The sequence below is a fragment of the Artemia sp. Qi Xiang Cuo genome, chromosome 8, assembly GCF_049724085.1.
Source record: "Artemia sp. Qi Xiang Cuo chromosome 8, ASM4972408v1, whole genome shotgun sequence".
NCBI lineage: Eukaryota > Metazoa > Arthropoda > Branchiopoda > Anostraca > Artemiidae > Artemia > Artemia sp. Qi Xiang Cuo.
In genome coordinates this window covers 25,380,717-25,524,895 of record NC_142801.1, presented here as the reverse complement: position 1 = coordinate 25,524,895, position 144,179 = coordinate 25,380,717, and the positions used below count along the sequence as shown (strand labels likewise).

Sequence of the window (144,179 nt, the reverse complement as noted above, 5' to 3'; positions counted from 1 at the left end):
TCTGTGTAATCTTTCTTAAAGCGTGCCACTTTTTCTTTCACAGCTTTAACGGGATTGAAATCGAGTTCGGATTTATTGCACATTTGACCTTGAAAGACAGATAAAAGTCGGATGGAGCAAGGTCGCGCTAATAACGCGAATGGTCTACCACTCGAATTTTGTACTTCGCTAGAATATTCTCGATGGGCAGTTTTCTTATTCCAAACAAATCATATAGAAAAAATGTTTGTGGAAAACTGGAAAGGGGTCACTCACTCACAAATTAGAACTGATATTTTCTTTATTAAGAGTCAAAATCTATTGGCAGGCAGCAAACAATGACGCAAGACACGTTTTTTCCATGGTTTTTTCCTATTCTGCACTTTTTCCTTTGGTTTCTTTATAATTGCTTTATAGTCCCAAGCTTAAAGGGGGGTCATGACCCCTCCCTGCCCCCCTGACGGCGCCCATGCCCCTGACCCCATGGGCCGTTGGGGGTTATGTCATCCGTAAAAGGTCACTTATCAGTTTTTTTATATTAAAAAAAAATGCCTGTCTATTAATTTCGATCAGATTTGTCTGAAGGGGCTGAGAAATGGGGAAAGCTAAATAGGCCATGGGAGAAGCTAGTTGCCCTCCATTCACTTTTGACTCTTAAAAAGGCACTTGAACTTTCAATTTACTATCAAAAGATTATCCTCCGAGGTGTTGATGACAAAGGCTTCTACGCGAATTAACATGGAAAACAAATAATATTAGGCTACGTTGAAGTAATATCGCTCTTAAGGTGCAATAACGTTTTCATTTAAAAAAACTTGATAAGAAAATAACTACATCAAATTTTGATCAATTAAAATCTTCTACAGATCGAGAACATGTACAATTCTTTGTCTAAATAAAAGGATAGACAGGTAAATAAAATTTTATATTGCTGAAAATACATAACGAATATGGAGTTGAATTTTATCAGTTTTCGTAAAAGTAACCACAAACCATGTACAAGCTACTGGCTGAAATTGTTCGTATGTTTTCGGTGTATTACGGTATGATACAAAGGTACCACAAGCATGCTCGCGCATACTTTTTCAGAAGTAATGGGGTACAAATGGGCATAGCAGACCAGCAGTTGCAGTGTGAACGGTTTTGTCTTATCTACCGTGTCTGTCGTTCTCCTGTCTTAACTTTTTTATTAATATAAAAAGTTATGACTATATCATATGCTTTAAATATTTAAATTTAAGATGTTTTATTTAAAAAAATGGAGTTTAATCTATGCATGCACTGAACGCTCATATATTAGAAAAATTCCATTTTTAAAAAATGTTATTTTCATCAATTTAATAATGAAAATAACTTTGTGCTGATTCTTTTAGATTTTTTTTTATAGGCACCTCAATTAACAGGGCTATCAAAATAAAGCAAAAAAAAGCGGAAAATGAAAACCACGAATTTAAAGTTGAGTTGACCGAAAATTTTGGGTTTATTCAAAACTTGAATGGACTTACGACATGCCTTATCTGTAAGGAGAAATTCGAATTTAACAAGAGTCCAAATTTAGAGAGACACTTCATAAGAAAGCACGCGTCATTTTGCACTAAATATTCAACTGGTGGTGCAAATAAGAAAGCAGTTGAGGAACTTGAGAAGAGTCAAGAGTCGTCAACTTCTTTGCTTAATAACTGGGCGCAATCTTCCAGAAATATTAATAAGGTAAGTTTTGTTATTGCCAAGAAATTGCTAAGAGGGAAACCGTACAAAGACGGCGAATACATAATTTTTTTTTTTTTATAAATGGTTCCGAAGAGCTATTTTGGGATTCTAACAACAAATAAGATATTCTAAAAGAATTAAAGAGTTACCATATGAAAGCCAGCATATGAAAGGTTTGAAATTGATTTCGGCTTTATCAATAGCAGTTAACAAGTCTTGAGACATAAATGATGCGGCAGAAGTTTCCCTTTTTGTAAGATTAAATAAAAAAAAACAAGTCTTTTTAACTGAAAGTAAGGAACGACGTTAAAACTTAAAACGAACAGAAATTATTCCGTATAAGAAAGGAGCTGTCCCCTCCTCAACGCCTCGCTCTTTACGCTAAAGTTTGACTTTCCCACAACTCTATTTTTTTTAAACAACAAAAAACTTTAGCGTAAAGAGCGAGGTGTTGAGGAGGGACAGCCCCTTTCATATACGGAATAAATTTTGTTCGTTTTAAGTTTTAACGTCGTTCCTTACTTTCAGTTAAAAAAGACTTGTTTTTTTTTATTTTGAACGTTTTTGAGTTAATGCAGGTTTTGATATTGGCTCACCGTACATGAATAATTAAAACAAAATTTGCATATTAATTTTACTCTTATTTGCTTAAATGACTTTCTCGAAACTTGTTTAATTTTATTTCCGAACGTTTTTATTAGTAAAAAATATACGTAACTTACGAATTAACTGACGTAACGAACTTCTATATTCATAGATTTTTAATAAGTATATTAGGGGGTTCGCCCCCTAGTCAATACCTTGCTCTTTAAGCTAAAGTTCGAATTTTGTTACAATTCTTTAAAAATCACCCTTTAATCACAAAGGCCGTTATTTTTAATAAATAGCTTTTGTGAAAGCACTAAAATCTTTGGCATAAGGAGCGAGGTGTTTACTAGGGGGTGAACTCGATCATTTACGTAATAATTTTTATTTGTCTTAAGTTTTTATGCTGCTGCTTACCTTCAGTTGAAAAACTTTTTTTTTAATTTAATTTCTGATTTTTTCTTTAATAATGATGGAAAATCCGGCGCCCCCTTCATAGCAATGTCCCTTCCCCCATGAAAACTTCCTTCGTGGGAAGATCCTCCCATATAACCCCCGTCCCACTCCCCCCCCCCACCTACCAGAAAAATCCCCCCTGAAAACGTCTGTATGCTTCCCAAAAACCAATACTGTATGTTAACATTGGGTAAACTTCATAACTTTCAGCCCTCCCCTGGGGACTTCGGGGGATTAAGTCAGTAGAGATGGGGGTCCGACTCCCACGAGTACAAAATTCGGTTATCAAAAGAAAGTATCTCCCACGAGTACACCAAATAAGGGCATAGCCTCCCTAGGGAGAAAGATTGCGTAATCGGTCAATGACCTCTTTTTCCAAGGTCGATTTAATTGATGTTTCTATGTGTAAAAACTCCGGGGCGAAGGTTGCACATGCGCATTGAATTCTAACGGGAAACAATGTTATTGATCTAGGACTCGAGGGGGAAATGAATTTCCCAGAACTTGATTGCGTAATCAAAGTGTGTCTACAACAACAACATCGACCTTGACATTCGTTGAGAGCGTGCACTTACAACATCAACAACATCGACCTTGGAACACCTGTGCTGTCGACCTCAATTCACCTATCATGAATCAATAATTCCCCTTAGAAACAACAAATTAATTTCCCTTTCTTGACAGATCAATCAATCAATGACATCATCTGTCAGACTTTAAAAATTTTCGCCTAGAAACATTTCTCCAGGAATAGATCCAAGTCATTAATGTCTTTGCCTCGGGAACAGTTCTACTGGTCAAACTCCAAAAGATATTAATAACCAAAGGCCATGGAAACAGTTCTCCAAGAAACATCTTAGCGATGAATTGTTTTAGCGCGGGAATCAGGGTTCTTATTAATTTGAAATGCGTTAGTGCAGAGATGCCAATAACAAAGGAATACGCTGAATTTACGTTTAGGGATTATTTGGGCGAAACTGTTTTAGAGAGGTTATGGAACTATTTCGGCGAAACAGATAGAGACATTTTAAAAGAAGATTTTGGAAGAGATTTTAGAAGAGAATTTAATGGTGAAACTCTGTGGTCGTTATAATACACAATTTTCATTTGAACAGTGTTGTGAGGTCCCCTAACCCAACCCCAAAGGGTTCCAATCCTCCTACCCCAACCCCGAAGGAAGCCCCCGGTACTCAAAGGCCCCCCAAGCTCCCAAAGGGCCACCGGCGCCCCCAAACGCCCACCCAGACCCCCAAAGGCCATCCCCAGGCCCCACAAAGGCCCATCGAGCTCCCAAAGGACCAACGGGGTCCCAATGGCCCTCCACCGATCCCCAAATGTCCCCCTGGCCCCCAACTGACCCCGGCCCCCCCAAGGCCGTACCAGTGCCCCAAACCCCCACCCAGTGCCCCAAAGGCCCTCCTCCCGCCCCCCAACGTCCCCCCGACCAGAGAAGCGCCGCCGGGATGCGCCGTGGGCCAGGAAAGCGCCGCAGGAAGCGCCGCAGGATGTGCCGCAGGGATGCGCCGCGGGTCAGGAAAGCGCCGCAGGGGATGCGCCGCAGGGAGGCACCGCAGGAAAGCGCCGCAGGATGCGCCGCAAAAAAAGTAAACTAAAAAGTAAAAATTTCGATCACAGAAGGGCACCCTCCCCCAAGGGCCCCCCAAACACCCTCCCCGGGCCCTCCCAAAGAGTCCCCTCTCCATTTTTTTAAATACTTTTTTATGGCTTTATTATATCCTTTCTGACTAAGTTCCATTCATAATGTCATTCCTAAACCCATTTTCCAACCTCAAAGAGTCCCCTCCCCAATTCATAAATACTTTCTTGAATTTTTTAACATGGTATTTTTTTAACTTTTTACGTATCTTAAAATGACATGAAATATGCGTACGGCTCTACCAATCGTACTCTGTGCTTGTTCATGGACACGACGCGGCTTTTCCACTGGTGCTCTATGGCAGGTTATCGACACTACCGAGTTTATTGCATGCATTAAATCAGTATTTTTTTATGCAGTGGAAGGATCAACACACAATTCATATCTGTAAAAAGTGAAGATGAATTATTCGCCGAAAGTATGTGCACATGAAAAAATCATTGTCGTGTTGAACGCTGACAAGGAGAAATACCTGAACTATGAAACGAGTGCAAGTGGAGATCTTATTGGTAATGTATGCATACGGTGTCATGACAGTGAGGAGTTAAATTCCTTTGGTGTACCCAAGAATTTCCATCATGCAAGTGGTGGATATGCGAGAGTAACATTACCAGAGAAATTAGTAGTCAAAGAGAATGCCAACTTAAAAATAATAGTTGATGAAGAGGGACAACTTCTAGCTAATGGTTCTGGTAGCATGTTAGCCGTTGATAGATCTTATCGCAATTCTTCCGGTGTTAGCATTCGAATGAAAGCAAAAGGAAAAAGAAGACAAGCATACAGCTGCATCAACATCGTAAATCATATCATGTCAATGTGCTAAAACTGCTCTCTATGTAAAAATAATGTGACAATAGACAGTGAAATCGCAGGCAGAATAAAAAGGACATTAGCAGACAATATCATCAATGAATATAAAGATGAATTGACGGAAAGTGAAGCGGAAGTGTACTAATAATGTATAATAATGTATTTAACATATTTTTATATCATTATTCTACATGTCCTTATTTCATTAAAAATATCTTATGCGTTATTTTGTTAAGTGTTCATTATTTTTAGGGTATGCTAGAACGTCAAACGTTCAGAATATGTATTAAAAAGGTCAGAGATTTAGGAAAAATAATTTTAGATATAATGATACAACTATTCCAAATTATTCATAGAATATAGAAAAGTTCAAGTTCTCTTCTGAATTTTACCAACAAACAAATTCAATTCTAATTTCTCCAGAGAAAATAAAAAGCTTACTCTTCACTTTTAAGTTCACCAAGACATTAAAAAATTTAAAGTTCAGTTCTAAATTTTTCCTTAGAAGATAGGAAAAGTTATACTATGATAGTGATTATTTTCCATGAAGATAAAAAATTTCAATTTAATTCTAAATTTTCTTAAATTCAATTCCGACCTTTCTCAAAGAGATGAAAAAATTTAAAGTTCTATTCCAAATATTTCCCCGGAAGAAGAAAAGTTCAACTTCGTTTCTGAATTTTCTCAATGAAAATGAAATAAGTTATTGATCAATTCTATTTTCCCAAAATAATATAAAATTTTCCACTTCACTTCAGATTTTTCTCAAAGAGATGAAAAATATTTAAAATATTGTTCCAAATTTTTCATAGAAGATAGAAAAGTTCAAGTTCTAATCTGAGTTTTACCAAAGAACACAATTCAATTCTAATTTATCCAGAGGAAATAAAAAGCTTCCACTTCAGTTTTAAGTTTACCAAGACATTAAAAAATTTAAAGTTCAGTTCTAAATTTTTCCTTAGAAGATAGGAATAGTTATACTGTGTTTGTGATTATTTTCTATGAAGATAAAAAGTTTCACTTTAATTCTAAATTTTCTTAAATTCAGTTCCGACCTTTCTCAAAGAGATGAAAAAATTTAAAGTTCTGTTCAATATATTTTCTCGGAAGAAGATAAGTTCAACTTAGATTCTGAATTTTCTCATTGAAAATTAAATAAGTTATTGAACAAGTCTATTTCCCCAAAATAATATAAAAATTTTCCACTTCACTTCGAATTTTTCTCAAAGAGATGAAAAATTTAAAATAATATTACAAATTTTTCATATAAGATAGAAAAGTTCAAGTTCTCTTCTGAATTTTACCAACAAACACAATTCAATTCTAATTTCTGCAGAGAAGATAAAAAGCTTCCACTTCAGTTTTAAGTTCACCATGACATAAAAAATTTAAAGTTCTGTTCTAAATTTTCTGTAGAAAATAGGAAAAGATATACTATGTTAGTGATTATTTTCCATGAAGATAAAAAGTTTCACTTTAATTCTGAATTTTCTTAAATTCAGTTCCGACTTTTCACATGGAGATGAAAAAAATTTAAAGTTCTGATCCAAATTTTTCATAGAATATTGGAAAATTTATACTTAGATCGTGAATATTCAAGTTCTCTTTTGAATTTTACCAAAGAACACAATTCAATTCTAATTTCTACAGAGAAAATAAAAATCTTCCACTTCAGTTCATTATTTCGCAAAGACATAAAGAAATTTAAAGTTCAATTCTAATTATTTCGGTGGAAGATAGAAAAAGTAATACCATACTTGTGAATATTTTCACGGAAGATAAAAAGTCCTAGTTCAATTTTAAATTTTCTCAACGAAGTCAAGGAAAGTTCAATTTCTCTTCTGAATTTTCTCAATGAAAATGAAATTAGTCATTGATCATTTCTATTTTTTCAAAATAATATAAAAATTTTCCACTTTAGTTCAGATCTGTCTCGAAGAGATGAAAAATCTAAAATGCTATTTCAAATTTCCTCAATGAAGCGAAGAAAAGTTCAAGTTCTCGTCGGAGTTTTACCAAAGAACACACTTCAATTCTAAATTTCTCCAGAGAAAATAAAAATCTTCCACTTCAGTTCTTTATTTCACAAAGACATAAAGAAATTTAAAGTTCAATTCTAAATTTTTCAGTGGAAGATAGAAAAAGTAATACCATACTTGTGAATATTTTCATGGAAGATAAAAAGTTCTAGTTCAATTTAAAATTTTCGCAACGAAGTGAAGAAAAGTTCAAGTTCATATTCTGAACTTTACCAAAGAACACACTTCAATTCTAATTTCTCCAGAGAAAACAAAAATCTTCCACTTCACTTCTTTATTTCACAAAGACATAAAGAAATTTAAAGTTCAATTCTAATTTTTTGGTGGAGGATTGAAAAAGTAATATCATACTTGTGAATATTTACACGTGTGATACAAATTTCTAGTTCAATTTAAAATTTTCTCAACTAAGTCAAGGAACGTTAAAGTTCTCTTCTTAATTTTTCCAATGAAAAAAATTAGTCATTGATCATTTCTATTTTTCAAAATAATATAGAAATTTTCCACTTTATTTCAGATATGTCTCGAAGAGATGAAAAATTTAAAATACTGTTCCAAATTTTTCATGGAAGATAAAAAAGTTCAAGTTCTCTTCTGAATTTTAACAAAGAACACAATTCAATTCTAATTTCTCCAGAGAAAGTAAAAATTTTCCACTTCAGTTCGTTATTTCACAAAGACATAAAGAAATTTAAAGTTCAATTCTAAATTGTTCGGTGGAAGATAGAAAAAGTAATACCACACTTGTGAATATTTTCCCGGAAGAAAAAAAGTTCTAGTTCATTTTAAAATTTTCTCAATGAAGTGAAGAAAAGTTCAAGTTCTCTTCTGAACTTTACCAAGCAGAGTTTCAACTATCTATGGCTAAGTTTGCTAAAGACAAGCTATTTTCTTGTGAAAACACACAAAATCAGAAAAAATAATTAATGTTCCTTTAGTACCTACGCAATTAGACTAAAAATGAAGATATTTATTAACATTTTCAACTAGCTATGAATAATTTTTCTTAAGACAATCTTTTTTCTTGCGAAAACACAAAAAATCAAAAAAAACATTCTATGCTACTTTAGTACCTAAGCAACTTCATTAAAAATGAAGATATTTATGCAGAGTTTCAACTAGCTATGTCTAAGTTTGCTAAAGACAAGCTATTTTCTTGCGAAAACACAAACAAAATCAGAAAAATGTTCAATGTTCCTTTAGTACCTACACAATTAGACTAAAAATGAAGATATTTATGCAGAGTTTCAACTAGCTATGGCTAAGTTTGCTAAAGACATGCTATTTTCTTGCGAAAACACACAAAATCAGAAAAAATGTTCAATGTTCCTTTAGTACCTACGCAATTAGACAAAAAATGAAGATATTCAAGCAGAGTTTCAACTATCTATGTATTAGTTTACTAAAGACATGCTATTTTCTAGCGAAAACACACAAACTCAGAAAAAATTTTCAATGTTCCTTTTGTACCTACGAAATTAGGCTAAAAATGAAGATATTTATGCAGAGTTTCAAGTAGCTATGGCTAAGTTTGCTAAAGACAAGCTATTTTCATGCGAAAACACACAAAATCAGAAAAAATGGTCAATGTTCCTCTAGTACCTACGCAATTAGACTAAAAATGAAGATATTTATGCAGAGTTTCAACTAGCTATGGCTAAGTTTGCTAAACACAAGCTATTTTCTTGCGAAAACACAAACAAAATCAGAAAAAATGTTCAATGTTCCTTTAGTACCTACCCAATTAGGCTAAAAATGAAGATATTTATGCAGAGTTTCAACTAGCTATGGTTAAGTTTGCTAAAGACAAGCTATTTTCTAGCGAAAACACACAAAATCAGAAAAAATGGTCAATGTTCCTTTAGTACCTACGAAATTAGACTAAAAATGAAGATATTTATGCAAAGTTTCAACTAGCTATGGCTAAGTTTGCTAAAGACGAGCTATTTTCTTGCGAAAACACACAAAATCAGAAAAAAATGTTCAGTGTTCCTTTAGTACCTACGCAATTAGACTAAAATTAAGATATTTATGCGCAGTTTCAACTAGCTATGGCTAAGTTTGCTAAAGACATGCTATTTTCTTGCGAAAACACAAACAAAATCAGAAAAAATGTTCACTGTTCCTTTAGTACCTACTCAAATAGACTTAAATGAAGTTATTCATGCACAGTTTCAACTAGCTATGGCTAAGTTTGCTAAGGACAAGCTATTTTCTTGCGAAAACACACAAAATCAGAAAAAATAATGATCAGAGTTCATCTAGAACCTACACAATTAGGCTAAAAATCAACATATTTATGCAGAGTTTCAACTAGTTATGGCTAAGTTTGCTAAAGACAAGCTATTTTCTAGCGAAAAAACACACAAAATCACAAAAAATTGCCAGTGTTCCTTTAGTACCTACACAATTAGACTAAAAATGAAGATATTTATGCAGAGTTCCAACTAGCTATGGCTAAGTTTGCTAAATACAAGCTATTTTCTAGCGAAAACACAAACAAAATCAGAAAAAATGATCAGTATTCCTTTAGTACCTACGCAATTAGACTAAAAGTGAAGATATTTATGCAGAGTTTCAACTAGCTATGGCTAAGTTTGCTAAAGACAAGCTATTTTCTTTTTGAAAACACACAAAATCAGAAAAAATGGTCAATGTTCCTGTAGTACCTACGCAATTAGACTAAAAATGAAGATATTTATGCAGAGTTTCAACTAGCTATGGCTAAGTTTGCTAAAGACAAGCTATTTTCTTGCGAAAACACAAACAAAATCAGAAAAAATTTTCAATGTTCCTTTAGTACCTACGCAATTAGACTAAAAATGAAGATGGAAAACACACTGAAAAGCCATACTAAGAGCTATATTTGTGAGGTTAGGTTAGGTCTAGGAATAACTGGTTAGGTTAGGTTACCCTAGCTCTTGAAACCCCCCACCCTCTCCACCAATCTCAAATTTTCCAGAGGATTTTAAAACCCCCCTCCCCCCCAAACTCAAAAATTTCTAGGAACGTATTTCCATCGTATTTAAATATTTTCTTAGGAAAACCTGCTTGCCGAAACTATAAAAAAAAACAGAACTTTAGTAGCTAGTACATATTTACATCGTATTTTAAATATTTTCGTTGGAAAACACACTGAAAAGCCATACTAAGAGCTATATTTGTGAGGTTAGGTTAGGTTAGGTCTAGGAATAGCAGGTTAGGTTAGGTTACCCTCGCTCTTGAAATCCCCCCACCCCCTTCCCCCAAACTCAAATTTTCCAGAGGATTTTAAAATCCTCCACTGAAAAGCCATATTAAGCGCTATATTTGTGAGGTTAGGTTAGGTCTAGGAATAGCAGGTTAGGTTAGGTTAGATTAGGTTAAGTGGCCGGCCACTTAACCTAATCTAACCTAACCTAACCTGCTATTCCTAGACCTAACCTAACCTACTCTAACCTAACCTAACCTAACCTCACCTCACAAATATAGCTCTTAATATGGCTTTTCAGTGGAGGATTTTAAAATCCTCTGGAAAATTTGAGTTTGGGGTGAGGGGGGTGTGGGGATTTCAATAGCGAGGGTAACCTAACCTAACCTGTTATTCCTAGACCTAACATAACCTAACCTAACCTCACAAATATAGCTCTTAGTATGGCTTTTCAGTGTGTTTTCCAACGAAAATATTTAAAATACGATGTAAATATGTACTAGCTACTAAAGTTCTGTTTTTTTTATCGTTTCGGCAAGCAGGTTTTCCTAAGAAAATATTTAAATACGATGGAAATACGTTCCTAGAAATTTTTGAGTTTGGGGGGGGGGGGAGGGGGGTTTTAAAATCCTCTGGAAAATTTGAGATTGGTGGAGAGGGTGGGGGGGTTTCAAGAGCGAGGGTAACCTAACCTAACCTGTTATTCCTAGACCTAACCTAACCTAACCTCACAAATATAGCTCTTAGTATGGCTTTTCAGTGTGTTTTTCCATCTTCGTTTTTAGTCTAATTGCGTAGGTACTAAATGAACATTGAACATTTTTTCTGATTTTTTTTGTGTTTTCGCAAGAAAATAGCTTGTCTTTAGCAAACTTAGCCATAGCTAGTTGAAACTCTGCATAAATATCTTCATTTTTAGTCTAAATGCGTATGTACTACAGGAACATTGACCATTTTTTCTGATTTTTGTGTGTTTTCAAAAAGAATATAGCTTGTCTTTAGCAAACTTAGCCATAGCTAGTTGAAACTCTTTATAAATATCTTCACTTTTAGTCTAATTGCGTAGGTACTAAAGGAACACTGATCATTTTTTCTGATTTTGTTTGTGTTTTCGCAAGAAAATAGCATGTCTTTAGCAAACTTAGCCATAGCTAGTTGAAAATCTGCATAAATATCTTCATTTTTAGTCTAATTGCGTAGGTACTAAAGGAACATTGAACATTTTTTCTGATTTTGTTTGTTTTTTCGCAAGAAAATAGCTTATCTTTAGCAAAATTAGCCATAGCAAGTTGAAACTCTAAATGAATATCTTCATATTTAGACTACTTCCGTAGGTACTAAAGAAGTATTGAACATTTTTCATGATTTTGTGTGTTTTCGCAAGAAAATAGCTTGTCTTTACCAAACTTAGCCATAGATAGTTGAAAATATGCATAAATATCTTCATTTAAGCCTAATTGTGTAGGTACTAAAGGAACATTGAACATTTTTTCTGATTTTGTTTGTGTTTTCGCAAGAAAATAGCATGTCTTTAGCAAACTTAACCATAGCTAGTTGAAACTGCGCATAAATATCTTCATTTTTAGTCTAATTGCGTAGGTACTAAAGGAACACTGACCATTTTTTTGTGATTTTGTGTGTTTTCGCAAGAAAATAGCTTGTCTTTAGCAAACTTAGCCATAGCTAGTTGAAACTCTGCATAAATATCTTCATTTTTAGTCTAATTGCGTAGGTACTAAAGGAACACTGACCATTTTTTCTGATTTTGTGTGTTTTCGCTAGAAAATAGCTTGTCTTTAGCAAACTTAGCCATAGATAGTTGAAACTCTGCATAAATATCTTCATTTTTAGCCTAATTGCGTAGGTACTAAAGGAACATTGAACATTTTTTCTGATTTTGTTTGTGTTTTCGCAAGAAAATAGCTTGTCTTTAGCAAACTTAGCCATAGCTAGTTGAAACTCTGCATAAATATCTTCATTTTTAGTCTAATTGCGTAGGTACTATAGGAACACTGACCATTTTTTCTGATTTTGTGTGTTTTCGCATGAAAATAGCTTGTCTTTAGCAAACTTAGCCATAGCTACTTGAAACTCTGCATAAATATCTTCATTTTTAGCCTAATTGCGTAGGTACTAAAGGAACATTGAACATTTTTTCTGATGTTGTGTGTTTTCGCAAGAAAATAGCTTGTCTTTAGCAAACTTAGCCATAGCTAGTTGAAACTCTGCATAGTCTAATTGCGTAGGTACTAAAGGAATATTGACCATTTTTTCTGATTTTGTGTGTTTTTGCAAAGAAAATAGCTTGTCTTTATCAAACTTAGCCATAGCTAGTTCAAACTCTGCATAAATATCTTCATTTTTAGTCTAATTGGGTAGGTACTAAAGGAACATTGAACATTTTTCTGATATTGTTTGTGTTTTCGCAAGAAAATAGCTTGTCTTTAGAAAACTTAGTCATAGATAGTTGAAACTCTTCATAAATATCTTCATTTTTATTCTAATTTCTTTGGAAATAGATGAGCATTTAACATTTTTTATGTTTTTGTGTGTTTTCTAAAGAAAATAGATTGTCTTTAGCAAACTTATCCATATATAGTTGAAAATCTGCATAAATAACTTCATTTATAGTCTAATTGCGTAGGTACTAAAGGAACATTAATTATTTTTTCTGATTTTGTGTGTTTTCACAAGAAAATAGCTTGTCTTTAGCAAACTTGGCCATAGATAGTTGAAACTCTGCTTGGTAAATTTCAGAAGAGAACTTGAACTTTTCTTCACTTCATTGAGAAAATTTTAAATTGAACTTGAAATTTTTATCTTCCAGGAAAATATTCACAAGTGTGCTATTAATTATTCTATCTTCCACCGAAAAATTGAGAATTGAACTTTAAATTTTTTATGTCTTTGTGAAATAAAGAACTGAGGTGGAAGATTTTTGTTTTCTCTGTCGAAATTAGAATTGAATTGTGTTCTTTGATAAAATTCAGATGAGAACTTGAACTTTTTTATCTTCCATAAAAAATTTGGAACAGTATTTTAAATTTTTCATCTCTTCGAGACAGATCTGAAATAAAGTGGAAAATTTTATATTATTTGGAAAGATATAAATGATCAATGACTAATTTTTTTTCATTGAGAAAATTAAGAAGAGAACTTGAACTTTCCTTGACTTCATTGAGAAAAATTAAAATTGAACTAAAACTTTTTATCGTCCGTGAAAATGTTCACAAGTATGTTATTACTTTTTCCATCTTCCACCGAAAAATCAGAATTTAACATTAAATTTCTTTATTTCCTTGTGAAATAATGAAGTGAAGTGGAAGATTTTTGTTTTCTCTGGAGAAATTAGAATTGAAGTGTGTTCTTTGATAAAGTTCAGAATATGAACTTGAACTTTTCTTCACTTCGTTGCGAAAATTTTAAATTGAACTAGAACTTTTTATATTCCATGAAAATATTCACAAGTATGGTATTACTTTTTCTATCTTCCACTGAAAAATTTAGAATTGAACTTTAAATTTCTTTATGTCTTTGTGAAATAAAGAACTGAAGTGGAAGATTTTTATTTTCTCTGGAGAAATTAGAATTGAAGTGTGTTCTTTGCTAAAATTCCGAAGAGAACTTGAACTTTTCTTCGCTTCGTTGAGAAAATTTGGAACAGTCTTTTAAATTTTTCATATCTTCGAGACATATCTGAAATAAAGTGGAAAATTTTTATATTATTTTGAAAAAATAGAAATGATCAATGACTAATTTCTTTTTCATTGAGAAAATTCAGAAGAGAACTTGAACTTTCCTTGACTTCGTTGAGAAAATTTTAAATTGAACTAGAACTTTTTATCTTCCGTGAAAATATTCACAAGTATGGTATTACTTTTTCCATCTTCCATCGAAAAATTAGAATTGAACTTTAAATTTCTTTATGTCTTTGTGAAATAATGAACTGAAGTGGAAGATTTTTGTTTTCTCTGGAGAAATTAGAATTGAAGTGTGTTCTTTGGTAAAATTCAGAAGAGAACTTGAATATTCACGATCAAAGTATAACATTTCCAATATTATATTAAAAATTTGGAAAAGAACTTTAAATTTTTTTCATCTCTATGTGAAAAGTCGGAACTGAATTTAAGAAAATTTAGAATTAAAGTGAAACTTTTTATCTTCATGGAAAATAATCACTAACATAGTATAACTTTTCCTATTTTCTACAGAAAATTTAGAACAGAACTTTAAATTTTTTATGTCTTGGTGAACTTAAAACTGAAGTGGAAGCTTTTTATCTTCTCTGTAGAAATTAGAATTGAATTGTGTTTGTTGGTAAAATTCAGAAGAGAACTTGAACTTTTCTATCTTCTATGAAAAATTTGGAATAGTATTTTAAATTTTTCATCTCTTTGAGAAAAATCTGAAGTGAAGTGGAAAATTTTTTATATTATTTTGGGAAAATAGAATTGATCAATAACTTATTTCATTTTCAATGAGAAAATTCAGAATCGAAGTTGAACTTTTCTTCTTCAGAGAAAATATATTGAACAGAACTTTAAATTTTTTCATCTCTTTGAGAAAGGTCGGAACTGAATTTAAGAAAATTTAGAATTAAAGTGAAACTTTTTATCTTCATAGAAAATAATCACAAACACAGTATAACTATTCCTATCTTCTAAGGAAAAATTTAGAACTGAACTTTAAATTTTTTAATGTCTTGGTAAACTTAAAACTGAAGTGGAAGCTTTTTTATTTCCTCTGGAGAAATTAGAATTGAACTGTGTTCTTTGGTAAAATTCAGATTAGAACTTGAATTTTTCTATCTTCTATGAAAAATTTGGAACAATATTTTAAATTTTTCATCTCTTTGAGAAAAATCTGAAGTGAAGTGTTAAATTTTATATTATTTTGGGAAAATAGAATTGATCAATAACTTATTTCATTTTCATTGAGAAAATTCAGAAACGAAGTTGAACTTTTCTTCTTCCGGGGAAATATTTGGAATAGAACTTTAAATTTTTTCATCTCTTTGAGAAAGGTCGGAATTGAATTTAAGAAAATTTAGAATTAAAGTGAATTTTTTTATCTTCATGGAAAATAATCACTATCATAGTATAACTTTTCCTATCTTCTAAGGAAAAATTTAGAACTGAACTTTAAATTTTTTAATGTCTTGGTGAACTTAAAACTGAAGTGGAAGCTTTTTATTTTCTCTGGTGAAATTAGAATTGAATTGTGTTTGTTTGTAAAATTCAGAAGAGAACTTGAACTTTTCTATCTTCTATGAAAAATTTGGAATAGTAGTATCATTATCTCTAAAATTATTTTTCTTACATATCTGACTTTTTTAATAGATATTCTGAACGTTTGACGTTCTAGCATACCCTAAAAATAATGAACACTTAACAAAATAACGCATAAGATATTTTTAATGAAATAAGGACATGTAGAATAATGATATAAAAATATGTTAAATACACTATTATACATTATTAGTACACTTCCGCTTCACTTTCCGTCAATTCATCTTTATATTCATTGATGATATTGTCTGCTAATGTCCTTTTTATTCTGCCTGCGATTTCACTGTCTATTGTCACATTATTTTTACATAGATAGCAGTTTTGGCACATTGACATGATATGATTTATGATGTTGATGCAGCTGTATGCATGTCTTCTTTTTCCTTTTGCTTTCATTCGAATGCTAACACCGGAAGAATTGCGATAAGATCTATCAACGGCTAACATGCTACCAGAACCATTAGCTAGAAAATGTCCCTCTTCATCAACTATTATTTTTAAGTTGGCATTCTCTTTGACTACTAATTTCTCTGGTAATGTTACTCTCGCATATCCACCACTTGCATGATGGAAATTCTTGGGTACACCAAAGGAATTTAACTCCTCACTGTCATGACACCGTATGCATACATTGCCAATAAGATCTCCACTTGCACTCGTTTCATAGTTCAGGTATTTCTCCTTGTCAGCGTTCAACACGACAATGATTATTTCATGTGCACATACTTTCGTCGAATAATTCATCTTCACTTTTTACAGATATGAATTGTGTGTTGATCCTTCCACTGCATAAAAAATACTGATTTAATGCATGCAATAAACTCGCTAGTGTCGATAACCTGCCATAGAGCACCAGTGGAAAAGCCGCGTCGTGTCCATGAACAAGCACAGAGTACGATTGGTAGAGCCCTACGCATATTTCATGTCATTTTAAGATACGTAAAAAGTTAAAAAATACCATGTTAAAAAATTCAAGAAAGTATTTATGAATTGGGGAGGGGACTCTTTGAGGTTGGAAAATGGGTTTAGGAATGACATTATGAATGGAACTTAGTCAGAAAGGATATAATAAAGCCATAAAAAAGTATTTAAAAAAATGGAGCGGGGACTCTTTGGGGGGCCCGGGGAGGGTGTTTGGGGGGCCCTTGGGGGAGGGTGCCCTTCTGTGATCGAAATTTTTACTTTTTAGTTTACTTTTTTTGCAGCGCATCCTGCGGCGCTTTCCTGCGGTGCCTCCCTGCGGCGCATCCCCTGCGGCGCTTTCCTGACCCACGGCGCACCCCTGCGGCGCAGCCTGCTGCGCTTTCCTGGCCCACGGCACACCCCGGCGGCGCTTCTCTGGTCCGGGGGACCTTTGGGGGCCGGAAGAGGGTCTTTGAGGCACAGGGAGGGCGTTTGGGGCACAGGGAAGGCCTTTGGGGGTCCGGGGGGCAGTTGGGGGCCAGGGGGACATTTGGGGATCGGTGGAGGGCCATTGGGACCCCGTTGGTCCTTTGGGAGCTCGATGTGCCTTTGTGGGGCCCGGGGATGGCCTTTGGGGGTGTGGGTGGGCGTTTGGGGGCGCCGGTGGCCGTTTGGGAGCTGGGGGGACTTTTGAGTACCGGGGGCTTCCTTCGGGGTTGGGGTAGGAGGATTGGAACCCTTTGGGGTTGGGTTAGAGGACCTCACAACACTGTTCAAATGAAACTTGTGTATTATAACGACCACAGAGTTTCACCCTTAAATTCTCTTCTAAAATCTCTTCAAAAATCTTCTTTTAAAATGTCTCTATCTGTTTCGCCGAAATAGTTCCATAACCTGTCTAAAACAGTTTCGCCCAAATAATCCCTAAACGTAAATTCAGCGTATTCCTTTGTTATTGGCATCTCTGCACTAACGCATTTCAAATTAATAAGAAACCTGATTCCCGCGCTAAAACAAGTCATCGCTAAGATGTTTCTTGGAAAACTCTTACCATAGCCTTTGTCTATTAATATCTTTTGGAGTTTGACCAGTAGAACTGTTCCCGAGGCGAAGACATTAATGACTTGGATCTATTCCTGGAGAAATGTTTCTAGGCGAAAATTTTTAAAGTCTGACAGATGATGTCATTGATTGATTGATCTGTCAAGAAAGGGAAATTAATTTGTTGTTTCTAAGGGGAATTATTGATTCACGATAGGTGAATTGAGGTCGACAGCACAGGTGTTCCAAGGTCGATGTTGTTGATGTTGTAAGTGCACGCTCTCAACGAATGTCAAGGTCGATGTTGTTGTTGCTGATACACTTTGATTACGCAATCAAGTTCTCGGAAATTCACTTCCCCCTCGAGTCCTAGATCAATAACATTGTTTCCCGTTAGAATTCAATGCGCATGTGCAACCTTCGCCCCGGAGCTATTACACATAGAAACATCAAATAAATGGACCTTGGAAAAAGAGGTCATTGACCGATTACGCAATCTTTCTCCCTAGGGAGGCTATGCCCTTATTTGGTGTACTCGTGGGAGATACGTTCTTTTGATAACCGAATTTTGTACTCGTGGGAGTCGGACCCCCATCTCTACTTAAGTCATCCTAAAAGACATATTTATCATATTTTCAACCATGCTGAACAAAATGGCTATATCAAAATTTTGATCAGGTGACTTTGGGGAAAAAATGAGCGTGTGAGGGGGACTAGTTGCCCTCCATTTTTTTCGGTCACTTAAAAAGGGAGCTAGAACTTTTAATTTCCATTCCAACGAGCCCTCCTACGATATTCTAGGACCGCTGGGTCGATACGATCACCCCTGGGGAAAAAACAAATAAACACGCATCCCTGATCTTTCTTCTGGCAAAAAATGCAAAATTCCACATTTTTGTAGATAGGTGCTTGAAACCTTTACAGTAGGGTACTGTGACATGCTGAATATGATGGTGTGATTTTCATTAAGGTTCTATGACTTTTAGGGGGTATTTCCCTCTTTTTTTGAAAATCAGACAAATTTTTTCAGGCTCGTAATTTTGATGGGCAAGACTAAACTTGATGAAACTTATATATTTAAAATCAGCATTAAAATATAATTCTTTTGATGTATCTATTGGCATCAAAATTCCGTGTTTTAGAGTTTCCGTTACCATTGAGCCGGGTCGCTCCTTACTTACTGTTCGTTACCACGAACTGTTTGATTTATATCTCATTCAGGCTCTAAAGAAGAGCTTTTAGGACTTCTGTTAGTCAAAGGTCAGACGCGTGGAGAAGATATCGCAAATGCTGTAATTGAGTGTATGGATAAGCATCCTATTCCCCTCGATAAAATTGTGTTGATTTCAACAGATAGTACCGAAAGTATGACCAGCATAAGAAAAGAGTTTGTTGCTGTTTTGAAAGAAAAGAATAATCATTCACCAAAGTGTTTTGTGCGCAAACATTTCTAGAGGAAATCTGTAAGGTTATGGAATTAGTGACTAGCATCATCAACTCTATTTTAGCTAAAGCTCTTGATTATCGTAACTTCACAGAATTTTTATTTGAAATGTAAAGTAAGTACGCTGATCTTCACCTTCATAGCAAAGTAAATTGCTAATCAAGATGGGCTATCTTAAAACGTTTTGCATACGCTTTTTTCATAAATTAAAACATTTCTCCTTGAGAAGGGCGTTCACTATCCAGAACTAACAGACGATCCCAGTTTGGATCCACTAACAGTGGATCCAAAACTTTTATTTCATAGTACACGTTAGGTCACCTCTAGATAAGCTTAACCGTAAACTACAATGGAAAGGAAATTTAATTTTATCGATGTTAGAAGAAGTAATAACATTCGAAAACAAATGATCTATTGCTGCTCAGAATTCTAAAAGAGAAACTTTGTTTCACTTTCCAAGGTTTCTGAAGTTTCACCAAGAAAAACTTCCTCTATTGATAGACACCATTTCAAAAACAACAATTTTAAAAATGAGGGAAGCATCAACAGGTTTCAGGAATTTAAAAACAGCAGAGCAGCTCAAATATTTGTCAAAAATCCTCTAAATGCTGCGATAATCGATTTGAATTTTTCTCCTTTAGAAATTGACATTGATAGCTTTGAAATACAATTGCTTGATTTAAAAAACAAGGAGATATGGCCTTCTAAATTCGAACGTCTTTGTGTTGAATTGGAAATACTGGAGAAGAAAAAATATAACCTTAGTTCACAACAAAGGTGGTCTGCTTTCAATGACCTAGAAAAGGAAGACAAGATCATTTACAACGTTTGGAATATTATTCCTGACTCTTACGGATCAGCTGAAAAGGCTCCCGTTTCCCGTTGTTTTCCTTTTTGGTTTTATATATATATGCGAACAAGTCATCTTATTGATGAGAACTTGGAATAATGCCTAAAATTAAAAACAACAACATACAAACCTGACTTAATCAAACTTTTCAAGGAGATGCAAGCACACTGTTCTCATTAATAAATATTTATTAAGAATTAAATTTAGTTTTATTTACTGTACTGCCTATTTAGTGCGATAAAATTCAGTGAAATAAGAATTTATTAAGCAAGGCGACTTGGCTCCCAATTTTTTTTCTTTTGTTTTAATTGCTGTAATGTTTATATTTGCTCTTTGGCTAATAAGTTTGCCGATCGACACTCAGTCATATCTACGACACTCAAGTCATATGTATCTTTTAGTCCAAGAGTTTTACCCTTCCGTTTGGTTTCATACTCTCTTATAGCTTTGCCATGTTTCTTAGGACGATTTAATGTACTTGTACAAAAACCATGCAGTGATTGGATCTTAACAAGCACTTTTATATCTGCTACTTTACCTTTTAGGGATCCAGTCCTGATCTTATCTAAGTAGGGAACGGATGGTTCCATTGTAACTGAACCACCGTGTAACTGAACCCCTGCAACTGAACCACAGTGCAATATAACCCCCGTGCTACTGAATCCTCATGCAACTAAACCCCCATTCAACTGAACCCTCGTGCAACTCAACCCCCGTGTAACTGAACCCCCGTATAACTGAACCCCCGTGCAACTGAACCACCGTGCAACTGAACCACCGTGCAACTGAATCCTCGTGTAACTGAACCCTTGTGCAACTCAACCGCCGTACTTACATTGGGTAAAACGCAAATTAGAATCTTTACATGTTCAACCTTGTTGGAATTGTTTGCTTTTTTAAGTCTTTATACAAATTACTGTCAAGATGATTTATAAAAATGATCTGTTTTGTTGTCACAAAACAAAGAAAATCGGACGTCATAAACTCTGAAATCCAGGTTTATTTCTCTTTTTTATGTCTGTTAATGGGAGTTCCCTTCACCCTGTCACTTTCTACGCGTTTACCCCCCTCCCAGGGGAAAATTTCCCTTCCTCCACCCACGGAAACCCCATCACCTGGAAAATAACCCCCCCTGCGGAAATTATGGTTTTCAAAATTTAAAAATCTTCTTTGAGTGGTGCTATTTATTAGTTTAATTGAGAAGTTCTAAGGGAAGTGGAAAAGAGGAATTTATGTGTAAATCTCTCCCCCCCCCCCCTCCGTGCAAATACTTTCTTCTCAGGAAAGATCCTCCAGCAAACCCCCACACAAAAAATTACCGTATGTTTCCCAATGACAAATACTATCTGTAAGCAATAGACAAATCAAAAAAACTTAAAAAGGAATTTAAACTTCTGTTTGTTTTGTAGCTAGGAAGAGAGGAAGATATCTCAAAGGGTGCATTTTGATGCCAAAACAGCTTAGCTCTCATTGGACCTCCAAATAAGTACAGATCTAGCTCTCAGGGAGATAGAACAGAAGGATGGAGGTAGAACTTGCTTTCTAGTTCCAAGGCATTTTGAGTCTTTTTTTATTAGCCGGAAATAATCGGAGACTTACCAGCAACAAAAGGTATTTTTGTTGGGGGGGGGGGATTTTCCACGGGTAAGTTTTCTGGGAGGTGGTATTTTCCGTGAGGTGTTATTTTCCGCGGCGTATTTTCCTTAAGGAATGCTTTTGCAGGGGGTGGGGGGTAAAGGGCGGCTCTCTCTGTCTACATACTGTATTTTTTTTTTAACACTTTCTTTATTTTGTTGTTTTCATTTTGTGGTAATTTCTACGCTCATAGTTGTTTATCGTTTGGTTTGAAAAAGGTTAATTACCTGCTTCGGTGGAGCCGACACAAAAGCTACTTTCTCTTTGTGTTTGGGAACTTTTGGTTTGATTGTTTTTTCTTACGTAATTTTTCCTGAACGATGAGTAATAAAAATCTGTGCTGAAAATATCGGAACTTTGAGAATTTAGATAACAAAAAAAAAAATCACTTTTTGCTGCGCTTTCTTTAAATTAATTATAAAAATTCTTTCGAAAAACAATTTTTCAAATAAAAATAAAGAGCCATATTAAACCAAAGACTAGCATAAATAAATTCGTATAATAATTCAAACCCAAAATGATAAGAAACTACGGTAGCCTACTGTTTCGCTTAATGGTACACAACGGCTATAGACGGTCGAATGAATGTCGTGATGGAAACCCGTAAGCGGGAAACTGTTATCTAAATTAATTTCAAAAAAAAACTTTCCGAAGTCTAACTTTTTCAAAAAAAAGTAAAGGCCATTTTAAACTTAAGCTCAGTAGATACAAATAAATTTAAAATTCAAACTTAAAACGACCAGAAATTAAATAAACAATCATAGCAAAAACACACAACAAGTAATGCTATAAATGAATAAGCAGATCTTAAAGCGAGTAATGCTAGGATTAAATATGAAAATTAAGCTAAATACGAAAAAAAAAATCCTATTGAAGTATAAATGAAACTTAAAACAAACAGAAATTAAATAAACAATCAATGCAAACAAACATACAATATATATTAATTTAAATTAATAAATAAATCTTAAAACAAGTGAAACTTAAATTGAATATGCAGATCAAGATTGAAACGAACAAAAATCACTGCAAACAAGATTTTGGGTATCACCTCCTTCTCTCACTGTAGAAGTCTAAAACCTTCTGCGTCATTGGCGCTTTACTGAAAACCAATTTTATGACGAATATTTTCTTTTGTACTTAATATTGAAAATAAACATTAAAATTATAGTAACATTTTGAACTGATGAGCTTTCAGCAATTAATATCATTACACATCAAATATTCAGTTTAATTTAATAGCTCTTTTTAAAGTTGTCCAAGACGAATGCAGTTTCACTACAAACAAGTGTTTGGATACTGCCTCCTTTCTTAACTGAAAATTAAATAAAAAAAAAACAAGTTTTTTTTAACTGAAAGTAAGGAGCGACATTAAAACTTACAATGAACAGAAATTATTCCGTATATGGAAGGGGCTGTCCCCTCCTCAACGCCTCGCTCTTTACGCTAAAGTTTTTTTATTGTTTAAAAAATAGAAATGTGAGAAAGTCAAACTTTAGCGTAAAGAGCGAGGCGTTGAGGAGGGGACAACCCTTTACATATACGCAATAATTTCTGTTCGTTTTATTTTTAAACGTCGTTCCTTACTTTCAGTTAAAAAACTTGTTTTTTATTTAATTTTTGAATGTTTTTGAATTAATGCAGGTTTTGATTTTGGCTCACCGTACATGGATAATTAAAACAAAATTTACAAATTAATTTTACTTTTATTTGGTTAAATGGCTTTCTCGAAACTTGTTTAATTTTATTTACGAACACTTTTATTAGAAATAAATATACGTAACTTACGAATTAACTTACGTAACGAACTTCTATATTCATAGATTTTTAATACGTATAATAGGGGGGGTCGCCACCTAATAAATACCTTGCTCTTTAAGCTAAAGTTCGAGTTTTGTTCCAATCTTTTAAAAATGACCCTTAATCACAAAGGCTGTTAATTAGAATAAATAGATCTTATTAAAAGACTAAAACGTATTTGGCTTAAAGAGAGAGGTTATGACTGGGGGGTGAACCCAATCACATATGTAAAACTTTCTAGTTGCTTTAAATTTTGATGCTGCTGCTTACTTTCGGTTGAAAAACTTGTTTTTTTTATATTTAATTTGTAGTCTCTTTTTAAAGAATGATGGGAAATCCTTCACCCCCTTCATAGCAATGTCCCTTCCCCCATGAAAACTTCCTACATGGAAAGATCCTCCCATATAACCCCCGACCCCCCCCCCACCTACCAGAAAAAAATCCCCCCTGAAAACATCTGTATACTTCCCAATAACGAATACTATATGCTAACATTGGGTAAAGTTCATAACTTTCAGCCCTTCCTTCGGGGACTTCGGGGTATTAAGTCATCCTAAAAGACATAGTTATCATATTTTCGACCATGCTGAACAAAATAGCTATCTCAAAATTTTGATCGGGGGATTTTGGGGAAAAAATGAGCGTGGGAGGGGCCTAGTTGCCCTCCATTTTTTTTGGTCACTTAAAAAGGGCACTAGAACTTCTAATTTCCGTTCCGATGAGCCCTCCCAGGATATTATAGGATACTAGGTCGATACGATCACCCCTGGGAAAAAAAACAACAAAAAACAAATAAACAAGCATCCGTGATCTTTCTTCTGGCAAAAAATGCAAAATTCCACATTTTTGTAAATAGGTGCTTGAAACCTCTACTGTAGGGTTCTCTGATACACTGAATATGATGGTGTGATTTTCATTAAGATCCTATAACTTTTAGGGGGTCTTCCCCCTTTTTTCTAAAATCAGCCAAATTTTCTCAGGCGCGTAAGTTGATGGGTTGATGGGTAAGACTAAACTTGATGAAACTTATATATTTGAAATCAGTATTAAAACCTGATTCTTTTGACGTATCTATTGGTATCAAAATTCCGTTTTTTAGAGTTTCGGTTACCATTGAGCCGGGTCGCTCCTTACTTACAGTTCGCTACCACGAACTGTTTAATAAAACCAAAAGCCTAATGTGTCATTGGCGTTTCACTGAAAACGAATTATTTTACAAATAATTTCTTGTCCAGTTCTTACAGCATTGAAAATGAAAATACAATTGCTGTGAAAGACATACTTTGACTCATTAATATTTCAGAAATTAATGTTATTATGTATCAAATATTCAATTTGATATTGTTTACACTTTCCAAGACTTTTCAAGGCGCATATAGTTTTCAGTAAAGCGCCAATTACGCAGTAGGTTTAAGACTTTTACAGTGAGAGAAGGAGGTCGTACCCAAACTCTGGTTTGTAGTGATTTTTGTTCGTTTCAAGCTTGATTTGCATATTCAATTTAAGTTTCACTCGTTTTAAGATTTATTTATTAATTTACATTAATATCTATTGTATGTTTGTTTGCATTGATTGTTTATTTAATTTCTGTTCGTTTTAAGTTTCATTTATACTTCGATAGGAAAATATTTTTTTTCGTTTAAGCTTGATTTTCATATTCAATCTAAACATTACTCGCTTTAAGATCTATTCATTCATTTATATTATTACTTGTTGTATGTTTTTACTATGATTGTTTATTTAATTTCTGTTCGTTTTGGGTTTCATTTTTTCTTTAATAGTAATTTCTGGTCGTTTTGAGTTTGAATATTAAAAGCTATTTGTATCTGCTGAGCTTAATTCAAAATGGCATTTACTTTTGTTTGATTGATTTTTGTTCGTTTTTGATTGCAAAAAGTTTAAAGTTTTAAAAAATACTTATTTCAAAATCAAACTTAAAAAAAATCAAATATTCATCAAAGTATCAAAACTGGTATAAAAGTAACAATATCAAAGTGAAAAATGGGTTTGTGGCAACCTCGGAGTTTTTATTATCTGATGTTTCAACTATTTTTAACAAAATGGCTATCTCAAAATTTTTATCAGATGGGTTGGGGAGAAAGGGCGTGGGGAGTTTCTAATTAACCTTTGTCCTCTTTTGACTCTTTAAATGTGAACAAGAACTTTCTATTTTCAATCAAATGAGCCCGCTCTGAAGTTTATACGATTATCCCTTCTATAAGAACCATATATATCCCCAGAGTTTAACTTACAACGCCTGTCCCTGGGCCCTGGGGGGTTGTGTCGACCTCGGAGTTTTAATAACTTTTGACCCTTAAAAAGGGCACACGAACTCTCGATTTCCAATCGAATGAGCTCCCTTTGAAGTCTCAACGACGATCCCTTCCATATGAAGTGCCTCTGAAAAAAAAAACATTGCAGCCGTATGGCCTCTGATATATATAGGATATCGCAGCACATGCCAATGAGCTGGAACCCACGCAAGAAGTGAAGTTTGGTTAATGCTATTGAAATAAAACAAAATAGGATGAAAATATAATAGTTTAGAAACAAATTTCGGCTACATATTTGCACATTAGGCGGGGGGGGGGGGGGGTAAAGCATAGCATATATTAATTACGCAACCTAGCCTAGGTACCTTTCCTCCCCCCCCCCCAAAACCCCAAAAAACAAAATTTTAAATATTGTAAACACACTGACAAACCTCAGTTTGCAATCCAATTCTCTATTGAAAGAAACCCGTTTGACTAGTTACTTAAGCATCTTCCCTATATAATAAATAGCGTGGGTTCTAGCTAATTGACAAGTACCGACATCGCTTATATGCCCTTTCGAAAACCTGCGTGCAAATAATATTTTTATTTAATTACAACATCCTCTAAACGTTCCTTAAAAGTTTCACTTTAATACTCTTAGTGTTATTAGTTACAGTAATCGTTGTAGTAATATTAGTAGCATGTACATGGAGCCTTCTGGCTAGTTCAAGTCCCCCACCCACAACTTATCCTGAAAGGTCTAACTTGTTAATGGAAGTCTTGAGATATTTCTGTGTAACCCTTTTGAGAATGTGCATAATCATAGTCAATTTGATTCAGTTCAATATCCGCCGAAATATTCCTTGACAGCTTCACCTTAATACCCTTAGCTTGCGAATTAGCAGTAGTAGAATTAGTAGCAGTATGCACATAGCACCTTTTATTTTCTTCAACACACCAAACTGTCCCTAGGATATTGCTGATGCGCCCTTTGGCAACCTATATACAGATGGAAAGATGTGATTCAGTTCACCTTCCGCCCTCAATATTCCCTGAAAATTCCACCTTTAGACCGTTCATTACCGTTAGGTCTAACTGTAATGGTAGTCCCAGTAAAAGTATTAGTAGTAGTATTAATAGTAATAGCACTAGTGCTAGTAGCAGCAGTAGTATTAACATATTGCCTTTTGGTCAGCTGAAGATTCCTCTCATCCAGTTCTAGAAGTTTCAACTTATAGTCCAGGACTTTTAGGGTTTGACCCGGACAGAATTGCAATATAAATGAAAATGGTACCAAAATGATCAGAAAAAAATTCTGTACAACATACTAAAAGTCTCTATAAATCCGAGTGGGGCGAGTACCCGAAAACAGGGGAAATTAGGTGGAAATGCGGGGGAAATTGGGAAAAATGCCGAACATGCCCAGAAAATAGTTCAAAGTGAGTTTTCTGGGGCTTTCCCATACGCTGATCACGAAACTGACATTTTAAATTCAGTATAGAATAAAGTACTACGGAAAACGGGGGGAACAGGGGGAGGAGGGGAAAAAATTAAAAAATACAGGGTAGGGGTAGAAAGCACTTTGAAATATGTTTTCTGGGGTCTTTCTATCTGCTGATCCCGAAACTGACATCTAAAATGAAATAAAGAACATGAGCTTCACCATAACGGGGGAAAAGGTGGAAAGAGGGGAAGAAAAGGGACAATTGAAGTCAGGGGTAGAAATTAGTTTTAAATGTGTTTTCTGGGGTTTTCCTATCTGCTGATCACGAAACTGACACCTAAAATGAAGGAAAGAAAACGAGAACCATGAAAAACGAACAAAACTGGAGGAAATGACGGAAAAGGGGAAGGGAAGCCTGACTCCTGAGCCAGCTGCTAATGGCTAATAAGTAGGCCTATGGACAAAATAACTCGCTTAAGTATCAAACTTTTACTTTCTTGAATCACAGACATTTCTTACAACCATTTGAATTACTAAACATAAAGAAAACAACCGCTTGGCACTGATTACAGTACAAAACTTCAGATATTATAGCTAAAATTTGCACTTTCGAAGGCAATGTCGTTGAATAAAAAACTAAAAAAGAACTTCAGTAACTATAGGTAAAGTCTGCACTTTTTAGGGCAGTATAGTTGACTTGAAAAACACAGCATTGATGCACTAGTCGAACTCCTCGTCTTAGACAATCTTGTTGTCCCTATTCAAACAGTTGATACACTGACATTCTCCGCACGCGAACGTACACGCTAATCCATTTTTCTTGCAGCTGCATCGCGAGTTCTCGCAGCCTGTCTTACAGTTGCATCTCACAACACTCAAAAGAGTCTGAGGTGCGGGCAACAAATCGGTCATCACAGGTGAGTATCACAGCCGGGTCGAGGTCAGCTGGTTCCCCTTTCCAACGAGATACCTGGAGGCGCACTCGCTGGGAGTGGAATGAAGCTGCAGCTTCGGTTGGCGGAAGCCTTTCAGGCTTAACAAACGCCGCAGTATTTGAAGAAGAAACTTTTTCCAAGAAAATTCGATGTCGCAGCTTAGTGAGATCTTCGTTTGGTCGTGCTTTATACAAGCTGAGGAGAAGATATTCACCCGCTTTCACAATTTCATCTCTAGACGATAATTCATCCAGAAACACTTCGCATTTTTTTCTGAAAACTTCGCTCTTCTTCAAAAGAGGTAGCACAGCTAGCTTTCCAAGTCCAAAAGCTCGTGAGGTCGTGTCACATCCCGAGAGTGCGTGCCCTACCAGAAGCAGCCTTGATACTTCTCCCATTTTTTTTCTGTACTTCGTTGAGGCACCAGAACCGTGTTATCGCTTCTTTTGCGTTCGTTGACGTTTTGAAGTAAAGTGTTTTTGCATTAGGCGGGAGGTGATACAAGAGTAGAATAAGAAGGTCAGTGTCGTTGCCAAGAACTATTGTTTCAGAGTTTTCTGCTTTCGTTACGGCAGTCTTCACGATTAGATAGTTAGCATCGTCCTTTGTATGGACGACTTCAAATCCTTTGGCTCTGAGTTTTTCCCCGATGTAGCTGATAATTTGCTGTTTGTTCTGAGAGTTGCTCAAAAACTCTTCCTTCTTTTTCTGGAGCTTCACCCCTAAACTGAAATCGATCACTTGATGCTGGCTTCCCTTACACCGTCGGTTGTGGGTAGCATCTTTCGTGGTTGGACCAGCGCTGTATCCATCGAAGACAACAGTAGAGGAGGTACAGCGTCGAGTAACGAAACAAACATAGCTGTCACAGATTGAATCATAAGTACCACCAATCTTCCAAGGTACTTGCTGAAGCAGCCAACCTCCGTCAACTACAGTGACACGATCTGACACTGGAAGGTGGTGAATCGAGTCCGTTTTCGCTTCTTACCATATTGCTTTCGCTAGTGCATGTTTGTCTGGTTGACGCATTATGCTAGAATTCTCAAACAAAGCGGGAGGATAACTGCACAGTTCGTAACATAAAGTTTCTGCCATGTCATTTTCAGATGCTTGGGCAGCAGTTGAAATACGTTGATAAAGCAGTGCAGGGTCGATATGCAAAATCTCGCCATCTATCCGTATGTTCCCATCGGATGCCAGTGTAACGACTTTGTCTTTCTTCCTGAATGAAAAACTTTCGACGGATTGGCCATCCATGCGCTGGAGGATCAGCTCACCTACAGCTTTAGAATCTTCTGCATTGACGCCTTTTTGGGCAAGCAGCCCGGAACCTATACTTCTAAGCTCTGTGGAACTAGTGAAAGGACAGTTCTCTAGAAGGAATTCAAGAAACGTCAGTAGATCCTTAGTATCTCTCTTTATTCGTGCTGCGGTTGCACGTGCTGTTCACTAGAACTGTACTCTAGGCCCGTCAGTTTCTGTATTAGATCATTCACTGAAGCGAGTACTGGCGCAAAATTATGCTTGACTTAACAAAAAAATCTCGTCGTACCTTGATTTATCCTGCTACCATGCCACATGTGTAAGCATCCACGCAGACTGGGGACTATTGGATCCGCTAGATGTCATTCCGTCAGGATAGGTTTTGTCGTCGGCACTGGAACTCCGCGGTGACTAGTCTACCTTGCTTCTCTTACTGAATGTCGAATTAGAACAGGATTATGTTGACAAACCCACGCACGTGTTGATAACGGCGAGGAATACGGAATAAAATAATTTCAGTATCTTTCCGTATTTCTTTCTCGAGTTTTTTTTTTGCCTTTTCCGAACCTATGGGGTAGCCGAACCTCTATATATCTCCTTTATTAACATTTGTAAACATTTCCACATGCTTTCTACCCCAACCCTGTATATTTCCCTTTTTCCCCTCCCTCCCCCCCCCCCATTTCCCCGTTTTATGTTAATCAATTTCTTATATCATTTTAGTTCTCAATTTTGTAATCACAAGATAGGAATACCCCAGAAAATATCTTTCAAACCGCTTTCTACCCCTACCCTGTCTTCTTCTCTTTTCTCCCCTCTTTCCCCTGTTCCCCCGTTTTTCGTAGTAATCTTTTTCTATACTGACTTTTAGATGTCAATTACGTAATCAGCGTATGTGAAAACCTCAGAAAACTCACTTTAAACTATTTTCTGGGCATTTTTCCCATTTTCCCCCGCGTTTCCCCCTATTTTTCGGGTACTCGCCCCACTCGGATTTATGGGGACTTTTAGTATGTTGTACAGAATGTTTTTGATCATTTTGGTACCATTTTTGTTTATATTGCAATTTTGTCCGGGTTCGACACTTTTTTGAGCTAAAAGTCCTGGACTATTAATACAATTAGCTGTTGCTATCCCATTGCCGATATATCCTTTTGATAACCTATATGTTTATGTAGTTGCTTAATTTTCATCTTAATACTTTTAGCTTACAAGTGGTTGCAATAGAAGTAGCAGTTGAACTAGTAGCAGCAGTAGCTGTCTTAGTAGCAGTAGTAGTAAATGTAATTAAAATAGTAATAGCATTAGCAGTAGCATGCATAGGGCTAGATTTAAAGCTTTGACGCTTAAGAACCAAGTGTTTTTGCCGCTCCGTTTTTGCAAGATTTAACACTCTCTGAAAGCTCCAACTTAATACACAAACCCCTTTTTGAGATACACCACTTTAAAAATCTGCATGCACATAGTGTCTTTTGACTTAGTTAAAGTTCCACCTCCTATACCCCATTGTGTCAAATTTTCAACTTGATTAGCGTAGCCTTAATAATGCTAGTTTAATAGTAGCAGAGGTCGTAGTAGGAGTAGTAGTAGTAATAATAGTGTTGAATTAGTAGTAGTAGCAGCAGTATTAAAAGCAGTAGAAGCAGGTAGATGCCCCAAAAGTTTCATCTTGATACGCTAAGATGCTCCAAAAAAAAAAAAGAAATTACAATCTGTATGTTATTGCAAGTTACTAATTGTTAAAATTTAAGGTTTTTATAAAAGGGAAAATCGTAAAAACATTGAAGGAGGCTCATTCAATTGGAAATTGACAGATCAAGTTCAATTTCGAAGAATCAAAGGTAATCACAGGACAATCAGCCTTTCCCTCTTAACCGACATTTCCCCCCCCCCCCAAATACATCGAATCAAAATAAAAATAAACTTTTTGTTCAAAATAGTCTGAAGATCAAATAACCATGCCTTTGGGGTTAACAACCCCACCAGCAGCATCTGGGGCAAGGGCTGTAAGTTAAGCTAGTTGCTCATTGCTAACACATAAGGTTTTTGTAGAAATTTTGTTGTATGAACTTGGGGGGGGGGGGCTCATTCGATTGGAAACAAATATTTCCAGTGCACTTTTTCAGAATTAAAAGTGATCGGAAGGCTTCCACCTCACCCTATTTTTCCCCCGATACATCCGATCTGAATTTTGGGACGGCCATTTTATTTAAAACAGTTCAAAGGTTAAATAACTATACCATAGTTAAATAACTATGATTCATAGCCCTATTGTGTTTTACGCAATGTAAGTGCGGTGGTTGAGTTGCACGAGGGTTCAGTTGTACGGTGGTTCAGTTACACGGGGGCTTAGTTACATGGGGGTTCAATTAAATGGGGTTGAGTTGCACGGGGGTTTAGTTACACGAGGGTTTACTTAAATGGGGTTCAGTTGCACGGGGGTTCGCTTATACGAGGGTTCAGTTGCACAGTGGTTCAGTTGTGGGGTTCAGTTACACGGTGGTTCATTTACACGCACACCGGAACGGATACTTCCAGTCTTATCACCATTAATCTTGCCAGAATAGGTTTACGGATGTTCAGAGAACTTAGGGGAAATTAAGACCTAGGGCCCTACTTGTTCTTGAGGTCTGGTGTCTATGCTTAACCAGGCCTCTGAGAGAGAAGGGTGGCATTCGAGTCAACCGTATTCATAAGATTGGTCTATTGAAGCTCCATTAAATTTGGTAAGGATCAACTACAAAGATTTTTGTCCCACCCGTACATTGTTTGACTCTATCAACTGGTATTTGCCACAACTAAGAATCATGGGTCACAGTTTCAACAACCTGCAACAGGGCCTTAGCAACGAAGGTCAAGGTATTACTGGCCAAAAATTGAATACAATAATTCTTCAGTCAAATATAAGGCATAAGCCTAATTTAATTAAAAAGGACAAAATCAGGTAGTTTCTTAAAAAAAGAAAAGGACAAACATGGTGAACAAATTATGTCATACATATGAGCAACTTCTGGGTAAGAATCGACAGCCAAGTTCGAATTGCCAAGCTTTATTTCCATCGTATTAAACTTTTTAGGAATAATTTCGTCTAGTGGAGCCTGCGTTGATGTTTAGTCAGGAATTAACTTTCAGTACTAGTTAAGTACATCAACTATTGTGTATAATAATACTATTATATTAATGTTATTTAGAACTGGTTTTTTAATACTTTCAAGACTGAAAAGTCCGGACTGAAGGAAAAGTTTCCTGGCTGGTAATTTATCTCCAGTCTCATGGGCTATATATTGTCTCTCGTGAATTTTATCTAGATAAATTATGATGTTCTCGTTAGTCCAATTTTAAACAGATTTGCTTGAACACTCTGTACAGTAGATGAGAATAATTTGGAATATTGTGTGAGTTGATTTACCGACTTGTGTGGAGCTGTGGAATATCATTTTGGCTAGATATGGAGTATCCTCTTTGGAGTTTCCTTTTTTGAACTTATTGCTCGTGCTTTTCCCATGGAAAGATTGTTTTATTAGCAAAATAGGATGTTAATATTGACGGTGTTGCTCAAGATGATTAGACAAAAACATATTAGTAAAATAGTTCGGTAAACTCTTTAAAGTGATTGATTTTTTCCTTTTTTTAATAATAAAAAAAAAATTGGTCATTTTAATTATAGAGTACTGCAGCTTATGTTATTTGTTAAGTATGGCATTACATTGCTCACGTTTTTGAATCGTATATAACATATTTCAGTTTAAAAACATTTTATCACAACTTATCATATTTTGGATCTTTAATAGCGACAATTAGGATTCTGCAAATAAAATATTCACGTTTAGTGGGCCTCCGTTTTCACGCATCAGCTTCGAAATCTCTTTGGTAGTTCTACGAGAGGCATTGGTCTCTCGAGCACCTCATCCTTAGCTAACATACATTAAGAAACTATCACTGAATTTCCTTTGACCTCCCCCCCCCCTTATACTTATTTTTGGGTGTTGACGCTATAGAGCCTGTTGTTTTTATTTATCAACTGAAATTGTTTGTGACAGAAAGAAAAAAACCGGAGAGAAACAGTTGAAAAAGTCTATATAAACTATGCAAATAAAACCCAGACAGCATCTTTTCCTTACGACTAAAGACTTGGACAATTTGAACTTGGTTTAAACACTTATCAAATGCCGCCAGTGAAATAGCGCATTTTTCACTAAATAACAAAGTAAAATCAGAATATAAAACGAACATACTGACAAAGTATATCTTGAAACATTGTATAGTAAACTGCGAAAAATGCAGTCATTTTAGTGTACCTTTTCTTCTCTGAGTTATAACATTTCCAAGTTTCCAAGAAGAAAATATTTACAATACACAAAAGCTAGGCTCTGACAGGTGGGCGAATTTACTCAGCAGCCAGATTTAAAAACTCCCAATGAGAATAATGTCTTAACACCAAATATTCGACTGGCTTCTATTTGAGACCCAACACAAACAGTGGTTTACAACAGTGTTTAAAATAAATAAAGGCTTTCAGCTTAAATTCATATAAGAATGTACTGGTATCAGGCAATTACGGAGACGCAGGACTTCGGGCCAAGTCCCACAGGAAAATCCTGTATTTTCTAGATTTTTTTACTATTTATTATCCAAATTATCAATTATTTTTTGATTACAAAATCCCACCCGCTCGGTTTTTACTAGGATTAAATGATAATTGGAATTGCAGCTACATCTTTTGAATAAAATTAATCAAAGCCATCGGCAAGGAACAAAAAAGGAATATTTTGACTTTTAATTATGGATAATTATGAAATCGAGATTCAAGCTTACTATCACAAAATTTCCTGGAAAAACTACCCCCAACAGAACGGTTGAAATGGAACAGTTGAATGGTTGAAAAATTCCATAAATTACAGAAGAAAGGGTAAAGACTTCAGGGTGAATGAATTTTGAATTTACTACAATTTTTTACTTATTTTTAGGAAGATTTCTCAAAAACTGACAAAACCGTTGAAGATTAGTCAAAAACTAACTGAACTGACAAAACTATTTCGATAATAAAAGCTCCAGTATCTTTCCATTTCTGGGAAAACATCTTCTCTAAAAAGAATACATTTCCAGATATACTGGGCGATAATAAAACTGAAAACAAAAATCAAACAAATCGATGGAGCAACATTTTGTGGAAGGGTGAATTTCCCCAAAAATGTCACAAATAGACTTTTGAATTGACTTCATCCTTTGTAAAAGGTACGAAGAACTAGCAAATGACTAATGCAGAACAGATGCTTCATTCCCAGAAATGAATATGTTTCAAATCTTCTTTTTTATTACAGAATTGACATTCCTTTTTTATTTCATAAAGAGTGGTACGACATCAGAAATAGCTTCACATAATTCCAAGGAAGAGAAAAATACGTTGCAAGCAAAGTTTCGAAGGCCGGAACAATTTTTTGCAACAACAGCTTCTCTAAGTATTTTATCATTAAAATGCAAAGTTAACTTGCATAATGGCAGTGATTGTGAAGTGTTGCTCCCCTCGTATGTAGTTCCAGAAGATACAGTCCCCCAGCAATTTCCCTTTACAAAGGTTACACTTGACACTTTATGAATAATACATAAAATTTTTTCCTTAAGATGGTCTTCCAAACCATCACTTATCACAAGTTTCTTCGAGTTCAACCCTGTTTCTTTCAATTCCAGAGGAGAATGACCATCAGGCAAAAAGTATTTAACATACGAATCACTAATGGGATCATTGGTGATGCATGAAATACGACCATCAACATTTTCCATTATTTTCGATTTAGCTGATGGCCCACGGCCGTGCAAAAGGATGCAGCTGGCCCATCTTAAGTCTCTTTCCCTGGCTCCAATGAAATTCATGTCCTTATCAAATGAAAATGAACCTTCAACCCTTTTTGATATAATCATGGATATCAGGTATGCATATGAAGGCTGATAGCCTGGGTCAACAACATAGCCAAGTTTTTTTAAAGCTTCACAGTAAATTAATTCAATTGCTGCTAAGGCATCTTTATCTTTATTGTTCTCTGTGTTCATTCCAATACAAAATGAAGAGCCCAATCCCGTTCTCTTCTTCTGTTTTTTTATACTAGGTTTTAACTGGTCTCTCGTTAATGGATGATGAATACTAGGATTAAGCGTAACAAGCTTCATTTTCTTTTCCAGAGGATTCTCATCTATCCTTTCCTCATTTTCTTCGAAACAGTAATCCTTTCTATGTTTTCTCGATGCCAAAGCATGTTCCAGTTCTGGCAGTGAAAGTGACTTTCTTGTTTCTGGCAGAGCAGTCGCTACATTGAAAACATAAAAGTTGCCTAGGCGAGTCGTAATTTTGAGGGAGTCAACAAGCCTACGATTGGAGATAGGAAACGAGGCGAGTTGACACAGTAGGTGAGAAACAAATTGTTCCAGTGCTACTTGCTTCCAGTCTGATAAAAATGTATCACAAGTAGGTTTAGGTGTAGACCTGGCATTAAGAGAGTGAAGTAGCTGAAACGGACCGGTGGAATCTATAAATTCTAGTTGCAGAATAGAAGGGTCAGCATTGCGAACGATGAATATATTCGAGTTTTTCATATGGTACTTGTTCCGGTTCACTCGATAACGACGACGGTTATTCCTCATGGTATGATTTAGATTTTGTATTTCTTCATATACCCTAAATATTTCTGCACGAGTGCCGATGGCCTTAAGCATAATCTGAACTTGACCTTCGGTCTCATGTAATGTCACTTCCGCACCTGTTTTTTCTGAAAGTAATTTCGAATGAAATGATAAAGAACCTATCAAAGCCCTGCTTAGACTGAACGGTAGTTTGATGCAGCATGGGATCGTAATGCTTGATTGACTTACAAATGTTTTAATCAGAAAAGAGCAGCTTCTTGAAGAAATCAGTCTGTAGTAGGCATGAAAACTTATCCGGGCAACTTGTTTCATTATATCTGCGTCGATTGTATTACTTGGAATTTCCTGATCCTTCCAAATAATTGTGAAAGATTTGTTTATCTTTGAAAGTTTCTTGAAGAAAGATACAATATACTGTCCAATGATTTCGTAATCCGTACAAGTCATGCGGCTGATTGAATCCACAAGATTATTGTACAACTCTGTTAAAGGTGTTTCCGTTTTTCTCTTTGGAAAACGGATTTCGAGCAACGACATAACTAATCCATAAAAATCTCCTGAAGACATTAGAGCAAAATCCGTTTGAATTCGATTGTCTTTCAAGATACCAGCGATTTTCGCCCACTTAACAAGAAACCAAAATACTGGCAGTATATTTGGTTGCTCAATATATACAGATTGAATTAAGGCAGTTTTTAGCAAACCAACTGAGTTAACTGATAAGTCCACGTTGACAATTCCTTCATTATCCAATACTGAACATTTGATGTGTGGTACCTGAGAATTCGTAACGTCTACGACTGATTCAACTTCATTACTTAAAGATGGGATAACGATTGTACGAAGATAGTGCAATGGTAAAAATTGATTATCATTTGAGTCATTCAAAATCAGTGACAAATCCAAATCAGAGTAAGAATTACATGTAAATATAGTCACTGACCCATATGGCCTAATTTCAATTTGCTTTTTAAATAATTTCGAAGCGTAATCACAAATTACAGCAATGAGCCGGTTTCCAATAAGAATTCGTCGGGCAACAACAGCACTTAAAATTTCAGCAGTTTCTAAGAAATAATTTGTTACTTCCTGACCAATTTCCAAGTAAACTGCGTTTTCGGGAACACGCTGAACATCAGAAGACTTTGATAGTTTAATATTACACAGAATGTCTGAGACAATCCAGGCAAAACTAAGAAAATTCATAGAATTAGGCTGAGAATGACTATACGCTACGTAATACCAAGCGGATGCTTTTGCTTTTTGGTCGTGCTTATCAACGTCTTGGAAAAATTTGGAAGTCATAAGATTTTTCAGCTTATAAAATGAATCTTGGATTAAACTTGACGTGTTCTGTGTGTGCATGAACGAAAGCTTTGAAGAAGTTGAACGTCCCAAAATAATTTCGGATTCATCTTGAAGTCCATATTGATACATTATCTGCTTCATATGCGTAATATAAATTAGATAATCTCTTTCAGCTGCTGGAATAAACTTCTCATAGCCATTAACCATCAGCTCTGGCTCAGCAGAAATTTGGTTTGAAAATGAGATTTCGGTACATAATGATGACGCATCGCGATACAGCTGGCCAAGAACCTTCTTTGAAGGATATGTTAATTTTTCTTTCTTTGCCATAAAATCGGGGTAACCATTAATTTTCACTAAAGCGATAGCCTCTTCTGGTACTCTTGGTGGTATACCTGTTTTCGGAAAATCAACAGCAACAGCTTGCGATTCAGCAAGTTTCATTGCAAGTGGATCACAGGCCCCTTTTTCAAGATTGTCACATAATGCAACATGTAGATGAGCAACTCGTCCAAGCACGTCATTAACAAGAGCTTTTACATAAAAGTGTGAGAGAGCTTCATGCTTGCAAGGGTTAGGGTCTTTTGGCATATCACTAAAGAGTCCTGAATAGTCAAGAGGAGGGAAAAGAGATAATTGAGGTGGAACCAATTTAGAATTCCACACCACCGAAAAAAGGTCTCCGTCCAAGTCTCCGCCACTGCAAGCAGCTGAAAGAGAATACATGCAATTAGGACTGGCAGAAAATATTAACACATTTTTGTAATTTCTAAACTCGGGCTTGTCAACAGCCCTAACTGTGCGCACAGCACCGGGATGAAGACATGGGTTGCGATATATTAACACCTAAAAAAAAAGAAATAGGTTAGGGATGTCAAAAGAGGAAGCACAAGAATCAACTTACATATAAAAGACAATAGCACATTTTTTTTTTAAATATAAACAAATAAGGAAAAAAGACATAATTTCATTTATCTTAAAAGTAATAGAAACTCTACTACTACTACTACTACTACTAACAACTCACCGCAGCACCAAGCCGCCTGAGGCCAACACAGCTACGCACGAATTGAATAGAAACTCGATGTCTATCAAATTTATTTCTGAAACTTAAGCCCTTGCTATTCGCAAAAAAGGGATTTTTCAACTTGCACAGCCATACACATACGTAATGAACCGTCAAACAATCTGAACACGATAAAATGACGTAGGTACGACTACACGCCAGAAACAAACGATTATTCACGCTATACATACATGCCCATATTGAAAACTCTGTTGTCAGGGATGAGTAGAGTAAGGATAGCAAATTATTAAAATTACTGGGTTTTGAGGTTAGAAACATTGGATGATAAGTACTAATTATCTGGAAAAATAGATATTAGTGCTCGTCACACTTTTTATTTCTATGATATGGAGGTGAGTTCTACCTTCTGCCGACTTGAGAATGGGATGTGAGATATTATGAAAAAAAACTCTAGAATTTTTTTCATATACCAATCAAAAGAAAAAAATCTCATAAAATACATAACAATTAGGAGACAAATAATTATTAAGGTACCATACCATCTTCTTTGCTCTCGAAGTCGCAGGGACCCCCTAGACGTTGACTGCTACTTTACTGGGACATTATATTCTCAGAAGGTTGCTGCAAAGTTGCCGTCCTCACTGTATCAGTGAAAACTAATACACATAAAAAGGGATGGTCTGATTTCCCTGAGTTGAAAGAAGCTAAACTGTGCCCTTGTTTTGGCATAGAAAATTGAAAGATTGCGGTCTTGTTCAGATATAGTTTATGGGCTAGTCAAGGTGACGTCGTTTAAATTTCAGGAAATCGTGAAAAAATGGAAAAAAAAAAACGTCAGTTCAAAAATTTTCCCCAGACATTTAAACCCGCAGCTTTTGTCAAAAGACGCTGCAAAACTTATATCTTCTTCATCAATCCAAATAAATCAAATTTGCAGGGCTAAAAGGACACTTATTTTTCATCAAAATTTGCTTGTGACCTATCACTAATTGAGACATTGTCAGATAAAACTGCAGAAACAATTGTTAAAGGTCAATCCCGTAAGAAATTACATGACTACTACCCCTTCGATGATATTTGATTACGCTCATCTTCTTCAATACTAGATAAAGGACCAGGTCCAGACATGAGCACCCATTGACTGAATTTTAGGGGGGGGGGGCTAACCTGGTCTAATCGACACTTCCAGTGCTGTATAATTGAAATCTCAAGACAAAATATAAGAGGCAGCGCAAAAGCGCTGCCTAAGTAAAGAGCGATGTGGTTACAATATATTGTTTTTTTTTTAGACGAGGGCAATTCTTATAGAAAGAAATATCATAGGAACTTCAAAAGAGCTCATGGAGGGCAACCAGCTCCCCCTCCCCCACGTCAATCACTTCCCCAAACACATCCAATCAACATTTTGAGATTTGTTCAGTATGGTTTTAAGGCTCAGAAATTATGAATTTGAGAATGCCGACCCCCCCCCCCCCACGACCCTCAGAGCAAGGGTTGTAAGATATGCCCTGTGAAGATATAAGATTCTTTATAAGGAATTTTTTAAAAAAAATTCATGGCGTGCGTATAAAAGGGGTCGGAATCGCGCCACTCGTACTCTACTAAGCATGAGCACTGTTTCTGTTTTCTGTTCTGTTTTTAAAGTGCTTGTTTCTGTTCTGTTCTTACAAAAAGAGAAACAGAACAGAAACAGATGACCTGTTTTTTTATTTACCTGTTATGTTCTGTTTCTGTTTTTATAATAACTATTTTGTCCTGTTTCTGTTTTTTTTTCTAACTGTTTTTCTTCTATTCTTGATTTTACTTTATTGATTCGAGAATGAGATTAAGAAATTTCGAATTTACAAAATAGTGTTTCAAATCGTGTTTTTCAAATTTTGAAGAAGCCTGGTCACGCCTCATACAGTTTTTGGAATTGGAGCGTTAACATAAAGTGGAAGTAAGTAAAATGATGGCACTCAGTGTGTCTAATGTGCTGCTAGATAGTTTAATCTAGGTAAAATTAGGTCTTAGGAGTCAGATGAGAGTAGGTAGGTGTGTATAAGGGAGAACGGTAAAGGTTCAGTTTTGTTCCACTAAAACAACTGATTTTTTAGTGTATATTATTCAGTTAATTGAGCAGCAAAGCTGCATAGATACTGTCTAGGTGAAGCAGGATTCAAACAAATCACTAATTGGCAGGGCCTCTGTATCCTATATTACGTGGGAAGTAATCTGTGCCTTTAACCAGGAATACTTTAGTTCAACGGTTTTTATGGAATTTATTCCGCTAGATAACAGTGACTTGCTATGTAAACCATACTAGCCTATACATGATAAAAACCGATTATTAATTGTAAATTTTCTTAAATATTTAGTCATGAGAGGAATGTAAATGTATTGAAGTCTTGTCCAATAGAAATGTATGTTTTTGCTGGCACGTTTTATTGCATCAACATTACAACATCTACTTTTTCAAGATGCCAAATGTACTTTTTCTACCATCTCTAAATATAGTCAATGGGAACCCTTTCAGGGAAAAGCCTAGAGTTGAAACATAGCTGATTCTAATAGCCTAACTAGCTGATTCTGGCCTAGCAGGCCAAAGTCTTATAAAATGCTGATACACTTTTCTCATTCTGTAGAATAACACCTCTTCCGGTGAACACGGTAATTTTTTCCATACAGCACAATAAATTAAAAAAAATGCCACTAAGCTGTATATTATTTCTTGTATCTGTCTTTTAAATACCTATTATAGACAAGAAAATTCCCGTAAAAAATTAATATGATATAATATGAATTATTAACACTAAAAGCCCTACTGGGCCATGGTTAATTCACAATATACTTAAAAATAATAAATAAAGATAACCTTATAATACTGTATATTATTATACTGTACTGCAAATTGTCTAAGTTTTTTAGGAAACCGTGGTCAGGAGCTGTCATTTTGCTTTTATTTGCCGACAGGTTTTCTTGGCTTATTGCGCAAACGAAACCGCTCAGGGGGAAATTGGCCCCTTTCCCCCTAATTACGCCACTGAGGTGGAAGAGGTCAGCTATTTGGCTGGGGGGTGCAATTTTCAAAATGTGTAGGCTATTGGAAGGTGCTTCTAGTTTTGTGAAAAATCCTAAAATCAACCTTTGTTTTAAGACAAGCATGATGTCATTTTCTGATGACGACTTGGATGTTCCAAGACATCTCTCAGGGTATCCTACGGAAAAAAGGAAGCAAAGAAAGTATTAGGAGCAACTTCTGAAGAGCGTCTCTAAAGGCTAAGAAAGTCTCTGCCATAACATTTATATATGGAACAGTCTCTGCCATAACATATATATTTATATATTATCTTAAAAGGAAGCAAAAAATTGATATGCACAAAGATAAAGTATAAGCGGCTGGTGCAGAAAATAACAAACCCAAACCAACTAAAAAAATCAATCAAGTCAGGCTGCTTCCCTTGAGAGAGCTCCAGATAGTAAAGCAAGTGACACATAGGGCAATGGATTAGTGAAATCTGGAATAAGAAGAGCAGAGAAACGATGGTTTTTTATTTCCAATCGATCAAAACAAGTTGGTATGCGAATGCTCTGCTGCAAAACCCTGTTTAAGGACAAATTGCCACTTTCTACGTTTGATCACCCAGATATAAAACAATTCATTTAAAAAAAAGACAACAGGGGGCTTGAAAGCACCATTTGGGGGAACCGTCCATCGTCACATAAGTTTTCTTGCCAGAAAAAAAAGAAGTTCAGAAGGCTGCTTTAAGATCTGCCACTCAGATTAGCTTGACTTTTCATTGCTGGTCTGCAAAAGGATCTGGCTTTATAGGTGTCACTGCCTATTACCCCAGGAAGATGAAAAATAAGCAGAGGTTGCAAAATATCTTTCACATTTCAAGAGGCATAAGCATTCTCATACAACTACTAACATCCTTTCAGCAATCCAAGTTGCAATCAGGAAGTTTTCAATGACAGTTAAGATGTTCCACATTGTGACTGATTCTGGGAACAATGTCACCGAAGCCTGTAGGATATGAGCCCTTTCCTGAACTTCATGTTTTGAACATTGTCTTTATTCATCTGTTGCATGCGTTCTTGGATTTTTGTCCACTCGAAGCTTAGCCAATGACATCTCTGAAGAAGATTGCTTGGAATCCTTTGATGAAGTCGAAGATGTCGATCCAACTGTTGAAAATGATTCAGACGGTCTTTCTGATCATTGTTCTGAAAACTCCGGGAATGAAGATTCGCTTGCTGAAGAATCTGAATAAACTGATGCAGTGTCTAAAGAAGAGGACGGTGAAAGTAATGGAGAAAAAGAGTGGGGAGCTGGGAGTCTGTCAAAAAATGAGGTTGCGACACAGGCTATTCGATTCAAAGACACGTTACACTTGATCAAACTTTGATAGTCAAGGTTGTCACTACCCCTTTTTCATTGGGAATGGACCATGAAAACGTGCCTAAATAATAAAAAGCATGCCCACTCGTATTCTTAAAACAAAAGTTTGATGTAATAACACTTTCTATAATGAAGCAAGTGTATGGGTGGGAGAAAGTTTTTTCTGCCGCAAAGCGAAAGAAATTTTCAAAATAAGTTATCAAAAACTGCAAATGTTTTTATATTGCATCCCTTTGAAAACCTATTAAGAGAAGAGAATGCTTAAGGAAAGTATTGTGTAGCAAAGGGTCTAAGTTTCTTTGAAATTCAGAATTTGAGATAATTCATTTTACATATTTACTTAAGAATGAATTCGGTTGAGGGCCTAGAACATTATTTTCTAGCGCAAAGTGCCGTAAAAATATACAAAGTACCCTTAAACCATGAATTTTCCTTTTGATTTGTCTCTCACACAAATTGGCTAGGAAATAATTAATCTTAAAAAGATGTTTTAAGCTGCGAGCCAACGAAAATTTTTGACTTGGTGGTTAGAAGTGTGATTTTCCCGTGCATTTTTCTTCTTTCATACATTGTTTCCGATGGCTTCCAAACAACAGGAGGGGGAAGGGGAAAGCCAAGTCTGGAGGGGGAGACTGTCCCCCGCCAAAGCAACTATGGACTCTGCTTAAACAAGGATGACTTTGAGCTGACGGTGCAGTTTGACGACGAAAATTATTTTATTTTCAAAATGTATCAAATAATTAGTATGCATTTCCGGGAAATTCGAGGAGATTCTGTAATAACATAAAAGCGCATTTTTGGAAAAAGGGAACGGGAAAATGGAATAAAATAACCATAAAAAAGGATGGCGATGTTGTGTGCATAGACAGTTTTTCGCCCCTTTATTGAAAAACTGTTCTTTTTGGCGGAAAATGCTGCAATAGTACTATAATAAACCAAAACTTATCATTTACAAATTTTTTCGTCTTTAAGCTTTAGGTATTCGAAAAACAGCTGTTTAAACAGGTGTTTTTTGAACGAAAACAGCTGTTTTCTGTTTTTACCATAAAACAGAACAGAAACAGGTCTTCTGTTTTTTTGTTGACTTGTTCTGTTTCTTTTCTGTTTCATTCAAGCCCTTTTTATTTTTTTTTCCTGTTTCTTCAGATAAACAGAACAGTGCCAATGCTTCTCCTCTACGCGTTAACCGGGAATCACTCGAATCGTCAATCATTACTAATATTCGAGGGTGTCCAAAGAGGTTTTGGAAGTATGTTAATAGAAACAAGAAAGATTCCTCAACTGATTCGTGCATTTTTGATGACCCAGCTACTAGTGAATTAATAAGTGATGATCAGAAAAAGCCTGATGTGTTTAATCAAGTGTTTTCGTCAGTTTTTGTAAATCCGAATGATGTCCGTGCATGCAATCCACCCCATTTACCGAATTTGTTTCAGCAGACAAAGTGCCCTTCGATGACTCTAATATTTCTTCAGAGCAGGTTTTAAAAATTCTCTGTGGCCTTTCCGTTAATAAGGCTCCAGATACAGATGGTATTTCTAACGCTTTTCTTCAGAAGACAGCCACGTGTTTAGCTGAACCTAAAAAAGCGGTTGTAAAGCCACTCAACAAAGGAGGATCTAAATCCCAATTTGGAAATTATCGGCCAATTTCAAACAGCTCAATTTTTTAGAGAGTTCTTGAGAAGATTATTGTATATTGGATACAGGATTACTTCAACCAAAATAAATTATGGCATCCGTCACAGCATGGCTTTAGAAAAAATAGGTCATGTAATACGCGGTTGCTAGAAGTTGTAAAATATTTCCAAAATATGGCTGATTTCAGTTTGGAGTTTGATTGCTTGTACATTGACTTCAGTAAAGCATTTGACAAAGTTTCAGTTAGTGTGATGCTTGAAAAATTTGAAAAGTATAAGCCAGGCAGTAGAACTTTAACATGGATTACAGATATCTATCTATCTAAGTGAGAGTCCGACTTTGAGTGGTGTGCCACAGGGCAGTTGTTTGGGCCCAGTGTTATGTTGTTTGTTTGTCAAAGATTTGCCTAAAGTATTTCGTCACTCCACTGTCAAACTGTTTGCAGACGATATAAAACTGTATAAGTGTTACCTCCCCGGTAGACGTCACCCTTATTCAAGAGGATCTGAATGCCCTAAATGATTGGTGTAAATTGAACTCCAAGTTTGTAAACCATCAAAAATATTTTGTGCTCCATTACTTTTCGAAAAGCTCGACTTATTATTAATTTCTTGGTGATACACGTGTTTCATCTGCGGAATCAGTAAGAGATCTAGGTATTCACTTTGATAACCAGTTGAAGTTTCACAAGCATGTGTCAATAATTTCGCGAAATCCTAATTACAGTCTGCTTCGGATTAAGAGAGGGTTTCATGAAACAACCTTCACACTTTTATGACAATAGTTCGCCCGGTTGTAGAATATATTTCCTCTGTGTGGTATCCTACATGGAAATGTGACTCGCGGCAAATTGATAAGATCCAACATCGGGCGTCAAAGTTTGTGCCATATTTGAGCCATTTACCATATCAGCGTCGACTGGAGTGTTTGAGACTTCCTTCTCTGGAGTTTTGACGGGATAGGATTGACCTGATTAATACATTCCGTATTATCAAGGGTGTCGATAATGTATGTATAAATTTATTTCCCATCATAAATTTAAAATACAACACTGATGGAGTATAAAGAAAGAAAATGGAAAAAAAAAACAAAAAAATTCTGACAAATACAAACAAAACCAAAACAGAGCAGAACAGACAAGAAAAAAAAAAAAAAAAAAAAAAAAAAAAAAAAAAAAAAAGGGGCAATTATAAAACAATCAATCAAAAAATAAATTTATTTCCCGAACTACACACATGATTTAAACTCGGAGTAAAAAGAAAGGAAAAAAAAAAAAAAAAAAAAAAAAAAAAAAAAAAAAACTTTAGACGGTAACAAATTACATAAAGGCACTAAACAAGGTATTCGTCGGATCCAACGACTTCTCAAATCGCAGTCTCCGTTCCGCGATTGCTTTAAAAGGATCTGTGACCCCATATACAGAAACCAGGCACCGGTTTCTGGCCCAAAGAGGTATGCCAAGGAGGAACTTGGCATACCGAAAAAAACAACGTTCGTAGCGTCTTCTTATCCGAGATAGTTAATATACTCCAAAAGGGTGAAAAAGCAAGCAAAAGGGGCATAGCAAATGCATTGTAAATTTTTGATAATATACTTCTTTTGTATCGAGCTTTACAGGGAACAAGCATACCATATGTCTTACGAAGCTTCGAACCAACAAATTCTAGCAAAAGCGATCGGGTATGCCTCAGATCACTCCCAATCGGAAGTCCAAGGTAACTGATACTTGGCGATAGAGGTATCGGATGACCATCTAGACAAACATTATTCGGGGAGGGCCGGTTACGCGATTTACCAAATGCGACAACCTCACTCTTCTCAGCATTAAACTTCAATCCGATTTTCCTATACTCAATACATAAAATATCAAAATTTTCCTCTATACCCGAGACAGTCCTGCTGAGATTCAATATATAGTCAGCGTAGTTCAGAAGCGACATATCAAGGCCTCGGTAGATAAATGTCGTGCGAACTTTCTTCTGGGCCTCCAGGACACTGTTATTATATAGTGGGGGTGAAGATACACCCCCCTGCCTAATACCTTTCCATACACGTATTACACACTTCGAAATTGCAAAACCATCTCGTGTCGGCACTTTAATAACAGCATACAGTTTGCTGTACATATTCCTGTAAACACGTAAAATTGAGCGATCAAGACCACGATCCTCAGCGCTGATTAAAAGCTGAGGATGAATGCCCGAGTCAAACGCACGCTAAACGTCGTGACCGGCCATAAGAAGAATATCGTCTTTCTCTTCAACATCAACTAAAACATTAGCAATAACTCTTTGTACATGTTCACGACTGTAACCATTTTTAAAACCGAACTGATTTTCTGGTGTCGAACAGACTTCTGTTATCTCATCAATAACTATCAGCTCTAGCAATTTACACATTACCGAGGAAACCGTGATTGGCCGATATGAACTGCATTTACTTTTATCCTTTCCTTTCTTAACCACCGGGGTTACAACACCAGCACAGAACACATCGGGGACTAACCCACAGTTGAATATAGTTTGGAATAGTAGACCCAAGTGGTGCAACAGATTTATACTTCCGTGCACGAGGTGCATACCGCATAACTGATCGATTCCACATGACAATTTCTTTTTCAGTTTTAGAATGCACTGTTTAATTTTTTCCAGACTAACCGTAAAACTGGGACCCGAAACACAATCACCCAGAGTCGCAACAAGCTGCGTAGAGAAATCTTCTTCCAAAACGGTATCTGGGGGTGAAAATTCACTAGTATAATATTTAACCCATTCTTGCTCTGATGGTATCTTTTGATCACTTGACTCGCAATCACCTTTCTTCTTTGAAATGAACTTCCATATTTCATTGGGATTTCCTGACAATCTTTCACTATATCCATCAATCACAGCTCTTTTGTGTTTAGTAAGAATTTTAGAAAACTGACGCTTGGTGTAGAGTCTTACATCATTCACAGCGCCAGAACGGGGTCTACCACAACTATTCCACAAACGGTACCAAAATTTGGAAGACTCGCACGCGTGAGCCAGCTCTGGATTAAGAGACCACTTAGGAACTTCAGACCCCACGCGCACTTTGCGTTTGGGTACAGCAGCTGTTTCGGCACACCGCATCGCATGGGTAAGCTCAGAGCAATATATGTTTAGAAGAATCTGCTTTTCACTGACTGATATTTTAGCGTTCTGCTGTAGTAACTGGACCGGTATCTTGATTTTCGCCAACACGCTATCAAGAACACTAGAATATGCACTAGGGTTGACTTTATTCCATTCAGATTTAAAATACCACGTCCTTTTCCTTGGGTAGCTGATTTCAGGCATAGCAATTTCAAATGAGCAGGTTATAGGGAAATGATCGGATACCGATAAGCCAGTATCGACACGGCTAACACTCAGTGATTTCACACTGTTCGAGCAGACGAAGAAATCCAAAGAGCTTGTTGAGCCTGAATTGTGCACATATGTGAAACAGCAGTCATTTGGTACGGGGTGCATGTCGGCAAGAGCGGGCAACAGGATTTGAGACCTTGCGCTATTACTATCGTTTAAGTCACAGTTGAAATCTCCCACAACAATCACCTGCCCATGCTTATCATGACAGTCCTGAACGGAACGCACCAGTTGGGAGCATGCAACACTGAATCTCTCCTCTGAAGCAATGTCGCGGTAATCGGTTGGGAGATAAACAGAGAATACGTAAGCTTCACCGATTTTTACAGCCACAAAACATTCATTTTGACTAAACAGCTGGACAGCCAGGTGAGAATTAACGAGTATGGCAACGCCACCTGATGGTCTTCCTCGACCCGATGCCACAGCAGGCACCGAAAATACTTGAATATTGTCACTGAACTTCAGAAGAGAAACCGAGGATGTCGACAGGAAGTGCTCCTGCAAACAGAGCACATCGTTGCAACATAGCGCACTTTCGAGAAACGGTAGCTTTTCAATAACATTTCCGTTAATGTTCCACGAGCAAACCTTTAGTTGGGGAGCAATCATTTACTAGCCATGATTTTCATTGCTACTGGGCATTTGATACTAAAGCAAGGATGGTCCGCAGAACTGCATAGTGCGCCTTTCACATCATTATTGCAAGGGTCCTCTTTCGAATTTTTATGACAAGCGGCACAGCGAGAGCACTTGGTATCATTTTTGCACGTTTGAGCTGCATGTCCAAACTGTTGACAGTTATAGCAACGCATGGGCAGGAATTTATACTCCTGAATTCGGTGTTTCTCATAGCCAAAGGTCACAGGGTTTTCCATTGCTTTGAGTAGGTGCATCTTACTGTCGAAAAGCAGCTTGAACGATCGAGTTTTTCGTATCCTTTCTGCTTTAACACAGTTCTGAATCAAACCACATAGATCAATGTCCTCGATATCATCTGGGATATGACGTATAATACCAAAGCATGAAGGCGACTTCAATTTAGCATCCTTAACTGCATTAGCAAGTGTAGTCGCGGCGTCCTTATCGTCAAGGACAATCCGCCACTCTTTCTGAAGAGGTTTCAGGTCCATAATATGAGAACAACAAGCGGCATCCGCGAGGCTCTCAATATAGCCTTTGCGGTCATCCGGCTTTACAAGACCTTTCGCTGGTTGTTTCAAGATAACCGAGTACGTAGGTTTCGGCTGAGAAGTGACACTGGGGACCTGAGGCACAAAGCTAGGCTGAGACTTTAGAGTGGTTATATGTTGTTTAAGGTCTTCAACACTGCTGCAGACTTCGTTCAGTTTCCTGGTGAGAGTAGCAGTAACCTCACCAGGAATTATCGGCACTTCATCCGGTTCATATATGACGAACTTAGGAAGAGCTATTTTCTTTTCGTCACACTGCCGAACAGCTCCGATCAGATCAGTCACAATATCAAGCGCCTTGACACGCTCTGACACACGAGTAGTCTTTCCAGCCAACGGCCAGATAATTTCCTTGGCTTTCAACAGTATATCAGGCTTATAATATTGTGTCGCTTTCGAGATAATATCTACACTTGCGTTTCCCGCCTTATTCGCACGATAAACAAAGTTCAGGACAGGATTATAGATCATTTTTATCTCTCTCGAATCAGTCCCCATTTCCCCCGCGGAATGAAACAGCAGAGCGTCCAAAAATCACAGTCGGTGGGCAGGAATGAATGCTCGGAGCGTACGTCGATCACCGGGAGCAAGGGAAGCGTCGAGACCTGCTCACCTGTTCCCTGCAATTTAAGGCTAATTAACCGGCAGGTACCAATACGGCGCTTCCGGCAGGTTCTCACCCCTCTTCTGCTTGGTCCCAAGCGATCCAATCAGTCCACAGGACTTCACTTATTAAGAAGAAACATACACATATACACACGCCGATTTTGACCTTTTTTCGCGCCCGAAAACCAAACTCACGAACACGAATGGCAACGCTGCGCGGCCAAAAATCACGCAATCAGCGCGTGCGCATCCAATAAACACACCGGATTCCTAAAAAATGGCTCTTCTTAACTGGAAAAAAAGTATTCACTTACTTGGAAAATCACAATTATAAAACTGGTTTCAAAATTATCCCAAAAAAATACCAAAATCCTTTTCAAAACTATTGTTCAAACTTAACTGTTCAAAACTATTCAAACTTAGTCATTACTCATGCACTCGACAAAACTCGTCTAAACTGTATCAGCCACAAGTGCACAAGCAAATAGGTCAATGTAGCTTTATTAACCGTGGAACAACACTTTGGAATAGTTTACCCGATACTATTGTTTCTACACAAACAGAGCAATCATTTAAGAGTGCTTTTGTTGAAACTGAGTTCTATGGAAAACAGTTTCTGTACTATAGTTGTTGCATAATCGTTTTTTACTGATGAATATTTTTTGTTTTGTGTTTTGCAGTGTTGCTGTTTGAGCTGTTATTTTTTGTGTTTTTATGCGACAAGCCTATGGCTTCCTCCTTTATCGAATAAAATTAATAAAAATAGAAAGGGTGGTCGTATAAAGCTCAGAGGGGGCTCATTTAAATGGCAATCAGAAGTCCTACTGGCCTTTTTAACAGTCAAAAGTGATTGGAGGTCATCCCCCCCCCCTATACAACAATCATTTCCCCAAACACATTCAATCATATTTTTTTTAGATAGCCATTTTGTTCAGTGTAGTTGAAAGGTCCAGAAATTATGTCTTTGAAGATGACCTCCCCACATATAGCCCTCAAATTAAAGGTTTTAAGTTACGTCCTGGGGGCATATAAAGTTTTTTTTGAAATGGTGGTCGTATAAACTTCAAAGAGGTTCATTGGATTGGTAATCAAAAGTTATAGTGCTCTTTTTAAGAGTCAGTGATCAGAAGGCAAATAAATAATTTCGGAGAACACACTGCCTTTCCATGACGATAGAATAAAAGTTCAAAATAGGGATAAAATCCTTTTTAATAGACAGTGTAAAGAAATTCACAAAAAATACCAGATATTTCGGTCACTGTATATGTGACCCAAATATCTGGTATTTTTTGTGAATTTCTATACACTGTCTATTAAAAAGGATTTGATCCCTATTTTGAACTTTGATTTTATAGAAGGCAAATATCCCCCCCACACACACACACTCGCCTATTTTCTAGAAACGCATCTGATAGAAATTTTAAGATGGCCACTAGTTGTCGCAGAAACTCCAATTGCAAGGACTAGTGCCTTCTTTAAGTCAAAAGTGATTGGACGGCAACCACCCCCCCCCCCACGCCCATCATTTCCCCAAACACTTCCAGTAAAAATTTCGAGATAGTTATTTTGTTTGACGTAGTTTATTGTGAAGAAACGATGTCTTTGAGGATGAGAACCCCTTCACAGTCCTCAGGGCAAGGGTTGTAAGGCATGCCCCGAGGGAATTTAAAATTTTTATGGAAACGGTGGTCGTATAAACTTCGGAGGGGGTTCAATGGATTAGAAATCGGAAATTGAAAAGCCATTTTTAAGAGTCAAATTTATCAGAGGGCAGCTATACCCCCCCCACGCCATATTTTCCCCCAATCCATCCGATATAATTTTTAAGATAGCCATTTGTTCAAAAAGTTCAAAGATCTCATAACACGGCCTTTGGGGTTGATAAAGCCCCCCAAAGTATGGGGATAAAGGTTTTAAGCTATGTCCCGGGGGGATGCAAGGTTTTTATCAAGAGGTGGTTTGGTGAACTTTAGAGGAGGCTCATTTGATTGGAAATGCATAATTCTGGTTCCATTTTAAGAGTCAAGCGTGATGGAGAGAAAATAGCCCCCCCCCTCCCTGATATCCTCTTTTCCCCAAACACATTCGATCAAAATTGTGCGACAGCCATTTTGTAGCCAATATACTAAAGAGAATATAACAGTGTCTTCAGTAATCAAATTTAAGAAATATTTAGGCGGACGTTGAACTAAATTAAAACCAACTATGAGCAGGTGAACTTTCAAAAAGATGACAAAGGAATATCTCAAGAAGGTGAAACTTCTAGGAAGTGTTTGGGGAGCGTTGCAATTAAACAAAAAAACTGTATACATGCAGGTTTTCAAAAAGGCATATAAGCAATATCATAGGCAGCACCGCTCTATAATAGCTAGAAAAATCATTGAAACATTTAAAGAAGCTAATTCAATTCGAAATTAAAAGTTCTAGGGTCCTTTCAAAGAGTAAAAGAGATTGGAGGGCAATCAGCCCGTCTCTCAAGACGATTTATTTCCCAAACATATCTAGTCAAAATTTTGAGACAACTATTTTGTTCAACATAGTAGAACGGTCCAGCACCTATGACTTTAGGGATATTGGGAAAGTCAAACCCACACAACTATGCCACACTATGTAGTCTTATAGAAAAAAAACGAAAAGATATAAAATATTTTTTTTTCATGAAAATGACTTTATCAATAAAAAACGAACAGAACTTTATCTATAAAAACTTTTTCCACAGAAAAAATTTTTCAAATAAAAGTAAAAAGCTCCATTAAGCCAAAAATAGACAGAAATGAAGTCAAGCAATTATCCAAGCGTAAAAATACCACAATCACTATCAATAAATAAATGAAACTCAAAATGAACGTAAATTAGAACAAAGAGCCGAGTCAAACTCGAAACGAGCAAAAACTAACATTAGTAGGGATGATAACCCCCATGCCTTCTCATGACCAGAACATAATTTGCGCTTTACTGAAAACAAATACGTTTATATGTTTTAACTTTTTTTTACTTAAATATGTAAAATAAAACTTTTTTCACTTACTTTTTTTACCCTTTTTTTAAGGAATAAATATCAGTATAGGTAAATTAAACTGACCATCCACGGCCATTTTTTTTTCAGTAAAATTATGTTCTGGTCTTGAAAAGGCATGGGGGCTGTCAGTTCTAGTAATGTTAATTTTTGCTCGTTTTGAGTTTGACTTGGCTATTTATTATAATTCCTGTTCATTTTAAGTTTCGTTTAATGGTTGATAGTGATTTGTGGTAGTTTTACGCTTGGGAGATTATTTGACTTTATTTCTGCCCATTTTTGGCTTAATATAGCTCTTTACTTTCCTTTGAAAAGTTATTCTGTCGAAATATTTTTTAAACTAATACAAATATATGACACCATCATTCAACCAGAGTGGGGGGGGGCTGGTACCACCTTATGGGCACCCATGGGCCCAGATGGTGTGTAAGTACAGCATATGTAGTACAGTGTATACGGTATGTGCTGTTTGAACTCCTGTTTCTGTTCTTAAGACAGAAATGTCCCAACAGCATGTTCCTAAGCCACCATGTGCAGGGATTGTCATATGCGTGCGTAAATAGGATAAGAATACAATGCTATGCAATTCTTAAACATCCATAGGCATGTGCTCAATGATTGGCAACTTGCTTGAGAAAGAAATTCGTTCGCTTCTGTGTGAAATGTATGATGGGGGAGGGGGGGCACAAGTTTGGCTTCTAGGCAGATTTCGGAAATCTGAGTTGCACACTGCAGGGCCGCTATAAGCGTTGCAGGTCTTTGTCAGAAAATAAATATCACAACATGATGAACAACAATTTAAAAGAGTACGCGACAGATATACCCAAGGCTTTTGTCTCAATTCACCAACTACAGTCCATAGCTGCTTGTTACATAGCAGATTTAGCGGTTTTATCGTCGGATGTCTCTGGAAACAGTACCAGAGCTCCATAGTTTGAATCCGTTCTCGTGATGGTATAACAAGTCCTGTTCCTACGCAACGGTGATAAAATAGGGCTCAGTATTAAGTCCATTAATATTCAACAAAATGATTAAAATGGCGAAGGAGAATATTCCACGCTAAATTATTGTTAACCAAATTGATATTGGTCACCTGTTGTACGAAGATGACATACTTCTTATTGCCGGAAACTAGTTAGGCTCCATCACTGTTCCTAGTTCTGATTAACTGAATTATTTGGATGTTCCTATGGGCTAATTAGTTTGAAAAAAGAGCTTCTTCCACAAAAGGACTTTTCAAAGAAAAGTAAAGTATTACACTAAATTAAACAAGAGCAGAAATAAATTCAAAAACATTTCAAGGTTGAAAATACAGCAAGTCACATTAATAAATAAATGAAACCCAAAACGAACAGAAATTACAATTAATAACAAATCAAACTAAGAACATTCAGAAACTACCACACAAAGGAGCAGGACTAACATCCCTTTAACACACATAGCTGAAAACGATTTTTACTTCCAGCTATGTTTTATTTTTCATACCATCGAAAAAAGGGGAAAAAATCACCATCACAACCAAGTTTACTGAAAAGAACAAATCATTGGGAATTGACAGCTTAATATGTATTGATATTCATAGCTGAAAGTTTTCACACTTTTGGATTTATTAAAGCTATTAAATAAAAAAAAAACAAGTTTTTTTAACTGAAAGTAAGGAGCGACATTAAAACTTAAAACGAACAGAAATTATTCCGTATATGAAAGGGGCTGTCCCCTCCTCAACGCCTTGCTCTTTACGCTAAAGTTTTTTATTGTTTAAAAAAAATAGAATTGTGAGAAAGTCAAACTTTAGCGTAAAGAGCAAGGCGTTGAGGAGGGGACAGCCCCTTTTATATACACACTAATTTCTGTTCTTTTTATATTTTAATGTCGCTCCTTACTTACAGTTAAAAAAACTTTTTTTTTTATTTAATTTTTTAACATTTTTGAATAAATGCAGATTTTTATTTTGGCTCACAGTACATGAATAATTAAAACAAAATTTCATATTAATTTACTTTTATTTGGTTAAATGGCTTTCTCCGAAGTTGTTTAATTTTATTTATGAACACTTTTATTAGTATTAAATACGTATAACTTACGAATTAATATACCTATCAAACTCCTATATTCATATATTTTTAATTTGTTTATTAGGGGATTTGCCCCCTAGTTAATACCTTGCTCTTTACTCGAAACTTTAAATTTTGTTCCAGTTTTTTAAAACTGACCGCTTAATCACAAAGGCCTTTAATTATAATAAAGAGCTCTTATTAAAGTACTAAAACATCTCTGGCTTAAAGAGTGAGGTATTGACTAGGGGGTGAACCCAGTCATATATGTAATATTTTCTGTTCGTTTAAAGTTTTGATGTTGCTGCTGTTGCAGTTGAAAAACTTGTTTTTTTATATTTAATTTCTGATCTTTTTTTAGATAATGCTGGATTTTAAATAATCCCTTCATAGCAATGTCCCTTCCCCCATGAAAACTTCCTTCATGGAAAGATCCTGCCACATAACCCCCGACCCCCCCCCCCTACCAGGAAAAATCTCCTCTGAAAACGTCTGTACTGTATATTTCCCAACACAGTTTATAGAATTAGCAGTATAATCATACCCTATCTCACCCATTTTAAAAACCTAGACCAAGGTGCGAGTGCTCCAGAGAACGTTTTTGCAGATAGAAACATAAGCGGCATTAGATCTTTTCACAGGTAGACAAGTCATATTTCTCTTGAACACGAAACAAGGGGAAACCCGCTATTACGAATAATGCACTTTGTAACCGTTTCTCATTGATTGACGGAAACAGACTAACCCGCTAATGCAGAAAGAAGTGGGAGGAGCTTTTTGTTCGTACCGAGAATGAAGACCAGAAATGATCTGCGATAAACTTACTGGATAATTCTATAAACCGTGCTTCCCAATAACCAATACTATATGTTAACATTGGGTAAAGTTCATAACTTTCAGCCCTCCTCCCGGGAACTTCGGGGGATTAAGTCATCCTAAAAGACATACTTATAATATTTTCGAACATGCTGAACAAAATGACTATTTCAAAATTTTGATCGGGTGACTTTGGGAAAAAAATGAGTGTGGGAGGGGGCCTAGTTGCCCTCCATTTTTTTGGTCACCTAAAAAGGGCACTAGAGCTTTTAATTTCCTTTCCAATGAGCCCTCCCACGATATTCTAGGACCACTGGGTCGATACAATCTCCCTTGGGAAAAAAACAACACAAACAAATAAACACGCACCCGTGATGTTTCTTTTGGCAAAAAATGCAAAATTCCACATTTTTGTAGATAGGAGCTTGAAACCTCTACAGTAGGGTTTTCTGATACGCGGAATATGATGGTGTGATTTTAATTCAGGTTCTATAACTTTTAGGGGGTCTTTTCCCCCTTTTTCGAAAATCAGCCAAATTTTCTCTGGCGCGTAACTTTTGATGGATAGGATTGAACTTAATGAAAAATATATATTTGAAATCAGCATTAAAATCCAATTCTTCTAATGTATCTATTTGTATCAAAATACCGTTTTCTAGAGTTTCGGTTACCATTGAGCCGGGTCCCAATAACCTATACTATGTGTTAACCTTGGGTAAAAGTTCATAACTTTCAGCCCTCCCCCTGGGGGCTTCGAGGGATTAAGTCATCCTAAAAGACATGGTTACAATATTTTCGACCATGCTGAACAAAATGGCTATATCAAAATTTTGATCCGGTGACTATGGGAAAAAAATGAGCGTGGGAGGGGGCTTGGTTGCCCTCCATTTTTTTTGTCACTTAAAAAGGGCACTATAATTTTTAATTTCAGTTCCAATGAATCCTCCCATTATATTCTAGGACCACTGGTTCGATACGATCATCCCTGGAAAAAAAAAAAATAAAAAAAAAATAAAAACGCATCTGTGATCTTTCTTCTGACAAAAAATGGAAAATTCCACATTTTTGTTGATAGGAGCTTGAAACCTCTACAGTAGGGTTCTTTGATATGCTGAATATAATGGTGTGATTTTCATTAAGGCTCAATAACTTTTAGGGGGTCTTTCCCCCTTTTTTCGAAAATAAGCCAAATTTTCTCAGGCGCGCACCTTTGGATGGGTAAGATTAAACTTGATGAAACCTGTATATTTGAAATTAGAATTAAAATCTGATTCTTTTGATGTATCTATTGGTGTCAAAATTCCGTTTTTTAGAGTTTCGGTTACCATTGAGCCGGGTCGCTCCTTACTTACAGTTCGTTACCACGAACTGTTTGATAAAGGAGAAAAACGTTCAAGATATATTTTGTTTTCAGTCAAGTGTAAATTATGTTCTGATTTTTAGAAGGTACCGGGAACGTTAGCCCTACTCTGCTTAGTGGTAGTTTTTGCTTGCTTTGAATTTGACTAGGTTATTATTACAATTTTTGTTAGTTTTAGGTTCCATTTTTTTTATTGATAGTTATTTTTGTTAGTTTTACGCTTGAAAATTATTTGACTTTATTTTGGCTCATCTTTGGTTTAATGTAGCGTTTTACTTTTTTTTGAGGCACTTAATCTGTGGAAAGTTTTTTTTTCATTTATTTCTGTTCGTTTTAATTAACTTAGTCTTTTTCATTGGGTAAGAAAAGAACATTTTACAACTTGTCGCTTTTTCATAGGCAGCGCAATCGCGCTGTCTAAGTAAAGAACGATGTTGGCACAATGTATTATTTTTTTCCATACCAGGGCAATTCATGTAGAACGAGTTGTCGCAGAAACTTCGAAAACGGCTCATTCGATTGGAAATTGGATTGGCTTATACCCTTTTTAATAGTCGAAAGGGATGGGAAGGCAACTAACACCCCTTCCCCGCCCACCACTTCCCCAAACACATCCAATCAAAATTTTGAGATAGCCATTTTGTTCAGCGTAGTTGATTTCCAGATAGAAAATATGTTTTTGGGGAGGACACTCCCCCACGACCCTCAGGGCAAGGGTTTTAAGATATGCCCTGGGGGCATATAACAAGAATGTTGTGACAATGTATTATTTATTATTATTTTTTCTTTAGACCAGGGCACTTAGTATCGAAGAAGTTGTCATAGAAACTTCGAAAAGGCAACTAACACCCCTTCCACGCCCACCATTCCCCGAAACACATCCAATCAAAATCTTGAGATAGCTTTTATGTTCAGCGTAGTGGATTTCCAGAAAGAAAATATGTTTTGAGGAGGACACTCTCCCACAGCCCTCAGGGATAGGGTTGTAAGTTATGCCCTGGGGGCATATAAGTTTTTTTTATAGAAAGTGTTGTCGTAGAAACTTAAAAAAAAACTCATTCGATTGGAAATTCAAAGGGCTAGTGCCCTTTTTAATAGTCGAAAGTGATTGGAGGGCAACTAACACCCCTCTGACGCCCTCTCTTTCCCCAAACACATCTAATCAAAACTTAAGATAGCCCTTTTGTTCAACGTGGTTGAAAGCTCTGGGAATTAGGTCTTTAAGGATGACAACCCCTCCCCCAACAGCCCTAAGGGCAAGGGTTGTACGTTATGCCTTGGGGGCATACAAGTTCTTTTTTATAGAAAGCGATGTTGTAGAAACTTCAAAAGGGCTCATTCAATTGGAAATTGAAAGTGCTAGTGCCCTTTTTAATACTCGAAAGTGATTGTCAATGAATGTGCATTGCCAGTTTAATATACATATATTGATATTTAGTAATCAAAATGTTAATATTATTTGATTTATTAAAGTTATAAAAGTAAAACATTTATATTTTTTTCAGTGAAGTGCAAATTATGTTCTGGCCTTGGGAAGGCATAGGGGTTTTGAGCCCAACTTATCTTAATTTCTGCTCGTTTGGGTTGACTCGGTTATTTATTGTAATTTCTGTTCGTTTTGGGTTTCATTTATTTATTGATGCTGATTTGTGGTAGTTTCATGCTTGGTAGATTATTTTATTTTTTTTCCTCATTTTTTTTTTAATGGAGTTCTTTACTTTTCTTTAAAAAACTTATTTTGTGGAAAGTTTTTTTTTTAATTAATCTCTATAAGAATCCAGATTTTAGCTTACTATCTATACGTTAAACAAAACTTGGCAACAGTTTCTAACAATTTTTGTACAATAATATTTTGAATTGGTGGGTGTATTCAAAATATGCAATAATATTTTGAACAGAGAAATATATTCAATTAAGTGGGCTGAAAATCTGCATAATCTTTGGGGCTCTATAGGGATGGCAGAACTCTAGCCCCGATCATGTTACATCCCTTAACATAGATAAATATTAATAAGTTATTCCCCTCCACATGTACCAAAAGTTTCAAATTAATTTCCTTGACCTTTCCTGAAAACCCTATTAGTGTAATTTGATTTAGTTCAATTTCCCACTCAACATGTACCAACAATTTCAACTTAATATTCTTAGCCGTTAATGAAGTCACACAGATACAACCTTTGGACCAAACTGGATGCACACAGTGCCTTTTGATTTAGTTTAACATCTCCAAAGAAATATCCTGAATATCCAACATATTAGATTACTCAATGTTTTTCCTGGGATACTGCCCGGTCACCCTTTCGACAATCTGGATACACATAGGTGGGGGGCCCTTACACCCGTTCTAAGCCAGGACCTTTCAAATTCATTTAATTAAAAAAGAAAACATATCTCTCGTGGGCAAAGCCCAAATATGATGTCTCTTAGTCATAATTAGCAAAATAAAGTTGTCTGATAAAACTTCGTCAGGATAAATAAACTAAACAATAAAAACACTAGAGATCATTGTAATATTTCAGAAAGCTTGGCAGAAAGCTTTTACTGTAGCACATGGTGTTACAGTAGACTGAGGTCAGTTTCGGAACCTTCTCAGCCACTTTCCTGGGGGGACGAGATCTTATAGGGACAAAAGGTGGGGGAAGGAATCATCGGTAGATGGGATGTTGAAGGAGGGAGGAGCCAAATCTTTGGCATAATTTTTCTCGGCGTGAAGAAAGGGATTCAAGTTTAAATTCTTTGAGGTAAAAGGAGTAAGGTAGAGGGGAACCGCCATAAATGATTTGCAGTTATCTCTTCTGAACTCGTTCTATTTTATCAGTTTCATCCTGGGTAAGGGCAAAGTGCCAAACCGGACAAGCATATTCAACTAAGGGGCGGATGAAAGTGTGAAATATTAGTTTCAGCTTGTCCTTAGGAACTCGAATTTTTTTCAGTGTTTTTAGCATTTGGATTGCGCTGTTAGCTTTTTTTTACAATTGTCTTTGTATTCTCCCGCCATGAGAGGTCAGAAGAAATCACCACACCCAGTAAAGTTATTTTATGGCTTATTAGCTCGGAAGCGATACGATTTCCGTTAAGAAAAAGTCGTCAACGTATTTCCATCTGCCCTCGAGCTCAGCAGTAATTTCATTTATCATGAGGAGGAAGCCCAGCGGCCCGATCACAGTTCCTTGTGGAATTCCACAAAAAACTGGTAGAGAAGTGGAAAATTGGTCTTTATACTTCACAGTTGGCTCTCTATTTGTTAAAAAGCTCTGGATGATTTTAATAATAAAGCTGGGTATATTTTTTTCCGCCATTTTTTCTAAAAGGATTTTGTGATCAACAAGGTCAAATGCTTTTCTGAAATCAATTGTAATTAAACTTATCCATTTTCCAGGTTCATCCAGGTGTTTTAAAATAAAATCAATTAAATTAACGAGGTAATGAACTGTTGAACACTTAGGGATGTTACCAAATTGCTTTCGATCAGTTACTTTCAAAAGATATTTTTTCAGCCATGCGGCAACAAAGCTTTGGTATATTCTGCTAAAAACTGACGTAAGTGTGATCGGCCGGACACCAGAGCATTAGCTGCACCTTTCTTTGGAATGGGAGTAATAAACCCTTTCTTCCATTTCTTTGGAAAACACAGCTTATAGAATTATCCAGTAAGTTTATCGCAGATCATTTCTGGTCTTCATTCTCGGTACGAACAAAAAGCTCCTCCCACTTATTTCTACATTAGCGGGTTAGTCTGTTTCCGTCAATCAATGAGAAATGGTTACAAAGTGCATTATTCGTAATAGCGGGTTCCCACTTGTTTCATGTCCAAGAGAAATCTGAATTGTCTACCCGTGAAAAGATCTAATGCCGCTTATGTTTATATCTGCAAAAACGTTCTCTGGAGCACTCGCACCTTGGTCCGGGTTTTTATAATGGGTGAGATAGGGTATGATCATACTGCTAATTTTATAAACTGTGTTGGAAAATATCCTGTTTTTGTTATATTATTGAAAATTATCTGAAGGGGAAATGATAATTCTTTAGCAAATGCTTTAATGAGAGCAACTGCAATATCAAAAGGGGCAACGGAAGGTATTTTTAACGAAGAGAGTTTACGATTATAATTACCGATGAAATATCAGCAATTAAATTATCCTCTGAAGGAGTAGTTAAACTTACTCGAGGATCCTCGGGTGGAAGAGGGGGGGGGGGGTAAGACTGCACAATTGAAGCAAAATGGGCATTTAAATTATTCGCAGTTTTCTCTAGAGGCTCCTCCTTAAGCTTCAGACGGCTTAATTGGGGCAAGGGAACAAACTTGCAAAAAAATTGGACCCATATAATTTTACCATATGATTTTAGGGCCCATGTAATTTTATCCAATAGTTTTAGTATAGAATTTTATGACCCATATAATGTTATTAACTTGATTTGGCGACGTTTTTTTTACATCGATTTCAGTTCATTGAATATATTAAATCAAATGGAGGAAAAACAAATAGGGCTTATTTGGCAAAGTGGGGGCGTTTCAACAAAAAAAAACTGATACTGCGTGACTGAGAATATATATGTTGAGACTTAACTATAAGGGTTTGTTGTAACTGATTTGAAGGGTGCAAGACCTAACAGGAGAGAGAGGGATCACCCCCCCCCCCCACAGGATGCGCCCGTCCAACTGATAAGGGTAAAGGGGACGATTAAAAGCTGGCGATGAAAAATAAATGCATAAATTATACAAAATTAATCTGTTAACATTTAAAGATGTTGCTTTGGAATTTTAAATTATTTCTTTTTTTTATACTAATTTTCAACAAAATTATACCAATTTTTTATTGCTAATTTTCAACAGGTAATAGCCTGTTATCCAATATGTTTTTACATTACCTTTCTAACTCACTGAAATAAGCACTACGTAAATAGTAGATTTTCGAAACGGCAAAAAAGTGACAATTTAAATAAAAGTGACAGGCTAAAATAAAAGTTACAATAAGTAAGTTTAGTGACTGCGGCCGACCCCTGTCCAATGCATTCATTTGCAACCATACCTTTAAAGAGGATCAAATTCGTAATCTAATCTGTAGCTCTTTTTTTTCTTCAGTGTTTGTAGTTTTGTCGTGTTCAAGAGCAAATTTAATTTCTCTTCACCTAAGATCTTCATGAGGTTCTGTTTACAATGTGGATGAAGTGCATCAGTTATCATATACATAGCTTTGTTTGCACTCATCAACATCCCAGGCGGTAGCTTACCAAAGAATATGGCTTCAAAGACATCAACAATTCCGTCACATGAAGCTGGCAAGGAATGAGTAACGATATAATTTCTGCTTTGCATACAGTATCTTTGTCACAAAACATCTCAAGAGTTTTACTTCCATTGCTAGCTGATGGCTCTTCTCATTAGGACTGTTGCCTAGCAGATCCCCACAATCGCAACTGTAACTGATTGAGACGGACCTATTTCTTGTGCTCGTCCGACGAAGCATGCTGATATAAGGTGTAAAAGCCTTTGCGGCAGCTTAGATTACTCCTACATATTTTGCAGTAAAAAGAAAGCTCATCATCACCAATCCGACACCATTTATTTATCTTTCTGCCACTCCTGGCTTCTTTAGTTAACTAAGAGCGACAAAAGTGTTGCAGTTGCCCGTTGTCTTTCCAAAATACACTTGGGAGACCTGAATGACAAGTAGGTTCAAACACAACAGGACAAACAACACGTTTTTCTGCCATCTGAATATTCCAATCATGGTACTCTTCTCAGCCAACCTGCCATAAGTTTACTATTGCCTATTCAGTTGCTATTCAGTCTCTGACCTGTTAAGACATATTTGCTCTTTTAAAAGGATTAAATCCCAGTTTTTCAACAAGTGTGAATAAAAAGGATTATATTCAGAATTAATTGGAGACTAAACTTTATTTTACCCAAAACCCCAAGAATGACTAGGAGAGTGTGCCCCGAATGTCGTTGCAGGGCAACTTTAAACTGTTTGATATGCAATGACTGTGGATCATATTTCCACAAACAATGTGCTGGAATTGAACGTTTCCAATGGACTAAAAGTTGGCTATGCCTAGATTGTTCTGCGAAAAAGGATAGTTTAAACAAGGATAGTCCAAAAAAGGTAATTACTTTTGCTGATACTTGTTCCAGTCAACCCCAGCCTTTCCCAATTAATCACCCTCGTCGTCTATCGGACAATGACCTGGCGAACATTGTGATGGAAATTCGATCATCCCCTTTAGCTCCAAACCTTCCAAGTAATAATGACCATCTCGAAGTCAACAAATCTAATGCCTCCTGCCAGACTGAAACTACTACTTGTGGCACTACTACTGTGGCACTTGTTGTTCTAATCCTCTATCGGACTTATCACTCCTTTCCCTTATAGCAATTAATAAGCAAGGAAATATCTGCAATCATAGACCTTAGGTCACGTCTAAGTGAAACCCCTCCAAAGTCGTCTGATAATAATGAGAATCAAAATCAGGAAATTATCAATAACAAATCCCACCCGGATAAATATTCAATTGTTTCCTGTAACAAAGAGGTGATTGAACAAACTTGTATTTTTCAAAAGTTTAGTTACCTTGGGGATAACATAATTAAGAGTTCATCTGACCTGGAGAACACGAAGTTGAATGCTAATGAATGTGAACAGAATGTGAACATTGCTATAGAATGCGAGGTCAAGTCAATTAAGATAAGTGGTCATGAACTGACTAAACATATGGGTGTATGCAAATTTGCCTGGAATGATATTTGCAAAAAAGGCAAAAAATGTGAGTATCTGCATATTTGCAAGAGTTTTAATGTTGGGGGTGAGTGTAAGGTCTCTGACTGCCAACTATTACACCGGAAAGTTTGTTTTAAGTTTGGGAAGTGGTCGTTGTTTTTGTTGTGACCGGATTCATTTGAATCGGGGCTATGACGCATTTAAAAAACTTTTTAATAATACCAGAAAGAGTTATCGTCAACTGTCAAACTCTCTCCCATGTATTATCACTATGAATATTGATCAGCCAAAAAACGAAGTTCGCCACACCAGCCCTCAAAGGCGACATGAATGTCGCCTCATCATCAATGCCGAATCATCAACGGCACCGAACAAACCCATTCAGAAGACCTCCATGTTACGTTCCAGCTCCATCTCATTTCAATTGCCAAATCAGTCTATCTCCTCAGTCCTGTTATTTGCTTCAAATGAAACCAAGAACTTACAACAAGTGTCCTATAGCAAATCAAGAAACCCTGGTATCATACATTGCTCCTCATCCTCCTATACATTTCCCAGAATCCTTCTAGTGAATGTAAGGTCACTGGTAAATAAAATGGATGAACTTCAAATTAGTCTTAACAAAAACCAGATTGGTATTGCTTGCCTTACCGAAACATGGTCTGCAACTGAAGACTTTTGCTCCATTCCAAATTATGACTTCCATTTTAAGCCCAGAATAGACAAAGATGGTATCCCTCTATCTCATGGTGAAGGAGTGGCTTTTTTTGTCGGTCTACCCTTCCTAATTGGATTCTTTCATTTTCTGAAATAGGGAACAACTCTAAAACTGAAGTTCTAGCCTGATCTTAGCCTTGATCAAGTGGTCAAGTCGCCTACACGCGGTGATAAAACCCTAGACTTCATTTTTACCAACATTGAAGATAACTACTGTGTCCCCAAAACGGCCCTTTCATTAGGGGAAAGTGAACATCTATGCATCTTTTGGACCCCTTTATCTTCCTTTCCTCCTAAGCGATTGATCAGTTATTCTTATAGACCCATTACAGACGAAAAGGTCACCCATTTCCAATTAAAACTTAGTTCCAAATCTTGGGCCAATATCCTACGTCTTACCAATGGTAATGAAATTGCTTCTAAGTTTTCAGCGGAGCTTTTCCAGTGAAAAATGTCACTCGCAAATCTAACTGCAAACCATGGATAAATAAAAAAAAAATGTGTGACTAATAAATGAACGTGATAAACTCTTTAAAAAAGGATTTTTCCAAGAATCTCGAAAACTTAGAAACGTCGTTGTTAGCGAAATCCGTAAAGCAAGAAAGGAGCATGGTGCTCACGTACTCAATAAGTTATTGTATTCAGACCCTAAGAAATTCCACAAAAGTGTCCAAGATCTCATTGGAAAGGTCTCTTCAAAGTTTTTCTTACTGGACAGTAATGGTGACCCAGTGGGTGCGGATGTAATAAATGATCATTTTCCTTCAATTTGTAAAATTCACCCGACACTCCAAACATACACCGGCCAACAGTGTAGTGAGTGACATTCCTGTGATTGAAATTCATCAGACTCAACTTAAAGTCTGGACACAAATAAGTCAGTATACCTAGGTGATATCCCTACCATATTGGTTGCGGAATGCGCCCAGTATTTAAGTGTACCTCTAACTGCTGTTTTTAACCAATGTTTTGTAGATGGTATTTTTCCAGTGTGTTTTAAACGAGCTATTATATCTCCTATACCGAAAACCAAGACCCAAAAGTTCCCTCTGACTTAAGACCAATATCAAAAACCTCCATTTTCTCTAAAATCTTTGAAAGTTTTATTTACCATTTCCTTTTTGACGATATTCATGATAAAATCAACCCTAACCAGTTTGCCTTTAGGCCAAATCATAGCACCACGCATTGCTTAATTTATATACTTGACACTATTTTTAAACATTTTGAATTGAATAATTCCTACGTTGAGGCTGTTTTTGCTGATATTAGCTAAGCCTTCGACAATTTGGATCATCAGACAGTTATGGATAATGCAAGGGCTTTAGGTGCAAGAGATTTTGTTTTACGTATGTTAGCTAGTTTTTTGTCTGGCCTTGAGCAATGTGTAGTCCTCCCTAACGGGGATTCATCAGGTTTTTCCTCGATTTCCTGTGGAGCACCTCAAGGGATTAAGTTAGGCCCTTTAACATTTTTAATTGTTTTCAATAATGTTTTACCAAGTTTTGCCAAATCTTTTAAATTTGCGGATGATTTGACATTACTTAACCTTTGTCAAACATCTAATACTTTGAATGTTACACTCGATTAACAATTTAACAATTTACATTCATTAACAATTTAAAGAATAATCTTGACAATGTTAAACTCAACTTAAGCATACCCAAAAGCAGTTTCATGCTATTTCCTTTTTTTTAAATATACCCCCTATCAATCATTACCTATGTATACCAAATTTAAATACGGTTAAACTGCTTGGTGTTCAGTTGGATAACGACCTTAAATGGAACTCCCACACTTCCCACTCATTTAAGTCTGGTGGTTTTCTCGTTAAATCTTTCTCCTTTCTCAAACGGTTCTCCATATCAATCCAAAACCTTAAAATAATTTATTGTTCTTATATAAGACCCTGTCTGGAATATGCTTGCCTTGTCTGGCACCCTGGGTTGACCAAAGACCAATGTTCTAAAATTGAAAATATTCAAAAAAGAGCAATAAAAATTATTCTGGGGACGGCCTATACTACACACGATGAAGGTTTGGCTAGACTTGAACTTATTACATTGGAATCACGACGTCACATCCTCACCATGAACTTTGGTCACAAGTGCCTTAGTTCTGACAATCATCGACGTTTTCTCCCTCCCTTTAAAGAAAATCCCCCAACCCTTCCTAATACAAGAGTCAATTCCCGTAAATCTCCAAATACCCCAAATGTTGACCATGAGGTACAAAAACTCTTTTGTCCCCTATTCCCTTTCACATTTTAATAATTGATATAAATTTTGTTTTATTTTTATCCGATAACATCTGTTTTATTATTGATTCAATATTTTGTTTTATGTTTATCCCCTAACATCTGTTTTGTTATTAATTCTGACGTGCTTATGCTAGCTTTTGTGCTATTTTAGCCAATACATCATATTCTATTCTATTAACTAGCCTCAGGGAAAAAATATATAATTTGTACCATAAGAATACAGGTCAATTCAAACAAATTCATCCTGGTATGGTTCATTTTATGAAGCTACAGGAAATGATCTATCCTTGAACGTTACCACAATATGACCAATCCATCGTTCTCACCATATAGGTCAATGTGCCTCTCTATCCTTGTACTACAATGTCACCCATTTATCCCACTCACAATATAGGCCAAGTTTTTGCCGTTGTAAGCTTCCTATGTTTACAACATTTAATAGATACTTTTGCCACAGACAAAGTTCCCACTGTTTTGTTGCTTCTTTCGGAACTGCGACGACGTAACAAAGAGACATGTATAAGCGGATTTGATGAGAAGCTATATCATCTAAGAAGGGGCTTTCAAATTTTTTAATACTTCAGTTTTCAAATATACCATGCTCCCAAATAGGGACTTTTGGGGGAGTTAAGGGACTTTCTGCATAAAAAGGACTTGGAAGGGACTTCAGCTGAAAAAAGAGACTCTAGGGACTAATTCCAAGCCCTGATACCCTCATGTGTTAATAAGACATTGCTGATACACCCTTTTGGCAGCTTGCAAGTATATAGTGCGGTTTGGTTTTGTTCAACAAACTATTTGCCCTAAAAGTTTCAATTTCGCTAAGAGAAAATTGGACCGCAATACCTTTAGCCTTAGTAGCAGTATTAGCAATAGTAGCAGAAGCATTGTTGCAGGAGTAGAAGCCATACAGTGACTTTCAGTTGGTTCAAAATCCCCCGCAAACATGCACCAAAAGTTTCAAGTTAATACTCTAAGCTGTTCCTGAGATATAGCTGTTACGCTCTTTTGATAACCTGCATCCACATAGCGGATTTCAATTTAGTTTAACATCCTGCTCAATATTCCCTGAAAATTTCATTTTAATATCATTAGTTTTATTAGCAGTAGTATTAGTAGTAGCAGCTGTAGTAATAGTAGTAGCAGTAACACCAATTATAGTATGCAGGTAGTGTCTTTTGATTAGTTCAATATCACCTTTAACATGTCCTGAAAGTTTCACCTTAATACTCTTAGTGGTCCTAGGATATTCCTGATACACCCTTCTGACAACCTGCATGGGCAGTTTGTTTTGATTTAGTTCGACAGCCATCTAAACGTCCCTTGAAAGTTTCACTATAATAACCTTAGCCTCAATAGTTGTAGTAGTCGTACAGCTTGTACACAGTGCCTTTTGATTAGTTCAACATCCCCCTTAACATGCCGTGAAAATTCCAACCTAAAATCTAAGCCATACCTAAGAAATTACTGATGCGCCATTTTGACAACCCGTACATACATCATGTGTTTTGATTTAGTTCAACATCCCACTAGACGTTTTCTGAAAATAAAGTTTCCCTTAATGCTCTTAGACTCAGTAATAGCCTAGTGGAAGTCGTAAGAGTGGTATTAGCAGAAAAAATGGTGGTAGTACTCACAAAGTGCCTTTTGGTTAGTTCAAAATACCCCTCAACATACCCTGGAAGTTCTAACTTAATGCTCCAATCTGTTTTTGAGACATTGATCATGCTTCTTTTGACTACCTGCATAAACATAGTGCCTTGATTTAGCTAAACATTCTTGTCAACATGCAGAAAATTCCTTCTTAACATCATTGCCCTTAGTAAAAGTAGTAGACTAGCAGCGGAATTAGTAGTAGTAGCATGAACATAGTGCATCTTGGTTTAACATCTCCCGCCAATATGTCCTGGAAGCTTGAACTTAATATTCTAAACTGTTCCTGAGATATTGCTCACACAGCCTTTTGGCAACATTCATGCACAGAGTGGGTTTTGATTTATTTCAAACAACCCCTAAGCATTCCTTGAAAGTTTCATCTTAATACCATTAGCGTCAATATTAGCAGTAAGCACATAGCACCTTTCTGTTTTTAACATGCCCTGAAATATGCCCCGAATGCCCCGAAATTTTTGACCGAGTCGAAAATAAGTCGAAAATTAGTAAAACATAGGTAAAAATCAGTAAAATTAGTCGAAAACTGAGTCAAAAATTAGAAACCCCCCTTCCCGAAAAAAATCCCGGATCCGCCCTTGATTTCAACTTAAGGCACTAAGCAGTTCCTATAATTTTGCCCATCCACCCTATTGAAAATCTGCATGTACATATTGTCTTTTGATTTAGTGTAACTTCCCCCTCAAGATCCTTTAAAATTTACCCTTAACCTTTGCCTAATATCCTTAGTCTCAGTAGCAGTACTAGAAGTAGTAGCGGTAATAGTACGCATATATTACCTTTTGGTCAGTTTAGCCCCCCCCCCCTCATTATGCCCTGTAAGTTTCAATTTAATAATTTAAGCCGTTCCTAAGATATTGCTGATATTTCCTTTTGACAACCTGTATGCTCAAACTATGTTTTGATTTGGTTTACCTTCCCCCTCAGCATCTCCTGAAAATTTCACCTTAATATCCATAGCCTTAGAATTAGTAGTAGTTGAAGTCTTAGTTGTAGTAGTAGCAGCAGTGTGCAAATACTGCCTTTTGGTCAATTGATCATGCCTTTCTTCATTCCCGGAAAGTACCGACTTTAATACCCTAAGATTAGCCTTTTTAACAACCTACATACACACAGTGTGTTTTGACTTAACTCAGCATTCCCCTCAACATTTCCTAAAAGAATTGCCTTAATAGCCTTTTTGGATAACCCCCAATCCCAATAACAAATACTATATGTAAAAAACGGGCGAATTGTATACCTTACAGCCCTAGCCCCAAGGGTTTGGGGGTTGCCATCCCCGAAGGTATATTTATTGAACCTTTCAACTATGCTGAACAAAAAAGTTATTACAATTTTTTTATCGAATGTCTTTGAGAGAATAGGGGGCATGTGTGGCTACTTGTCATACAATCACTTTTGATTCTGTCTAAAATAACAGAGTGATGGTCGATAAGAGCGACACGTACTATGGTTATTAGTGAGTTAAAAAACAAACTCTGTGAAACATATGGTGTTCCAATAAAAGTTAAAGGGCAATTTAAAGAGTAAACATAAGAGGCAATATTTACAGCTCAATGTTTGCATCGTACCTGCTTTTGACAACTCCACTTTGAAAATTTTCCTTTGCAACAGAAAAGAAACAAATTAGGGCAACATTTCAGCAAAATATGCAACATTCTTTATTGTTACCCCTCTTTGGTTCCGTAATTCCTTCATTAGTAACAATTACAATGTTTTGACAAATATGAGAAGATGGAAGAACTGTGGAGTTATTCTATAGACAACGGAAAGAAAATCTCAAATTTTTCCCCTAGCTACCTTATTTATACGGTGGAATAGATCAGTGATAGTGAGATAGTGAAAAGTTTGATCATTGATTTAAGCACTTAAACATGTTTTCAAGTCAATTCTCAGTCATTTGGCTGTACAACTAATGTTTTTTTGTTGCATTTTTTAACAACCTAGAGAAAAGTTACTAACTTCATTTTACACTCCTTTTAAGCTTTATTTTTACCAGCACAAATTTTTCCGTAAGAGAGATAGATAGATAATAAATAGTAGATGAAACAGTAAAAGATCATACAGATAGAGATAAGGAGAGAGGGGGAGAAAAAGAGGTGAAAAGACGAAGAGTATAAGACATTTTAGAGAAGACATGAGTTGCAATACGATTTAAAATAGTAATAAGTATTACCAGTCCTTCTACAACAGCTCCTTCTTCATCTTTATCTCCTTGAATTTGTAGAAAAATTTCTTCCTGGCAAAGAATGTGAAATGGATCAGCAACGCCAAGGACCATAACAGCTTCCTTTAGAGGTATTTTGGTCTTTCTGACAATGTCAATTGCATCAAGTTCAAAAAACTTATTCAAAACCTGTAACCAAAATGGTTCATTAAGCAGGTCAAAAGATTGCTGAATTTGTTCGATTTTCCAGCCAGCGATTGGCAATTTTTTTAATTTTGCAGCTGCTAATTTCGGATCTACCAACATTTCAACATTTATAGAAAGTGCTCTCTCTTGCAAGACATGCAATTCTACAACAACATCATAATGAACCGACTCCAAAAGAGTTATAACTTCACGATTGAGTTTAGCCGGAATGAATCTGGAGTAGAAAACGATACCCAAGTTATAATCATCGTTTTCAAATTTTTTCATAGATTTTCTGATCAAAATATCCTTATCGAATCCTGCCACTTTATTAAAAAACTCATCTTCCACTGCTAGAAGAACACCTTTCACACCACCAATTCGAATCTGATACGCCGATGGAATGTCATTACATTTCAGTATATCAGAAATTTGGCTCGCAACAGAAAATCTGACCAATCCAGCACCATCTGTGAGACAATCACGGTTATTTGCAAATACATCATCGAAAAAAGCCCATCTTTCAGGGGGTACGTCAAAGGTGGGAGTAACTGTGGTGCAAAAAAGACTAAGTCTCGATGAATACTGAGCAACGGAATCAAACTCATGCTGGTTTAGAATTATCTTACCTCTCAACTTAGTAATTTCTTCTATGCCGTTGCAGTCTACAAACAGAGCCTTATGACTTCTTTGCTCACTGGCACTAGCACACAGAAAATAATATACTTTTCCGTTCAGTTCAAGTCCATTATTTAACACACAGTTCACGAACTCGAAGGAGTTTTCACCCTGAAGCTTCTCTAGATTTTCATCACGGAAGGCAACAACAACAAAGTTGTGATTAGAAAATTTTCTAAACAGTCTATTCATCCTTACATACATCATTGGATAATACACTATTGTTGTTGGAGTTACGACAACACTGCCCACAAGAAAATGATCGGCATTCAGAGTGTCTCTTGCACTACTACGGGAAACACTATCAAAGCTTATATTTAGTATGGAGTCATAGTCAAACCAATAACTCAAATGCATTTCAGTAAAGAGATGCAAATTCAACGCTAGTTGAGTTTCCTCTAAATAGTTTGTACTAGCCAAGGTTACCAATATTTTTCTCAGAGCTATTTTGGAAAGAGCTACAGTTTTTTGACTTTTGATGATAGATAAACTCCAAGCAAAGGAGAACGTTTCTTTGGTCTTGGCGGAGTCCCTTAAAAATAAATCCCATAAACAATCTTGATCTTCATAATCATCTTCAGAATCATAAGCTTCATCTTGGTCACAAGACACGACTGTAACACAAGAATCGTATGCTCTGATCGGAAAGTTGTCAGGATTATTCAAAATGGCTCTTAGCAAACGACATCTATCGTTTTTAGAATTGTTTTCTTCTAATGACAGAGCTAAAACTGCGTTATCCACAAAAGCACTGAGCATATTTTGATCACGTGGCTCCAATCCAAATCTAAAATTTAAATTCAAATACTCAGTTTCTTCACCACACGACATCAAAAGTGCTGGTACTTGTGTATATGGTAGGTACAGTTTCTTAATGCCTTTTTCAGTCGAGTCAAGCAATGCAAAGTCAAGAACACCTGAATAGCTCATTACGATTTTTCGGTTATATCCGTTTCCATTTATCTTGATTTCCAAAGTTCGACTGTTATTTAAGTGCAACGTCATTTCGGCTTCAGGATACTGAAGGACAACTGCTTCTTCAAACGTCTGCTCATTAATAAAACTACCAAACGACAAGCCAGCGAGCTTCCAGGTTGATCTATTGGTCTTATTAGGTATTTGAAGACACGACCAAATCCTGAAGTTTGGGTCATTTTCGATACTAAAATTCCATAGCTCGCAAAGTTCTGCATATGCATCAACGGCCGATTTACTCCTTGTAAAAGAACTTGCGCGAAATGTAATAGGGATAGTTTTCGAAAACATAGAATTTTCTATTTCGTCATCCGATACTTCATCGATTAGCAGGAGCTGGTGAGACTCCAGAGTACGAATAACTCTCTCCTAAAAAAAATAAATAAAATAAAAAATAATAAAACAAAACAGAGACCAGGATATTCAAAAATTCATATTTAGTGTACACATATTTTCCATTCGCTTTTTTGACGAATGAACGTATTTTAAAGTCATTTTTTTTATGCAATGACATCAAGGCCGTCGTACATAACTCGTACATAAGCCCTAATAAAACCAAAACTAATTTTCAATATGACATTACACATGTCTTTGACTGTTTTAGAAAGTGCCCCTTTATTGCGCTTAAACCGGGGAGTGGCTTTTGGATGGAGTTGAAACTTTCAGGGAATGTTGGGTGAGGGGCTCCAACAGACCTCAAATCCTGACTTGGGGAGAAACAGAGGCAAATCAGTGGTGAAGGGTAGAGCAAGGGGACCAAAAACTTTGTGCTGGGGGAGGGAGAGGGCTAAAAAAATTAGTCAACGATCCACCAAAATGTTTTGCACTTCTAACTCCAACGGGAATTATAATCTATAAACGATTAAGCAGCAAGGTAAATCAAAATGCAATATAATCTACCGGGTTATGACGTGGAAATAAAATTTTGACATATGAGAGAGGGTACAACAAAATCAAAAGACTATGTGTGTCCGGGTTATCAAATGCCATGTCAGCAATATCTTGGAAACGACTCAGAACTATCTTGAAACTTTCAGGTAGTGCTGGCGAAGAAATGGAGGAGGGGCAAGGGAGCATCAAATTTGTATTGGAGGGAGGAGATAAAAATGCTGTGTCTTCTAGACTGTACACGGTTATCAGACCCTATTCACGGTTAAGTAACGAGCAATATCAAAAGACGGTACCCGTTACCAAGTTATCAAAATAGTATGCCTACAATTTTTTTTTAGATCAGCTGGGAAGATCAAGCTGAAATCTTGAGTTTAATTTTTGGGGTGAGGGAGGGAGCACCCATGTAGACCTCAAATTCTAGCTTGAGCGTGGAGGGCTAAAATACTTTCTTTCAAATCGTCTTAAAAGATCTGATATTTTAAGCCTTTGTTGGACATGAATCTATTCATGGTAAAGTAGTGATGTAAATTGTAAAACAATAAATGTACCCAGGTCAACAAAATACAGTGTCTGCAATATTTCGAGAATGGCAGGGGAGATCGGGTTGAAAATTTCAGTGGTTTTGGGGGGTTCAATTGCAATTCAAGTTTTGACTCTGAGGAGGGAAGGTTCAGAGATAAATCTTAAGAGAGGTTTCGTATCCAGGCTAGCAAATAACATGTCTGCATTATTCCATTAACGGCTTGGGTGATGGGTTTGAGCCTTTAAAGTAGTGTGTGATTGTTTTGTCGTTTTTTTTGTGGGGGGGGAGGACAAAATTATTCTTTTCTGGACAATTTTTGGAGGCGCCCACCCACACAAGAGTCTCGGGCAGGTGACCCAAAAATTGTAAAAATTAAATTTGCAAAGAAAGTGGGGCTGAGCTTAGGCAATGAATAGGGTACTATTTGGAGGATGAAGATGGCTTTAAACGATTGTTTTCCTGTTATTCCAAGCAAACCAATGGTCCTTTGTCAATTCTAAATTCTTGTTCAATCTTCCTAAGACAATAGGCGGGCGTGCCTTGTTTGCCTCTCATTGCAGGCAATCTAACGGTCCTATGTCAATTTTAAATTCTTGGTCAACTGAGACTCGAGGCAGGCGTGCTTTTCCAAAAACTAACACACAAGTATTTGTCATTACCCGTGCCATTTAAACATTTGCCTCTCAATTATTCGGACTACCTGTCTTGGCCTTTTCTACAATTAGCCATGTCTTGATGCTTACTGCAAAATACTGGATTTTCAATTCAAAGTTATAGTACCCTTTTTAAGTCAAAAGTGATTTGAGAGCATTCAGCCCTCCCGAAGCTCATCATTCCCCCAAAGACATCCACTGAAAAATTTGGAGATAGCAATTTTGTTCATTGTAGTTGAAGAGTCCGGAAATTATGTCTTTGAGAAAGACACCCCCACCCCCACAGCTTTCGGGGTAAGGGTTGAAAGTTATAACCCTGGGGCATATAATGTTTTATAGAAAGGGTGGCTGTATATGCTTCGGAGGAGACTCATTAGATTGGTAATCTGAATTTCTAGTGCCCTTTTCAAGAGCTAAAGTGATCAGGAGGCAGTTACCTTCCCCCACAACACGCGTTTTCCTGAAAATAAATTAAAAAACAAGTTTTTTAAACTGAAAGTAAGGAGCGACATTAAAACTTAAAACGAACAGAAATTATTCCGTATATGAAAGGGGCTGTCCCCTCCTCAACGCCTCGCTCTTTACGCTAAGTTTGACTTTCTCACGACTCTGGTTTTTTTTAACAATAAAAAAATTTAGCGTAAAGAGTGAGGCGTTGAGGAGGGGACAGCCCCTTTCATATACAGAATAATTTCTGTTCGTTTTCAGTTTTAACGTCGTTCCTTACTTTCAGTTTAAAAAACTTATTTTTTTATTTAATTTTTGAACGTTTTTGAATAAATGCAGGTTTTGATCTTGGCTCACCGTACATGAATAATTAAAACAAAATTTGCATATTAATTTACTTTTATTTGGTGTAATGGCTTTCTGGAAACTTGTTTAATTTTATTGACGAACGTTTTAATTAGTAATAAATATACGTAACTTACGAATTAACTTACGTAACGAATTTCTATATTCATATATTTTTAATACGTATATTAGGGGGTTCGCCCCTTAGTTAATATCTTGCTTTTTAATCTAAAGTTCGAAATTTTTAAAGATTCTATAAAAATAACCCTTAATCACAACGGCCGTTACTTAGGATAAGTATATTTTAATAAAGTATAAGAACATATTGTTATTAGATAGAAAGACATTGAATAGGGTGTGAGCCAAACCAAACTCGTAATATTTTCTGTTCGTTTTAAGTTTTGATGTTACTCCTTATTTTCAGTTGGAAAACTTGTTTTTTTCTATATTTAATTTCTGATCTTTTTTTAAATAATGCTGGGCAATCCGGCACCCCCTTCATAGCAATCCATTCCCCCATGAAAACTTCCTTCATGGAAAGATCCTCCCACATACCCCCCGACCCACCCACTCCCCTATTATCAGAAAAAAATCCCCACTGAAAACGTTTGTATACTTCCGAATAAACAATACTATATGTTAACATTGGGCAAAGTTGTTAACCTTCAGCCCTCCCCCCGGGGACTTCGGGGGATTAAGTCATCCTAAAGGACAAATTTCTTATATTTTCAACCATGCTGAACAAAATGGCTATCTCAATATTTTGATCAGTTGACTTTGGGACAAAAATGAGCGTGGGAGGGGGCCTAGTTGCCCTCCATTTTTTCGGTCACTTAAAAAGGGCATTAGAACTTTTAATTTCCGTTCCAATGAGTCCTCCCATAATATTCTAGGACCACTGGGTCGATAGGATCACCCCTGGAAAAAAAAATAAACACGCATCCGTGATATTTCTTCTAGCAAAAAATTCAAAATTCCACATTTTTGTAGATAGGAGCTTGAAACCTCTACAGTAGGGTTCTCTGATACGCTGAATATGATGGTGTGATTTTCATTAAGGTTCTATAACTTTTAGGGGGTCTTTCCCTCTTTTTTTGAAAATCAGCCAAATTTTCTCAGGCGCGTAACTTTTGATGGGTAGCACTAAACTTGATGAAAGTTATATATTTTAAATCAGCCTTGAAATCTGATTATTTTGATGCATCTATTGGTATCAAAAGTTTTTCTGGCATACAAATACAAGGCAGAACTATAAATTATTAAGAAAAAACAGAAAAAATCAAACTATTATTTTTTTTTCCCTGAAAAAGACTATGTCAATATAAAACGAACAGACACTAATTAAAAAAAAAACTTTTTCCACAAAATAAGTTTTTCAACAAAAAGACCTCCATTAAACCAAAAATGAACAAAAATAGAATCAAATAATCTACCAAGCATACAACTAAAACAAATCAATAAATAAATGCAACACAAAACGAACAGAAATTACAATAAATAACCATGTCAAATTTAAAACGAGCAGAAATTAACATGAGTAGAGTTCAAAACCTCTATACTTTCTAAAACCCAGAATAAATTTGCACTTTACTGAAAACAATTCAAATGAACGTGCATTGTCAGTTTAATATATTTACGCTGATATTTTCTCCTTAAAATCGAAATTAATTTTTGACTTCTTAAAGTTATAAAAATGAACACATTTACTATATTTTTTTTCAGTATAGTGCAAATTTTATTCTGGCTGTTAGAAAGCATAGGGGTTTTGAGATCTACTCATGTTAATTTGAGTTTGACTCGGTTATTATTGCAATTTCTGTTCGTTTTGGGTTTCATTTATTTTAGTTATAGTCAAAACTTATTTTTTCAACAGCTAAACACCCGAGTTGGAATCTGATTTCATCGAAAATGTTCAGCTTGTTATGTGTGAGATCTGCCCAAATCTGCAGAGGCGAAATGGGCAAAATTTTCTGTACAAATAGGCATCTGAATGTAATGTTTTATAGTACAAGGGGAAAGAGAAACATTTAATTGCAACAAGGTATGATTGCATTTAATATGCATTTAGCGTTTAATATACTAAAGGAGGCTAAAGGTTTAATTCTATTTAAATAAAAAACATTGAAAAAGTAAATTTTTTTATAATAAATAAAATTGAATTTTATAAAATTTAAGCAGCGTAATTTTTATTTTCATTTCAATGGTCTAATAACTGGAAAAGAGAATATTCGTAATATAATTCGCTTTCAATGAAGCGCCAATGACGCATTAGGCTTTCGATTTATACATTAAGGGAAGGAGGCATTAGCCAAAGTCTTATTTGTAATGAAAATTAATTTGTCGTGAACGGTTTTGGGAAGATAAAAGATCAAATAAAACACCAATATAATGAACAATAAAAATCCTTACATTTATATAATAAGATTGACTCCATACATTCATAAAATAAAACATCAATATAATGAACAATAAAAATCCTTACACCCATAAACATCAAATATCCTATTAGATTGGCTATGTGTCTGCCAGGAATGATAGCCCACTTGTATCGATTATCTATGGGCCCACTTCCTGAGATTGACACAGTAGTGTCTTATGGACCCGCTTCCTTAGATTGACACAGTAATATCCAATGGGCCCGCTTCCTTAGATTGATATAACACTACTTATACGAGCATTCGTTCTATAAGAACCATATATACCCCCAGAGTATAACTTAAAACGCCTGTCCCTGGGGGTTGTGTCCATCCCAAAGTTTTAATATCTGATGTTTGAACTATTTTTGACAAGATGGTCACCTCCAATTTTTATCGGATGGATTTATCCATCCGATAAACCCACAGGCGTGGAGGACGGGAGGGGCTAGTTGCCCTCCAATCTTTTTTTAATCTGAAAAAATGAACTATAACTTTTAATTTCCATTCAAATGATCCCTCTCTAAAGTTACACGAGCATTCCTTTCATGAGAACCATATACGGCTCCTGGACCTAGCTCACAATGTCTGTCCTCCGGGCCCTGGGAAGTTGTGCCGACACCGGAGATTGTGTTATCTGACCTTTGAACTATTTTTAAAAAATGGCTATCTCAAAATTTGTATCTGATGGATTTGGAAGAAAAAGGGCGTGGGGGGGCCTCCGATCTCTTCTGACTCTTAAAAATTTAACTAGAACTTTAAATTTCCATTCAAATCAGTCCTCTCTAAAGTTTATACGAGTATCCCTTCCATAGGAACCATATCTGCCCCCAAGGCAAAACTTGCAACGCCTGTCACCAGGCCATGGGTGGTTGTGTCGAAACCGGAGGTTTTTTTATCTGACCTTTGAACTATTTTTAACAAAACATATCTCAAAATTTTTATAGGATGCATTTGGGGGGAAAAGGGGCGTGGGGGGATAGATGCTTAAAGATCTCTTTTGACTCTTAAAAACTGAACTAAAATTTTCAATTTCCTATCAAATGAGCACTCTCTGAAGTTTATACGAGCATCCCTTCCACAACAGCTATCTATGCACCCCAGGCATAACTTACAATGCCTACCCCGGCCCTGAAGGATTGTGTCGACCCCGGAGTTTTCGTTACAAGATCTTTGAACCATTTAAAAAAATGGCTATCTCAAAGTTCTTATCGGACGGGTTTGAGGAAAATATGGCGTGGAGAGAGGGGGGGCCTAGTTGCCGTCCGATCTCTTCTGACTCTTAATAAGTGAACGAGAACTTTCAATTTCCACTCCCTCTCCGAAGTTTATACGAGCATCCCTTCCATAAGAACTATATATACCCTCAGAGCATTACTTACAACGCCTGCCTCTGGGCCCCGGGGGGTTGTATTGACCCCAGAGTTTTCATGATATGATCTTTGAACTATTTTTAAAAAAGTGACTATCTCAAAGTTCTTATCGGATGGGTTTGAGAAAAAAAGCATGGAGGGGGAGCTAGTTGCTCTCCGATATCTTTTGACTCTTTAAAAATAGACTAGAACTATAAAATTTCCAATCAAATGAGCCCTCTCCGAAGTTTTTACGAGCATACCTTCCATAAGAGCCATATATGCCCCCAGAGCAATACTTACAACGCCTACCTGAGCCCTGGGGGGTCACGTCGACACAGGAGTTTTTCTTATCTAACCTCTGAAATATTTTTAACGAAATGGCCAAGCGTAAAGGAGTTTCTGTTATATGATCTTTGAACTATTTTTAACAAAATGGGTACCCCAAATTTTTTATCAGATGTATTTGGGAGAAAGGGCTTGGGGGGCTAGCTGCCCCCGATCACTTTTGACTCTTAAAAAAGCACTAGAACTCTCGATGTGCAATCAAATGAGCCCCCTTTGAAGTTTATATGACGACCCTTTCTATATGAATTGCGTATGGGAAAAAAATGGAGTGTGGGGGGAGGCTAGCTGTCCTCCGATCACTTTTGTCTCTTAAAACGTGAGTTACAACTTTCAATTTCCAATCAAATGAGCCCTCTATGAGTTTTATACGAAAATCTTCAATAACAACCGTATATGCCCCCCGGGCATAACTTACAACGCCTGCCCGGGGGGGGGCAGGGGCGTGTACACGCGGGAATTGTTGTTATCTGAACTTCAAACTATTTTTAACAGAATGTCTATCTCAAAATTTTTAGCTGATGCACTTAGGGCGAGGAAAGGTGGAGGGGCTAGTTGCCCTCCGATCTCTTTTGACTCTTAAAAAGTCAACAAGAACTTTCAATTTCCAATCAAATAAATCCTCTCTGAAGTTTATACGAGCATCCCTTTCATAAGAACCATGCTTGCCTTTAGAGCATAACTTAGAACGCCTTCCCCGGGGCCCTGGGACGTTGTACTAACACCGGAGTTTTTCTTTCCGACCTTTTAACTATTTTTAACAAAATGTCTATCTCAAAATTTTCATCATATGGGCTTGGAAAAAGAAGGCATGGGGGGGGGGAGTTGCCCTCGGATCTCTTTTGACCATTATAAAGTGAACTCGAACTTTCAATTTCAAATTACATGAGCCTTCTTTGAAGTATATACGAGCATCCCTTTCATAATGAACCATATACCCCCAGGGCATACGTTACAACACCTGCCCCCGGGCCAAGGGGAGTTTTCGCTATGTGACTTTTGAACAATTTTTTAATTTATGGCTATGTCAAATTTTTTATTGGATACATTTGGAGATACAGTGGCGTGGGGGGGGGAGGGGCTAGTTGCCCTCCAATCTCTTTTGACACTCAAAAACTGAACTAGGATTTTCAATTTCCAATCAAATGAGCATTTTCTGAAGTTTAGACGAGCATCCTTTCCATAAGAACCATATATTCCCCAAGGGCATGACTTACAACGCCTGCCCACGGGCCCTAGGGGCTATGTCAACCCCGGAGTTTTCCTTATATATTATTTGAACTATTAAAATAAAAATGGCTATCACAAAGTTCTTATCGGATGGGTTTGAGGAAAACAGGGCATGGAGGGGGGCCTAGGTGCTCTTTAATCTCTTTCGACTCTTAAAAAGTGAACTAGAACTTTCAATTTCCAATCAAATGAGCCCTGTCTGAAGTTTAGACGAGCATCCCTTCCATAAGAACTTCCTTTATGAACCATACATGCCCAAGGGCATAACTTGCAATGCCTGCCCCCGGGCCATGGGGGGTTTTGTCGCCACCGGAGTTTTAGTTATATGATCATTGAACTATTTTTTAAAAAATAGCTATCTCAAAATTTTTATCAGATTCATTTGGGAAAAAAGGGCGTGGGTGGGGATGATGATTACCCTCCTATGTCTTCTGACACTTAAAAAGTAAACTAGAACTTTCAATTTCCAATCAAACGATTCCTCTCTGAAGTTTATACCAGCATTCCTTCCACAAGAACCATATATGTCCCCAGGCATAATTTATAACCCTTACCCTGAAGACTGTGGGGGAGTGTCCTTCTCAAAGATATAATTTCCAGAACATACAATACATTAAAGAAAATGGCTATCTCATAAATCTGATTGGATGTGTTTGGGGAAACGGTGGGCGTGGAAGGGGTGTTAGTCGCCTTCCAATCACTTTTGACTATTAAAAAGGGCACTAGCCATTTAAATTTCCAATCGAATGAGTCCATTTTGAAGTTTCTACGGCAACGATTTCTATAAAAACCTTATATGCCCCGAGGGCATAACTTACAACCCTTGCCCTGAGGGCTGTGGAGGGGTTGCCATCCTGAAAGACCTAATTTCCAGAATTTTCAACTACTTCGAACATGGTGGCAATCTCAAAATTTTGATCGGATATGTTTGGGGAAAATGTGGGCGTGAGCGGGGGTTTAGTTGCCCTCCAATCACTTTCGACTATTAAAAAGGGCACCCATCCTTTGAATTTCCAATCGAATGAGTCCTTTTTGAAGTTTCTACAACAAAGTTTTCTATAAAAACCTTATATGCCCCCAGGGCATAACTTACAACTATTGCCCTGGGGGTGTGGGGGAGTGTCTTCCTCAAAACATAATTTCTATCTGGAAATCAACTACGTAGTACAAAATGGCTATCTCAAAATGGGATTGGATGTGTTTGTAGAGATGGTAAGCGTGGAAGGGGTGTTAGTTGCCTTCCAATCATTTTTGACCCTTAAAAAGTGCACTACAACTCTCGATTTCCAATCGAATGAGCCACCTTTGAAGTTTATATGGCGACCCCTTCCATATGAAGTGCCTCTGGGAAAAAAATAAATAAGTAATAAATAATAAAACATTGGAGCCGTATGGTCTTACTATAGGCAATGCTATAGCGTCGCCTCTGATAAGAGCCTGAAACCTCTACAGTAGAGTTCTCTGGTATTTTGAATCTGATAGAATGATTTTCATTAGATCACTTGAAGTTTTAGGGGTGCTTCTCCCTTTTTAAAAAAATGGGCAGATTTTCTCAGGCTCTTAATTTTTAATGGGTACCATTAAATTTGATAAATTTTTCATATTTTGAATCAGAATCAAAATTCGATTCTTTCAATGTATCTGTTGTTATCAAAACTCTGTTTCTTAGTTTTGGTTATTATTGAGCCGCATCGCTCCTTACTTACAGTTTGTCACAACGAACTGTTTGATAAGTGGGAAGTGACGATTCTTAATGCTAGTTTATAAAAGTTTTGGGGCTTCGTAGAATAATACTCATTTTCCTATTTAAGATTATTTGCTTTTTAGCAAGGATATTTGAGGAGGCGAGAATAAATGGACATTTTAGTGGTACATTCCAAAATTGTTAAGTACTTTGCTCCAGAAAATATTGATCAGTTTGGAAAATAGTTCATTCAGACTATTTAATCAGTTAATTTATTGGTAAAGCAAAAAAGTGCTAATGCCAACTTGTTTAAAACCTGGACTTTCACGGCACAATATTAGTGATAAAGTCATTTGCTTCCCTAAAATAGTTGTCTAAGATTAAAATGTAAGGAATAGTGCGCTTTTAGTGCATTGTATTTCTAAAGTTTTTGCCACCATGCACCAGAAATTACTATTTTTAAACCCTCTTCTCGCCTGAAATGGATATTTCTATTGCTTTAAGCCTTTTTTTAAGTTTATTTTCGTCAAATTCTCTAAAGAAAAAGGAGAAAAGGAGAAAGATGTTGGGAAAAGCCCCCATCCCTTCACTGAAACTCCTGAATTAACATCTTCTTTCCCTTCCAACTCTTTTTAGATCTCTCTTTTCTGTATTCTCTCTTCTGTTCTTCTTTACTCTTAATAGTGTTGCATAATTTATTATGTTTTTGCGTCGATGACTCATACATGCTAAGCATATGAGTCATAGCGTTTACAAGAATTTTGTTTACTTCATTTGTTATTTGTCTATAAATTGATTGTTAATTTGTGAGGGATTCATTATCAATACACTTCTTGCTCTCATGTTGTAGATAGACTGATGCCCCCCTCCAAGTGAGATCCTGGGCATGCCACTGATCAGGGATGTAACTAGTTCTTTCCCTTTTTAACTGGGGGAAGAGGATAGGACGACAAAAATGTCCTGACCAACATAAAAGGCTTGTAGTGGCTTGAATTTCAATTAGTTACCCTATATTTTAATTTTGAAGCTGGGTTCCTATGGCTTCAAAGGTGTAGGATGCGAACTTAAGTCCTAAGAAAATACAGATATTAGACCAGACAATCCAGTTTCGAAGTCATGAAAAAGTTAATAGTTGGTATGCCGGTGATCCCTTACCCTCCTACTATTGCGATTTTCCGGCAGAATCTGAGGGATTTTGGCGTTTTATTCCCGTTCTTTTGCTTCTCTGTCATGTTGCAAATTCTAACATTTTGGAAAAAATGCTACCTCTTTGATCTGAGAATTAAAATGCGAAAAAGCAGTATGAGTAACGATCAAATGGAAAACCTACTATTGAGCAAGAATATACGAAAAACAATAGAGAAACTGCTAAAAATGGATCGCAACAAGTGAAAGCTGCATACAGCAGCAGCAAGTGAAAGCTGCAACAAGAATGTAGCACGACTTGTCCAAGTCGTTCATTACTGCATACGTCTCCCCCCCCCCAGGGCCGCTTAGGCGGGTTTTCCCTAATCTTAATCTAAGCCCTCCCCCAAACAAAATTTCTTTGGTAACCCTCCTCCCCCCCTAAACAAAAAATCCTAGGCATGATCCCCCCTGATGTTCAAAAACGTTACTCTGCTTTCCACAATAATATTCCACCTCAACTCCTAACCTATTATAATATTAATAATTCGGAAGCCCACTGTCTCCGTTCATCCAATAGAGCCTTTAAAATTCCTAAATGCGTTTCAAGTGCTGCCCAGCAATCTCCCATTTACAAATCTATTATTCAATGGAACAAAATTCCCTCCAGTGTTGAACTAGCCACAAGTTTCTGCAAGTTGTATAAAAATGTAACAAAACTTGATAATATAATCTTTCCATTTTTAACAAACTTACTCTAATTAGCCATGTTTTATTCTTCTATATTTTTTTTCTTTTCAGTGTTACTTTAATTTTTTTTCTTTTGGTCCTTAACAAGTTATCTTCTAGGATCTTTATTGTTATTGATGTTTGTGTTATGTTTTTATTCGAATAAAATTGAATTGAATTGAAAACCATCTTAATCACTCAAATGAGAATAACAAAGAAGAAAGAATTCAAGGAAACAAGACACTAAATAAAATAAACAAAACAAGTTTTTTCAACTTAAGGTAATGAGTAACATCAAAACCTAAAACGAACAGAAACTATCAGGTATATTAAAGGGTTTGTCCCCTCCTCAAGACCTCACTCTTAACGCAAAAGTTTTTTTTATAGAATTAAACAATCTTATTATTCTAATTAAGCGGCATTTGTCTTTCAGGAGTCATTCTTTAGGAGTTGGGACAAAATTTCAAACTTTAGCGTAAAGAACAAGGTTTTGGGGAGGGGTAAACCCCTTTCATATACATAATAATTTCTGCTCGTTTTAAGATTTGATGTTGCTCTTTTTTTCAGTTGAAAACTTATTTTTCATTTGAAAAAACTTATTTTTCATTATTTAATTTCTGAACGTTTTTAAATAATATCAGAAAATCCAGCTCCCCCTCCTTGAAAATTTCATCCGCCGCGGATAATTCCTCCATGAAAAGTTCTTTCTACTTAAACTACCCTCTCCAGGGAAATTTCTCCCAGGCAATTCCATTCTAGCTGAAAATTCCACCCGGAAAATCCCTTGCCGACGAATCCAGGGGAATTTTTTTTCTTAACGCACTTTCATTTGATTAATTTCTGAATGTCTTTAAAATCATATCAGATATCCTCTTATCCAGGGAAAAGTTTACCAGCAATTAGCCCCACTTCCAGCCCTAGTGGAAAGTTGCTACCGCCGAAAGTTCGCAATGGAAAATTTATCCCGTGGAAAACTCTCCCATGGAGAATTTCTCCCGTGGAAAATTCCCCCCCCTCCCTACGGAGAGGTACTCTAGACAATTTCAACCCGGTAAAAATTTCCCCCGGATGATTCTCCTTAACATCACCACGTGTGAAATTGAGTCGGCAACGATAAATTAAGAAAATTAAAAATAATTTTGCGTAGGAATTTTGGCAAATTGCCCACATTTGAAATTTCCACAGGGAAGTTCACCCCCCCCCCCCCGCGGGGAATTACCTCTCCACGGAAAATTCTCCCCGTGGAGTGTTTATAGCAGTAAATTTACCTCCTTCCCCCCCGGAAGTGTCTGTATACTTCCCAATAACAAATTCTATACTTAAACAATGTGCAAAATTCATAACTTACAGACCTTTCCCCAGAGACTGTGGAGGAGGGGTCAGTTATCCCTAATGGCATAGTTTATTACCATTTAAAGCTAAACATATAACCATTTTGAATCTAACATGTGGATTAATTAAAAAAACCAAAGTTTTTCTGAGGGAAGTGAAGAGCGAAGTGAAAACTTAAAACGGACAAAAATTATTACTTCACAGCCTATCTGATATATATCAATAAAACTAGTACAAATAAATCAACTAAGTATGTTTCCCTATGCTTTTAGGGTTATAAAAACTAACGCTTTACTGAAAACACAAAATAATATAGGAGTCTTGGTACAGTAAAAGAAAACCAATTAAGGACACTTTTTACAGAATAAAAATATTATCAATCCCTTTTAAGATAAAGCAATAATCCATTTTAAGATTTTTGCTTTAGTTATTTATTTTTACGTTAATTTGGGATCACTTCTGCACAATGGCTCAGTTCAATGACTGGCTATCGTTTTGATTCTGAAAAGGACATGTCATGATTAGGTTGTACACAAGTTCGAAGTAAAGCCTTCTTGATACCAATAGGGCTATATATTACATTTAGAATTTGTACCATAGCTTGAAATTCACTGTTTTATAGAAAGAAATGATTGGATTTCCAGAGTTCATATCATGTCTAATTTTATTTTCATTTCAAGTAATACTAAAGCATATTTCTTACAATTTCAGATCGTATATTACTTACATTGGTATTATAGCTGGCAAGAACTTCAAGGTGATTAAAAAAATATTTTACGCTTCTATTTTTAAGATAATTTTAACTGTATACTGAAAGTTACTGATGACACAACTGATGTAAGACTATGAAAAAGCTTTATAGATTGGTTTATTGTTGTCATAATACATTCTCATTTTTGACTTCCAAATCAATATTCCTGTTTTTTATACTTAACTTCTGTGTTTTCAGTAAAGCGCTAGTTTTTTATAATTCTAAAAGCATAGGGAAATAAAATTAGTTGGTTTTATTTTTACTAGTTGTATTGATATATAATAGATAGGCTGTGAAGTAATAATTTTTGTCAGTTTTAAGTTTCAACTTCGCTCTTTACTTCCCTCATAAAAACTATTTTTTAATTTACTCTTTGTTCGTTTTGATTAAAATTTAATGCAGAAATAACACTGCCATGATCTTTTTTATTTATACGGAATAATGTATGGTCGTTCAAACTTTAATGTCACTCCTTAGTTTCAGTTGAAAACTTATTTTGAATATAATTTCTAATTATCACCGATCTAGGTGAGATAAGACATCTAATTAATGCTGCGAAAAACCTTGACAGCAACGAAAAACCTTCAGTTTATAACATAAAGTTCATTATCCATACTTCCCAAAACAATACATGTTTTTCAGGAACGTGTGTTTTTGATGAGCAAAAAAGGTATTTTTACTCGGCCGACTTCGCCTGAAAAAGCCATAATGAAGACAGGGCTTTATAAATCACCTACTGACTAGCAGAAACTAAAAGGCTTTTGTAACAAAAGAGAGCTACTAAAGGGCTCATTTAAAAGCTTACATTTATGTCTGATCGCTTTTTATAAATTTGACTTGATAGCACATTCCCATAACGTGCACTTTCGGTTGTCTCCCCTTTTTTTAAATGAAGAAAGCGCCTATTCCAATGAAATGACCAAAAAATGTGGTTTTTCAAAACTTAGAAAGGATCAAAAAACTAAGGGGACAAGGACGTCCCTTCCTCTAAATTACCACCGTTAGAACTCGCACACAGACTTCATCACAGAGTGAAGTTTGAAGGTTCAATTCAAAACTGTTGATCATTCAAGCTTAATTTTTGGTAGATTTTTCAGTTGAAAAGTTTTTAGTTTTAGTTAATTTTTTTCGCAATAATTTTTTACTTTTAAGATGAGTAGGCGATTTATGAAACTTACTAAGAGGGTCTAGAGGGGACTATATGTGAGGGGTTCTTATAAACCTCCAGTCAAGGACTTGGACTATGATTATTGCAATGGTACCGTTTTATGCTTCCAAACTCTTCCATTTAAGAAGTGGTACCAAAAGTGCCGTTTTAGTGCTTTACGGTACTTTTGGATGTTAAAATTGATAAAAAGCACGTAGATATGAGTAGTAGGTTTAAAATGAGCTTTCCTGGGATATACTTTAAAAAATGAGTGCATTAGATTTACAAAATAGGGGATTATTTGAAAAGTATTCATAAAAAGGTACATTCCATGATTGAAAAAATTCAAGCCGGAATCGATCGCATGATAATCTATTTTGAAGTCCAGTGCTGTATCAACAGAACCACGCCTCTAATAATGTAACTTAATATATTGGTGATTGTAGGACCTTAATTGCGTAGCTTATTAAGAGGGCAGCGAAGAGAAATTTATAATAGGTATTCTGGCAAGCCTCTATTTAAGGGTTTTAAGACATAATTGCTAAAATGGTGCTATTTTATGGTTTCAACACATTACACGAACAATATGGCACCAAAAATGTTTCGTTAACATTACAGCCCACCCAAGGATGGCAAGATTGATATAAAAAAAAAAACACGTAAATATGAGCAAAAGTTTTCAAATGACCCAATAAACATCACTCTAAAAAGTTCTGGTCGCTCACTAGCCCAAACTATTCCATTTGAGACATGGCACCAAAAGTATCGTTTTAAGTACCATTCGGATATTGTAGATGGTTGAATTTATAGAAAGAACGTAGATATGAGCAATCGAAAAATCTATCTAAGATGTTCTGGTGGCCCCAACCCACGAGAAACGGCATAAAAAGTGTATTTTTTTCGTGTCATATGGCACTTGCAGACTGAGAAATTTATATAAACCACGTAAATATAAGAAATAGCTTTTGAATGAGCCCTTAAGAATCACTCTATGATGTTCTAGTAACCCGCTAGGCCTGGAAAAAATAAAAATAAAAAAAGACCGTTTTAACTTTCTTTAACTTTTAGTTACTATAGGCTAACCTGTGGTTCCCTCTTTACTAAGTTGCCTCTATTGCTTCATTCATGACAAAGAGTTCATTGCAAATTCTCCCCAGAAACTAGTTAAAATTGAAATCTGTGAAATCTAATAGATGGTATAATTAAAAAAAAAAAAAAAACTAGTAAATATAAGCAATTGCTTTTAATTGAGCCATTAAACACATATCTAGGACGATGTGGTAGCCTGCTAATGTTTCAGTAGCTTACTGATGAGCAGAAAATTTATGAAACTTACTAAGGGGAATGGGAGGGGGAGTGTATAGAAGGGGTTATTAGAAGCCTCCAGTTAAGGGCTCAGGAACATAACTATTACAATAGTACCTGTTTTGTACTTCAGAGCTTTTCTACTTAAGAAGTGGCACCAACAGTGTTGTTTTTAGTGCTATATCGCACTTAAGAATGCAAAAATTGTTATAAAAAAAGCACGTAGATATGAGCAATAGCTTTCAAATGAGACATTAAACATAACTCTTAAAAGTTCTGCTAGCCCAATAGCCCCATCTTTTCCACTTGAGACTTGGCATCAAAAGTGCCGTTTTTAGTGCAATTTGGAACTTACTTATGGTGGAATTTATATGAAGGACTTATCTATAAGCAATATCTTTTATATGAGCTCTAAAAAATCTGTCTACGATGTTCTGGTAGCCTGCTAGTGCCACCCCTTGAGAAATAGCACAAAAAAGCCACTTTAGTTCCATATGGCACAATAAGTGCCATTTTAGTTCCATATGGCACTTGCAGATGGCAGAATTTAGCAATTTGGGATTCGAATACCACACTTTTGGCTCTACTATTTTATCACTTACTGAGTGACTTCTACTCATTAACAGTTCGAATCTCTTTGTTCACTGCTTAACAAATAGAGCGGAATATTCAGCGGACATTCAGTTTTATTATATTAGCAGATATTCAGTGGTGCGGTCAGAGTATGCTCCATCCCAACAACACTTACCCCACAAAGAACCCTAAGTGTTTTAATTAGTTTTTCAAATGTTGCCACTTTTTCGGTTTTAACTTCACCTCCCATTGTTTATGAGTTTTATGTAATTCTATTAACCATGGCCCATAAAAGTTTTTTAGTATTAATAAATACTAAATCATTTGTTCAAATGGCTTAAAACTTGCGCCCGTAAGTTCCTCTAATACGAGTCCCTGGGCCAAGTGGACCCTAATGGAGAGGAGAAATGAGGTTTCAAAAAACTAAAACCCTAGAGTGGCATAGAGCCAACAGCCGCAATGCAAAAACAAGTTCCCCTTAAAATGGGGCCTATTTTGGGAAATGGATTGAAAACTGAATCCATAGGCTCTTATGCAAAGGAACTAAGATCCTTGGTTCAAGGACTAACGCTGGTATGTCATAAGGCCATTTGTTTTAGTGATATGTGCCCCAAAACAGGCAGGAAAATGGTATTTTCCAAACAGCTAAAAACTCGCAGCGATCAGTCACTGGCCAAGTGGATCTCACCTGCTGTTACGGAGGGGAGGGTGTTAGGGAGTTCGACAATGGGCCAAAAACTTTTTGGCTCTGATCAGTTTGAAGAAAGCTTCAGTAAGTCTCTGGGACACCATGGAGCACGGATCCCTAAAAAAGGAGCTCAAAAGGGTCAAAAATCTTTCCCCCATAAAGCTTGACACTTACATCTCGAGTCTTGTAGCTAAAGGGTCACATATAAAAGGATCACACAAATAAAATAGTTTGCCCATAAATAGGACCTAAAACAAGATCAAATAAAAGACCCGAAAATTTTCACCCGAATTTACTAAAACGTACATCTGTCAGATCCCGGGCCAAGAAGATCCTGAAAGAGGAAAAAAATAGGCACTTTTCTTGTTGTTCAAACCAAGGAGCTGTAAGTTTCCTTTACAGGGTTTTCGGACATAACGGTTCTAATAGTGTACTTTGTAGTTCGATCTGACACCAGAGATATGGGACATTGTACTTATTAGTGTGGGAAGTGATCGTTTCTTACAAGGATGCCACAACCGCTGGAAACCTAATATAAAATTATGGGAAAATTTTGTTCAGATGAAATTGAATAATTTAGAGCACTTTTTACAAATGACATACCACCTCAGAAGATCTCTTTTTATAACCGGCGGCCACTCAGGCATGTAGCCAGGAATTTCTAGCCAAACCAGTAACCACAAACCCATACAGATATAATTTCGTAAAAGACAACAAAACGGAATTCATTTTACGAATGTTCTAGACATGCATTATTTTAAACAAACAAACAGTGTGTTTAAAATAATGCATCCATATAATGAATTTTTTCCTCCATACCCGGGCACTTCATATCGAAGGAGTTGTCGTAGAAACTTCGAAAAAGGTTCATTCGACTGGAAATTAGAGTGGTTAGTGCCCTTTTTAATAGTCAAAAGTGATTGGAGGGCAACTAGCCCCCCACGCCAATTCTCCCCCAAGCACATCCATTCAAAATTTTGAGATAGCCATTGTGTTCAGCGTAAGTGAATTCCAGATATAAAATATATTTTTGGGGAGGACACTCCCCCACAACCCTCGGGGCAAGGGTTTTAAGTTATGCCCTGAGGGCATATAAGAACGATGTTGGCCAATTTACTATTTGTAATTTTTTCCTTTAGAGCAGGGCACTTCATATGGAAGGGGTCGTCGTAGAAACTTCAAAAGGGGTTCATTCGATTGGGAATTGAGAGTTCTAGTGCCCTTTTTCATGGTCGAAAGTCGATTGGAGGGCAACCCTTGCCCTCAGGGCAAGGGTTATAAGTTATGCCCTGGGGGCATATATGGTTTTTAAAGAAGGTGTTGTCGTAGAAACATCAAAAAAAGCTCATTCGATTGGATATCCAAAGGGCCCGTGCCCTTTTTAATAGTCAAAAGTGATTGGAGGGCAACTAGCCCCCCCCCCCCACGCGAATCACTGTTCATTGTTAGCCATTTTGTTCAGCGTAGTTGATTTCCAGATAGAAAATATATTTTTGAGGAGGACACTCCCCCAAAACCCTCAGGCCAAGGATTATAAGTTATGCACTGAGGGAATATGATGTTTTTTATTGAAATCTTGTCGTAAAAACTTTAAAAAGGGCTCATTCGATTTGAGATTTAAAGGGCTAATACCCTTTGTAATAGTCGAAAGTAATTTGAGGACAAATAGCCCCCCCCCCGTCTCACGCCCACCTTCCCAAAACACATCCAATCAAAATTTTTAGATAGCCATTTTATTTAACGTAGTTGAAAGTTTTGGAAATTAGGTCTTTAAGGATGACAACCCCTCCCCCCATAGCCCTCAGGGCAAGGGTTTTAAGTTGTGCCCTGGGGGCATATAAAGTTTTTAGCGAAAGGCAACTAGACCCCCCCCCCCCCCACACACCCATCCCATCAGTCCCCCAAACACAGCCAATCAAAATTTTGAGATAGCCATTTTGTTCAACGTAGTTGCTTTCCGGACAGAAAATACGTTTTTGAGGAGGACACTCCCCCACAACCCTCAGGGCAAGGGTTTTAAGTTATGCCCTGGGGGTATATAATGTTTTTTATAGAAGGCGTTGTCGTAGAAACTTCAAAAGGGGCTCATTCGATTGGAAATTGAAAGGGCTAGTACCCTTTCTAATAGTCGAAAGTGATTGGAGGGCAACTAGCCCCCCCTCTCGCCGCGCCCATCATTCCCCCAAAAACATCCCATCAAAGTTTTGAATTAGCCATTTTGTTCATCGTAGTTGATATGTTTTTGAGGAGGACATTCCCCTCACAACCCTCAGGGCAAGGGTTTAAGCTATGCCCTGGGGGCATATAAGGTTTTTATAGAAGGCGTTGTCGTAGAAACTTCAAAACAGGCTCCTTCGATTGGAAATTCAAAGGGCTAGTGCCCTTTTTAATAGTCGAAAGTGATTGGAGGGCAACTAGCCCTCTCCTACGCCCATCAGTCCCCCAAACACATCCAATCAAAATTTTGAGATAGCCATTTTGTTCAGCGCAGTTTGCTTTCCAGATAGAAAATATGTTTTTGAGAAGAACACTCCCCCACAGCCCCCAGAGCAAGGGATTGGAGTTATACCCTGGGGGCATAAAAGGTTTTTATAGAAGGCGTTTTCGTAGAAACTTCAAAACAGGCTCATTCGATTGGAAAATTCAAAGGGCTAGTGCCCCTTTTAATAGTCGAAAGTTAGTGGAGGGCAACTAGCCCCCCACCCCACGCCCATCATTCCCCAAAAAACATCCAATCAAAATTTTGAGATAGCCATTTTGTTCAGCGTAGGCTAGTTGATTTCCAGGTAGAAAATATGTTTTTGAGGAGGACACTCCCCAACAACCCTCAGGGAAAGGGTGTTAAGTTATGCCCTGGGGCATATAAGGTTTTTACAGAAGGCGTTGTCGTAGAAACTTCAAAAGCAGCTCATTCGATTGGAAATTCAAAGGGCTAGAGCCCGTTTTAATAGTCGAAAGTGATTGGAGGGCAACTAGCCCCCCCCGCCCATAATTTCCCCAAACACATACAATCAAAATCTTTAGACAGCTATTTTGTTCAGCGTAGTTGATTTTCAGATAGAAAATATGTTTTTAAGGAGGACACTCCCCCACAACCCTCAGGGCAAGGGTTTTAAGTTATGCCCTGGGGGCATATAAGGTTTTTATAGAAGGCGGTGTCGTAGAAACTTCAAAAAAAAGCTCATTCAATTGGAAATTCAAAGGGCTAGTGCCATTTTTAATAGTCTAAAGTGATTGGAGGGCAACTATCCCCCCACGCCCATCATTCCCCCAAACACATCCAACAAAAATTTTGAGATAGCCATTTTGTTCAGCGTAGTTGATTTACAGATAGAAAATATGTTTTTGAGGAGGACATTCCCCCACAGCCCTGAGGGCAAGGGTTTTAAGTTATGTCCTGGAAGCATATGAGGTTTTTATAGAAGGCGTTGTCGTAGAAACGTCAAAAAGGGCTCATTCGATTTGAAATTCAAAGGGCTAGCACCCTTTTTAATAGTCAAAAGTGATTAGTGATATTTTTTTTCTTGTTGTTGTTTAGACCAGGGCACTTCGTATCGAAGGAGTTGTCGTGGGAACTTCGAAAGGGGCTCATTCGATTGAAAATAGAAAGGGCTGATGCCCTTTTAAATAGCGAAAGTGATTGGAAGGCAACTAATCCCCCATCCACTCCCACCCTCCCACTTGCCCATTATGTTTAAAAACTAAATGTTTCCTTAAGACTAAATCAAAATGCACTGTGATAATACTAATTCCCAATAAGGCATCTCAGCAGTATCCCAAGAACGATTGAGGGTATTTGTTCAAACTTTCGGGGTTACTTCTGCTCTTGAAATTTAACCAAATCAAAATAGCATAAGTGCATCAAAGCTATCAAAGAAAGTAAATAGATTTTTTTGCAAATGGTATCAAGTCTTTCATTTCAGGTCAACTAGAAGAGGTATGGTAATAAATCAAACAGTACTATCTGTGTCCAGATTTTTAAAAGGTGTATGTTGTTAAGAATTGCTGAAAAAATTTTCTCCAGCATACAAATAGCAGGCCAAACTAATAAGTCTTAAAAAACGAAAAGATTTAGTGTTATTTTCTTTTTCCCTGAAATAACTATGTCAAAATAAAACGAACAGAAATTAATTAAAAAACCTTTTTCCGCAAAATAAGTTTTTCAAAGAAAAGTAAAGAACTCCATTAAACAAAAAATCAGCAAAAATAAAATCAAATAATCTACCAAATGTGAAACTACCACAAATCAGCATCGATAAATAAATGAAACCCGAAACGAAAAGAAATTACAATAAATAACCAAGTCAAACTCAAAACGAATAGAAATAAACGTAATTAGGGAGCAAAACTCCGATGCCTTCCCAAGGTCTGAACAAAATTTGCACTTTACTGAAAAAATACAAATGAACCTGCATTGTCAGTTTAATATACATATACTGATATTTAGAAATAAAAATGTTAATATTATTTGATTTATTAAAGTTATAAAAGTAAAAACATTTATATTTTTTTCAGTAAAGTGCATTCGTTTTTATTAAAAAAAACTAATCTTTTCATCTTTTTTTAAAGGTTGCATTAACAGCATCTTTTTTTTCATTTACATTTTACAAAAATGAGTAAAAAATTTTCCACCTTCTCTAAAAAAAATTTCTTTTATTGTCTAGTCCAGGGTCGTATCAAGAATTTTTTCCCGGGGAGGAGGGGGTGGGGGGGTTAAAATGATTTTTTTGGGGGGGGGGGGACGCTGTTACAAAAAACTTTTAAAGCGCATCAATTTTTTTTATTCATTTTTGTTCCGTTTCTAAAAGTTGGACACACATTCCGGGAAGGGGGGTCCACCTCCCCTTCCCCTGGATACGGCCTTGGAGTCTATTTAGCGGTTTTTTTTTACTTATTTATTTACCTCTTTTGGCTGAGTGACCTCGAAATCTTTTTTTTCTGAGTTAGTGTTTAATTGACACGTGTGTCTTGGCCCCTCCTTTACAGGCGAAGGGACATCAGTGGGGATTTATGATGTAACAAAAAAAACTAAAGTGAAAGCATAAATGGCACAAACAATTTTTCAGGCCGCTATAACTAAACATCAATGGAAAGGAGGAGGAGGGAGTTTACCCGCAAAAAATATTTCAGAAGAATGCCTCCATGTAAAATAACTGGATATAGTTCAAAAAAGTTATTAAGCAATTACATGAAATTTACATCTAACATAACAAAGTTTTGTGTAGTTCAGTTATCATAAAATGTATTGATGTATTATCAATAATTAAATCTGACGGACTAAAACATGACTCGTGTTTAACGATCGATTTGAATACTAAACACATATCAAAGACTGAGAAGTTTGCCAGAAAGCCAAAACATGAGGATTCCAAAATACTCAAAATCAATTTCATTTTTAATTTTTGATTAAAAATAAAAAATATTAGCCTATAGAAAAAAGGCTATGTTCACCTCAAGATTTTGTAGGTTTACATCTTGATTGCAGTGAATGACCAGTCTAACTAGGCACGTTAGGTCTTCTTCTTTATTTTGATGCTTTTTTGCCAAAGCAGTTCCAGATAAAGACTGATCTATCTTTTTCAACTCCTGAATAATGTTACAAGCTTTCAATGAAGGTAAGCCATTCTGGGAGGATAATTCTTGCAGCAGTTCATCCAACTGCTTTTCATTCTTCCGCAGCTCTTCATGTCTGCATACTTCTTCTTCATAAATAAAAACCACATATTCGCTATTGTCTTGTCTAGCTCTCCCTTTACTTTGTATGTTCTGTATTATTGACAAAACGTTTGAATATCGAATCACTAGTCCACAATCAGCGACATCAATCCCCTCTTCAAGCACTGATGTCGAAATTATCAGATGACTATCTCCTCTGCTAAATTCTTCGGATATATTTTTCCGCTGTTCTTCCCAGCCCATACCATCGTGACCGCTATGACCAACAACAACCAATGGATTTAATTCAGGAAATTCCTTTGATAAGTGCTTCCACAGCTTTCTACATACTTCCCTGGTTATAACAAACACAAGAACTTTAGTCCCATTGCGGTTCCTGATACGTTCAAAGAGTTCTATCATCTTTGGAGAAATATTCTGATAATTTTTATACCGTAAAATGAGATCCTGAACGCCAGGTACAACAGAAGCACGGGTAGTTGATAACATAGCAACTGCTTCTTGAATCCCGATATCTCGGCACATTTCAATTGATCCTAATAAACCGAAAAGCCCTTCAATCTCATCAGACTTGAAACCATAGGTAGCATAGCTGTCATTAAAAACATTGTCTTTCACAGCCCGTAATTGACCTTTCACTACGTGCGTGTTCGAGTTAGTCAGTACTTGAAATCCTTTTCTATATGCTTGAATGGGTTGAATGAAAGCGTTAAATTGATTTTGGGCATCTTGAATATATGCTTGAATTTCATTGGGGATCTTAAGAGTAACAAAACTCTCCTTTTGCTCACGTTTATATGAAAGACAAGGACGATAAATCACCGCTGGTTCTAAATGTTCAAGAAATTTCGACAGACGAAGAGTGTGACTTCCATCAGACTTAATCGGAAAAGGTGAAGCAGTAAGTCCGAGAATCCGTGGTCTTGATTGTGCTGGACAGCTCTTGACCTCCTTTAAAATATCTACATAGACATGATTCCCAAATGCATGATGACACTCATCTATGACTATGCATGAAAATTCTGACATATTCAACGATTGCCTAAAAAAAAGATATTTCAAGAATGGTTGGAACAGTATTAATAGTAGAATTGGTAGTAACAGTAGGTATTGGTAGTAGGAGCAGTAATCATGATAGGCGTACGTTAAACAAAAATTAAAATGAGTGGTTCATTTAAAAGAGCAAAAACTATAATATTATTCAAAAAGGGATATAGAAAAGATTTCAATCATTATCGACAGATTCTGCTGCTGCCAAATTTTTCAAGTGATAAAGAATTGTTAATTTGTGAGAAAAAAGGTTTTTAAACAGGAATACATCGCATTTTTATGAATCAGTTAGGTTTTCGAAAAGCCTAAGATCTGGGAAGGATGCTACTCAGTATTAGGTAGAAGAGTTTACCTTGATAAGATTTTTATGTGTATCTTAAAGAAGTTCACACTTGTGATTAATACATCTTGGCAAGGGGATTAGAAAATAAAGGTACCCTATTCATAGGAATGCACTACAACCTTTTAGTTTTTACCATCTTAAACGACTGGTCCCCTCTGCGATTTTCAAGGTTCATCAGTAAATCCTAAAGTACAACCTATAGTCCTGTGGGGGTCCACCTTCTGGCCATTATTGTTTATGTTACATGTTAATTATAATTATTTAGTGCTTGCTAGGGTTCGAAACAAAATATGCTCAAACACAACAAGATTCTAATCAAATTCTAACTTAGGTTAAGGATAATACATGTCCTATGTTAGTAAGCAAGGCAAGAAAGTGAACTACTGATTTGTTTGTTGATAAACTAGTTTGTTCAACGCTTTTAGAGTAAGAAATTCCCGTTTGATGTCTGTGAAGTTTGAGTCTTGAATTCTCATTGCTTTCCATTAAATGCTGCGCATTGTGGCAGAAAAATTATAATAATAACTTGTACACCAAGGGAACGACCTTCACTCCGCGATTATTTTTCATTTGTTAAAATTGTTCGTAATAAAATAATTATTCGTTTTCCGCTGTGGAAAAAACGAACTAGATAGGCCGCGAGTCACGACTAGAGGAAAATTCGTTTAGGGCCTTATTAATTTCGGAAAAAAAACATTTCATATGAATGATAGCAAATACCCAGGCGTCCAATACCCAAATGGTTTCTGTTTCTACAGCAAATAAAATAAATGTCATTAAAGTTGCTATGCAAAATATATTAATAAAATTGTTCTTCCTTTCAACAAGTGAAGCTTGGTCCTCTGGTACCTACGAATAAGAAGAAATGAAAGAATTTAAAGCATTTTTCATTTTCTTCAAAATTAGCACACTAACATTTTCTTAAAATTTCTGAAAAATTTTATATAACATTTTAAATAACATTTTCTGAAAAATTTAAAGCATTTTTCATTTTCTTAAAATTAGCACACTAACATTTTATGGCCTGAAAAAACGATCTATATAGGTGACGACATTGGGAAAATTCATTTAGAGCTTTAATTTCAGAAAAAAACATTTTCATACGAATGACGTCACATTCATATGCGTTTAAAGAATGACCAGGAGTGATCGGATCGTTTTGGTACCTATGACAGCAAGTGAAATTATGAAAGATGACGAATGAATCTGAACAGCTAAAGGTAAATAATTAAAAAAATGTCTGAGGTAATGATGAACGAAAATGAACCACAACAAAATCTGAGGCTAAAACGTATGCAACAACAAGCATCACAACAAATGAAATCGCGAACGAAAATGATGCACAACGAAATACGCGGTTAGAAGACATGCAACAACGGACATCATCAATCGCACTGGACGCATCGCAAAGTAATAAAAATTACAACAGAATGAAGGAACGCGTTATAATGGGATTGTGGTTTGCCTCCCAGGAGAATTAGAATCTTATAAAAGTTACGATTCTGTGAAGAACAAACTGGACAGAACTGAATTGTCGCGAGATTGTCTTACTTCAATTGAAAGTGCTGATTCTCCACCCATGACATTAAACTAAAGAAAAACATGATAATTATGTTAATGTATAATTTAGATATTTTTGATAGCATATGCAATGCAACACCTGTGGTTGTTACTGAATTATGTAACAACATAGATGACAAAAAAATAATTACTGGGAAACTAGGGAACCATGTAATAGTTTCTAGCCCATGGATACCCCGAATACGGGCACGTCGCACAACGAGATATAAGGTGAGGACCCGTCTCTTCTAGAGTGCGACAGGAGGGGGCCCAAACATGATAACCAGCAATAAAGCTTAGGAAGGATAACATCTTCTTGAGGTGTAGAGAAGCAAAGGTGAAAAAATTGATCAGTTGTAGCCGGCGTTTCTATACTATCCCCAAACTTCTCCGATTCTTTTGAAATCAACAAATCAAACTCTTCAATACATGATAAATCCCTTGTAAATGGACCGGCATCGATTTGGCTTGTAGAGTAGGTGATAAATGAAGCATTGAGAAGCTAAATCACTTGAAGATAGTCGGCAACATTTTGGCTTGTAGAGTGGGCAAGATGAATCATATCAACCTTACTTGCGTGAAGGTTCACTAGCCCCTTGCTTAGCACAAATTGAATCCAAGTCGATTTGTTCAAATGTTTCCCCGTCAGAGTAATTGAGAAAAACTTGAATATCTTTATCCACTTTAATATTACATCAATTAATGTCTCTGGAGGTAGTTTGGAATATTAAATCGCTGTGAGCTCGTAAACAACTTAGCAATATTCAGTCTGTGGGAGTGTTTTAGAAATGAAACTGGAAGGGAGTGCTAGCCCGTTGACAACAGGTGGCAGTCTCTGGAGGGCTAGAAATATAAAATTCCTGACCCAGATAAAATCTCGCTATAGATCGTAGGGTTAACAACAGGCAAGGCCGTATCCAGGGTGGGTGGGTGGTGGTTACCTGGTTTGAACCCCCCCCCCCCCCCGAAATTTTTGACCGAGTCGAAAATTAGCCGAAAATTAGTAAAAACCTTAGTAAAAATTAGTAAAACTAGTCGAAAACCGAGTAGAAAATTAGTAAACCCCCACCCCCCGAACAAAAATCCTGGATCCGCTCTTGACAACAGGTGCCAGTCTCTGGAGGTCTACAAATGGAACTGAAGTCATAAACAATATTCAGTTTATGACTGAATAAACTATAAAAAAAACAATTTTATTTAACTTAAAGTAAGAAGCGACATTAACTTAAAACGAACAGAAAGTATTCCGTATATGAAAGGGGCTGTTTCTCCTCAACACCTCGCTCTTTACGATAAAGTTATTTATTGCTTAAAAAATAAAGTTGTGAGACAGAGTTAAACTTTAGCGTAAAGAGCGAGGCGTTGAGGAAGGGAGTCTTTTTCATATACGCAATAATTTCTGTTCGTTTTAAGTTTTGATGTCGCTCCTTACTTTCAGTTAAAAAAAACTGTTGTTTTTTTAGTCAATTTCTGAACTTTTTTGAATTAATGCAGCTTTGATTTTTGATTCGCATATCAATTTTCCTTTTTTTGGCTAATTGGCTTTCTCGAAATTTTGTTCTGACGTAACTTACAAAATAACTTACGTAACGAATTTCCATATTCGTATGTTTTTATTACGTATATTAAGGAGTTCGCTCCCTAGTCAATACCTCGCTCTTTACGCTAAAGTTCAAATCACAAACCCCTGAATCACAAAGGCCGGTTAATTAGAATAGACAGCTCTTTTGAAAGTACTAAAAAAAACTTTTTTTTAAAAAAAGGCCGGTTAATTAGAATAGATAGCTCTTTTGACATTACTAAAAAAAAACTTTAGCGTAAAGAGCGAGGCATTAACTAGGTGGCGAGCCCCCTCATATACGTAATAATTTCTTGTCGTTTTAAGTTTTAATGTTGTTTCTTACTTTCAGTTGAAAAAAACTTTTTTTATTTAATTTCTGATCGTTTTTTAAATAATGCTGGGAAATCTGGCGCCCCCTTCATAGAAATGTCCCTTCCCCCAAGGAAATATCCTCCATGGAAAGATCCTCCCTCGTAACGCCTACTCCGACCCCCCACTGGAAAAAAATTCCTCCTGAAAACGCCTGTATACGTCCCAATAACCAATACTATATGTAAACAATGGGCATTACTCAATTTAAGCATTACTCGCTTTAAGATCTATTTATTCATTTACATTATTACTTGTTGTATGTTTTTTGCTACGGTTGTATATTTAATTTCTGTTCGTTTTGGGTTTCATTTATTCTTTAATAGTAATTTCTGGTCGTTTTGAGTTTGAATTTTAACAGGTATTTGTATATGTTGAGCTTAAGTTTAAAATGGCCTTTACTTTTATTTGAAAAGCTTATTTTTCGGAAAGTTTTTTTTTAATTAATTTTTGTTCCTTTTTAATTGCAAAAGTTTTTGTGTTTTTAAAAATTCCTTAGTTCAAAATCAAACTTAAAAAAAAAACAAATGTTCATCAAAGTATCAAAAACTGGTACCAAAGTAACAACGTCAAAGTGAAAAAATGGGTTTGTGTCAACTTCAGAGTTTTTATTATCTGATGTTTGAACTATTTTTAACAAAATGGCCATCTCAAAATTTTTATCGGAAGGATTTGGGGGAAAAAGGGCGTTGGGAGGGGCCTAATTGCCCTTCGGTCTCTTTTGACTCTTTAAAAGTGTACTAGAACTTTCAATTTCCAATCAAATGAGCCCTCTCTGAAGTTTATACGAGCATCCCTTTCATATAAACAATATATGCCCCAGGGCATCACTTATAACATCTCCCGCCGGGCCCTGGGTGGCTGTGTTAACACCTAAGTTTTTGTTATCTGACTTTCAAACAATTTTTAACTTAATGGCTATCACAAAATTTTTATCGGATGCATTTGGTAAAGAAGGGGTGTGTGGGGGAGGGGGGAGCTAGTTGCTCTCTAATCTCTTTTGACTCTCAAAAACTGAACTAGAACTTTCAATTTCCAATCAAATGAGCCCTCTCTGAAGTTTCTACGAGCATCCCTTGCAGAAGAACCATATATTCAGCCAGGGCATAACTTATGACGCCTGCCCTCGGGCCCTGGGGGGCTGTGTTGACTCCGGAGTTTTCGTTATATGGTCTTTGAACTATTTTAAAAAAATAGCTATTTCAAAATTTTTATCGGATACACTTGGGAGAAAAGAGCGTTGGGGGAGGGGCTGGTTACCTTCCGATATATTTCGACGCTTAATAAGTGAAATAGAACTTTCAATTTCCATCAAATGAGCTCTTTTTGAAGTTTCTACGACAACATTTTCTATAAAAACCTTATATGCCCCCAGGGCATAACTTACAACCCTTACCCTGAAGACTGTGGGGGGAATGTCCTGCTCAAAGATATAATTTCTAGAACTTTCAACTACGTTGAACAATATGGCCATCTCAAAATTTGATTGGAAGTTTTTGGGGAAATGGTGGGCGTGGAAGGGGTGTTAGTTGCCTTACAATCACATTCGACTATTCATAAGGGCACTAGCCATTTAAATTTCAAATCGAATGAGCCCTTTTTGAAGTTTCTACGACAAAGCTTTCTATAAAAACATTATATGCCCCCAGGGCATAACTTACAACCCTTGCCCTAAGGGCTGTGGGGCTGTCATCCTCAAAGACCTAATTTACGGTACTTTCAACTGCGTTGAACAAAATGGATATCTCAAAATTTTGATTGGATGTGTTAGGGGAAAAGGTGGGCATCAGAGGGGGTTAGATGCCCTCCAATAACTTTCGACTATTAAAAAGGGCACTAGCCCTTTGACTTTCCAATCGAGTTTTGAGCACTTTTTGAAGTTTCTACGACAAAGCTTTCTTTAAAAACCTTATATGCCCCCAGGGCATCAAATACGTAGAAATCAACTACGTAGAACAAAATGGCTACCTCAAAATTTTGATTGGATGTGTTTTGGGAAATGGTGGGCGTGGAACGGGTGTTAGTTGCTTTCCAATCACTTTTGTCCCTTAAAAAAGGCACTTAAACTCCCGATTTTCCAATCGAATGAGACCCCTTTGAAGTTTATACGACGACCCCTTCCATATGAAGCGTCTTTGAAAAAAATAATAACAATAAATAATAATAATAATAATAAAACATTGGAGTCATGTGGCCTTATAGGCAACGCTATTGAAAAAAGTAAATCAAAACTTCCAATTTACAATCAAATGAGCCCTCTATGAAGTTTATACGAGTAATCCTCCCATAGCAACCATATATCCCCCCAGGGCATAACTTACAACACCTACCTTCGGGCCCTGGGGAGCTGTGTCGACACCGGATATTTTGTTATCTGAACTTAGAACTATTTTTAACAAAATGTCTATCTCAAAATTTGTATCTGATGCATTTAGGGCATGAAGGAGGGGGGGCGAGTTGCCTACCGATCTCTTTTGACTCTTAAAAAGTGAACGAGAATTTTCCAATTAAATGAACCCTCTCCTAAGTCTATACGAGCATCCCTTCCATAAAAACCATATACGCCCCCAGAGCATTACTTGCAACGCCTGCCTCCGGGCCCTGGGGGGTCTTATCTGACCTTTGAACTATTTCTAATGAAACGACCTTTTAAAAAATTTATTGGATAGGCTTGGGGGAAAAAGGGTGTGTGGGCGAGGGGTTAGTTGCCCTCGGATATCTTGACTCTTAAAATGTGAACTAGAACTTTCAATTTTTAATCAAATGAACCCTCTCTGAAGTTCATATGAGCGTCCCTTTCATATGAATCATATACACCCTCAGACAACACTTACAACGCCTACCCCCCGGGCCCGAGGGGGTTGTATTGACACAGGAGTTTTTATAATCTAATTTTTGAACAATTTTAAAAAAACTGGCTATCTCAAAATTTGTAGCGGATGGGCTTGGGAAAAAAGGGCGTGAGGGGGGGGGGGCAGTTGCCCTTAAATCTATTGACTCTTGAAAAGTGAACTAAAACTTTCAATTTCCAATCAAATGAGCCCTCTATGAAATTTATACGAGTATCCCTTTTATAAAAACCATACATGCCTTTAGGGTATAACTTAGAACGCCTTCCCCTGGGCCCTGGGGGGGGGTGTATTGACGCCGGAACTTTTCTTATCCGACCTTTGAACTATTTTTTTAAACAAAATGTCTATCTCAAAATGTCCATCAGATCGGTTTGGAAAAAGAACGGGGGGGGGGGGGCTAGTTGCCCTTGGATCTCTTTTGACTATTAAAAAGTGAACTCGAACTTTCAATTTCCAATCAAATAAGCCTTCTTTGAAGTTTATACGAGCATCGCTTTCACAAGAACCGTATATGCCCCAGGGCATAACTTACACCGCCTGCCCCCGGGCCTTGGGGGGTTGTGTCGACATCTGAGTTTTTGTTATCTGACTTTTGAAAAAATTTTAACTTAACGGCTATTTCAAAATTTTTATCGGATGCATTTGGGAAAAAAGGGGCTAGTTGTCCTTCAATCTCTTTTGACTCTCAAAAACTGAACTAAAACTTTCAATTTCCAATCAAATGAGCCCTCTCTGAAGTTTCTACGAGCATCTCTTCTGTAAGAACCCTATATTACCGCAGGGCATAACTTGCAACGCCTGCCCTCGGGCCCTAGGAGACTGTGTCGACCCCGGCTATCTCAAAGTTCTTATCAGATGGGTTTGAGAAAAAAGGACGTGGAGGGGGGGGGGGCTAGGTGCCCTCCAGTCTCTTTTGATTCTCAAAAACTGAATTAGAACTTTCAATTTCCAATCAAATTAGCCCTCTTTGAAGTTTATACGAGCATCCCTCCAATAAGAACCATATATGCCCCCAGGGCATAACTTACAGCACCTGCCCCCGGGTCCTGGGGGGTTGTGTCGACACCGGTGTTTTTGTTACATGATCTTTGAACTATTTTTAACAAAATAGCTATCTCAAAATTTGTATTGGATGCATTTGGGAAAAAGGTGGAGGGGGGGGGCTGGTTACCTTCCGATATATTTTGACGCTTAAAAAGTGAACTACAACTTTCAATTACCAATCAAATGAGCCCTTTTGAAGTTTCTACGACGACACTTTCTATAAAAACCTAATAGGCCCCCAGGTCATAGCTTACAACCCTTGCCCTGAGGGCTCTGGGGGTGTTGTCATCCTCAAAGACCTAATTTCCAGAATTTCCAACTACGTTGAACAAAATGGCTATCTCCAAATTCTGATTGGATGTGTTGAGGAAAGGGTGGGCATGAGAGTGGGGTTAGATGCCCTCCAATCACATTCAAATAATAAAAAGGACCCTAAACCTTTGAATTTCCAATCGAGTGAGCCTTTTTCAAAGTTTCTATGACAAAGCTTTCTATAAAAACCGTATATGCCCCTAGGGCATCAACTACGTCGAACAAAATGGCCATCTTAAAAGTTTTGATCGGATGCCTTTGGGACAATGGTGGGCGTGGAAGGGGTTTTAATTGCCTTCCAATCACTTTTGACCCTTAAAAAGAGCACTAGAACTATCGATTTCTAATCGAATGATGGAATGAGGGAATCGTATGGCCTTTACTATAGGCAACGCTATGGCGTTGCCTCTGAAAAAAGTGAATTAAAACTTTCAATTTACAATCAAATGAGCCCTCTATGAAGTTTATATGAGTAACCCTTCCATAACAACCATATATGCCCCCAGGGCATAGCTTACAACGCCTACCACAAGGCCCTGGGGGGCTGTGTCGACAACGGAGTTTCTGTTATCTGAACTTTGAATTATTTTTAACAAAATGTCTATCTCAATTTTTTTATCTGATGTATTTAGGGCGTGGGGGGGGGGGTAGTTGCCCTCCAATCTCTTTTGACTCTCAAAAGTGAACGAGAACTTTCCAATCAAATTAACCCTGTCCGAAGTATATACGACCATCTCTTCCATAAAAACCATATATGCCCCCAGGGCATTATTTACAACGCCTGCCTCCGGGCCCTGGGGGGTTGCGTCAACACAGGAGTTTTTGTTATCTGACCTTGGAACTATTTTTAATTAAATGGCCATTTAAAAAAAGTCTAGTTACCCTCGGATATCTTTTGACTCTTAAAAAGTGAACTAGAACTTTCAATTTCCAATCAAATGAGCCCTCTCTGAAATTTATACGAGCATCCCTTTCATAAGAATCACCACCATTAAACGTGCTTACGGTATTGTTGTTCCAACTTGGGGACGATACTACAGGAAATCACTTGCTTCTATTTATCACTCAGTTTGCCAACATCCCGTCATTTATTTCGCCGGTGCGGCTCATCTATTTGCCGAAAGTGACATAGAAAAAATTAATAAGTGCTATTTTAGATGCGCAAAGTTGCTGTTGTTTATTCACAAGCGGCACAGAAATTCCCGTCTTGAAAAATTTGGAATTACGTATCCAGTCAAAGAATGGTCGAGAATCCATGAGGAGTCTATGATAAAAGTAATACTGAGAAGACAGCGTTTTTCTCCAATAATAACTTAAGTGTTGCTTTTTATTGATGTATTTAGTTTTTTCCTTTTATTTGTCCTTGCTCCACTATAATCTTTTGTATATGGTGGGTAAATAAACTTGTATATATATATATATATATATATATATATATATATATATATATATATATATATATATATATATATATATATATATATATATATATATATATATATATATATATATATATATATATATATATATATATATATATATATATATATATATATATATACATATACGTGAATATTTAGTAAAAGGAATGCAAAAGTAAAATAACTTATTTATTAGCACTGCAGTAAGCATGCATTTGAATGAGGATGAACCCTTACTTGAATAGCCAGCATCAAGGACAAACAGCAAAAAAACAACACATTATATACAAAATGACTCAGGTCAGGGATTATTGTGATTAAAAGCTCAAATCAAACAAAATAAATAAATAGCATATACACATAAGTATATATCTAGGATACACACCTACGAAGACAACTTATCAAAGCTCCCGCTGTGCAAACAAGTCCATCAAAAGCTCCACCTTGGAGTCGTCGTATGATTCTTGGTGACTTATTTTCTCCACATATTCGACACATTCTTAATCCTGATTCAATTTCAATAGCTTCTCCTTGCTGAAACACTAGTGGTACCCGATCAACAACAAACAACACCAAATGGTCAGGATTCAGCTGCCTCATTTTCTTCATTAACATTGCTGCAACTAAAGTTTTCCCAGCACCTGTTGGAATAACAACTACAAGGTCACGTAGCAAGGATTCAACGTAGCATTGTATTTGATAGTCTCTGGGAACTTTATCACTTTCGGGCATATACCAGCTGAAATTTTCCAAGTTCTTCGGATCTGGATATTGTATAGATTTAGCTAAACTCTTTTGTTTAGAAACAGGAGTAACAACAAAAGGGTTTCCAAAGAATTGATTTGCATTTCTTACTTCAATTTCAGGGAAACGATTCATACTTGTACGCCATGTTGACTTTGATGGTAACTGTCTGTGCATCAAAAGGACTTTTTCGATACCAAAAGTAACAAAAAGTGCACTGTTTGGACCGTAGGGGAGCTCTTTGCCAATAGTTTTGGAACAGTGCTTGCAGTTCACATCAGTAAATTTTTTCCCTTTGCTATAGGTCAAAGATTGATGTTCAACAGTGCTCCGAGTTTCAGGTTTTAATGAAAGATGAATCTGGCTTTCTTCTTGCTTATAAAAAATAACATCCTTGACAGCAAATAGCTGTTTTTGACATGTTTTACATTCCATCCTGGAGGTTTAACCAAATCTGAAAAAGAAGAGACAAATACATCTATTTGGCAGAGGATGAATCAACAAGTGCATAGATAAACACATATCAGACATAGTATCACAGTTCTTATATCACATACAACATTTTATATGAAGTCTGGTCAAGGTTTCTTCCATGTGAAGTTTTCAATATGACCCAGAGAAGTCCCAGGCATTTAATTGAAAAGATATCAGTAAATGGAAAAACCAGTATTTTTGTTTAAATCTTAGATACACATTTATCTGTTGTATCGTATTTCCTTAAAAACTGTATACTTTTTAGCCTTTACATTGACTTAATTACTGGTTTTTTTATCCTTCACAAGCTTTATTTATATCTAAGATACATAGCGCAGTCATAGAATAAATTCAGTTTCTTCTCCTTGTTCTTAACATTAATTAGAAAAAAAATCCCAAAAAATAGATTTTCAAAGAAAAGTTAAAAGCAAAATATCACATTTAAACTATTATATACATTTTTTCCACCAATTATCACTGTTGGTGGTCATCTTCTGGATGAAGACCTAGTGAACAGAGTTTGAGCATAGCAGGTGCCATTAGGTATCCCTCCAAGAGTTACTGGAACCTTTCCCAGGGAGCCTTTGTCTTGCCCCCTCCAGGACTCATGTTGCCCCCTCCACATGAGGTAGTGGTGCTCGTCCGGAGATAGTTCCCATGCAATTTGGCGCATGATGAACGACCCTCCACGTGCCTCTGGATATCCGGCTAGCCACCGGGGAACCAAATGCACCTAGGGACGGTTGGGTTGGCAGCCCTCCTCCCGAAACCCTTATTGCTACGAATAGAATCAGATATAATTCAGCCTGGACCGCCCAAGGACGATCCCCTCTGAACATCGTTGACCAAGGTGGCACCGATGTGGCCACCTGGAACGTCCTGACGCTGAACCAACCCGGTTCGAAGCTTCTTTTAGCAAAAGAACTAAAAAAATATAAAGTCACAATAGCTGGAGTCACCGAAACCCACCTCCCTGGACATGGTGAAGAGGACATAGGTGAAGGATGCACATTGCTATGGTCTGGCGGTAGGCAAAGAAGAGGAGGCGTTGGCCTAGTACTGAACAGTGCTGCACGTAGGGCCCTCCTGTCATTCACACCAGTATCGCCTAGACTCCTGACCGCAAGACTCGATGGGAAGCACGGCAAAATAACTGTCATTACGTGCTATGCCCCACAAACGACGCTGATGAAGAAGACAAAGACGATTTCTATAGCCTGCTTAGTTCTGAACTATCTTCTGTACCTCCCCATGACTACCTCCTCCTCCTAGGAGACTTGAATGCAAGTGTTTCAAACGAATCAGGCCTGTGGGATCTCGCTGTTGGACCTGTTACAGTGGATAGCCTAAACAATAATGGAGAGAGGCTGCTGAATTGTTGTCTGGCCCACAATCTAACGATTGCGAACACATGGTTCCAGAGACCAAATATAGCCAAGTACACCTGGTATAGCAATGATGGATCAACAAAGAAGATGCTCGACTACATAATCGTACGTCGACGATGGCTGTCGTCTGTCCAGAATTGTCGCACCTACCGTGGCGCTGAGCTCGCGAACACCGACCACCGGCTGGTAGCAGCCAAAATTAAGCTCCGCCTCAAAGCTATGAATAACAGCCAGTCTTCTCGGAAAATTGATGCCGGTCGCATCCAACAGGACCCCGCTCTGGCTGAGCGGTACCATGTGGAGATATCCGACAGATTTGAGGTCCTCGGCCAATGCGATGATAGTGAAGTTGCATGGAAGTCCTTCAAAGAGAACACTCTTGCGGCAGCAACTGACGTTGTTGGAATGAGGCAACGGAAGAAGAAGGACTGGATTAGTAATCACTCTCTTGCCATCATAGAGCTCAGGCGAGAAGCACGTCTTGGCGGGGACATGGCTACATACAGACTGCTAAACAGAGAGCGCAATTCCATGCTGCATAAAGAACCCAAGGCTTTTATTGACAGCAAGGCATCCGAACTGCAAGAGGCCGCCAAGAAAAAGGACAGTGGAGCCACCTACAAGATTCTACGTGAGCTGTCAGGTCAGCACACTCAAACTACGCCATACCTTCGAAGCGCTAGCGGTGAGAATATCTACGACCAATCACAATGTCTCCGCCAGTGGGAGGACCACTTTGAGAAACTGCTCAACTCAGATCCACCAGACCAGACGGACCACGAGCTAGCGGCTGCTGCGGCTACTACCATACCTGCTCCTGATGGTCCTGAATTTACAGAGGAGGAGATAAAAGCTGCCACCTGCAAGCTAAAGAATAACAAAGCGCCAGGAATATGTGGCCTAACATCGGAATTCCTTAAAAATGGGGGTCCAGCCATGATCCTCTGGCTACAAATGCTATTTAACCTTCTGTGGCACTCTGAAAAATCCCTTCTGACGGGAGGAAGGGCCTACTTGTACCAATATACAAGAGGAAGGGGAGCAAAGCAGAATGTGGCAATTACCGTGGCATAACTTTACTCTCATTTCCTGGAAAGCTCTTTACTATGCTGCTTCTCAAAAGGGCAACAAGCTACCTCCAAGCCCTCCGTTTCCCCCAGCAAGCTGGCTTCATGCCAGGCAGGTCCACCACCGAGCAAATCCATACGATTAGACAGCTAGTAGAGAAAACTCTTGAATATAAGAGGAAGGCGTACATTGCCTTTGTCGATTTTTGATCTGCCTTCAACACTGTCAATAGGCAGTCACTATGGCTAATCCTCCAGTCTGCTGGCGTACCCGCGAAAATCGTCCGTCTCCTCAAAGAGCTGTATAACAACACTGAAAGTGCAGTGATCGTAAATGGACGGCCTTCTGGATATTTCAAAATTAAAAATGGTGTCCGGCAAGGATGTGCTGCTGCACCTGAGCTCTTTAACTGTGTAATAGACCACATCCTGAATAAAACACAGCAGGTGCAGTCGTTTGGCATAGGCTTTGCTGGAAGTTCTTTCAGACGTCGACTTTGCCGACGACGTGACGCTAATATGCAAAAACATTAGTGACCTCAAATCTACACTGGAAACACTGGCCTCTGCCGCTGATAAACTCGGTCTGAAAATAAATTGGTCGAAGACCAAGATAATGCCCGTTGAGAAAACGCCATCCAATCCCCTGTCATCTGTGGAAATTTGTGACCAAACTGTAGAGGTAGTCAAGCAGTTTACCTACCTTGGTTCAATTGTCTGCTCAAACGGAAGCCTAGATGCCGAAATATCAGCAAGAGCAGCAAAAGCAAACTCTGTCTTTGGTCGCCTTCTAAAAACAGTCTTCCATAAACCCCAGATCAGCCGCCCCACCAAAGCACGAATATATTCTGCTTCGATTGCCAGCGTGATGCTCTATTCTGCAGAGACTTGGTCGCTGACTCAGACACAGACGCTGAAGGTAGATGCCATCCAGACGAAACACCTCCAAAAAATCGAACGCTCCCGATGGTTCGAAAGGGTACGAAATTCGGAAATCCTCAGGTCCTTCAAACTCCCACCCCTGTCCGAGCAGCTTGAGTCTCGCTCGCTGCGTTGGTATGGTCATCTGCTCCGTCTACCTGCCCAAACATCCTCCCGGTTCATCTTTGATTTCGACCCAGCTGCAAACGGCTGGAGGCGTCCAAGGGGAAGACCACGCACCAGATGGGCGGACGTTATCCATGATCGGCTCGCCTCCAGAAACATCAACCAGGCTGAAGCGACAACCCTCGCCCTGAACCGACCACTCTGGAGAAGACTGACGGCGCTGACGACTGGTTCCCTCTACACTGGCGATGCTGCCGAGCAAGAGCTTTAAGTAAGTAAATACATAATTGAAAAATTTAGTATTTTCATACATATATCTGTCTATCTTGAATTTTTGGCGTGGTAGTATATAATAATTACTAATGTGGCCCTTAGTGTCGTATTTACTTTTCTTTTTTGGGGAGACACGCCGGCTAAAGGCTACCAGAAGTCCAGAAACTTACCAGAAACTAAATATATTACTGTCATAGTCCCCTTTTAGATCTTATTTATTACTATGCTAATAATAAAAAAAAAATCCACCTTGATATTGTAATTCAGAGACATGTGTACAAGACCATTCAACCTGCCCTCTCCTGTCTGATTTTTTCAGGTTTGTTCTAATCTGCTTTAGCATGCAAAATGAACACTCTGCAGATGTCATGGTAACACAATAAAATCAAAGAATTATGGGACAATTGGAAAAAAGCAGATGCCATATGCACCAAGAGTTTCAGAAACTTTATCAGGATGATGATACTCGCCTATAGACCTCCATTTGACTTGCCAGATAATTAGCTCAGCAAGGAAGGCTATTCTCAGAGAAACAGAACTGCTTATACTTTTGCATCTCTTGTCATAACCTCAGGTAAAATAGCATATCCAATAAAATCGTGGGAACAGAAGTTGGACTTGGAATGCTGTAGCTTGGTGGCTAGGAAATCTCATATTAATTTCTTCACATAGCTGCTCGAGGCAAGGGGAGTTTTTGCAAAGAATAGGAGTGTCTCAAAAGTAGAATCACCAACGTTGGCGTATTCATATTGAGGCAGGTGTCCCGACTCTTTCAGCCGTCTGGGCTGCTTTACAATAAAAAAGAAGAAAAATCCACTTCCAGTAGAGAGAGAGAGAGAGAGAGAGAGAGAGAGAGAGAGAGAGAGAGAGAGAGAGAGAGAGAGAGAGAGAGAGAGAGAGAGAGAGAGAGAGAGAGAGAGAGAGAGAGAGAGAGAGAGAGAGAGAGAGAGTGTTTCATAAGATATATAGAATATTTGAAAATGGAAAAATTTAGTCAAATTCATGTTTATTTTTCAGAAACTTGTTAAAAACATTTGTACAACAGTGAAAGAAGTGACGTAAATGTTCTCTCCCTGCAAAATGTGTTAACTAGGATTATTCTAAATATTATGAAGCATGGATTGTTTTCTTAATATGTTTCCTTATGTATAGCTGGAGTCCTAAATAGCTAAACAAGCTAAACTAGAATTTTATCTTAGAAAAGCAATCCTCCTTAACAAAGCAAATGAAAGAACCACAAAATGGGGAAAGATGATCACTATGAGAAGTTTGCAAAGGCTCAAAACAAACCACAAATCTCACTAAACAACTCTATTCAAACTTTGAGTCTAATCTTGCAGACAATAGCAAGAAAAACCTCAAAAGGTTCTGGAACTACATATCTAGCAAACATCATATTAGACATTCAATAAAGAAGCTTAACAAATCTGGTGGTATGGAAGTTACTGAAATGCAAGAAATTGCTAAGTTACTCAACAAGAAATTTGCATCAGTGTTTACCAATGAACCTGACAGTCCTCTCCCCAGCAGTCCAGTGTAGAGTTTACCAAACCTTATGCCACCTATCAAGATTTTTCTGAGGTCCATCACAAAGTGACTTGAAGCACTAGATGTTAACAAGTCAGCAGGACTGGATAACAGCCATCCAAGGCTCCTAAAAGAACTGGCTAATGAGATCTCAATTCCACTATGTCAAATAGTTCAGAAGTCCCTTGACTCAAAGACTGTACCTTTGGATTGGAAGATCTCACATTACACCAATATTCAAGAAAGGTGACAAGACAAATGCTGAGAATCATCACCTGATCAGCTTTACCTCAGCTGTAGCAAAGACGCTGGAATGCATTGTGAATGCCAAAATTCTGACACATCTTCTGTCCAACAGTAAACTGTCACCAGACCAGCACAGCTTCCTTCTGGGGAATTCAGTGGAGACAAACTTACTTGAAACTTACAATATCATTACTGACCTTCTTGTGAGGGGAGTCCCTGTTGACCTTAATTTGCTTGACCTTGCCAAAGTATTCAACAAGGTGCCCCACGGACACTTTAGGACCAAATTATTGACAGTTGGCATCCATACTGTTGTAGTAGAGTGGGTGATGAATTTCTTGACAGACTGAGAGCAGCAGGTCCAACTTTTCACCAATAATGGTGATAAAGTGCTCTCCAAACCATGTGACATTGTCAGTGGAGTTCCTCAGGGTACTATCCTAGGTCCCACCCTTGTCCTCATTTACATAAATGATATGACAAAGGAAGCCACAAATAACATCACACTTTATGCTGAGGACTCCAAACTTATGGACCAGCTGTTCAACAAAGCCTACAATCAGACCTCCCGAGAATCCAGAAGTGGACAAACAAATGGCTGCTAGAGTTCAACATCAATAAATGCAGTGTCCTCCATTTTGGCAACAACAATCCTCACCACCAGTATACCATGCATGACAAGAAGTTGCAGTCTGATATTCAGCTACAAACCAGTCATGAAGACCAAGACTTGGGAGCACTTTTTGATCAGCAACTGAAGTTCCAAAGGCATTGGCAACAAGCAGTGTCAAAAGCTAACTTAAGTCAAGGCCTGCTGAAATGCACTATCACCAGCTGCTCCTGTACTGTCTTCCAGACACTTTAGGAGGCTAATGTTAGGCTGTTTTTGGATTTTGGAACCTCCACCTCCTACAAGCATGACACCAGAAAAACTGAAGGAGTTCAAAGATGTGCCAGCAAATGCATCACAGGTCTGCAAAATATGCAGTATGATAAGAGACTGAAGCACCTAAAACTACCAACACTGGTCTTCAGATGTTGAAGATGTGATATGATGCTGACCTACAAAAATAATAGTCAACCAAACAACACCCTCCTTGCAAAACATAGAGGTCAACACAACACTAGAGGACACTTGCAGAAGCTAGCAAAGCAAAGAGTGAAGACCAGAATGTGCCAAAAAATATTTACCAAGCATGTTTCCAACAACTGGAACAACCTTCAAGATGAAACCATGACCACACCCACTAGTGCCTTCTTCAAGTCGAAACTTGATAAGAATGGAACAACAAGCCATGAAAATATAAGTGGGACAGTCTCACTGGGCCCATAACACAGTGTTGTTTCAAATTACCATCACTGATGCCAAGCAGAACAGTTCCAGCATGGACCTTATTTCACTCCAGATAAATCTTTATTTAAAACCCAGGCACCTAAAGTAAAGAACACTATAAGCAAATCAAGCATAAGCGTATCAAGGCAAATAAGCACATAATAGCAAGCTTGTGCACAATCAGAAGCATAAGAGCAAGGCATCACATAATGCTACAATAACCACATCTGAGATTTGAGCAATGACAAAACTTTAGAAGAAGTAGTTTGTGGCTGCCATGTGCATTTTTAATTTAAAGAATTATTTGATATAGCTACTTATTTATAGTTATTTCAAAACCATATCTATATCCAATATACTTTATTTTTTTACCTCTCCTACTTGTTTTTGGATTGGGTTGAGCTAAAACACTGGTATAAGGTCAAAATTAGGGGAGTATACCCAGTGGATAATATCTAAAAATTTCTATTCTATAGAATGTAAAAATAATATCCAACCATACTTAGTTATTGCCAAAATTATCCAACTAGTTAGCTATCTGAAAAATCCTTTTAAGCAAATAAGAAATTATCCAACTAGTAAAATAATTAAAATTTAAAAGAAAAATAGTTTTATCTTGCTAGCCAAATACAATAAAGCATGAGAGCCAACTTAGTATCTCTAACTAGGTTGATAAAACTTTAACTTAATGCTTCTGATATATATATATATATATATATATATATATATATATATATATATATATATATATATATATATATATATATATATATATATATATATATATATATATATATATATATATATATATATATATATATATATATATATATATATATATATATAATATATATATATATATATAATATATATATATATATATATATATATATATCCTAGACAGGTAAGTAAATTCTTCATTCAAACTAGTGATAATATCCAACTAGTCAGACAATTTTTTCTCCTAGACATAGCATGAGCATCTAACTTTGTGGATAACACTTTGTCCTAGCCCTTCTGATATTAATCCAACTAGGTGGTTAAAAAACTTCCTGCCTAGTTAAATATATATCAGAAGATCTCAGCTCTTATCCACCTAGTTAGATATTCTTGCTGTGCCTAAGAGAAACAATTTATCTGGCTACTTGGATATTATCCCAAAACTGCATAGCCCAACGAAATTTACTTATCCTCCTAGTTGGATATATATCAGGAGTGTTAAGACTTGGTATTATCCACCTAGTTAGATGTTCATGCTGTGCCTAGGAGAAATGAATTATCTGGCTAGTTGGATATTAACCCCAAACTGCTTATAAAATCTTCTTATCTGCCTAGTTGGATATATGTCAGAAACACTAAGCAACATTATTATACAACTAGGTAGATATTCTCTCTGCCTAACAGAAACCATTTATCTGGCTAGTTGGATATTAACCCCAAACTGCTTAGAGAATCTTCTTATCTGCCTAGTTGATATATATCAGAAACACTAAGCTAGATTATTATCCACCTAGTTAGATATTCTTGCTGTGTCTAAGAGAAACAATTTATCTGGCTAGTTGGATATTATGTCAAAACTGTATAATGGAACTTACTTATCCTCCTAGTTGGATATATATCAGAAACACTAAGCAACATTATTATCCAACTAGGTAGATATTCTCTCTGCCTAAGAGAAACAATTTATTTGGCTAGTTGGATATTAACCCCAAACTGATTAGAAAATCTTCTTATCTGCCTAGCTGGATATATTAAGAAACACTAAGCTACATTATTATCCACCTAGTTAGATACTTTTGCTGTGCCTTAGAGAAACAATTTATCTGGCTAGTTGGATATTATCCCAAAACTGTATAATGGAATTTACAGACATCCACCACATGGCTAATATTGAAGTAAAGTTCATTTTTGATGCAAATGGTTGTTATATTTAGATTGTTATATTTAGATTAGGATGTTACTCTAGGTATATATTTGCACATTAGGAGGGGTGGGGGTATATATTCTGTGAATATATAGGTCCTAAGAAATCCATGAATTTCTTAGAAAAACTGGAAAAACAAGGAAAAAAGTGAAGATAAAGGCTCTCCCCTTTCAAAATGTGATAACTAGGATTATTCTACACATTTTAAAATACTGGTTGGCTAAATTAAAGATTTGTATATATATACCACTGTCAAATTAGCCATCTGGTGGTATTCCAGAATTTACTTATCCTCCTAGCTGGATATATATCAGGAGTGTTAAGACTTGGTATTATCCACCTAGTTAGATGTTCATGCTGTGCCTAAGAGAAATGAATTATCTGGCTAGTTGGATATTAACCCCAAACTGCTTAGAGAATCTTCTTATCTGCCTATTTGGATATGCATCCTGAATACAAAGCCATGTTATTATCCAACTAGGTAGATATTCTGTATATTGCATAGACAATCAAATATTCAGCTAGGTAGGTAAGTAGGGTGACCAGATTTTCTCAGACCCAATGCAGGACATACCAAAATTTGAAGAGTGCTGGAAGGAGTAGGAAGTGTGTGTGGTTTCATAAAAACACTCAAAAATTTTTCTTAAACTTTTATTCTCTTATGTCATTATATTTTTATTTTAATCATACCTGGCTGATGAATGCACCTTTTTTAGAGATACAACATTGTTTTTGATTTCCTTCTTAAACTCATCACACAGTTTCTTTCCATTAAACTTGACAAACACACAAGATTTCAGTGTGTCCAGTTCCAATTGTGATTTTTCATCAGTCCAAAAGTTATTTATCAAAGAAAAAACTCTTTCTAAAGCTGCATTTGTGCCAGGCAGACTTATGAAAAACTCTACAAGTAAGACTAAATTGTTGAATGGAATGAATTCCTTTTCAAAAAATGCAAATATTTCCACCCAAATCAAAACAGCATTTCTTCCTCAGACCATGTTTCCATTTTGGTTGCATTACAGAAATTCTGGGTGTAAATGAACTCATTGAACATCTCGGACTCATCAAGTGTCATGTCATTTGTGTATTTGTGGTACAAGTCAATGGAATCACCAATGTCTGACCATTCCAGTGGTGCTTTCATTAAAATCCATTGGGAGCAATTGAACTCAGTGAGGTATGCTAAATACTTTTCCAAGTAATTAACAATGTTTTCATAGAAATTACAAATGTTTTTGTAAACAATCCAGTGGTCCATTGATTTCCACTTGTTTCACAAACATTGCTGATCATTTTTCTTAAGATAGTTGGAATAAATTTCATCTCAGCTCTCAAATTGAATTTCAAAAGTAAATTTTTCGACTCTTTTCCCACTTCTGTTATTGTTGTTTTATTGTGTTCCATGTTTTTAATAGCAGATTGAAAAATTGCAGCTTGATTGTGAATGAAGAGTAGATAAATTTCAGATGTAGGATCTGTAAAAAATGTTACTAAGGCTGCTGGACTTTTGTTACTGATGAAATAGTTTTTGAGTGGTTCAAATAACTGGCAATAAGTTACAGGAATTTTTAAGAGAATTGTTGGCAACATCAGCAGAACATCCAACTCCAACTAAATCTCTTTTGAATCCCTTTTTCATTATGGCATAAACGTTGCCTACTTTGAATTCAGAGCCATTCAAGGGCAGGGAGGGCAACCAAGGCAAGCTGCCACAAGCATCTTGGCTAGGGGTTTACCTTATAGTACAATAAATCACACTTAATAGCGATAGGGCAAATCCTGTGTCTGCTTTTATCAAAACATTTTCATTGAGATTAAAACATATTTATGAATATATGGAAAAAAAATATTAAACTTATGAAAGTAATTCTATTTTTTTTTAACCTAAAAATGTTTGAATTTTTTGAATTGTTTTAAAAAAGCAGGACATTTTGCAGAATGTTTTTGAATGCAGGGCAAGGTTTTGGAATCTGGGACTGTCCCACACAATAGGCCTGTTTTTTCACTCATCAATGTGCTAAGATCTTACATCTTTTGTTAGAAAACGCTTAAAAGTGAATTCTTTGAACAAAGATCATGCATCTTTTGTTGTTTTTGTTCAAATGTCTTTCATCATTCTGCTCTGATCAGCGGTCTGAGAAAAATGACGAGTAGATCATCAAAGTTTTCTCATCATTCTATATGGCAGAAAGATGGCGTCTTTCACATATTTTGTCAACATCAGCGAACTGTAAGATCTTAGAACAAAGATGAGTTGAAAAACAATAATCTTTGCAGAAAGATGTAGGATCTTAGATGTAAGATCTTAGTGCTAAAAAACGGGCCTAATGTGGGATGTCTGGTCACCCTGAGGTAAAGGTGTAAGAGTCTTAAAATTGTTATTATCTGTCTAGCATGATATTTTATATAGATACAAAGTGTAGCTGGATATTATTTGTACACTCTATAGAATGTAATTTTTCAAAGAATATCCATTGGGCACCTTCCCCAAAATTAGTTAAAAACTGTATTGCTCTCAAGAGCAGCATCCTTTTTTTAGTTATGCTTGTTTTTATTAGCAAAGTGTGAATTAAGGTAAAGAAAAAAACTTGCCTTACAAAATGTCCTAGGAAAAGTAATAATAGGGCCTGGCCAGGTGGCCTAGGCTAAACCATGCAATGAAGATGTGTCCCATTGCCCAGAATTCTGGGCCATTACATTTTATCGCTTTTATTCAATCAAAAACAACTTAGATGAAGAAAATACTCACTTAAACGCTGATTAAACCTTCCATTTTAACCAGTTACTCACTTGATGATGATGAACGTAGAATCCTCCCCTCTTCCCTGAGGACTTGAGAGGCTTTCCTTCTTCTGAATCAAACTGACATATTTCACTATAGTGTATTAATTCGGTTAATGTCTTATGAACTTGAATATAAATTTGAAGATCTTTCACTACTTAGTAAATCGTCTGGTACCACCATTCTTCTTTCTTCCATGAACATCCTTATTTAGTGTTTAAATTAGTTTTTAAATCACCACAGATTGCCGGTGCTGTCGTCTTTCTTTAAAGTCCTGCTATTTTTCTGAAAAAGAGGGCTACGTGGGTGCTACCACAGACGAAACGAATCTAATACGTTTTTTATATTATGCAATGCGTTGTTTACATTATACGTAATTATTATAAACAACTTTTTTCACAAAATAATTGTTTCTATGAAAAGTAAAGAGCTTCATTAAAACTAAAATGAGCAGAGTAAAAAAATCTTCCCAGCTTAAAACTACTACAAATCACCATCAATAAATTTGTAAAACCTAAGATAAACAGAAATTAACATGAGTAGGGTTGACAATCAGAATACCTTCTCAAGACCAGAACATAATTTGGATTTTGCTTTAAAAAAGTAAATTAACATGGAATGCATATACAGATATTAATTCCTTAAAGTATTTATATTTTCTTATTTATTAAAGTAAAAAAAGTACAACATCTTATTTTTTTTCAGTAAAGTGCAAATGGGGTACATAGACAGGGAGTAGGGCTCATGATGAATAAGAAAGATCCTACGTCTTGTTTATGCTGGGAAGGCATTAATAATAGAATATTAATTTCTCATTTTATGACTAAATAGTTCATAGTATCAGTTATAGCAGCATATGTCCCTGTAGAACCGACTGACGGAGATGCTAGTGACTTGGATAAATTTTACTTGCAGTTACAGGAGAAAATAGATGGGGTACCAGGTAGAAATATGATGTTTTAGATAAGATATTTCAACGCCCAGGTCGGTATAAATACGAATAGATAGTATCCTAGCTTAGGTAAATTTGGTGTAGGAAAAGAAAACAGAAATGGCTACAGACTTTTGCAATTTTGTAGGTATAAAAATCTAGTTATAACCAATACGGTGTTTGGTCATAAAATAACCCATAAGTTAACATGGTATTCATGTGATGGTAAGACAACAAACCTTATTGATTATGTTATAAAAAACCGAAGACTGGCAGGACCAATATAGGATACTAGGGTATATAGGAGTGCTGTTATTGATGTTAAAAGAAAAGATCACCATCTAGTAGTGTCTAGGGTTAATTTAAAGCTTTAATTTTGGAATGGTAACTACTTCCCGGGAAATTACTCAAGGATCAAAATTTGAGAGAAACTTTCCAGGAACAGTTGAATACTAAATTCCAGAGTTTAAAATTTGACCATGTGGAAGATGGTTGGATTAATTTTAGAAAAAACAATTTGTGAATTTGCTGACTGTGTCTTAGGGAAGAAAGTTAGGACTGCAGCTAGGAATATTAGTGAAAAAAACTTTATTTTTAATTGAGAGGAACAGGGGCTTGTACAAGAATCATCCAAGTCGTAGAACATATGAAAACAAAAGTAGTGTAAAGAAAGTGGAGAGAGCATTAAAATATGAACTAAGGAGGTGTGAAGTGGAGGCCATAGACAAAATTGTCGAGGATCTAGAAGATGCAGCTAGGTGACATAAGAGTTAAATATTGTACTAGCATGCAATAAATTGAGAGGGAGTAGTCAATCAGGACTTGTCACAGTTAAAGAAGGAAGGGGGCCACAGTTAGTGATAAGGAAAGAGTTAGGAGGGATGGACAGAATATTTTTAAAGTGTGCTAAACCGAGAAAGAGTTGCAGGAATAGATATAGAGGAAAATGAAAAACTTTGTTATACCTTGAATGTGAAGGAAGATTTGTTTTGTGAGGAAGGATTAGTGACAGTAATAAAAGGATTAAAAAATAATAAGGCTCAAGGTGCTGATAGTGTGGTAAATGATTTTCTTAAATATGGTGACTATGAGGTTAGAAATAAGTTACTGAAGATTATGAATCTGATTTTTGAAAAAGAGGAAGCACCTAACGATTTTACGAAACCTTTTTAGACTGAGTGATGATGTAAACAAATTTTTAATAAAAGAACAGTGCAGTTTTAGAAAAGGTAGAAGATGTGTCAACCAAATTTCCACTCTTAAGTTAATAATTGAGAAGTACCTTAGTTGTCCAACACCTTTGGCCCTCAGTTTTATAGAGTCTGAAAAAGCGTTTGATTCTGTTGATAGAAGATCTTTGGAAAAGGTCTTACCCTTGTATGGTATACTAGACAAATACATTAAAGTGATTAGTGCTATGTACGAGAATAACACTGCTGCGGTTAAGATAGGAAATGAGGTTAGCAGCTGGTTTTATATTAAATTAGGAGTTAAGCATGGTTATGTTCTATCCCTCATTATTTGGATCATTTTAATGGACTTTGTCAAGGAGCACGGGAAAGGCAATGGGACACCACGGAATCAAATGGAGAGGAAAAAGTTTCCTGACTTAGATTTTACTCATGATTTAAGTATCCTTGATGAATGTGTGAGCAAAATGAATGAGCTTTTAGAGGTTTTGCAAGTTCAGGGTGCTAGAATAGGTTTGAAAACTAATGTTAAGAAGACTAACACTAAGGCTCGGAATAAGTGAAGATGAAAAGGTGACGTTGAGTAACGAAAAGATTGATCAGGTGGGCATCTTCACTTATCTTGGTAGTATTATTAGTAAAGATGGTGGGAGCAAGGAAGATCTTAAAAGCAGAATAACCAACGCTCAAGTTTTTTTTTTCACAATTAAAAAAAAGTTTCGAAGAACAGGAAGATAAGTCTGCAAATCAAGATCAGAATATTAAAAGCTACAGTGATGAGAGTGATAAAGTATGGCTCTGAAGCATGGGCGCTCCGAAAAGCGGATGAAGATTTGCCTTTCCACGCAAGGGTTTTTGGCATCCCTAGGCCTAAGCAATTTGAGGAGAAATTGCCAAAAATATGGGAATAGTGGAAGCCCTGAACAGATGGCAACTGATGAGTGATAAACCAAAAGTAATACAAAAGGAGGTAAAACCGAGCTCTCAAGTGCCATTCCTGGGATACATCTGACAGTTTATTAGCAGCTAAGAAATTCCTGCGTTGTTTTAAAATCACTTTTATTTGAATAGAAAGCGCAGCAGCACAGTGCACCTGTCACTTTGACAGTAGATCACATCTTTCTAGTTTTTGTTAAGATAAAAATCGCACAGTGTTTTTTGCGCCCCTTGCCACTTTGCACGCCCACTATTTCCCCAAACACATCCAATCAAAATTTTGAGATAACTATTTTTTCAACGTAGTCGAAAAGTCAGGAAATTATGTCTTTAAGGATGACGAACCGCTCACGGCCCTCAGGGAAAGGGTTGTAACTTATGCCTTTGGGCATATAAGGTTTTTATAAAAAGCGTTGTCGTAGAAATTTCAAAAAGGACTCAATCGATTGGAAATTGAAAGGGCTAGTGCCCTTTTTAAAAGTCGGAAGTGATTGGAAGGCAACTAACCCCCCTTGCACACCCACCGTTTCCCGAAACACATCCAATCAAAATTTTGAGATAACAATTCTTCAACAGAGTTGAAAGTGCTAGAAATGAGATCTTTGAGGATAACAACCCCCCCTAGCCCTCAGGGCAAATGTGGTGGGTTATTCCCTGGGGGCATACAAGGTTTTTATTGAAAGTGTTATGGTAGAAACTTCCAAAGGGCTCATTGGATTGGAAATTGAAAGGGCTAGTGCCTTTTTTAATAGTTGAAAGTGATTGGAGAGCAACTAACGCCTCTCTCATGCCCACCATTTCCCAAGACACATCCAATCAAAATTTTGAGATAGCCGTTTTGTTTAACTTAGTTGAAAGTTCTGGAAATTAAGTCTTTGAGGATGAAAAACGCCTTAAAACCCTTAGGGCAAGGAATGTAATTTATGCCCTGGGGGCATCTCAGCTTTTATAGAAAGCGTTTTCGTAGAAACTCAAAAAAGGCTCATTTGATTGGAAATTGAAAGGGCTAGTGTCGTTTTTAATGGTCGAAAGTCATTAGAAGGCTTTACCTTTTTATAGTTAAGAACGATCTAGGTGCAATGTATTATTATTTTTTTGTTTAGACCAGGGCAAATCGTATCGAAGGAGTTGTCGTAGGAACTTTGAAAAGGCTCATTCGATTGTAAATAGAAAAGGCTAATGCCCTTTTTAATATTTGAAAGGGATTGGGGGGTGCAACTAGTCCCCATCCCCTGCCCACCCTCCCAATTGCCCATTATGTTTAAAAACTAAATGTTGCCATAAGACTAAATCAAAATGCACTGTGTTAATGCTAATTCCCAATAAGGCATCTCAGCAATATCCCAAGAGCGACTGAGGGTATTATGTTCAAACTTTCGGGGCTACTTCTGCTCTTAAAATTTAACAAATTAAAATAGCGGAAGTTTATCCAAGCTATCAAAGAAAGTAAACAGATTTTTTTGCGAATGGTATCAAGTTTTCTATTTCAGGTGAACTAGAGGAGGTATGAAACTAAATTAAACACTACTTTTTGTGTCTAGATTTTTAAAGGGGTATATGTTGTTAAAAATTGCTGAAAATTTTTCTCCATCATACAAATAGCAGTCCAAACTATAAAGTCTTAAATATAAACGAAAAGATTTAAAGAATTATTTTGTTTTTCCCCGAAAAAACAATGTCAATATAAAACGAACGGGGGTGAGACTAACACGAACCAAGCGTGAAACTACCAAAAATCAGCATCGATACGTAAACTCAAAACAAATAGAAATTACAATAAATAACCGAGTCAAACTCAAAACGAGCAGAGATTGACATGAATAGGGCTCAAAACCCCTATGCCTTCCCAAGGCCAGAACATAATTTGTACTTTAGTGAAAAAAATGCAAATGAATGTGCATTGTCTGTTTAATATAAATATACTGATTTTTAGTAATCAAAATGTTAATATTATATCATTTATTAAAGTTATAAATAAAAGTAAAAACATTAATATTTTTTCAATAAAGTAAAATTATGTTCTAGCCTTGGGAAGCCATAGGGGTTTTGAGCCCTACTCGTGTTAATTTCTGCTCGTTTTGAGTTTGACTCGGTTATTTATTGTAATTTCTGTTCGTTTGGGTTTCATTTATTTATCGATGCTTATTTGTGGTAGTTTCGCGCTTGGTAGATTATTTGATTTTATTTTTGCTCATTTTTGTTTTAATGGACTTCTTTACTTTTATTTGAAAAACTTATTTAGTGGAAAAACTTTTTTTAATTAATAATAATAATAAAACATTGGAGCCGTATGTTTTATGTATTAGGCCAAGGAATTCCATACCCAAATGTCCATGGATGTCTAGAGGTTTGATCAATGCTACACATATGAAGGCGTCTCTGTTCAAGGCTGCATGTAAAAGTAAGACACAGGATGATCTTTTGAAGTATAAACTTTATAAAAATGTGCTTACTTCTTCAGTACGTGCAGCCAAAAAGCTATATTTTTCGCGTCGAATTGATGAGTGTAAGGGGAATTTGCGAAAGGTTTGGTCTGTAGTTAATGAAGCTCTTTGCCGCAAGAAACTCAAACAGCCCCCCCTTGTCGCTACAGGAAAGCTGATGGATCTTTCGTGGACAAAAATTCTTCAGCAAGCGCCTTCAATTCGTATTTCACCTCACTTCCTTCAGTTCCTAATCCACCCTACAGCAGAGTAAGTAGTTTTCCCTTAGCAGAAAAGTCATTTTCCTTTTTCCATGCAGTTATACCGAAATTTCTGGCATTATTTCTCAGCTTTCAAGTAGCTGTTCAGTTGATGGTTTTGGTTTGAGCTGTAATGTTCTTAAGCAAATTGGTTAGTTTGTTTCTAACCCCATCTCACACAGAACTAACCTCTTTCTTTCTTCTGGTGTTTTTCCTCATTTATTTAAGGTTGCTAATGTTGTACCTTTGTTTAAAAAAGGTGATTCATCTCTAATTGCAAACTATAGACCTATTTCTCTCCTTCCTGTAATTTCTAAGGTTGTTGAAAAAGGAGTGTATTGTAGACTCTCTTCATTTGTATATCTTACTAATACGATTGCATGAAATACTCTCATAAATAACCGTCATTATGACTATTATCGCTGTATTTCGACTTTACTTGCGCTTGCAGATACAAAAAAAACTGTTTACGTTAACATTGACAAAAGCGTGTGCGTTATGGGCCTATTTCTTTACTTTTCAAAAGTATTTAATATGGTCATTCACTCTGTTCTTTTGTCTATATTATCTTTATTTGGAGAGCATGGGGTCCCACTTGAATGGTTTAGTTCTTACCTCTCAGGGAAATCTCAGTATGTTTCAGTTAATGGTACTTCTTCCTCTTCCTTGCCTATTTTGAAAGGTGTCCCACAGGGCTCTGTGCTTTGACCACATTTGTTTTTAATCTATATCAATGATCTTGTTGATGGTCTTCATCTCCTTGTGCACCCTATTCTTTTTGCTGAACGCAGTAACTTTTTCATTGCTGCAGTGGACCTGCCATCTGCCATTTTCCTAGCTCAAGGTCTTCTTGATAAAGTAAAAGATTGGTGCTGGTCAAATGGTATGACTCTTAACAGCCAAAAAAGTGCCATTGTACACTTTAGAACCCCTTATCGTATGAGAGACGCAAGGGAACCAACCATCCTGACTTATGGGAATGATATTATAACGCAAGATGCTATAGTGAAATTTCTTGGTGTGTATCTTGACTGTTTTCTTTCTTTTAAACCCTATATAACTCATACCCGTTCCCTTGTCCTCCGCCAATGTTCAATGTTATACAGGGTTAACTCATTTCTTCCCCCAGATGTTATGCTTTCTCTTTATTATGCTTTTCTTTCTCCTTACCTTTCTTATTGCTATTCTGTCTGGGGTAGTACTAATAAATCTCTTCTCTGCTCACTTGAAAGAGCCCAAAATAGGGCAGTGAAGGCTACTTTTCTTCTACCTCGTTTTTACCCTTCCTCTGATCTTTATAATGACACTGGAATAGCTCCGCTGGATCGTATTGTTGGTAAAATTTACCTTTATTTAGCACATTCTGCTTTTCTAGGTACACTTCCACCATCTCTGGAGCAGTTTTTCTTTCTGTGAGGCTCAGGTAGGTACTCTTCTTTTTTACGTAGCTCTTATCGCAGGTTCATTTTACCTAAGCGATCATCGACAGCAGGTCAGAGGTCTCCTGTTTATCAATATATTTTACTATGGAACTCCATCCCTCCTGATGTCCCTCTATCTCTTTCTGCAAAGGCACTTTCTCACTGGGTATTTCCAGTATAGTATTTTCCCCCTTTTTCTTCTTTTTTTTGCATTCCATCCACATTTATAAGTCTTTTTTTTCATTCAATATATTTGTCTGATTAATTTTTTCTTTTTATTTGTTTTTTTTTAATCCTATTTCCAATCTCTTTTTCGTTTATATATATTTTTTTTTCAGTTATTTGTGAAGTTTCCTATTAATTCTCCTATTTTCATAAATGTCTCTTATCCAATTTTTTTTTTTTTTTTTTCTTTTTTTTTTTGTGGTTTATAATGGTGTCTTATTTTTTTTGTTTGCCCTTTAAAAGCTGAGCTTCTTGGGCGTGTATAAATTTTAAGTTTGTAATTTTTTTTTTTTAGTATTAATAAATTGATTGATTGATTGATTGATATGACCTTAACTATAAGCAATACTATATTGTTGCCTCTGATTTAAAATCAACTAGACCCATCCTTTATTTAATTTTGTATTATAATTTAAACTCTTTCTAGGTTGCTAGCTACTGCTGCCACCCAGATATAATTAACTAGACTGACAATTCATATTAGTCTAGTTGAGTGTTTTGTAATTCAATTACTATAGGCTCTATATCTTTCTTTAATATATAATGATGAACTATACCGATCCTTTATGTAAGACCCACTTTCAGCTTTCTACGGTTCATGTGTTTTGATTCTAAACATGTAATGTACAATCCTTTAAAAGGGCTTATCCCAGATTTACCTCTCAATCACTCTGACTATCTGTCTTGGCTTTTTCCACAATTGTCGGTCTGATCTGATCTGTTCTCGGTCTGATCTGATCTGTTATTTTTGTTTGATGTGCAATTACAAACAAGAAAAAGTCTTTGGCGTTTCTTAATTCGAATGGTAAGAAACGACTTGGCTACAACCTATGATTATCATTTTATTGATCAATCTTTAAAATGAAATATGCTGTGTTTTGTTAAAAAATAATTCTATTTTAAAATTAATTTGTTTTAATTACAAAAGGTTTTTAACTCCATTAATTTCCTTTAAAATGAGCTATTGAACAACTCTCTACAATGTTCTAGGGCCAAGCTATCTGTGCAAAATAAAAATAAAAGAAAAATGATGCTGTTTAGGCAGAATGCTGTATTAGTTGCCACTTTTTTTTTTATTTTCAAGCCAATATATTTCCCTTATTGTTCAGGCTAAGGGACAGAAAGTTTCCTATATAGGGGTTTCGGACTAAGCGGCTCTAATAGTAGGCTTTTTGTTTTGATCTGACTGTATTTTCAGGAGTTAAATGCTATTACATTTCTTAACATTTGACGTGATCGTCTCTTACTAGCTACCGCTGCAACGCATATTTTGTAAAAAGTGATTGTATTTTTAAAAAATTTTGTTTTTAATCAACAAATGCCCTTTTAATTTCTACACTTTGAACACTTTTAACTTCTGTTCGAATGACCCCTCTCACGACATTCTAGGACCCACTGAATCTATTTGATCACCCCTGGAAAAAAAAATAAACACGGATCCATAATCTTTCTTCTGGCAAAAAATTCATAATTCTACGTTTTTGCAGATAAGAGCTTGAAACCTTTTTAGTTATGTTCTCTGATACGCTGAACCTGACGGTGTGATTTTCTTAAGATTCAATGACTTTTAAGGTGTTTTTGCTCTTTTTTTTGGAAAACAATCAATTTTTCTCGGGATTGTAACTTTTGATGCTTAAAACTAAACAATACAATTAAAATCACCAGAAAAATATGACTATTTTGATATATTTACGTGGTAGAACTATGGTTTAACCAGTTACTCACCACGAAACCACGTGAACGTGGTTTAACCATTTACTCACGTGATGATGATGATGAACGAATTAAAGACCCCCCTCTTGACTGCTCGGTCACTTGGGTCTTCTTTCAAAAAGGCACCGTGGAAAAAACCCTTTAAGGGTTTTTCCGCGGTCCCTTTTGCGAGTCAAGATTGCGAATGGCAAAATTTTGCTGCATCGCGGAAACACTTTTTGTTGATCGACAGTTTTTGTGAAGCCGAAAATCGCGGAAACGGCACCTTGGATCAAATACTAAGCAGAAATTTCAAATTATGACGCACACGACTCCTGTATCAATTGTAAGGAAGTCATAGATCAAGAGGAGAAGGTCCTGATGCTCAAGAAGAAGCAGAGAGGACCTTAATTCGACAACATATCAATTGTAATTCCTTCTACTTTTGGCATTGCTAATTCTTTATAAGATAAAACTCCTAAATTCTCTCTGATCAGTTATATTTATGGTTGTTCCATTTGGTGTGAATGTTTTTTTATAATAGTCTTAGATATAGGCATATTATGAAGTAATGTCTACTAAGGTGGACTAGAGTAACACAATAAGGGGTTCCTTAACTCTTGGAAGATAGACATAGCCCATTTGAAAAGAAAATATACAGCTTACTCATACTATGATAAAACATTATTGCACCTCCCCTTTTCCTGAATCATCTTGTTTTCTTTGTTTGCTTGACTTAACCAAGACTTGAGCCTCATTCAATTTGCATCAGTCTTGTCTCACTTTTGTCATAATTTTCAGTCTTGTCAGGAATTATTTGGGTTCAATTTCGGCCTAGCTTTGGTTGTGTCTATACTTAAACCAAACAGAATAAAGCTTATCAAGCAAACTACGATGAAACTTGACTGGTGATCAAGTTCCGAACATGACTGCTTTCGTCACAGTTGCATTGTCGATGCAAGTAGATCCAACAGGGTAAAGGTGTAGATTAGTTCCCCCTGATAAAAATGGCCTATTTCTTGCTGTTATTCAGTCAATTGGACTGAAAAGTTGCACAAATACTGTCCAGTAAAAGCAGGATACAAACAAATTACTTCTTACTGTATATCCTGGTTTTATTGGTTGAGCCTCTGCACCCTACATTACGGGGGAACTAATTTGCACCTTTACCTTGAACAGAAATAAACTGACGAGACTACTTACATGAGCAACTTAAATGAGGCTTTAACCTCCCTCACAATTTGGCCAATTTCTTAAGGCAGGTCAGACAGAAACAGGGTTATATCTGCAGAATATAAATAATGATGGTTGCATTTAGATTCAAAAGCTCTGAAAATAAACAATATTTAGTTATCAGCTATCATTGTCTTTTACACTTACCCTAGGAAACCGGTTCTCATGAGCAGTGGATCACCAGCAGCCAGTAAGGATGGATTGACCAATGGGAATGTCCAGGCCCAGCACTGTATTGAGATTAGATTTTTAGGAGCAGTGAGCAAAGAATTAGACCGACAAAGAAAAGCACTTCTAACTAAAAAACATGTCTAGGTTAAAGCAAAGTTATTCATGATTATTTCAGGCCTGCTTTAAGTAATTCAAATAATCCAGCCCATTTTGAAATGTTTATCTGAACCAGCAGCACAGCAGGATCCCTGTTCCCCTATCTGGTTAACATCACATTATATATATATACATTTTTTTTACGTCAAACCATGGAATCAATCCTTCCAGCTATAATTACACTTGTCACTAAGCTTCTAGAAAGCTCATCTGATGAATCAGATGACAGTGATAGTGGACTTTTATTAACTTTGTCTATGAACTTCTGCTTTTGTGGCTTTGAATCACATCACAGACAGCAAAACTATATTAGTCATGTCATACCAAAATACTCCAATGAGGACCTGGGAAAATATTTCAGAATGGATAAAAAAAACCTTTGAATGCCTGATAGACTATATAAACTTGCCTGTACAGAACTACTGTGGAGGAAACAAACCACTTGAATCCAGGGAAATGTTATACATCACTTTATGGTACCTTGCTAATCATGCTTGTTCACCAATTCAATCGGTCTATCAAATGTGTCTGGTTTATTATCCAGTCAGTCATAACATATTTTCAAAAGGAAGCAAAACAGTTCAATAAATGGCCAGTTCAAGCTGAAATGGACAGGGTGACTCCTGCATTTGCTGCAAGAAGTGGTTTTCCAGGAGTCATAGGAGCAATTGATGGGTGTCATATAAGGATAGTTGCACCAGCTGCACAGCAAGTATCTTATTTCAATAGGAAATCATTCCATTCCATCATACTTTTAGCAGTTTGCTTACCGAATAGAGAATTTTCTTATATTTACACTGGATTTCCCGGAAGTGCTCATGATTACAGAGTTCTAAGAAACTCAGGTATATATTTGAAAGCAACACAGAACAATTTATCTCTCTTTCCCTCTCAGAATCATGACATTCTTGGTGACAGTGCTTTACCTCCATTCACATGGTTAGTCCCAGCCTTTAAAGAAACAGAGGCAAATACTCCTCAGGTTTAGGCGGTTAAATACAAAACTTTTAAAAACCCGGGGTGTGGTTGAAAATACCTTTGGAGACCTCCTAAACAGATGGAGAATGCTACGATTTATATATGCCAATGTAGATCATTTTTCCATGGTGATTTTCTATCTGGATAAGATACACCTAGTTTAGCTTGTCTGTGAAAACTTCTGTCTGTCTGTCCAGATTTTGAAAACTGTGGCTACAAGTGATTAATTGGTGTGATAATATTGAACTAATAAGAGAAAAATACGTGTATCAATCTGGAATAGTGTGATTCTTATAGACTTAGCTGGGTTTTTTCCTAGAATTTATCCTAAAGTTTGAAGTTTACACTAACGCTAATTAGCGGCGCTGCATTCTCTTGTTCCTGGTTACGTTCTGTTATCCAAGTTGCGTTTTGTTACCTATTACCTGAGTTGCGTTTTATTTGGTGTTGCTTTGATATCAGTGCCTGAAAGTTGCAGAATGCCACCAAAAAGGCCTCGAGAAAGCCGAAAAACAGGCAAAGACATTTGCGCTGCTTGTGAAAAAAATCTGGATAAAGAATCCAGTGCAATAAACTGTGACATTTGTAAACAATGGCTTTGCATCGATTGCCGTGAAATTAGCAAACCCGAGTATAACCTTCTGAAAAAAAATGACAAGGAGATTAGGTTGCAAATTGAAGTGTCCTGTTTGTAAAGGTAACGCCCGTAGTGGCGCTAGTGCAGCTGAAATACAAGCCATAGTTAACAAAATGCTTGAACCACTTGAACCTGCAATAACTGCTGTACAGGTCCTAGATATTAAAATCAAGAATGCAGTTAAACAGTCATTTAGTGAATTCAATTAGAGTTCAAGAAATGCATTGATGCCAAGTTCAAGGACGTGGAGACTCGCATTGCTTCTCTTGAGCAAGCTCCGGGGAATGCTAGTAGTCCTGATCTGTTAGAAAAGCTAATCAAATCTCAAGTAGAATCTCTTAAAGATGAAATGAACCAGAAATTCAAGAGCCGCATGAGAATATTGATTGCTGAAGATAGAGACAAACAAAGACGCAAATTAAATATCCTAGCATTCGGAGTATTGCCGCAGCCCAATGATGAGACATTCATTCGTGACTTCTTATGTAATGAATACGGCCTATAACGGATAGCTGTAAAAAACGTTTGCCGCCTCGCCAGTCCCAATAACTCCAGGAATGAAAATGATTTGCGTAAGGCAAGCCCCATTATTTTTTCGGTTGATGGATTAAAAATTAAGAAAGTGATCCTGCAAAAGTCATATGAGAGAAAAGGGACCAGCCAAATTCAGTTTAGAAATGATGTTTCAAAAGCCGACCGTATAAAGAGGACAAGCCTGTATGAAGTACTTCATGCACGACGAGCTAATGGTGAAGAAAACCTAGTCATTCGAGGCAACAGAATTGTCCCAAAAACGTGCCCGCCTCCGCAGCGCCAGCTGCAATGGAGGCGAACTAGATTATTCTCAAAGAAATATACATAGTAGTGTAAATAGCCCTGTGTCTTCTAATGTTGAAATAAGTACTATTGACGAATCAAGTGAATCTTTTTACAGTGCGAGATCAGTAAGCTGTATTCTTTCCGAGCAGACTGTTTTCATGAGTGATGATTCAAACCACAGCAGCATAGAGTCTGGGGACTGTAATGATCTTGATAACAACGCACACAGCCCAAATAAAAGTTGCACGCATTGGATCAACAATGGTCTGAAAGTCGTCTTCAGTAACGTAGATTGTTTAACGTCAAAGCTCCATGAGATAAGATATGCCGTTTCGACTGAAAAATCAGATGTTTACGCTTTCTGCGAGATTAAACCTAAATGGACTAATACTCCTCTTGGAGATACCTGGATCCAGATACCCGATTATACCTTGGTCACCAACTTATCTAGAGAAGGAGGAAGAGGAATAGCCGTGTACATCCGAAGCTCTCTAAAGGTAGGAAGCAAAGATACTAATTCTGATTATGAGCTATATATTGAACAAGTGTTAATATCTGTCCTCCTACCTTGTGGGCCTTTTTACATTGGTTACATGTAAAGAAGCCCCAGTTCCCCTAGCCTTGAATCCTCCCTACTTGCTAAGAGTACTTCAATTGATATTAAAATGAAGCTACGAGGAAACATAATTATTGTTGGTGATTTTAATCTCCCAAATATTCACTGGGTCAACGGATTCGGTTTTTCGAAGATAGTTTAATAAGACCGTTTCTGGAGTGCCTATTTAATCATTCTTGTACCAGGCAGTTAACTTCCCGACAAGATATAGAAATGGTCAGAATCCTTCGCTACTTGATCTTCTACTAGCAAAAGACCAAGAGTCTATAATAAGCATCGAGCCCCTACCACTATTTGGAGCTAGTGACCACATTGTCATAAGTTGCAGTTTTAGACTGTATCCCCAAAGACTAGAATTTACAAAACACGTGTACACTGATTACAGTCTAATTCGTCAGGAACTGACTCAATGTGATTGGTCTTTCATTGAGAATACAGATGTGGAAGAGTCATGGACAACTATGAAAAGAATATTATTGAAGGCTATTGAAAATCACTCTTCTACAAAATAGAAAAGGAAACCAAAAACCCTCCCGTATATTACAAAAGAAACTAAACAGGCTAGGAACAGAAAAAAGAAATACTGGAAGCTGTACACAAAGAATCAAAACCAGGCTGACTACTACACAAAATATAAACAGGCGCGTAACCAGCTGAGAAGTCTCACCAGAAATACAACCAAGACGTATGAGGAATCAGTGGCAGCTGCAACAAAAACTAACCCTAAGAGATTTTGGAGGTATGTGTCATCAGGTAAGCCGGGAAGGCATTCTGTGACTCAACTTGTACAAGATGGATCAAAAATCTGCGACCCAGGGGAGATAGCTAATGCATTAAATAAGCTGTTCATTTCAGTATTCACAGTTGCAGAGAATACCCACTTCCAGATCCCCTACAGTACGAATTTCAAAAAAAGTATGCCGCCCATCAATATTACTAAAGTAGATGTAGAGACTCGACTAAAGAAGATTAACCCAAATAAATCAACAGGACCTGACGGAGTGCCCCCTCGGCTTTTAAAGGAGACATATGCAGTACTATCACATCCTCTCACCCTACTATTCCAAAAGTCTGTAAATACTAAATCTATCCCACAAGATTGGAAGGAAGCTTACATTACACCTGTCCATAAAGGAAGCAGCAGAGATGAAGCCAGAACCTATCGACCAATCAGTCTCACCTCAGGAGTGGGAAAACTTCTTGAAGGCATAGTTAACTCAGCCATTATTGAACACCTAAATGTGAATAAGCTACTATCTCCTAGCCAACATGGCTTCCGCCCCAGTCGATCAGTTGAGACTAACCTCATTGATGCTCGTGAGCATGTCACAGAACTTATGAACATGGGATCCCACGTTGATATGATATTATTAGACTTAGCGAAAGCGTTCGATAAAGTATGTCACAGGAGACTAAATTCTAAATTCTAAGAGTCAGGAGACTCTTTCGGGCATTTGACCTGTTAACACCTATGCTGGGTTAAATTTTTGAAACCCCGTTTGGAAGTTATTATAATCCAAATTTCAGTCATTGACCAGTTTCGAGCTATATTAACTGGATTTATTGTTTCACTATTATGTCAAGGCCCATGAAATTCACATGCCCAGAGTGCAGACTTCGTGCCGCTAGTGGAACACTGCAGTGCAGTCGGTGTCAACAGTGGTTTCATCCAAAGTGTGCAGGCATTTCTATTGAGGAGAGAAAACAATGTGGTGAGTGGTTATGTTTAAACTGCCAGTCCCCCCTTTCTTTGAATGATGACCCTGAACCACCTTTAACACCACTTTCTCTACCCCCTGGCTCTAAACCACGCTCTAAACCCAAGTCTGCCACAAAACCTACAACCCCAAAATCAGTTTCAAAAAATCAAGCTTCCCAAGTCCCCCTTTGTGTTGACTGTGTTAAACATATCAAACAGCTGGCTGATCTCCGAGCTAAATACAATTCCCATTTAGAGAAGAATTTAGACCATGAAGTAGCCATAGAAAACTTGAAAAAACAAGTTGACATTTTTATCAATGACCAAAAAATTGGTAACGATATACTCCATCAACGTGATCTGGAAATTAAAAAATTAAATGAAAATATCAGTTCCCATAATTCCCACCGCCTTCTTATGGAAGATGAACTCTGCAATCTAGAAAACAATCAAGTGACCCTTAAATCGAAAATCACCAAATTACAAGAGGACTTTAAAAACAACGAAGCAATTATTACTACACTAGGGGATCAATTATCAGAGTTCAGCAAATCCAGCATTAATTGCAAAGTATCCCAAGAGAGCAAACAAATACCTACGTGTAGTATGACTACTGATGACGCACTTGAGTTCGGGAATAGTCCAGTGACTTCCAGATTTTTACATAAATTATCAGGTGATAATGAACTAAGCAAAAGGATTACAAACGTTATGGAGAAGTCATTACCAGATAATGATATTGTTACTAGTTTTGAAAAAATTACGGAAGTGATTGGAAAAAAGGGAAACAAATTTAAAAATAAGCAGACAGTAAAATGTGATCTGCAAGCATTTTGATAGTGGTTTCAGCACGTTTCGCAAACAATGCAAATTTCTACGTATTTGTCGTAATTTTATTTCGGGATTTTGTGTGTCTTATAAGCGTATTTTTGACCATGTTGATCTGTGTTCTGTTTTATATTGTATTTCTAAGTTGTGAATTTTTGTACATGCATCCTCAGGATTGGAGCGTAAGTTTAACGCCCAACGTTTTCTAGGGCAACAGCGCCCGTATCCACGACCCCCCCCCCCTCTCCTAGTTCGTGTTCACTTCGAATTTCAGTCCTATCTTAGTTATTTATTTATTTTTATTTTTTTGCATTGGTTGCCAATTTTTTAGTTGTTGTGCTTTTTTTATGATTTTCTTGCTTGTTTGTTTTTTATGGACTTCGAAATTCGAATTCAGCTCTTCAGGGCTTGTGATAGTAATTTCTCGAAATAAATATCTCTCTATATCTTAAACTCCATGCAATAGGCCTACACCATGAAGTCATATATTGGACGATGCAATTTCTTACCAACGAGAAGCAGGTGGTAAGAGCATTTGGGGATGGTGGATCAATTTTCTTCTCAGAATCAGCGGATGTAGAAAGCGGAGTACCCCAAGGCAAGGTTTTGGGTCTAACTCTATTCAACATCTATATTAATGATGCATCTTCAATCATAAAGAATAAGATATGCTTATACGCTGATGATTCCAAAATAATCAGTCCAATTTATGACCCTCAAAGAACCAAAGACTTCTAAACAGATCTCGACGCACTCTCAACGTGGGCAAAAACCTGACGACTAGAATTTAATATCCAGAAATGCAAGGTCATACCACTTACAACCAGTCACTGTGAAAAAGATCTGGGAGTCTTGGTTGATAACAAGCTCAAATTCAACTTACACACGCAGTTGGCAGTAGCCAAAGCCAACCAAACTCTCGGTATAATAAAGAGAACGTTCTACAGTAGATCTTCAGCACTGATTACTAAGCTCCTAAAGGGCGTGATCCGACCAAAATTAGAATTTGGGATGTCCATTGCCACACCAGTTAACAAGCTTGACCAATTAATTCTGGAATCGGTGCAGCGGCGAGCAACAAAATGCAAAAGGGGTTTTCAAAATTTGCCATATTCTACCAGACTCCAGAGGCTCAATATACCATCTCTCACATACCGACATAAGCGAGGGGATGTATTGATGACATAGAAATTGATCTGCAACCACGATATCATACCTGACTTATTCCAGATAGATAGTTTGTCAAGAACAAGAGGGCACCCCCTGAAGCTATACCAAAAACATGCTAATACAATGTTGCGAAACAAATTTTTTTCCAAACGTGTGGTTGGCCTATGGAATTCCCTTAGCCAGAATGCATTCACGTTCCCTAATACCGAAGCCTTCAAGTCAGCTGTTGACAGAGATTGGTGCAGCAAGTCATGGCGCACAGTTTGGGATGCGCCCGATGACCAGAGTCACCATCATCATCATTGACCGGCGTCTACAGGATTCGTCGTCATCGCTGGCAAGTGCAATTTAAGGTAAATTTAAGGTAGATCGTTCTGTTAAGATTGTGGTAGCAGCATGCTGCCTGCACAATTCTGTATTCAGCAAATTGATTCTTCACTTTTTGAGGGTGGAGAGCGTGACGATACTCTCAATCAAGAGTCTGACATTAGAAGTGATAGCCCATCAGTGAGTGGCTCTGGAAATGCTTACTCTTCCAATTCTGCTGGACAAGCTAAAAGAAGCAGATTGATCAATATGTTAGCTTAAAATTGTTTCATAGATGTTTGTCCCGAACATTCAACTATCAAGTGATTTCCCCTCATTTTATGTCGATACACTTATCTTATTGTAATATGCAGTAACTTCAATATGGGTTATTTGTTTCAGAACTGTAATAAAAACAAATTAAAGACGCTAGGAGTGAACCAGCAATCCTTTAAATGTGCCAAATCAATGGCAAATATTCATATGAAGTGCAATTTAATATTAAGCAAAGGTACCATCCTAGTGATTGGTAAAGAGTGAGATACCGTCTGTAGTAAGCAAAATTGAAAATAAAAGTATTTTGATTAAGTTGAAGAAGCTATTGTTCCACCATAAGTTTTGATTTATTTCAAACCGCTGGAAGTACTCTCAGCCCTGAAACATAAAGAGTAGTTTAGTTAAATAATCTATTATCTTTAAATTCATTACCCAGATACACAAATCAAAGTACTTTCTTCCATTGAGTAACATATATATTTTTGTTGTTAAAAGGAAAAACTTGTAAAGAACTTCAAATACAATCCTAACCCCCTTTTATGATCCTCTCTGGGAATTAGATTTTCCACTGCGTCATGGAGTTTTAGGCCATGGGGTAATTGCAGACAGTGGCGCCTTCAGAATTTCCATCTTGTCTTTGTGCCTTTATTGTCTTGCGTCTTCATCCTTTTGGGCTTTGAGGCGCTTCTCCTCCCGAAGTAGTTTTATTTCATTAAGCATCTGCTCTGCTGGTCCAACATTTGATTTTTTTTTCTTTTTCGTCCTTTGGCTGGTTCCTTCTCTGTAGATGTAGAGGGCCCCCTTTCATCAACCTCTATGGGATCTGGTTCAACTGAACTTTCACCCATTGTATCAGTTATCGAGCTTAGGAGAATGGAGTGTTTGTCACCACAGATCTTATCCATCTCCTCAAAGAATTTTGGTTTCTTTTTGGCTTCTGAGCCGGTTTGCTTGGTAGCATCTTTGAATTTTTTATACGTGACTTCTAAAAACCTGGCTTGTGCCCACAGTTTATCACTGGCCAAGTTTTCATTATGTGGCAAACAGAATGAGAGGGGATTCTCAGCTCTTTGGACAGGTCACAATATACTTTTTTCTTTTTTATTAATTTGCTTTTAAGTTTAGCTTTATAGCTCTCACTCCCTAGCAACTGCAAAAGGCATCACGGGCTTCATCATCTTTTTTCTGAACCTTTGTCCCTCTTATTGTTCGAGATTACACTTGTCACACCAGCGTCTAGCTGAGGTACAGCCGACTGATTGCAACTTTGATTTGGTGCTGGTGACATTGATGCTAATAGATGTAGGAAGTCAACTTCTGTCAATCCATACTGTGTATAGTTGGATTCAGTCACCAGATGAACTTCACCAGTGAAGTCATTACCTAGAAAGAATAAGATTGTTAAAATGGATTCTCCTTTACTGCATTTTTTTTAATGATGCAATTATTTCGTCAGTCATGATAGCCAGTAGCAGTTGCATATATTCCATTTTGTTTCGGGGGGGGGCCTCAAATTGATTCTAGAAACCTAAGTATGATAAGCAGTGGCGTAAATAGCCGATTTTTAGGAAGGGGCAAAGGTCTATAATATGCCGACAAAAAGCGCCGTTGCTCCAAAATGGCGCACCTTCCTTTCTCATTCAGTACTGATCTTCAGGCAGAAATAGCATTTTCTGCCGCGAAGCCCCAGAAATTTTATAAAGTTATCACTAAACAGTGTATTATTCCTTATATTTGCCTTTAATACTGATTTTAGAGAAGCAAACAACCTCAAAAGTTAATATTGTGCTGCAAAGGGTCTAAGTTATTTAAAAAATGAAAGCTAGCAAATGTCATTTTGTTTTTATTTATTTGCAGAAACAAGAACTAAGTGATCGTCTCAAACAGTATTTTATATTAAAGTAAATAATGAGTCTTAAAGTCAACTCCGCTTAGTTTTGCTGCAATGCTGATGTCGATAATTCTATCATGCCATGTAGCACAGGAAGAGGCATTACCGCCCCTTCTTTCTTGGGGGGGGGGGAATGACAAGAATATAAGTGCCGACGAAACCAAAATTGTGTGAACAATTAATAAAAATCGAAGCGGGAAAACTTCTTTTTGAGGCGAGGAAATGGTTTGAAAACAGCATTTCTGCCGTTAAGCGGTGGAAAATTCTGGAATTTTGTACTACTTTGTGTAGTATTCCTTGTAATTGCCTCTTAAAGCCGGGCCAACTCTGGCTGAGCTTACAGAGCCACATACCTGATCCCTATCCCAAACCAAATAAACTAGCAGTGCCAGGAATTAAACCTGTGCCCCTTGGACAAACGATTCCCAACCCAGAGTGTCAACCACTTGCCAGGACCACCAATGTGACCAGAGAACAACAATTATTTGAAAAAAGAAAATATTGAAAAAATAACAACTCAAATCTCAGTTGCTGCAATTTTCACTACTATCCCATAAACTATATATTTAATTTAGATAAATGAATTTTAAGACAGGTATCAACAAAACTCCATCAGGGATTGTATTTACTTAAGATACAATCAAACACTGTAAATGTTTAGCTTTGTGATATTCTAGTCTTGAAATAATCAAGAAGAAAATTTATATTTTGTATTTGTATTCCACCAGCTCATTTGAGCAAAATCATTTGTGACAGCAATATGTCCATGGTTGGCTTAGAATCTCCCTAAAATGACTTAAACCAGAAGAAACAACAGAACAGTATAGTATAGTGTTATAGTATAGTAACAGTGAGATTTTGTTCTCACTGTCCTTGTGACTTTAATAGTAACAGCACACTATCATTAACTTTAAGATTTTAATTCTGTTGTACTTGGTAATTTAATATTAACAGTACATTTCAGTAATAGTACAGCAACAGTGAGATTTTGCTCTCACTGTCCTTTTTACCTTAACAACAACATTAAGCTTTTGTTTTGGCTGTCCTTTTTGCTTTAACAGTAAAAGTACACTAAAAGTAAGATTTTATTTTCTAAGACTAACACTAACAGTTATATTTTGTTTTTTCTGTCCATGGACGATAATATAAAAAAACAAATAAACGTAATCTGCTGAGATTATTTAATGGTACCTGTTCATATAATATTTAAAATTCTAATATATTTAATTTCCTTTCTTATTTATGTTAATTAAGCAAAATCTAAAATAACTTATTAATATTTTTCAATCAGTCTTTGAAGCAATTAAAGTGCCTAAAGAAAGAAAAAACGAGCAAAAATGGGGTTTTTATCGGCCAAATGAAAATACTTAAAAAACAAAGCGAATATTTCGAGAGGACAAACGCATCTCTTCTTCAGCGCGAAACGAAACGATGCATCCAAAGAAAAATGCCGAAGAGAAAAAAAAAACAACAAAAAACAAATGCGGAAAGTCAATGTGAAAAGAACCAAAAAACCAAAGAAAAAACCAAAAACTTAAAAGATGAATAAAATTCAATAAAAGCCAAAAATAAAAAGAATTAAAACCAAATACCTAACAAACATAAAAGCGAGTTATTCGCCAATATCCGCCATTTGCACAAAATCCAAAAAAATATGAACTGCCATCGACGGATACTAGCGAACAACTGACAAAGAAAAGGAACCAATTCATTCACTCAAAAAACAAAACGAACCAGCAATTAAATAAGTTGGAGAACTATGCCATCTGATTTCGGATTTTAATTAATGCATTTCTTGCAGACACCTTTTGAGACCTAAGGGATTGTTCACGTGTTTGATTAGATGACTGGGAAAGTGGTTCAAGGTTTATTTCAGGGATTACTAAAGTATCGGCTTCTCTTTTGAGAAAACCGAAATATGACTCGTTTATTCTTAAATCACTCGAATCTCTGTTTAAAGCTAGACCTAAATGTTGGTATTTATAAATTTCAACAGCTTCTCTGTAGTGCTGGACAATTCTTTTGTCATGCGAAATAAGACTAGTTTGATTAAACAAAATAGTATAGCCTGGTTTTTCAACAATGTGCTCTGCAAGGGCAAAGTCTAAATTTTCTGTTTTTTTCTGCCTTTTAAGTGTATTATTAATTGAACTAGAGTGCTGAGTTAATCTATCCGTTAGTCGCTGATCAGTTCTATTAATATGCCAAAGACCACATAAACAAGGAATTCTGTAGAAACCAGAATTTTCACCTATTGGGATAGGGTCTATACCTTGATAAATTTGGGACCTGATAGTTTTTCTGGGTCTATAATAAGTGTAAATGTTATTTTTCCTTAGATTTTTTGAAATGTGGTCTGAAACCCCTTTAACGTATGGGAGACCAAGATAAACTGAATTTTCCCTTTGATTTGTGTTTTATGTTGAATTATCTAATAATCTTTTAATGCGTTTTTCAATCACAGAATTTATTAAACTAATTCGATAACCATTCACAAATAAAATAGCTCTAAGGTGGTTGATCTCTAAATCCAAGAAACGTGTTGAACAAACTTTCAATGCTCTATCAACTAGAGAAGTGACAACTCCTCTTTTCACAGCAGGAGAATGATTAGAGGAATAACAAAAGTAACGGTCATTATGTGTGGGTTTTCTATAGACACTAAACTCGAAACATGAATCATTTCGGTGCACCTCCCGTGCGGATATTGGAGAGATTGCTGAGGTTAGGGCCTAATTTGTTGAAACTTGTCTGGATTTACCTTCTGTTATTAATCCAAGTTATATAAAACTTAGTAAAATAGAACACTTTGTCTGACAATCACTACATACGGATTGGTCAAGGATTATTACGAAAGTCGTTGAATACGTTACTGTTGTTTTAGTTAATTCATAGAATTACGACAAAAAAGTTAGAGACATTTTTAACAACTCTAAAACGCCTGAGCAATTAGCTACCGATCCCAAAGAAAAATTAGTACAGGAAGTCCGAAAATATCTTTTTTATCCAAAATGAACAGTTGAAAATATAGATAAGTTTTGAAAAAGGTTTTACCCACGAAGATGTACGTCCCCTCGCTTTTATGGTCTTCTTAAAGTTCATAAGCCCGGTAATCCACTTCGACCCATTGTTTCTTCTTTTAATTCTCCTACAGCAAAAATAGGGAAATTCTTATCAGTTATATTTCGCCCACTAATTCAGGCTCAAAAATACTATATTAAAAATTCCGCTGATTTTGTTTCCAAGGTAAAGCAAGTTTCGGTTAAACCAAATACAAGAATTGGCAGTTTTGATGCAGATTCAATGTATACCAGTTTTGGTCCTCAAAAGACAGAACTGAATTTGAAGCAAAAACTTAATTCTAACTCATATACATCAGAAAAATCTACTCTTTCGAAGCAGACACATCTTTCGCTTAAAGCCCTTTGTAACAGAATTTCTTTTTACTTCCATTATAGAGGCATTTTTTATAGACAGAAATATGGCCTCTCCATGGGTGCCCCCCTTTCTCCAATACAGGCTGATATCTTCATGGAAGACCTTGAAGAAAGGGCTATTTTGCAAAGTTTTTATAAACCTGAATTTTGAGTTCGTTTTAAAGATGATATTTTTATTTATGGGAGCATGGTGACGAGTCTCTGGGTTCTATTCTTCACTTGCTCAACTCCTTGGATCCAAAACTGAAATTTACTCAGGAATCAGAGATAGAGAGGCGTCTTCCTTTCTTAAATGTTCTGGTGCACCAAAATGATTCATCTGTCGAGTTTAGTGTCTATAGAAAACCCACACATAATGACCGTTACTTAAGTTATTACTCTAATCATTCTCCTGCTGCAAAAAGAGGAGTTGTCACTTCTCTAGTTGATAGAGCATTGAAAGTTTGTTCAACACGTTTCTTGGATTTAGAGCTCAACCACTTTAGAGATATTTTATTTGGGAATGGTTATCCAATTAGTTTAATAAATTCTGTGATTGCAAAAAGCATTAAAAGATTATCAGATAGTTCCACAGAAAACACAAATCAAAGGGAAAATTCAGTTTATCTTGGTCTCCCATACGTTCAAGGGGTTTCAGACCACATTTCAAAAAATCTAAGGAAAAATAACATTTACACTTATTATAGACCCAGAAAAACTATCAGGTCCCAAATTTATCAAGGTAAAGACCCTATCCCGATAGGTGAAAACTCCGGTGTCTACAGAATTCCTTGTTCGTGTGGTCTTTGGTATATCGGAAGAACTGATCAGAGACTAACGGATAGATTAACTCAGCACTCTAGTTCAATTAATAATACACTTAAAAAGCGGAAAAAAACAGAAAATTTTTACTCTGCCCTTGCAGAGCAAATTTTTGAAAAACCAGACCTTACTATTTTGTTTAATCAAGCTAGCCTTATTTCGCATGACAAAGGTATTGTCCAGCACTACAGAGAAGCTGTTGAAACTTATAAATATCAACATTTAGGTCTAGCTTTAAACAGAGATTCCGGTGATTTAAGAATAAACGAGTCATATTTCGGTTTTCTCAAAAGAGAAGCCGATACTTTAGTAATCCCTGAAATAAACCTTGAACCACTTTCCCAGTCATCTAATCAAACACGTGAACAACCCCTTAGGTCTCAAAGGGTGTCTGCAAGAAATGCATTAATTAAAATCCGAAATCAAATGGCATAGTTCTCCAACTTATTTAATTGCTGGTTCGTTTTGTTTTTTGAGTGAATGAATTGGTTCCTTTTCTTTGTCAGTTGTTCGCTAGTATCCGTCGATGGCAGTTCATATTTTTTTGGATTTTGTGCAAATCGCAGATATTGGCGAATAACTCGCTTTTATGGTTGTTCGGTATTTGGTTTTAATTCTTTTAATTTTTGGCTTTTATTGAATTTTATTCATCTTTTAAGTTTTTGGTTTTTATCTTTGGTTTTTTGGTTCTTTTCACATTGACTTTCCGCGTTTGTTTTTTGTTGTTGTTTTTTTCTCTTCGGCATTTTTCTTTGGATGCATCGTTTCGTTTCGTTTCGCGCTGAACAAGAGATGTGTTTGTCCTCTCGAAATATTCGCTTTGTTTTTTAAGTATTTTCATTTGGCCTATAAAAACCGCATTTTTGCTCGTTTTTTCTTTCTTTTTGTGATGCCAGGCCAATGTGGTTTAAGAAATTATCTTCAATTCAAGTGCAGTGTTTTTTTTTTAATGCTATCTCCTGCTGCAAAATACATTGCTTGTGATGCTTATTGGCATCTGTGTTCATTTGCAAGATTGCCTCGGCCACAGTAGATTTTTATATACATTTTTTTATTCTTTCTGAATACAATAACTGATTTTCTTACGAATTCATTTTCATGCCCTTTTAGGAGCCTTGAAAATAATAATTTCATTCTATATTTCTTGGAAATAAAAATAGTTTACAGGCCTAGTCAGTGAGTTACACATATTTATAAGTAGTAGGTTAAATATGTCACTCAGTTATATATTTCTGTATATAACTTAGATAGGCCTAGTCAGTGAGTTACACATATTTATAAGTAGTAGGCTAAATATGTCACTGAGTTATATATTTCTGTATATAACTTATATAGGCCTATTCAGTGAGTTACACATATTTTAAGGAGTAGGCTAAATATGTCACTGAGTTATTTATTTCTGTATATAACTTATATGCCTAGTCAGTGAGTTACACATATTTATAAGTAGTAGGCTAAATATGTCAC

General features: G+C 36.6%; 1 protein-coding gene across 2 annotated transcripts; it reads right to left on the bottom strand.

The window, feature by feature from the left end:
* Positions 1 to 34,368: 34,368 nt before the first annotated feature.
* LOC148949273 (uncharacterized) lies at positions 34,369 to 118,750 on the bottom strand. 2 transcript variants are annotated; one of them, XM_089093315.1, is made up of 5 exons: positions 118,625 to 118,750; positions 106,194 to 107,006; positions 95,072 to 96,338; positions 70,257 to 72,455; positions 34,369 to 38,077 (listed from the first exon to the last, which is right to left on the bottom strand). In XM_089093315.1, the coding sequence occupies exons 2-5, from the start codon at positions 106,985 to 106,987 to the stop codon at positions 34,625 to 34,627; spliced, it is 7,713 nt and encodes a 2,570-aa protein (XP_088949441.1). In that variant the 5' UTR covers positions 106,988 to 107,006; positions 118,625 to 118,750; the 3' UTR covers positions 34,369 to 34,624. The 2 variants fall into 2 exon arrangements, with proteins under 2 accessions (XP_088949441.1, XP_088949439.1); XM_089093313.1 differs by having other exon boundaries at positions 118,584 to 118,732.
* Between the last annotated feature and the right edge of the window lie 25,429 nt (positions 118,751 to 144,179).

What these genes read in the sequence shown, in the direction of transcription:
- LOC148949273 (XM_089093315.1), bottom strand. Translation starts at nt 106,987, where the DNA reads ATGGAATGTAAAACATGTCAAAAACAGCTATTTGCTGTCAAGGATGTT. An exon ending in TTGATAAGTTGTCTTCGTAG is followed by an intron (nt 96,339 to 106,193) that starts GTGTGTATCCTA and finishes TCTTTTTTTTAG; the next exon opens with GCAATCGTTGAATATGTCAG. An exon ending in GAGCTGTTGTAGAAGGACTG is followed by an intron (nt 38,078 to 70,256) that starts GTAATACTTATT and finishes CTTTTTTTTTAG; the next exon opens with GTGTTAATATATCGCAACCC.